This window comes from Camponotus vicinus, unplaced genomic scaffold (assembly GCF_025532165.1).
Source record: "Camponotus vicinus isolate PSW18456_S1 unplaced genomic scaffold, iyCamVici1.0 SCAF_10, whole genome shotgun sequence".
Classification (NCBI taxonomy): domain Eukaryota; kingdom Metazoa; phylum Arthropoda; class Insecta; order Hymenoptera; family Formicidae; genus Camponotus; species Camponotus vicinus.
In genome coordinates, this window is record NW_028141946.1 from 18,356,708 (window position 1) to 18,458,482 (window position 101,775).

At 27.2% G+C, this 101,775-nt stretch overlaps 16 protein-coding genes across 34 annotated transcripts in view; 9 read left to right on the top strand and 7 right to left on the bottom strand.

Moving 5' to 3' along the window:
- Positions 1 to 1,393: 1,393 nt before the first annotated feature.
- LOC145960519 (carbonyl reductase [NADPH] 1-like) lies at positions 1,394 to 3,464 on the top strand. The gene is made up of 4 exons (XM_083080056.1): positions 1,394 to 1,546; positions 1,676 to 1,936; positions 2,705 to 2,940; positions 3,055 to 3,464. The coding sequence occupies exons 1-4, from the start codon at positions 1,529 to 1,531 to the stop codon at positions 3,356 to 3,358; spliced, it is 819 nt and encodes a 272-aa protein (XP_082936182.1). The 5' UTR covers positions 1,394 to 1,528; the 3' UTR covers positions 3,359 to 3,464.
- Positions 3,465 to 3,602: 138 nt separating this feature from the next.
- Positions 3,603 to 4,557, bottom strand: LOC145960520 (U6 snRNA-associated Sm-like protein LSm2). Its single transcript, XM_083080057.1, has 4 exons — positions 4,393 to 4,557; positions 4,200 to 4,267; positions 4,033 to 4,123; positions 3,603 to 3,923 (listed from the first exon to the last, which is right to left on the bottom strand). The coding sequence occupies exons 1-4, from the start codon at positions 4,393 to 4,395 to the stop codon at positions 3,795 to 3,797; spliced, it is 291 nt and encodes a 96-aa protein (XP_082936183.1). The 5' UTR covers positions 4,396 to 4,557; the 3' UTR covers positions 3,603 to 3,794.
- Positions 4,558 to 12,506: 7,949 nt separating this feature from the next.
- Positions 12,507 to 14,598, top strand: LOC145960541 (carbonyl reductase [NADPH] 1-like). Its single transcript, XM_083080098.1, has 4 exons — positions 12,507 to 12,639; positions 12,770 to 13,030; positions 13,681 to 13,916; positions 14,030 to 14,598. The coding sequence occupies exons 1-4, from the start codon at positions 12,622 to 12,624 to the stop codon at positions 14,331 to 14,333; spliced, it is 819 nt and encodes a 272-aa protein (XP_082936224.1). The 5' UTR covers positions 12,507 to 12,621; the 3' UTR covers positions 14,334 to 14,598.
- On the bottom strand, positions 14,503 to 15,428 carry LOC145960542 (U6 snRNA-associated Sm-like protein LSm2). The gene is made up of 4 exons (XM_083080099.1): positions 15,307 to 15,428; positions 15,112 to 15,184; positions 14,950 to 15,040; positions 14,503 to 14,820 (listed from the first exon to the last, which is right to left on the bottom strand). Exons 2-4 carry the CDS (start codon positions 15,114 to 15,116, stop codon positions 14,692 to 14,694), a joined length of 225 nt encoding a protein of 74 aa, XP_082936225.1. The 5' UTR covers positions 15,117 to 15,184; positions 15,307 to 15,428; the 3' UTR covers positions 14,503 to 14,691.
- Positions 15,429 to 15,667: 239 nt separating this feature from the next.
- Positions 15,668 to 18,155, top strand: LOC145960674 (ribosome biogenesis regulatory protein homolog). The gene is made up of 5 exons (XM_083080294.1): positions 15,668 to 15,868; positions 16,468 to 16,726; positions 16,905 to 17,206; positions 17,284 to 17,463; positions 17,926 to 18,155. Exons 1-5 carry the CDS (start codon positions 15,753 to 15,755, stop codon positions 18,059 to 18,061), a joined length of 993 nt encoding a protein of 330 aa, XP_082936420.1. The 5' UTR covers positions 15,668 to 15,752; the 3' UTR covers positions 18,062 to 18,155.
- An 894-nt stretch (positions 18,156 to 19,049) lies between these two features.
- Positions 19,050 to 21,709, top strand: Wal (electron transfer flavoprotein subunit alpha wal). Its single transcript, XM_083080980.1, has 4 exons — positions 19,050 to 19,420; positions 19,790 to 20,119; positions 20,226 to 20,678; positions 21,212 to 21,709. Exons 1-4 carry the CDS (start codon positions 19,379 to 19,381, stop codon positions 21,386 to 21,388), a joined length of 1,002 nt encoding a protein of 333 aa, XP_082937106.1. The 5' UTR covers positions 19,050 to 19,378; the 3' UTR covers positions 21,389 to 21,709.
- Positions 21,244 to 23,677, top strand: Mrpl22 (mitochondrial ribosomal protein L22). 3 transcript variants are annotated; one of them, XM_083080993.1, is made up of 4 exons: positions 21,244 to 21,384; positions 22,731 to 22,967; positions 23,042 to 23,255; positions 23,388 to 23,677. In XM_083080993.1, the coding sequence occupies exons 2-4, from the start codon at positions 22,734 to 22,736 to the stop codon at positions 23,606 to 23,608; spliced, it is 669 nt and encodes a 222-aa protein (XP_082937119.1). In that variant the 5' UTR covers positions 21,244 to 21,384; positions 22,731 to 22,733; the 3' UTR covers positions 23,609 to 23,677. The 3 variants fall into 3 exon arrangements, with proteins under 3 accessions (XP_082937119.1, XP_082937120.1, XP_082937118.1); XM_083080994.1 differs by lacking the exon at positions 21,244 to 21,384 and adding an exon at positions 22,062 to 22,161; XM_083080992.1 differs by lacking the exon at positions 21,244 to 21,384 and adding an exon at positions 22,065 to 22,236.
- A 56-nt stretch (positions 23,678 to 23,733) lies between these two features.
- Positions 23,734 to 24,764, bottom strand: Rpl39 (ribosomal protein L39). The gene is made up of 3 exons (XM_083080995.1): positions 24,667 to 24,764; positions 24,442 to 24,545; positions 23,734 to 23,878 (listed from the first exon to the last, which is right to left on the bottom strand). Exons 1-3 carry the CDS (start codon positions 24,667 to 24,669, stop codon positions 23,830 to 23,832), a joined length of 156 nt encoding a protein of 51 aa, XP_082937121.1. The 5' UTR covers positions 24,670 to 24,764; the 3' UTR covers positions 23,734 to 23,829.
- Positions 24,765 to 25,452: 688 nt separating this feature from the next.
- LOC145961122 (ubiquitin domain-containing protein UBFD1) lies at positions 25,453 to 30,517 on the top strand. Of its 4 annotated transcripts, XR_014435564.1 has the most exons (6): positions 25,453 to 25,633; positions 26,133 to 26,498; positions 26,597 to 26,787; positions 27,335 to 27,523; positions 27,618 to 27,848; positions 28,006 to 30,517. XR_014435564.1 is itself a non-coding variant. In XM_083080985.1 (5 exons), exons 1-5 carry the CDS (start codon positions 25,621 to 25,623, stop codon positions 27,726 to 27,728), a joined length of 870 nt encoding a protein of 289 aa, XP_082937111.1. In that variant the 5' UTR covers positions 25,453 to 25,620; the 3' UTR covers positions 27,729 to 30,517. The 4 variants fall into 4 exon arrangements, 3 of the variants coding, with proteins under 3 accessions (XP_082937111.1, XP_082937113.1, XP_082937112.1); XM_083080985.1 differs by having other exon boundaries at positions 27,618 to 30,517; XM_083080987.1 differs by lacking the exon at positions 25,453 to 25,633 and adding an exon at positions 25,647 to 25,794 and having other exon boundaries at positions 27,618 to 30,517.
- A 139-nt stretch (positions 30,518 to 30,656) lies between these two features.
- Positions 30,657 to 35,854, top strand: LOC145961121 (uncharacterized). Of its 4 annotated transcripts, XM_083080984.1 has the most exons (5): positions 30,657 to 31,331; positions 31,747 to 31,961; positions 32,102 to 32,413; positions 32,483 to 33,001; positions 34,102 to 35,854. In XM_083080984.1, exons 3-5 carry the CDS (start codon positions 32,252 to 32,254, stop codon positions 34,315 to 34,317), a joined length of 897 nt encoding a protein of 298 aa, XP_082937110.1. In that variant the 5' UTR covers positions 30,657 to 31,331; positions 31,747 to 31,961; positions 32,102 to 32,251; the 3' UTR covers positions 34,318 to 35,854. The 4 variants fall into 4 exon arrangements, with proteins under 4 accessions (XP_082937110.1, XP_082937107.1, XP_082937108.1 ...); XM_083080981.1 differs by having other exon boundaries at positions 32,102 to 33,001; XM_083080982.1 differs by having other exon boundaries at positions 30,657 to 31,296; positions 32,102 to 33,001.
- Wbp2 (WW domain binding protein 2) lies at positions 34,827 to 39,809 on the bottom strand. 4 transcript variants are annotated; one of them, XR_014435565.1, is made up of 7 exons: positions 39,637 to 39,809; positions 39,019 to 39,353; positions 38,593 to 38,745; positions 37,736 to 37,906; positions 35,975 to 36,060; positions 35,134 to 35,238; positions 34,827 to 35,050 (listed from the first exon to the last, which is right to left on the bottom strand). XR_014435565.1 is itself a non-coding variant. In XM_083080990.1 (6 exons), exons 1-6 carry the CDS (start codon positions 39,690 to 39,692, stop codon positions 35,203 to 35,205), a joined length of 837 nt encoding a protein of 278 aa, XP_082937116.1. In that variant the 5' UTR covers positions 39,693 to 39,809; the 3' UTR covers positions 34,827 to 35,202. The 4 variants fall into 4 exon arrangements, 3 of the variants coding, with proteins under 3 accessions (XP_082937116.1, XP_082937115.1, XP_082937114.1); XM_083080990.1 differs by having other exon boundaries at positions 34,827 to 35,238; XM_083080989.1 differs by lacking the exons at positions 34,827 to 35,050; positions 35,134 to 35,238 and having other exon boundaries at positions 37,580 to 37,906.
- A 1,505-nt stretch (positions 39,810 to 41,314) lies between these two features.
- On the top strand, positions 41,315 to 50,715 carry Ent3 (equilibrative nucleoside transporter 3). Its single transcript, XM_083079732.1, has 10 exons — positions 41,315 to 41,759; positions 42,220 to 42,374; positions 42,786 to 42,914; positions 43,233 to 43,307; positions 43,524 to 43,747; positions 44,381 to 44,489; positions 44,684 to 44,854; positions 45,045 to 45,232; positions 45,653 to 45,893; positions 45,989 to 50,715. The coding sequence occupies exons 1-10, from the start codon at positions 41,590 to 41,592 to the stop codon at positions 46,378 to 46,380; spliced, it is 1,854 nt and encodes a 617-aa protein (XP_082935858.1). The 5' UTR covers positions 41,315 to 41,589; the 3' UTR covers positions 46,381 to 50,715.
- Positions 50,716 to 51,283: 568 nt separating this feature from the next.
- LOC145960355 (serine/threonine-protein kinase dyf-5) lies at positions 51,284 to 58,537 on the bottom strand. 3 transcript variants are annotated; one of them, XM_083079736.1, is made up of 10 exons: positions 58,426 to 58,537; positions 56,032 to 56,311; positions 55,545 to 55,666; positions 55,267 to 55,479; positions 54,405 to 54,752; positions 53,837 to 54,001; positions 53,543 to 53,671; positions 53,213 to 53,455; positions 52,216 to 52,433; positions 51,284 to 52,055 (listed from the first exon to the last, which is right to left on the bottom strand). In XM_083079736.1, the coding sequence occupies exons 2-10, from the start codon at positions 56,185 to 56,187 to the stop codon at positions 51,943 to 51,945; spliced, it is 1,707 nt and encodes a 568-aa protein (XP_082935862.1). In that variant the 5' UTR covers positions 56,188 to 56,311; positions 58,426 to 58,537; the 3' UTR covers positions 51,284 to 51,942. The 3 variants fall into 3 exon arrangements, with proteins under 3 accessions (XP_082935862.1, XP_082935860.1, XP_082935861.1); XM_083079734.1 differs by having other exon boundaries at positions 53,177 to 53,455; XM_083079735.1 differs by having other exon boundaries at positions 53,177 to 53,455; positions 56,032 to 56,329; positions 58,426 to 58,535.
- Positions 58,538 to 59,895: 1,358 nt separating this feature from the next.
- Positions 59,896 to 90,168, top strand: Aralar1 (calcium-binding mitochondrial carrier protein Aralar1). 6 transcript variants are annotated; one of them, XM_083080284.1, is made up of 18 exons: positions 59,897 to 60,200; positions 73,692 to 73,748; positions 74,828 to 74,970; positions 75,806 to 75,921; positions 76,008 to 76,147; positions 76,559 to 76,705; positions 76,905 to 77,046; positions 77,608 to 77,701; positions 78,099 to 78,134; positions 78,565 to 78,655; positions 78,778 to 78,853; positions 79,356 to 79,474; positions 79,550 to 79,720; positions 79,964 to 80,104; positions 80,194 to 80,388; positions 80,456 to 80,558; positions 82,738 to 82,828; positions 83,188 to 90,168. In XM_083080284.1, exons 1-18 carry the CDS (start codon positions 60,159 to 60,161, stop codon positions 83,357 to 83,359), a joined length of 2,076 nt encoding a protein of 691 aa, XP_082936410.1. In that variant the 5' UTR covers positions 59,897 to 60,158; the 3' UTR covers positions 83,360 to 90,168. The 6 variants fall into 6 exon arrangements, with proteins under 6 accessions (XP_082936409.1, XP_082936410.1, XP_082936408.1 ...); XM_083080281.1 differs by lacking the exons at positions 59,897 to 60,200; positions 78,099 to 78,134 and adding exons at positions 67,521 to 67,728; positions 70,384 to 70,840; XM_083080282.1 differs by lacking the exon at positions 78,099 to 78,134 and having other exon boundaries at positions 59,898 to 60,204.
- Positions 90,169 to 91,962: 1,794 nt separating this feature from the next.
- Positions 91,963 to 95,695, bottom strand: LOC145960378 (venom allergen 5.02-like). Its single transcript, XM_083079783.1, has 7 exons — positions 95,503 to 95,695; positions 95,089 to 95,210; positions 94,545 to 94,632; positions 93,291 to 93,454; positions 92,872 to 92,972; positions 92,391 to 92,482; positions 91,963 to 92,180 (listed from the first exon to the last, which is right to left on the bottom strand). Exons 1-7 carry the CDS (start codon positions 95,693 to 95,695, stop codon positions 91,963 to 91,965), a joined length of 978 nt encoding a protein of 325 aa, XP_082935909.1.
- A 2,780-nt stretch (positions 95,696 to 98,475) lies between these two features.
- Positions 98,476 to 101,775, bottom strand: part of LOC145960668 (venom allergen 5-like) — a 15,147-nt gene continuing 11,847 nt past the window's right edge. The window contains exons 4-7 of the mRNA XM_083080287.1: positions 101,612 to 101,772; positions 100,387 to 100,487; positions 99,577 to 99,671; positions 98,476 to 99,401 (exon numbers count right to left, since the gene is read on the bottom strand). Coding sequence (XP_082936413.1) covers positions 99,355 to 99,401; positions 99,577 to 99,671; positions 100,387 to 100,487; positions 101,612 to 101,772 — 404 coding nt within the window. The 3' untranslated portion in view covers positions 98,476 to 99,354. The remainder of the gene's footprint in view (positions 99,402 to 99,576; positions 99,672 to 100,386; positions 100,488 to 101,611; positions 101,773 to 101,775) is intronic.

Genomic DNA, 101,775 nt, shown 5'->3' on the forward strand with positions numbered 1-101,775 from the left:
TTCTGTGATGCTCCAGTCTCCTTTTGTGACTTATTTAGTCCATTCATATATTAAATGATATACAACATTTTTATTTTCAAAAATATTCTTATATCATTAAAGAAACATTCTGCTAAGAATAATTAAGAATAATTCTGTTAAGAATAACTAAGAATAATTAAAGTATTTATATAATGATCTCTTTTTAAATTCCTAATAATAGACATATTTTCAAATATTTTATAAATTTATAAAAATTTATTCCCTCCACAGCAATGATATATGTATGTACAAAGACTTATATGTACAGTTTGAAATGGGAAAAAGCTCCAAAACATAATATAAAAAAAGCTTGAAAAGAAAATTACAATTGTGTGTTAACATTTTTATGAATTTACAAAATAGTTAATATTACATTAAAAAGTGCAGATCTTATATAATATATAAAATACAAAAGTACACATGTTGAATATCTAATAAGTATCGTAAGAAAACAAATATTCAAGTATTAATACATGCAATCAGTTAGATAATACATATAACTATAATATTTATTGGATTCAATATATCATCTCTTCTATGTCACTTCTTAGAACTATAATATTTTCGAGATAAAATTTAAAGTTTGATTTCATTTCCGCTGCATTGCAACAAGACAGCATTAATGTCAAATGGACAGTTAACCATTAACTACGCAATAAAATTGTTAATAGATGACGAAATGTTTTATGACATGGCTGTCGTCAATAAATAACTTTAAGATATGCTATGATGTGCTTATTAACAATTCCATTAGTTCTTTACGTTGTGTTATCTCGAAGTCTACAGTTATTTATTTTATTAATCAATAAAATGCATAACAGAATGACAAGCATTTTATAAAATATTACTATCTATATAGAAAGATTAATTAATATTATACTTTATTTTCAATGATGAATCGTTGTGATAAGAATCATCACGTGATAATTGCGGTGGTGGTGAACGATGGTGATGAACGATATATAATTAATATGTACTGTCAGGTAATATATTAATCTTTAGACTGCCGGCATTTTTTCATTAAAATAGTGGTTTTTTCAAATATTTTTCTATATAAATAAACAATACATTACTCAGAATTTCGAGATTTATTTAGAGCCACAAAAGTGATTTTCCCGGCAGTCTAAAGGTTAATAATATATTAATAATAAAAAGAGAAAGAAAATAAAACCATACAAAACTTATTTATATTAGAAATTTATTTATACATAAGCGTTATCGATACTTTTGTGTTATCGACATTTCGTGCACGTAGCACGGAACACAACCCGAAATTGTGCCCATTATTTGTTACCCACTGAAAACATTCGTAAATTTGTATTCATAGTTCATTTCTTGTCGATAGAGGGTGCTAAAAGCGGATCATGACGTCTCATTCTCCCTGCTTTTGAAATGTCACCCTATCTCTAGAGCCATCTGATCTGATATCGTCAGATAGCGAATGTGATAGCGAAGTGTCAAGTCGTCAAAAAATATCAATCTTATCTTATATTACGTAGGAAACACAATGAGTCACGTGGCCGTAGTAAGTAATTAAACATGAATTGCGAAACAAAAATTCCTCGCTGTTTCATATCTGCTATTAATTATTTTTATTAATTAGAATTTTCATAAATTTAAAAATTTGCAAGTAATGCTGTCTTATTTTGAATAGGTAACAGGTGCAAACAAGGGTATCGGTTATGCTATTGTCAGATCCCTTTGTCAACAATACGATGGGAATGTTTACTTAACGGCTCGCGATGTTACTCGCGGCTTGAATGCTGTCAGTGAATTGGAGAAACAAGGATTGAAACCGAAATTCCATCAATTAGATGTCAGCGATGATGAGAGCGTCACGAAATTCCGGGATTACTTGAAGAACACATACGGCGGTTTGGATGTATTAATTAACAACGCTGCCATAGCATTTAACGTAATTAAAATATTAAAACTTGGTAGTTTTTAAAATCGATTTTAAAGAATAATTTGCCTATTTCCTTTTTTTTAAGTCAACAAAATATATATGAATCTTTTTATATTTTTTTATTTTATTACAAAATATTAGAAATGATATTTTATGAATATATATCCCTAACAACACACATGTCCAGAGGTCATCGAGAGGACATCCAGAGGACATAAAATATCCTTTGGCTGTTCTCTAGATATTCTATGGACGTCTTTTGGACATGTGTGTTGTTAGGGATATAATGAATAAATATTGCTTAGCTAAAATATGTCAACAAATTGATATTTTTATGATTGCACAAGTGGCATTTAAAATTTTTTACTAGAATAATTTCTTATATTTTAAAATTAGTTTTATTGCATCAAACTCATGCAACAAACATAACAGTTATCAAGAAATTTCATAATTTATTTTGACAGATTGAAATATGTAAAATATATCTTATAATGTATTTATTCTTCATATCAGTTTATATATTATTCTTTTTATGTATAAAAGTACAAAATTAATATTTTCTATTATATACTTTATGTCATAAAATGTCAAGACAAAATAAGACATGTCATAAAATATAGATTTTTTATTCCATTTTTATGTACAGATTGAGTAAAATAATTAATTTAAAATAAAATGTAAGAGAGAGAAAGAGAAACAGAAATTCTATTTAAAAAGGAATATGTAAACACAAAATTAAATAATAGATATATAACATTTGATTATATATTATTATAGGATGATGCTGTGCCTTTTGGGATTCAAGCTGAAGAAACAATAAGAGTAAATTATTTCAGCTTACGTAAAGTATGTACTGCACTTTATCCATTACTTAGACCACATGCTCGAGTGGTACATGTTTCTAGTAGTGCTGGACGTCTTTGCAACATTACTGGTGATGCATTGAAGAAGAGATTATCTGATCCGAATCTAACTGAAGCAGAATTAGATAAAATTATGCATGAATTTGTCAAGTAAATAATTATATAATTTCAATCATTTATGTGTATATAGGAATTTATATATTAGTTCAAAAAAACCTTTCAAAATTTATATATATATATTTTTTTTTTTTTTTTCATTTCTAGGGCTGCAAAATCTGGTACACATATACAAGCTGGCTGGTCAAAGAGAGCATATGAGGCAAGCAAAATTGGAGTATCTGCTTTAGCTAGTATTCATCAATCTATGTTTAATGTGGATTCCCGAAAAGATATCGCAGTGAATGCGGTACATCCTGGTTATGTAGATACAGATATGACTAATCATAAAGGACCTCTGACACCAGATGAAGGAGCTCTAGCACCTGTTTATTGTGCTTTATTACCAGAAAATACAGAGATAAAGGGAAAATATATCTGGTATGATATGACTTTATCAAACTGGAAATAATAAGATAAACATATTATTTATATGTAAGATAAACATATAAATAATATAACCTGATTGTATACTCATTATTTTTATGAAAATATAATAAACATATAACCTGATTGTATACTCATTATTTTTATGAAATATAATGCAAATGAACAAATAAATGTGATTAATTATACTATTTATCTTCATTATAATTAAACATTTATTTTTAAAAAACTTTAAAAGCTATTTGTTACAAAACTTTTAAACAGTTGAATAAAGATTTGTATGCACATATGTATTAAAGTTATATTGAAAAATGATACATTTTATTATTCACATTATTCGAAATTGTGTGAAAAAAACAAAATAATTATATCTCTTAATTTTATATGGAGTGTAAAACATATGCATTAATTAAAGAAGAAGAAAGATTCTTTGCATAAATAATATTTAAGATAACTATAAACTATCTTGCTTGAGCATTCATTGCTTCTCTGCGTGCCGCTTCAGTTAAGAGATGGATATCTACTTCGTCTACTGGAAGTTGGACATATCGTACCACAGATCCACGGATGAAGCAATTTTTTACCGATAACTGAAATTTAATACATAATTTAGTTACAATTTGGTCCTACATGTTATGCAGACAATTTTAACAATTGTATTCGAATAGCATATAAAAAAAATATCAATTTTATACATACCATATGAGGATATTTTTCAGAATCTGTTACGCTAATATCGGCTAATTTTATATTCAGGTACTGATCGACGGAATATAATGTTCCACAAATACTAAAATAAAATAATGTAAAGTTAGTGGTTTTTAGTTACTTGAGAAATTTTATTTCACTACTGCGTAATACTTCACCTAAGATCATTTTTTAACTCCACAACCACATCCTTTCCGATCAAGGACTTGAAGAAGGAGTAGAATAACTAAAATTAAAAATACATTCGATTGGATTTAAGATTATAAAAAGAATACACAAAGAAGAAGCAAGATGTAATATATACTTGCTATATGATATAACGCATTCTTATAATATATCCTATAAACTTACCATGATTAATTCTTGGAGATCGTTATATATTCGTATATTTATGTTTATTTACAATGAAATACACATTAGAATAAATCTCATATCACGGAATTACAAAGCATCAAAATTGATTAGAAATGGTTAGAAACGATCTAGAGATACTGGATGCTTTCTGAATTAAGCTGATATTACCAGAAAGAAGACTGAGAGATGACATGGCCCGCTTTTAGGTGATCCCTGGAAGCGATACTCCCTCTGTGGACATAAAAACGTGAACATGAACTACAAAGCCAATGTCCACGAATGTTCTCAGAGGGTAACATATATGTCTCTCTGATAATATAAATAATATAAATAAAAATATAAATAATTTAATTAATAATAATTTATTATATAAAAATATTAGTATGTTCTCCCTTTCCACGCTATTATTTATTTATTTATTTATGTGTATTCTTTTTCTTCTCAACATCATTTATTTATTTTTTATTTATTTATTTATTTATTTATTTAGCTCGCTCTAAGTCAGTCTTCTAAAATGCAAAACTAAATATTATAGAATATGACTTTGAAAATAAAATAATCGAATAAATTCAAATAATTAGCATAACGAAAGGTCCCGTGATAAGTTATTTAATAAATAATCAATTTTAATTAATTAATGAAAATACTTCTCTATAATTTAATATTCCGCGTTGGCGTATATTTTATAATATATAAAATATTTCGGCAACGAATTATCGATAACATGGTTTGGCAATACAAAAAATAAACAATAGCGCGCTATGTTAAAGCTTTAATATTAGAATTAACTATATTTCGACCAATGTTTTAATTTTCTCAATCCTTGTTATTAAACAATATACAATTTAATCGAAAATCGATTGAATGATAGAAATCCAAAATATTAAATAATTACTTCGATCGTTGCGATTTTTACGGACAATAATTATTATTATAATATTTAGAGTCACAAATATATTTCATCCGTGTTACTTTTTCGTTCTACTTGACAATCTAAAAGTAATTTGGATTGTGAGAGAACACGAAGTAAATCAATCGAATTATAGATGCAAATAATTAGCATAATGAAAGGATAAATTGTTTAATAAATAATCAATTTTAATCAATAAATTAAAATACTTTATTAATTTAATATTCCGCGTTAATGTACATTTTATAATATATAAAATATTTTGGCAACGAATTATTGATAACACGTTGTTCGACTTTGGCAATATAAAATATAAACAGTAGCGCGCTATGTTTCGGCTTTGTCTTCGACTCTCGAGTAATAAGGTAGTGGTGAGAAACGTTTCGTATTATATTGTAATTTTTTTACTAAACACGATTACGATTAGTATCGAAACATAATTTGCTTTAAATATTAATATAAATTAATTAATTAAAAATAAATTCACACGACATGAAACTGTATCGCAACTATAAATCTTTATCGAATCGCAATCATTCATTATCGTGATTAAAAATTGAAACAAAATATACATAAAAGGAGATAAGAGACTTAATTATGTTATGAACTTTCGATCATTGATGCTTATTATATTTCATTAACAATATTAGAATTAATTATATTTCGACCAATACCTTAAATTTTAACAATCCTTGTTAATTAAACAATGTACAATTTAATCGAGAATCGATTAAATGATAGGAATCCAAAATGTTAAATAATTGCTTCGATCGTTGCGATCTTTACGGACAATAATTATTATTTCAATACCTAGAGTCACAAATATATTTCATCCGTGTTACTTTATCGTTCTACTTGAAAATCTAAAAATAATTTAGATTATGAGAGAATACAAAGTAAAACAATCGAATTATAGATGCAAATAAATAGCATAACGAAAGGCTCCATGATAAATTGTTAAAAAATAATCAATTTAAATCAATAAATTAAAATACTTCTATAATTTAATATTCCGCGCGCGAATATTTTATATTACAGAAAATATTTCGGCAACGAGAGAATTATCAATAACATCGTGTTCGACCTTGATAAACAGTATCGCGCTATTGTTAATACGGCTATTGTTACACGGCTTTATTATCATTCGCACAGTAACTTTGAGCAATAAAGTAGTGACGTTTCATATATTATCAAATTCTTTCTTTACATAGTCGACTCTGACGATATAAACAGTACCGCGATAATGTTCTTGATTTACGATCATTCGCTCAGTGGCTCTTGAGCAATAAAGTAGTGACGTTTCATATATTATCAAATTCTTTCTATACATAGTCGACTCTGACGATATAAACAGTACCGCGATAATGTTCTTGATTTACGATCATTCGCTCAGTGGCTCTTGAGCAATAAAGTAGTGATGTTTCATATATTATCAAATTCTTTCTATACATAGTCGACTCTGACGATATAAACAGTACCGCGGTAATGTTCTTGACTTACGATCATTCGCTCAGTGGCTCTTGAGCAGTGAAGTAGTGATGTGAGACGTTTCATATATTATCAAATTCTTTCTCTAAACACAATTGCAAGTGCAACGAGGAACTTTTCGTGAATAAGTGTAAGTGCAACGAGGATTAAAGTGCCACGAGAAAAGAGCGAAGGAAGCAAAAGAAAAAAGGAGATTTTGGAAGTGGATGGATCAATAAGATATGATGTAAGTCATTAATATAAATTATTTATCACATTCATTATTTATTATATTGTTGCATCCCCGCGTCCCGTCCCGCTGAATGTATTCGTCACCCGTTGAATTCTTTCGAAGAAGATCGTTTTCGCGCGCGTTGTCAAGATATTGTTATAAACAACGACTGTCAGAGAGTCTAAGCCCAGCTGTCAAGTTGTGCGGACGCGCGTCTATTTGTGATCCGTTTTACGATTATTCTGAATTCTTGTATGTTACTCGCGATTTATTAAAATTCTTATGTACCTTAAATCGCGTTATTATTTACGAGTGCACGAGCGTCAGCGTATGCCGTTTGTGTCGCGCGCGTTCGATATATATCGCGTTCGATATATACCGCGTTCCGCGAACGCAACAATATATAAATTATTTATCAATAATATATATATTCAAAATATACATATTTCTCGTTTCGTTTTATTTCTTTGATTATGATTTAATAGTGATTTTAAATTGTAACATATATAATACATATACTTATAAAAAATATTCCATTTTATTTTAAAATAATTAAAACATTTATAAAATTTTTTATTAATTAATATTTTCAGATACTTTTATGTTTTATAAAACATTTCAAATTAATATATTTCTTTAAATATTTCATATATAAAAAAATAGAAATTTTTTTATTTATCATATTTTTAAAAGTTTATATCTAAGAAATATAAATTATTTTGTAATTACGCAGTTTATAATATTAAAATATATCTATTTAAAAATAAAAATGTAAAAATTAATTGCGCGCAATAATTAAATTTAAAATCAATTATTTTGAACATTGCTTTGTATAATAGATGTTCTCTTATCCTTTATATTTTTATTTATCGTTTATATTTGCGAATTTAAATTTATGTATTATATTACAAAATAAATTTCAAATTATGTATTATATTATATATAAAATTATATATAATATAACCCTCCCATGGGGTACACCTTGTCGTGGTGGGAGGGCTTAGTACTTGGATGGTGCCTTGAGGTTTATCTTAAATTTTTCTATTTATGATAAATCTTAAGGTGCCTGAATGGGAAGTTAAGTACCCTTTCGCGTCGTCGGTGCCGTCAACGTGCCGCGGACGGCAAGCGCTTCGTTACCGCGTTTTCGCGTTGTAGTATTCTCGCGGAACTTTTGGACTTTTCATATAAAATCCCAATTTCATTTATTGTCACGAGTCTCTACTTCCGATGCCAACTAACTGGGATGTTTCGAGTTTGCACACGTTGCTATGCAACGTACACTCTTGCTTCGTGCTTCGTCAAGTGATTCGGCCCGAATTAGTTAGAACTCGATCGATTGCTCGGAATGGTCGTCAATGGGTCCCTTCTCTTTGCTCGTCTACAGCCACACGCACTGCGTGTGTTAACCCTGTCGAGGAGTCGAGTGGATTCCCCTAGGCACGATTTTCGCTCGGTAAAAGGGGTTGCCTCCCCATTTTCTAAATTGCTGAATGTAAGCATTTAAAAAATGTGGGTATCCTCTTCTTTTGCCGTCTACTAGCCTGGTGTAGCATATAGCAACCGCGGGAGGCATAATATGTCCGGGCGGAGCACCTGAAATCGTGCTTAGCGGGTCCAGGTTCGATACGAGATAGGATAATTATGCGCGAAAAAGAGTTGGTGAACTTCATTTTCCTCTATTTCCGTCAATCGTTTCGTCTTCTTTCCGGTTTGGGCTTAGTCCTTGCTCGTTGTATCGTTGCAATCCCGACCGGTTGGCTCGAAGTTGATTTTCGTAAGTGAAATGGGATTTTCGCTCGTACCGAAACCGGGAGTGCCGTCTAATGTATAGGTATACATATTAAGTATATACATCGCGCGATCAAATATAAAATTTTTAATATAAATTCTTATACAAAATTATCGTTTTAACAAAAGATTTTATCGCTGTCCCTCTCGTCAGAATATTCCTAAATATTGCTAATTAAATATACAGAATTATCGAATAAAAGTGTAAAGATTCGATGTGATAAGTCAACGATTAAATATTAGCTTCACAAAATTTAACGATCACCTTCGATATTATATCATAGAATCGCGAGTTAATTATTATGAATTTAATAATTTGTTTTTCAGTTATATTTACGAATTTCGTATCGGAAAATATTCATAAATAAATTAATAAATTACGGTTGCGAAAAACACCGTGTTTTTCCCACGTTCTTTTCCGCGTTCTTCTTAGACGAGATTGTCGTTTTAATAAAAGAGTTATCGTTGTTCCTTCCGTTAAATAAACGTTATTAAAAGTTGCGTGGCTCGTACCGGCGAGGAGTCGAAACGATTTTCATCATGGAGAATTATTTCTCACTGGTTCTTGTGAGATCCATTCGCGACGTCTAGTTCGGTGCCCTGTTAAAAATTGGGAATTTTTATTGTAAGATTGGAACTAATCCCAGGTTTTCCTGGCAATTTCCGAAAACAATGATTTCGGTAGTAATTCAATGACGATACGCTTCTTTAATGTCGAATTAATTTAAATAATATATATTTAGATGAGAGAAATGTATCTTTTCTTTTCTTCGTTAAAAAATGTTCTTCATTATTAGGATTGGTATCATTATTGTCTATATAATGCCAGAAAGATTTAATAGTAGATTAAATATGGATATAGCGTTGTGTATAAATTTTAACTTTTTAAATAATTTCATAATTTAATTAATTTTTATTAATTTTTATGATAAAAATGATTACGAACGAATATATTTTATTAATTATTAATTAATTTGAAAAATTTATTTGAAATACATGCACAAATTAACGAATCCAAAATATTTTTATAATTTTTGCTAATATAATATATTATATATACGCGAAATTATACATGAATGTTACATAAAATGTGCGAATACTTAAAAATTTAGAGACGAATCGAATGGGTACCCTTATATCAGTAAGATATTGATAAAAAGAAAAAAAAATTATTAATTTAAACGTTACAAGAATAAGAATCTAGAGAATTAATCTAGAATTAATTATATATTTAAAATTATTTCATTTATTTTATTTTGAACACTATTCGAATTGAAATTTTTTAAATCTTGCTGTTATCGGGTTCGATTCGTCTCGCGCGCGCAGACGGTACCCCAAATTATGTGTTCGCACATTTAACACAAACTCCAATAATGCATGTATTTTATTATTTATAAATATAATCGTTCGTAATCACATTTCAATAACAAAGGTTATATCCATTTAATTTTCAATAAAGAAATATATTTCTTAGTAATGAAAGAACATGTTTTCTGACGTGAATATCAATTTCGTGAATAGAAAATAATGACGAGGGATAATTGTCTTTGATTTAATACTGAAATCATTGCTATCGGGAATAGTCCGGAAGATCCAGGATTCGTTCCCTCCTACAGTGGAATTCCCGACGTTCAATGGATCACTTAACTTTTCTTCGCAGATTGATCTTGCGAAATCTGATGTAGAAACAAGATGTTAATCGTTCTCCATTTTTAAGATCGCTCCTCTTTTTATCGGATTACCGGTATGTCACTCGCGTATCTGCAATTGAATATTTTGAATATTTTCGATTTATTTATCGTCGCGTTTTATTGCGAATTTTAAATCGCGATATATCTTATAAAAATTCGCAGTAATTCGGTCGCTGAATTGCATATTCACAAACATTACAGATCTCAAATGATTGTTGAAATATTTTCGATTTTCTATATTTACGTGATAATAATTATATCGCGCACGTGTCTATTGAGAGCTTCGATTATTATATTATAAAAATTATACGTATCGCGATCAAATATTCCGCATATTATCGACTTATTTATTTGTCGCCTTTTCTCGTGAATTTTAAATCGCGATTTATCTTATAATTTAATCGTTGACTTATACATTGAAGCTTTGTTTATCTTTCCACGTCTTTGAATATTGTTTTTAATAGTTCGTGCAAAATGCTGCTAGTGCAAATATTTTCTTCTGTAATTTAAAAGACGATCGATAACTATATTAATGAAAATTATTCGTTCCGTTATTTTCTATTAAACGTGGCCACAACGCGATTTTTAATTATATTTTAAAGCTTATAGAGCTCATTTCTTCTTATTCAGCTAATCATGCGCGAAATAGGATATGTATTTTATTCTCAATCGTGAAATTCATATAAAGTCGCGTATATATTAATCGCAAATAAATCGGACAGTGAATTTTATGTTCATAAACAATACAGATCACAAATGTTTGCTAAAATATCTTCGTCTGTCAACATTTGTGTGATAATAATTATATCGCACGTGTCTATTGATTCGATTATTATATTATAAAAGTTATACGTATCTCGCAATTGAATATTCGATTATTGTCGACTTATTTATTCGTCGCGTTTTCTCGCGAATTTTAAATCGCAATTTATTTTGTAATTTAATCTTTGATTTACATCAAAGCTTGTTCTATCTTTACACGTTTTAAATATTTCTTTTCATGATCTGCACGAAATGCGTCAATAATGCAAATACTTTGATCTACAATCGAAGAAATGATCAACAATTTTATTAATGACTCTTTTGATCATGATTATTTACGTTTATACGTTATTTATATAAAACTAATTAAATTCTATTATTCTATGTCGATTATTAATAATAAATATCGCGTAATTAATCATCACTAATCAGTCTTGTCTGGTCTATGTAAAAATTTTTAATAAATTTTATATTATACGTATACTTTGGACACTTTCGTGTAATAAATTTTATTTTGTATTAAGTTTAAAATTATAGTTTATATTAAATTTGTATTATATTTTGTAATACATATTTCTAATGCATTGTATTTTATATATTCTGCATTAAATTTTGTAATATATATATTTGTAATGTAATTATTTTTATATTACATAATTTAATAATTTGTAATGTGTTTTTTATGTAATTGCAAATTAATTATAATTTACGTTGTATATATTATAATTATGTAATATATATTTTTTATATGTATTATATATTCTCTGTTTAAAAACTCTATTAAAAAAAATTAAAAAAAATAAAAAAATTTTTCCTCCTCAATTTTTCCTCCCCTGTATCTCCGCTTTATCGAAGGCATTTGCCAGGTGAGGAGGTTTCAGTACTCTCATGAACCTGAAAGCTATGCCGACGGTAACATATGCCGATATTCATATAGTCTATTCTTATATTTAAAATCATTTGGACAACGTATGGGCACACATACATACACATATAGGTAAGTAATTTATAAAAATTATTTTTATAAAAATTATTATTTATCATATTTATATACTATTTTCAAAATAACGATTGTTATACTCTGGTGCTACCGGCATTTCGTGCACATAGCACGGAACAAAACCAGAAATTGTGCACATTATATATTACCCTCTGAGAACATTCATGGACATTGGCTTTGTAGTTCATGTCCACGTTTTCAATGTCCATAGAGGGAGTATCGCTTTCAGAGATCACCTAAAAACAGGCCATGACATCTCTCAGTCTTCTCTCTGATAGCCATATGATTTGATATCATCAGATAGCGAATGTGATAGCGAAGTGTCAAGTCGTCAAAAAATATCAGTCTTATCATATATTACATAGGAAACACAATGAGTCGCGTGGCCGTAGTAAGTAATTAAGCATGAATAAGCGAAACAAAAATTCCTCGCTGTTTCATATCTGCTATTAATTATTTTTATTAATTAGAATTTTCATAAATTTAAAAATTTGCAAGTAATGCTGTCTTATTTTGAATAGGTAACAGGTGCAAACAAGGGTATCGGTTATGCTATTGTCAGATCCCTTTGTCGACTATACGATGGGAATGTTTACTTAACGGCTCGCGATGTTACTCGTGGCTTGAATGCTGTCAGTGAATTGGAGAAACAAGGATTGAAACCGAAATTCCATCAATTAGATATCAGCGATGATGAGAGCATCACGAAATTCCAGGATTACTTGAAGAACACATACGGCGGTTTGGATGTATTAATTAACAACGCTGCCATAGCATTTAACGTAATTAAAATATTAAAACTTGGTAGTTTTTAAAATCGATTTTAAAGAATAATTTGCCAATTTCCTTTTTTTTTAAGTCAAAAAAATATATATGAATCTATATTTTTTTTCTTTTATTACAAAATATTAGAAATGATATTTTATGAATATATATATATAATGAATAAATATTGCTTAGCTAAAATATGTCAACAAATTGATATTTTTATGGTTGTACAAGTGGCATTTAAAATTTTTTACTAGAATAATTTCTTATATTTTAAAATTAGTTTTATTGCATCAAACTCGTGCAACAAACATAACAGTTATCAAGAAATTTCATAATTTATTTTGACAGTTTGACGTATGTAAAATATATCTTATAATGTATTTATTCTCTTCATATCATTATATATATTATTCTTTTTATGTATAAAAGTACAAAATTAATATTTTCTATTATATACTTTATGTCATAAAATGTCAAGATAAAATAAGACATGTTATAAAATATAGATTTTTTATTCCATTTTTATACAGATTGAGTAAGATAATTAATTTAAAATAAAATATAAGAGAGAGAAAGAGAAACAGAAATTCTATTTAAAAAGGAACATGTAAACACAAAATTAAATAATAGTTATGTAACATTTGATTATATATTATTATAGGATAGTGCTGTGTCTTTTGGGATTCAAGCTGAAAAAACAATAAAATTAAATTATTTCAGCTTACGTAAAGTATGTACTGCACTTTATCCATTACTTAGACCACATGCTCGAGTGGTGCATATTTCTAGTAGTGCTGGACGTCTTTGCAACATTACTGGTGATGCATTGAAGAAGAGATTATCTGATCCGAATCTAACCGAAGCAGAATTAGATAAAATTATGCATGAATTTGTCAAGTAAATAATTATATAATTTTAATCATCTATGTGTATATAGGAATTTATATATTAGTTCAAAAAAAACCTTTCAAAATTTATATATATATATATATTTTTTTTTTCATTTCTAGGGCTGCAAAATCTGGTAGACATATACAAGCTGGCTGGTCAAATAGTGCATATACGGCAAGCAAAATTGGAGTATCTGCTTTAGCTGGTATTCATCAATCTATGTTTAATGTGGATTCCCAAAAAGATATCGCAGTGAATGCAGTACATCCTGGTTATGTAGATACAGATATGACTAATCATAAAGGAGATCTGACACCAGATGAAGGAGCTGTAGCACCTGTTTATTGTGCTTTATTATCAGAAAATACAGAGATAAAAGGAAAATATATCTGGTGTGATATGACTTTATCAAACTGGAAATAATAAGATAAACATATAAATAATATAACCTGATTGTATACTCATTATTTTTATGAAATATAATGCAAATGAACAAATGTAATTAATTTTACTATTTATCTTCATTATAATTAAACGTTTATTTTTAAAAAACTTTAAAAGCTATTTGTTACAAAACTTTTAAACAGTTGAATAAAGATTTGTATGCACATATATATTAAAGTTATATTGAAAAATGATACATTTTATTATTCACATTTTTCAAAATTGTGTGAAAAAAACAAAATAATTATATCTCTTAATTTTATATAGTGTGTAAAACATATGCATTAATTAAAAAAGAAAGATTCTTTGCATAAATAATATTTAAGATAACTATAAACTATCTTGCTTGAGTATTCATTGCTTCTCTGTGTGCTGCTTCAATTAAGAGATGGATATCTACTTCGTCCACTGGAAGTTGCACATATTGTACCACAGATCCACGGATGAAGCAATTTTTTACCGATAACTGAAATTTAATACATGATTTAGTTACAATTTGGTCATACATATTATGCAGACAATTTAAGAACTTATTAAGACATTTTAACAATTGTATTCGAATAGCGTGTAAAAAAAATATCAATTTTGTACATACCATATGAGGATATTTTTCAGAATCTGTTACGCTAATATCGGCTAATTTTATATTCAGGTACTGATCGACGGAATATAATGTTCCACAAATACTAAAATAAAATAATGTAAAGTTAGTGGTTTTTAGTTACTTGAGAAATTTTATTTCACTACTGCGTAATACTTCATCTAAGATCATTTTTTAACTCCACAACCACATCCTTTCTGATCAAGGACTTGAAGAAGGTGTAGAATAACTAAAATTAAAAATACATTCGATTGGATTTAAGATTATAAAAAGAATACACAAAGAAGAAGCAAGATGTAATATATACTTGCTATATATGACGCATTCTTATAATATATCCTATAAACTTACCATGATTAATTCTTGGAGATCGTTATATATTCGTATATTTATGTTTATTTACAATGAAATACACATTAGAATAAATCTTTTAAATTGATTAGAAATGGTTAGAAAAGATCTAGAGACTCTAATCAGTGTTGCCAGCAATGAAATACTGGATGCTTTCTGAATTAAGCTGACATTACATTTGTCATACGTCAAATTTTTTAAACATATTGATTGGCTGCAGAATAGAAAGTTTCTAAAGAACCAAAAAGTTACTATCCCGCAGCCAATCAATATGCTTAAAAAATTTGTCGTACGACAAATGTGACATCAGCCTTAATTTTCGCCAACTATTTTTCTAGTTATAAAGTTGGTAACGCTTGAACTAACGGGCTGTGGGCTGTATTTCGATATGAACTGGTAACACGTGGTTATGATTATATATTTTGTGTGATTGTAATTTATAAATAATGGATACCAAGTCAATTACAACATCAATTCAATCACATAAAGATGTAGATCTTGATATTGATTTGGGAACTTTACTTGCATCCGATTATAATACCTTGGATACGAAGACTCTCAAGTAACCTTAATTTATCATATGATAATAATTTATTTATTTGATGTTATTTAGTATAAAACTGTGTGTATAATACATCCCACATTTGCTTAAATCATTATAAATATAATACTTAAATGATGAATAGATTCGGTAATTGATAATTGGAATTTACAAAGATTTACTAATACTATGATTAATAAATACATCAATTTTTAATTAATTAAAGTCCTAATTAGTTACTTCAATTAATTAAAGTCCTAATTATCAACTTTTCAAAAATATTGAAAGGAGCGTTTTACCCCAGATTTTGGCGAAAAATGCCTCAGATAACTATAATTAACAAAAATCATTTTTTTAAATTTCAAATTAATATTTTAACAAAATAAAATTTCATATTTTAACTAAATAAAAATATTGATTGAATATTTACAAGAATTGCATTTCTATTTCTTCAAAAAAAAAAATTGTGCTTTGACAAACTCATTATGTTTGAGCAATGAATGAGACATTTTTTCTGCTGGAGTGTATTATATCATTTTATCCTAATTGATAAATTATAATTTACAACAGTGTTGTTATAACTTATTAGTTATTATTAAATTTATGTTTGTATTTTGTAGATCGCAACCAGATTCATATTTAAAAAGTTTGACAAGAGATAATGTGCAATTATTAATTAATAAAATCTGGGATTTGCCGGTAGAACGGGTAGATGAAGTTATAACGGCTACATTGCCCAAGCCTGAATATGTATTACCACGTTCGCGCGTTATTCCAAAACCCAAACCTTTGACAAAGTGGCAATTGTTTGCCAAACAGAAAGGAATACAGACTAAAAAGAAGGGTAAATCAAAACTGAAATGGGACGAGGAATTAAAAGTAAGAGATTTATTCTTATAACTATACCATATTTAATAATCCAATTATATGTATGTATATATATATATATATATATATATATATATATATATATATATTTTATAATTTAAAATAATTAAATATGAAACTTACAATATAATATATAGTTTTCAATTTATCTAATCTTCTCTTTTTTGAGGAATGGGTACCAACATATGGTTATAAACGAGCAAAAGCTCAGGAACAGAAAGAATGGTTGATAGAAGCTAAAGATGATGCTGATTCAACCATTGATCCATTTACTAAAGCTAAACAAGCTAAAAAGGAAAAACAATCCAAAAACGAATTGCAAAGGCTTCGCAACATAGCCAAATCAAAAAACATAAAACTACCAAGAGTCGGTCTACCCACTAAAGACCATTTTCCAAATTCTCAACAGCTTTCTGAAGCTCTAACTATAGCACGTACATCAACCGCATCTGTTGGAAAATTCCAGCCTAAGTAGCTCTTCATAACTTTTATAACCTATTTCCTCTGATTTTTTTTTCTTGAAATCAAACAATATAATATTGCTACAGGCTATCAAAAGAGAAGGATGCAAAGGGAATTGCCAAGGAAGTACCTGGAATGAAAAGAAAGAGGAAAGCACCCCCATTAAATGTTGTTGAGGAAAGACATCAAAATAAAAACTTGGTGGATGGCATTTTAGAAAAGAAAACTAAAATTCTCCATGAAAATTATTCAACAGGGATTACCGAGTAAGTTTTTATTTGTACAAATTTAATTTTACACAATACACATAATGTTTAATTTATAGTTTAAATGCTAAATTTATAATATTCTAAATGAAACAAAATAATATATACATAAATGATTCTTTAAAAAAATTTATGGGATATCCTTAGTTATATCATTATAATTTTTATATAATTTAATATTTATTATTATTAATAAAATTGAGATTTAGTGGGTCTAAAGTAACACTCATATGTTTCTTTGATAAAGATATGTGAGTGCTATTTTAAAAGAAGTTTTTGTAGTTTATCTCGCCTGCATTACAACTTATAAAAATCTTTCTCTGATTCGCGCTTTAATATAAACTTTAATTATTGAGAATAAGAGGTCAAAAAATTACTCATAAAAAAAAAGAACTTTATTTTTTTATACTTTTAAACATACATTTGAAAGCGTAATAATTAATATTTGTTCAAATATTACAGGATAAAACAATCTGCACCAACTAATAATAAAAAGAAAAAAAATTCACTAAAACATAGCAAAGGCGCTAGAAAACCAAAAGCAGGAAAAGGCAAACGAGACTTACACAAAAAAGTTGGTGGTAGAAAGCGAAGATAAATTGAGATATTTAATATCTATTTGTATGTGATGATGTGGCAAATTAAATTTTATTAATAAAAAATAAAACTAATAAGATTATGTTAAAAAAGAATTGCATTTATCTCATAACAATATAATAATATAGAAGAATAAAAAGATAAGGAATATAAGGAGATTATAGAAGAAATTTTCTCATCAATTATATTTTTCTTTTTTTATAAATATATATACTTATAAAAAAAAAGAAAAATAATGATATATTAAATCTAAGTACATATGAAAGTAATACAAGTAGTTGAAATAGCTCTCGTGGAAAGATTTTCAAGTGGAAATAATTAAACATAATTATATATTTATCATCAGAGAAATATTTTACTAAAATATTTGAATAAAATTAAAACCACTCTTTTTTTGAATGTTAAGAAATTTGTTCATACTACTTAATTGCCAATACTGTAGAAAAGAGTATTAAAGAAAAGTAAAAAAAGACTATTAATTTTATTTATATATTATAAATATATATTATATATTATATTGATAATAATATAAAGATAAAAAATTTTTATTTTATATGAATAAAATTTGTAATTAATAAGTATACAGTTATATGTATATACATAGTTGATATGTATATTATTGTTTATTAAATTTTAAGAAATTTTCAAAAAAATTGATTTCGCTATTTTCGAAAAGAATCTCAATCAATAAAAAAACGTAATAACAAATAATGCGTTGAAACAAATGCTCAATCTGAATAAATCTTAAAGGCGCCTTTTCATGCTGATTCTCGACGCTCATTTTCAACGTCACGTGACTAAAAATAAAGGGTGCATTCGTTTATGCAGTCGCTGCCGCAAATGTCATTTATTTATCTATAGTTTACATCACGTACACTATAGATAAACGAATGACATCTGCGGCGGCGACTGCGTAAACGAACGCACCCAAGGACACCAATTCGTCATTTTTTGATCACGTGATATTTTTTGACAGTTAAAATGAGCATGCCATGAATTTGTGCCTTAAATGTTATATGGAAGGCGGATTGAATAATAAAAAAAGAAAACAAAGATCTAATATTTATATATTAATATGATAAATAAATGTCAAATATAATAGCTTTTTATAAACAATATATATTGCTTGAATTATATATCATACTTTATATAATACACATAATACATTCTATAATTTGCTCCAACCCCCACTTAATTGATATTCTTGCTACAGCTGTTAGGACTTTGGACCTTATCTTGGTACAGAGATCATAAAACATTATTTTTCTACTGATTAGTATAGGTTGAAGGCAATAAAAGAAATTAAATTTCTATAACAATGCTTTTCATCTGCACCAGAACATTGCGAGCTGCTAGCAAAGTGAGCATGTTTTTTTTTACTGTGCTCCTATTCATTTTTGTTTTATCCATTTCTAGTTATTCATTTTTTTCCTGATATTTTTTGTTATTCATTTTTTTCTGATTTCATTGTACTTCTTACATTTTAGCAAGAAGCACATTAAATATTTTACCATATTTGCTTATATTTGTTTAATATTGAACTTTATTGTTAACATATAGACAGATGTGAATTTTGCAATTGTCTGTCAATCTTTAAGATACTCATTAAGTATTAGTTTTTTATATAAAATTAAATGACAATCTCTTTTCAATTTTATTTACTTTGATATGTGAAATATGTGTGATAAAAATTTAAATATTTTAAATATATGTGTCATTTACTTTACAGTTTGGCTCAATAATACGTTACGAATCTACCTTGGTCATTGCAGAACATAATAATGAGAATTTATTACCAATCACTTGCAACACATTAACAGCTGCCAAAAAAATTGGTGGCGATGTAACTGTGCTAGTTGCTGGCACAAAATGCGACACAGTTGCACAAAAAGTATGTAAGGCCAAAGGTATATCCAAAATTCTCCTCGCAGATAGCGATGCATTTAAAGGATTTACTGCAGAGTCATTGACGCCACTTATACTTAAATTGCATAATGAACACAAATTTACACATATATTATCTGGTGCGAGCGCGTTTAGCAAAGCATTGCTTCCCAGGGTTAGTATGCAACACATATTTCCAAGAGTGTATTATGTATCAACTACATATATTTATGTTTTATTTGTGTTATATTTAATCTCTATTTATATTTTTTTAATTTAAGATTGCAGCTAAGTTAGATGTATCTCCAATAAGCGATATTATTGATATAAAAACACCAGATACCTTTGTACGCACTATATATGCTGGTAATGCTATTCAGACTCTTAAGTCTAAAGACAATGTGAAAGTGGTATCTGTGAGAAGCACCTCTTTTGAACCATTACCTTTGGAAGGTGGTGAAGCTAAACATGAAAGTCTTCCTACTGGTGATTATACCTCAAATCAAGTGCAATACATTAAACAGGAGCTCAGTAAATCTGATAGACCAGAGCTGACATCTGCTAAAGTTGTGATTTCTGGCGGACGTGGAATGAAATCTGGTGAAAATTTCAAATTATTATATACGCTGGCAGATAAACTCAATGCAGCGGTAGGAGCTTCTCGAGCTGCAGTTGATGCAGGATTCGTGCCAAATGATTTGCAAGTAGGACAGACAGGAAAAATTGTTGCTCCTGTAAGTAAAATTAATAATAAATATATACAAAAATAGTATATAAAAAATAGCTCATTAAAAAATTATTTAGTAAAATTTAGAAGAATAAAGGGCTATTACAAGCAATTATTAAAAATTTTTATCAAATGATATATATCAATTAATGTTTATGTGAAACATTTTTATGCTCAGTTGTATTTCAGTCACATTATATCATTAAATAAATATAAGAAGCAATTGTAAATGTATCTCATTTTATTTTTAATAAGTTATATCAATCAGTTCTTATGTTTATTTAATGATATAATATAATGTGGCTGAAAAGACACAAGTATCAAAATGTCTCATGTTTTTATAACATTATTAAACATTAATTAGACAATACATCATTTGGTAATAATTTTTAACAATCGTTTACACAGTGCTAATATAATAAGTGTTTTATTAATCCTATTAAATATTTTTTTAAATTAGTAATTATGCAGAATCTCATTTTAAAATAAATTTATCTCGTACATTTTTTTGTACATAAAAAGTCATGATTATGGTTTCAGAATTTATATATAGCGGTCGGAATTTCGGGTGCAATTCAGCATCTTGCTGGCATGAAGGATTCTAAAACAATTGTAGCAATCAATAAAGATCCAGAGGCTCCCATTTTTCAAGTAGCAGATTTCGGATTAGTCGCAGATTTATTCAAGGCTGTACCCGAACTTACGGAGAAATTGTAAATATTATAAATTGTTTATACATATATAAACATTTGTATTTTATATAATTTTATGATGATGTTTATCGTTATTATATAAGTACCCTAGATACCAAACAATGCAAGTCCGAAAAGTAAAGACTTTTGCATTTGTTTTTACAAGTAAATGATTTAATTATGCAGGTCTGATTAATCTTGAACACAAACCATTTCGATATAATTATAATGATTGATAAAGATTACATTGTCTACATCTCACATCTACTCGAAATTGAGTTTAATAGACTTGCATCACTTGACATCTCATATAAAAAATGTAATTAAAATTTTTAGTTGCATCGAACATTTTGTTTTATTTTCCTATTATTTTAGGTATCACAGTTTGTTTCATGTAATTAATGTAAATATTACATGAAACAAATACTTTAGAAAGAATGAGTTCTTTACATTATTATTATAAATTAGTTTCATATATAAACATTTGTATTTTATATAATTTTATGACATTATTTTAGTATTATATGAAAAGATATATAATTAAAATTTTTATATTTTATCAAAAATTTTATTTTATCTTCCTATCATTTTAAATATCATAATTTGTTTCATGCAACATATAAATGTTAAGGAAAAGCTCTTTTTTAACATTTATTCTATTGAAATAGAAATTTAACTGAATGCAATTGTGTTGGGAGGGGGGGGGAATGAGACGCACACACACATACACAGAATGCATCACGAATAGAAGTCAAATGTCCGGTGTTAAACTGTGTTTTCTTAATATTTGTTTTACATGTATGTGTTTAGACAAAAATTAATTTATCTTGAGTGAAATAGAGACAATTTGATATTAGACTAAAAATTTCCTTTGTAAGCATATTTTTATCTATATGTGTGTGTATAGCAAAAATAACATAAATGATTATAAGGTTATGTTTTATACGAACGTTTTTTTCAAGAACATTTTTTATATGTATGAAAAATTATCTTTTTCTCTCTCTCTCTCTCTCTCTCTCTTTCTCTAATTTTTTGTATCAATCTTTCATTTATTGAAGTTTGTTATAGTTTAATTACTAAATAAATTATATAATTTTCTTACTAATGGTTATACTTTAAATCTGCAGCAATAAATATATACATAAATTTATAAATAAATTAAATACGAGTTAATCGCAAAAATAAAAATAATGACATTTCGTAAAAAATTAAAGTATAATTTATAAGTTCAAATTTTACTTTTTTAAGAAGTATTAAGTATAGCTTTATTTTTTGTGCTTGGCTCGTATTCTATTAATTCTTTATTTAATTTATTTATAATAAAGCTTTATTTATTTCTATTGTTATGTATAAATTTATGTTTATAGAAAATGCAGAGTATTCGTCAGTGTGTGAAACATTTAGCATTTTATGGTAGAAGTGCCATAAATGGAGCAAATATACCATCAAACACAGTAAAAATATTAAATCTACCGACATGCAGTTTTCATCTTTCTTCAATATGCAGGGGTAAATTGCCTAATTATCAACGTCCGAAGGGATTTCTGCGTTATAACAATAAGGTTTTTCCACCTCAAAAACCAGATGAAGAAAGAAGACCTGCTGTAAATTTGCTCTTGTTATATTAATGTTAAATAATTGTTTATTTATGAGTCTCATTGTGCATTTATTTTTTCAGTATGTATGTCATATGAAAGAAAATATAAAATATAGCCCAAAAAAAATGTGGTACATTGCTGCTTTTGTGAGAGGAATGTCTGTGGATGAGGCTGTAAAACAGTTGAGTTTTCTGCACATGAAAGGTGCTGAAATTGCTAAACAAGTTATACTGGAAGCTCAACGTTTAGCTGTAGAAGAACACAATGTTGAGTTTAAAAGTAACTTATGGGTTGGTGAGTATATGTACAAATATTACTAATATTACTATTCAATGATTAATTAAATTCATTAATTAAATTTTGTTATATATCCATATGCATGTCACAAGTCTTTTAATAATTTAATAAACCAATATTTTTACACAGCGGAATCATTCAGCACCAAAGGTATAGTAATAAAAGGCTTACGACGTCATGCTAGACATCGTAAGGGGGTTATTCATTATAGATATTGTCATTATTTTGTACGCTTGGAAGAAGGACAACCACCTAAGCATTATTATTTGCCACATCCTAAGAGTGGTGAAGAATTATTGGAAGATTGGTTAAGAAATATGCATATGCGTAAAGTGCCGAATTCTTTGTAAAAAATTTGACAAAATTTAATGTACAAATATATATATATATATATTAAAGATATGTACACCTGTTTTATATTTTAACAGTTTAATTTTATTCGCACTGTCGCAGATACTGAAAATTATGACAAATATTTAATTTTTTTGAGGTTTTAATATATCCATGGTTCTTAAATCGTACATCATATTGTTATAATAATATAATGTAAGTTTCCATCGTCACATGGTTTTTACAACTTCAATTTAGTTCTTCTCCAGTGACGCCTTTTAGCATTGTACCTGAAAATAAATTATATATGATAAGAATAGTCTATAAATTTTTAATATTTGTTAAACTTAAGAATTGATAATTTAACAATGTCTATAATATGAGGGAGAGAGAGAAAATAATTTTAAATACATTGTTGCATTCATATTATAAGTGTAATATTAATAGTTTATATTAGAGATAAATGAGAAATCAATATGAGCTATACAAAGATAACATCAAACAAAGGAACCAAAATTTTTAACATCATTCTCTCCTTAATTTGTAAGTATATTTCCATGATTAGATATAATTATGATATAATTTCATCCATATTTTGACACTCAGCAGCATTTATATAATTAAAAAATCATATAGTATAAACCATAAATCAATATAAATCAGTGAATAAATTAAAATATAATTTATATTAATATTTATTTATATATATTTATATATATAAATAAATACATATTTATTTATATTATTTATATATATGCATATTTATTTATATGCATTAATTATATGTTTATATATGACGAATTTTTACAATAATTAAGATTATTATTTAAAATTATTAAGAGTCTAAACTTACCGGATAGTATTACCAGTCCGCATTCTCACCCATTGTGGAATAGGCCTGTTTTGCTTCAGTTTTTTAGCAAGCTTTCGCTTGATGATAAATGTCTTATGCGCCGACTTAAACATACACGAAACGAAATTAGATAATGAAGATTTAATTCTTAAATATTATCACGTACAGAATAACACGATGCCTAACGAAATAAATGGATACATTGTAATAAAACGCAGAACTCACCATCGTCCTTCTTTGGCAGACACAACACGTGAAGTGAAAGATCGGCTAGTAAAATATCTCTTTCAGTCTAGTGCTTTTTGTTTAGTGCAGTTTCGGTGCTTTTATTGCATTCAAATCACGTATTGCATGCGACGACACATGATAGCCAATCGCGTCAGACTATTGACGTTTTCAAATGATACGATAGTTTACTAGACGTCATTGACCAATCACAGCCATTCCTCTAAAGAATATAACCATTACAGTGAATTTTCTGTTTTAACCAATCAGAAAGTCGCAACAAGGAATAGATGTGACTTTATGAATTCTTGTAACGATTGACGCTGATTTGCTGGATCTGAAAGTAAAAACCAATCACGTTCGACTGCCACTTTCAGATCCAGCAAATCAGCGTCGAATGTTACAAGAATATGACATAAGTTTTCTCTGCTGAATGTTTTCTATTTGACAGCTACATGATCTAGGTATAAACATCAGTTTTATTTCCAATACGAGAGTTTTATTCTCAATAAATTATTAATATATATAAATCACGAAATTGATACATGCAATAGAGACAAAGATTGATAATTGCTTCAATTAAATTACATTGATATTGTGTAATTCTATCATCGTATTTTACAATTGACAGAACAATAAACATTTTTATATCACCACTGTTATTACGATTTATATAACATTTATATAACACTCGAGAAGTCATCTGTAAAACAACAAAGTATCTCAATTATTCTGACATTTCATATGAATTTTGCATATAAATCTTTTTTTTTTTTTCTTCATAGAAATATCTATCTCTCTCTTGGTGCGTGCATTTTATGTCACACGTTTCGTTGCATGGAAATATATGGATTCAAAAATTCGAAAGTCATTCTAAAAAGCATACGTCACAGATATCACGACGAGCAACGCTCTCTGTGATAATTTTGATTGGCCAACGGAACACGGTTCAACATGGAGTACGTTGGTACGTTGCTAAATCCTGTTTATTTTTCATGTGCTTTCTCGTAAAAATTTTTCGCCCTTCAGCTTCCTTTTCATCGCCTTTCCCTTTAGTCGCGTAAGAAACAAAGCTAGCCGATTAAATATTTCGCGATGTTCCGTCAAAATGCATTGTCATGTGTTTGTGTACGTCAGATAATTTTATGACCTTTTTACTCTCTCTATCTCTCTCTCTCTCTCTCTCTCTACGCTTGTTTTTATCGAAAGTTTCTTGGTGTGTAGCATTTGTAGATTATCATCGATTTCCCGATGCAGCAATGTACGTTTTTCTTTTTTTTTTTCGTTGAAATATACATATTTTTTTCAAGGGTAGATACAACTCGAAACGTTAACCTTTTATAGTTTTCGGAAAAAAATATGTTTTCTAACGAATATCGCATTATTTCGAATCTCACTCGTACAAATTAGTTGACGTGGACAATAATTATTTGCAATTTTTAAGGATTTCTCTGTTATTTTTCTAGATACAGTAAAGAACGACGACAATGACAGTTGTTGCAACTCGTCCACGTGTTCGGAAGTCGCGTCGAATCCAAAATCCATGGAAAATTTGGGAACAGACACAAAGGAACTTACAATGGAGCAGGAAAACAACATTGACAAATCACAGGATACAACGGCTTTGCAAGAACCACCTACGGAGAATATAAGTTTCACAGTGATTTACAACAAACGCAAGATTAGCGTGAATTTTGCTTTGGATGGTACAGTCGCTGAATTAAAGACACATTTGCAGAAAATTATCTCAGTACCACAGGCAATGCAGAAAGTTATGTTTAAAGGATTAGCCAAAGATGATCAGACTCTTAGGAATTTGGGAATAACAAAAGGTAATCTTAGAGTTATAGCTTAAAGTTGTCGACAAAATATTTATTCATTTTTAGTTGCATAAAATTCCATTCTCTAATTTTACCTTATAATACTTAAGGTGCCAAAGTCATGATAGTTGGATCAAAGTTAGATGATGTATTAGCTGTGTCAATCCCAACAAAACAAGATCTCATTGATGAAGCTGTTTCTTCAGTGAGCAAAGAACCTCTTTCACAACAGAAAGTGCATAGGAAAGTTTTAGATAAAGGTATTCCAGAGGACGTGATGCCAGGAATACTAGATAGTAAGGTATAATTTTTATAAAATATATTATACATGGTGACCCTTAAATATGTTACAAAAATTAAAGAATTTTTTAGATGATTATGAAGAAAAGTTTATGTATACTTTTGTCATGAACACCTTAATTCTGGAAATACGAGATGTCTAAAAATTATATTTTTTGAAGGTGATTTCAATTATATTCTCTTGAAATTTACTGTATGCTAATTGGAATTAGTGTTAATTGGATTTTAATGATTGGAAAATTCTAATATCATCCATGGCACACAAAGGCAGTTATTGAGGACAGATTATTAATAGAAACACCCATTAGCCACTACTAGCACATAATAAATATAAAAAAAATATCATTTTTTTGTTGAACATCCTGTATCTCTTGAACTAAGTCATTTAAGATAAATATGTATTTAAACTTTTTTCATAAAATTATCTAAAAACCTACTTCTTTAATTTTTGAAATATATTTAAAGACTACTATATATACATATATACCTATGATGAAACTACAACTGATGCCAATTAATGATATATATAAATATATACATGTATATAGGAACCTTTGCCTGAATTTCCATTAGCTGGAATGTTAAACAAGTCTGGAGGGAAAGTTAGATTAACATTTAAATTGGAGCAAGATCAACTTTGGATCGGTACAAAAGAAAGAACAGACAAAATACCTATGAATTCAATAAAAGGTGTTCATAGTGAACCTATTCACGATCATCCCGAGTATCATATTATGGTACATATATTGTATTTATATTAGATTTACTATTATGCTAATTTGATGGTTATTGTCTCATGGCTAATCTAATAATAATCCTTGAAATTTGTAGGCAATACAATTGGGCACTACGGAAGCATCAAGATATTGGATATATTGGGTCCCTGCACAGTACATATCTGCTATCAAAGACGCTATTCTTGGCAAGTGGTGCTACTTCTGATTGATTTGCTGGAAATTTCAGTTTCTGTGAAAGCAAAATTAAATCAAGTGTAAACATTGATGCAAATACTGCTGTTCCATTGACACAAAAACTGTCAGCTAGTCACACACATTTTTAACAGTAAGTAATAATTTATTTTGAGTTGCATTATATTCATCGAGAATACAATAAATATAGTCTATCTTGCTAAGAAAATAATTTAGATAACAATAAGTCTTGATTTAGAGAGAAAAAAATGTAATCACACTATATATGCCAATGTTTTATATTTTCATAGCCAAGATTTAAGTGTACTCTGAATTTTCTACACAGCTGAATGTAAGTTAGACAGTCTTTTACACAAGAACTGTGATTAGTGGAACTTCCATAATAATGTGTTGTGATAATATTATATGCGTCTTTGAATATATGATTAAATTCTTTGTTTTTATTTTATCAAAGTGTCGTATTTATAGATTTTTTGAAATTTGCAAATTTTATTCAAAATTTGTAAAAATATGTATGTATGTTGCGTGTGTGAGTGTGTGAGATTCTATTGATAAAACCTTCTCGAAATAAAAATGTTATTTTGATGTGTGGATATTCTGATACAAGAATTATAATTGGATTAAAATATTAATTGAAGTAAAATATTTTAATTATATTGATGTATTATTTATTCAATATTTTTATAAAATTCCATTTCATAAATCAGTTAACTCTTTTGCTACAAAGATGCGTATGTGCGTGCATGCATGCGAACGTGCGTGCGTGCGTGTGTGTGTGTGTGTGCGATAATTTTCTTGAAGAACATACACTTTCTGCAAAATTTATAATTAAAAGTATAATAAGAAAACAATATTTCTCTATCATCTTTTTCTCTCATTGTCTATCATCTATCTTTCATTCTTTTGCATAGCGTTTCCTGTCATAAAGATGTTGTAGCAAAAGAGATAAAATCATAATACTACATTTACAAGCAAATCTTTTGAAGCAATCATTATTTATGCAACCTATGATTCTCTTGTTATTGTTCATTTATTTTTACAATTTGCTCAGTTTGTGTATGTGTACGTGTGCATGTCAAATAATTTAATACGATGATACTTGTGTATGTGTGTATATACATACCTCTACACAATTTAAAGACTGTATGAGGTCTACTTTTGATACATGTTCAATTTTAATAATTTTTTTTTCCTAATTTCTGCAACGAAAAAATATCTTTTTTTACTGAGTTTTTTTTAAAGATTTTATATACAGGGTAATATACAAAATTATGATATAAGCGAAATTATTTTTCATGCAAATGTAAGTTGTAAATTTATAAATAGAATAAAATTTCTTTATAAAGCTTTGTTTTCGAAAAAATCTATTTTAAAAATCTATATATCGAATACGTGTATACTTATCAATGAGTCAACTCAATTGACAATTATACTATACAATTATCTCTATTCGTATTTGTAAACATATGCAACTTGATACGCATCAAAGTAGTTTAACAATAAATATATTTATTTCATTAAATTACTGAAAATGTCGCATACAAAATTAGCGAATTAAAATAGTGTAAGCTGACAATATTCAAAAATTTCTTTAAATTTCTGTATAATATAATAATTGAATATTATAATTATCTTGCAATATCTTTATATCTTTATCTTGTAATATCTAAGTATTGATACATAATTCAAATATAGTTTAATAAGAACGATAGCGGGTAAGTCAATGTGATACACAAGTTATATTATTTGCAAATATGAATAGAAATAATTGTAACGTGATACGTTAAAGCAATTCTCGTCAAGTCTTACTCAAGTGCATATCTATTCGACGTATCTTTTCAAAATTGAAAACGAAGACTCGCGCAGATTTTCTCGAAAACGAAGCCTTATTGAAAAAAAAATTTCATTCTACATTTATGATTTTGCATGACGAATTATTTGCGTTTCGCTTGTATTAGGATTTCCATACTCTCCTCATATATATAGAGTGTAATGGAAAAAACTTTGAGACTGAGTTTTGCATACCAAAACGATAAAAAATAAATATATGAACAATTAAAAAAATTTCTTTATAGAGAATAGTCATTTAAAAATCCGAAATTGTATATCTCTCTTATCATTAACATAAACACACAGTGACAATTTTGTTACTCTGCCTACAAATGCGAATGTTGAACAATCCAATCAGCTTTAAACATTTCTCATTTAATATATTTTCGGTATTAGGATATTTCACCTCTGATCTCTATGAATCTATCAGATGGTGTGGATTTAAGACCCTGTATATACTTCTTTTTTTCATAACACAAGCTATAGCGTATATTATTTCGTCATTAATCAAAGCAGTTCTCCTGAATAAAAAAAATGGATTAACAAAATTTATCATATTAACTTGACAACAGTAACAACGAATATTTCACGCTTATGATAAAATTTTAAAGAATCTATTCATGACTTATGTTATGATTGGCCTAGTAATAAAACGTAACAAGTATCAAAGACAAAGGTCAGACCAAGTCCATTATTATGACATGATCTATAAGAATTATATATGAAAAATCTATGTACGCTCTTTAATTTTGTAAGTTAGGTTTTATAACCATTTGTGTATAAGAGAATAATTGCGCGAATAAGATGAAAATCAAAATTTGCAGTGGGTAATTCATATATGCAATTAATAACTAAGGAAGATTTGCGTCAAAGAAAGAGATTTACTTCGGAAATCGAAGGTTTGAATGGGACTTGTACATTACGTAGTGTGTGATTTGATAAAATAAATACTTCTGAGACTTTGTTTTTTAATGCTTTTCTATGTTTTTAATTACAATTTTAAACCCAACTAGGTATAAGAAGAGTAATAATGGAAGAGGAGTAATTTTAAATCGCATATCTTATCGATGCTACATGAAAGATTCAGAAGAAGAATCAGGATCTTTTCAAGATAACACTGCAATATAACTCTGATGAAATAGTTTTAGAGTATATTGTATTAAAAGAACTTGCTTAAGTCGAAGGAAAAAGCGATGCGTGCAGAGAAAGAATACGTTTAATCACATTAATACAGGAACTTTTGATTTTTATATAAAAATATACATTAATCTAATAAAATCATATATCAGGTTGAATTATCAAGATTATTTTAATGCTTCAAAATAATATTACTATCAGAATTTATTTTAAAAAAACTTTAAAAAACTACTGTAAAAGTGGCACAAAGTGACTTGGTGCGTTCTTTCTCTGAATCCTTCACATGAAAAATATTTTTAAAAGTGCACCCTGCGTGTGTATTTGTGTGTGTTGTGTGTTTGTGTGTCTATCCACGTGCAAGCTATTTTTCTACTAGAGACGGAAAACATCTGTTGAACACGCTACGCAGGAAATGTCTTGTTAAAGTACTTAGCTGCAGCTTCCATTCGTAAGACAGATGTGAATGGCATTGGGAGGAGAAATCCCCACCAACAGAGTGATGAAAGTCTTCTGCTGTGTAATCAATAGAGCAGTTTTGCAGCTCTCGCAGTCGCGTGTATGTAGCTCAAGGTCGAGCAAAATGTGGACTTGACTATAAGTTGTATAATTATATCGTAAATATTATTTGATGGTGTTTTATGAATTATACGTATGATCTGTTTTCGCGTATACAGGGTGCTCCTAAAGTGACTATTCTATTTTGGTGAAATTAAAGGCATTTTAACAAAATTATTATACACATTGATGTCTATTATTATACATTAAATTCATGTATTTATAAAAGTTTAGTTGCTTGTGTTTTGCAAAACATCGCGTTGATTGAAGAGACTGTGTGTGTGTATGCGATGAGATCGCCAAATAAAAACTAATAATTAAATTAGGCTTATAAAAGTATGTATTTTGTTTACATTTTTTTTTCTTTTTTTCTATCATATCAAAGGTGTTTTTATCTCCTATTTCGCAAAATAGATGGATACTTTAGGAACACCCTATGTATATATATATATAGATAAATAATCACTTAACAAATATAATGATAATTATTATTATATATTATTTGATAGTGTTTTATGAATCATGATCTGTATAAAAATTGCTGTGTCATGACAAATAACGCGGCAAGACATCGTTCAGAGAGAATTTTGAGCTTATAATTTAATTCGGGATTCCACAATCTTTTGATGAATGTAAATAAACAGTTCATATCAAATTCTAAATAAAGTAATGATTCATGTACAATACAAATATACATATTTGTATCAAGGAAGAAATGATAAACGTAAGTACAAATACGCGCAATATTCACGAAGAACGGCCATATTAATATTACTATTGATATCGAAATCCAATCCAAATTATATAAAATCGTCTAATGTAAAGAATATGTGGAATATACTGAAAGTTTGATTTACTTCACAGTAAAGAAGAAGAAATTAGCTTGTTAAAGAAGCTATATAAATGAAGAAATTAGCTTGTTAAAAGAAGCTACATAAATGAAGCTATTCGTAGCTTCTTGCGGAAACAGAACGAAAGAGCGATCGAGTATAATTATATTTAAATCATGACAGGATGGCAGTGACAAACAACAACAACACGGAATTCGTACGAAAAACATTTCTGAAATTAACCGAAAATTATATCCAACATGGAGCCACATTGAAGGATTTAAAATCCATCACTATGACAATCGACAATATGAAAAATGGGACAAATCGTAGCTTCAAGAAGAAAGTACTGCTGACGTTACTTGTGTTCCTTTTATGCGGCATATTCAACAGATACTTTAATACTATAATTAAGATGTTTCAAGAGACCCGATGCCTGCTGCCGAATAATTATCTAGTGTGGGAGTTCACGAGATCGATATCGAATTGCGATTATTGCCGGGACGTTAAGGCGCCGTTGATTCTGCCGAACTTGACTAGGGAGGAATTTCGTCCTTACGCCTATTCGTCCCAGCCTATGATAGTAAAGGATGCGATCCGCGACTGGCCAGCGCGTGATGCGTATACCTTGGAATTCTTCCGAGATTTGTACGAGCAAGTCGAAGGCGCGTACGAATCGGTGGAGGAGGAGTGCCAGTTTCTGCGCTTCAAGAGCGATTTTGCGAATCTGCGCGAGGTGTTCGCGATGAGCGAAGCGCGAGCGCTTCATCGGGAGGGCGAGGATCCCTGGTACGTCGGCTGGAAGAATTGCCATCCGCGGATCCTGGACGGCATGAAGCGCTTTTACAGCGTGCCTCATTTCCTGCCGGATGACGCGGAAATTCCGTGCAGCAACTATATCTTCATGGGCTACGAGGAGGGTGCCGTTATGCATGTGAGTTTTTTATTTGAAGAGAGAGAAGAAACAAAATTTGTTTTTCATAAAATGCGATTTTTTTGGAAAAATAAGCATCTTTTTATTTTTAATTTAATTTTTTTTTTAGATATTTAATATCTTTATATTTTAATTATTGCGAATGACTGATTTTTCGCTATTTTTTATTTCAAATGATAGATTTGAATTATTGCTGTTTTAATTGTTTATTTTAATCGTATTCCAATTGGCTATATAGTTGTGTAATTACTACTAATGTAATTAATGTAATTAATACTACTTTTTAATTGAGTAAATTCTTTTAAAATAAACTAAACTTGAATTGTCTTTATTATAGATATAAAAACATAGTTTATAACTTTTAAAGATGGATTTTAGTCTATTTTAATATAATAAAAAAATTAAAATTCATATATTTTAATTTTTTAAGAAAGTAGTTTTAATAGATTAATGGGATTTTTAAAATATCAAATACGAATAAAGACAATCCGATATAATTTGCATAATTTTCAGTTAGTTGCATAATAAACATTTCTCAATAAAGAAATTTCTCTATATATGAGAACATAAATTTGCGGCAAATATAAGCCAGACACGGATGAGACATTAATTTCATCGAAAATTAATTTTTTTAATAAAACTGATTAATGTGCACAGGATGGCAAAATTTTTCTTGGTCTGTGTAATTAAAAAAATCTCAATTCGAGATTTTTAATAAAATTTTCTTTACTCCCCTTAGGGAACGAAAATATACAAATTTTTGTTATGCATCTAACTGAAAATCATCCGAATAGTATGTCTGATATAATTTATCGTAAAAATTTCATTAATTCATTAAAATTACATTCGAAAAAAAAATAAATAAATTGTAAATATAAGAATTTAAAGAGTTCCTTTTATTATATATATTAACAGAAAATATGAAGAAAAATAATATTAGTAAGAATAATGAAAATTAAATTAAATTAATTTTTTTCAGTGAAGAGAAGGCTCTTTTTAACATTTGTTTTCTATTAGAAAAAAATTTTTCATCTTTAGACATAAACTCTATTGAAATTGTATTTCACACTTATAAATATTTCCAATTCTTTTTTTTATAGCTGGATTATATATCGAGACTCATGTGGCAAGCTCAGATAATAGGTACTAAAACGTGGAACGTGGCTCCGACGCCAGAATGCGATAGCGAATGTACATCTTTTAAATTCACTGTTGATGCAGCGGATATTGTATTGTTAGATACAAGGATTTGGTATCACAGTACTCATATTGAAAATGGAAATCTGAGTTTGACAATCACTTCTGAATATGGGTAGGCTTAGAGGAAGCCGTTTTATACGCCCATTATTCTCAAATATTATATATCTATATATAACGTACAAGCTGCTTAGATAGGACTCTAAGCATACTTTTTTATCATTTCGCAGATATCATCAGAGACTGATTACGATCTAGTAATATTTGTATCAAATATTTCATTATTTAATTATGCTACAATTTTTCTACCATTTAAATAAGTAAAATAATATTATAAAAAGAAAGATATTTAAATACATTTTAAATGATTAGCTTTATTCCAAAATATTATAATATAGCTTTATAATAAGCTATTTTTTGTAAATAAATCAGTTTCTTTTTCTCTCTAATTATAGGAGAAATAATTTTGTATGAAATATATTTCGAAGATCGTTATTAATCTTTGTTTTTATATTCGACTATATTGTTTGTAGCATCATGTTGTTAATATTATGCATTTTTGTAATTTTTAATAAAGGTTTGGAAAAGATCAATACATGTGTTCACAGCGAATTCGCAATTGTACAAATAGTTTACATATTTACATGCGTGTAAACATTTATTCTGTAATTATATAGATTCGCGTGAAACAATAACAATACAATTTCAAGAAATAACATGTACATAAGAAGTAATTTTAAATACTCGCGTTAATACATGGTTGCAAATACCTTACAGTATATAATGCCTGTGCTTTAACGTTGCATAGCGCTGTAACAATAGTAGCATTCATCTTCAGCCTTCATCTTGAATCTACGCATTTTGAAAATTCAAGAATTGCTATATAATGAACGTAGTGTACATATGTCTGAAACATTAAATACGCGACAACATACAATTTTGCAGTATTCGTCTAAAGTGGAATGCATATCGATTGCACTATATAATTCACTTGCAACAAATATTCACTGATACTTCTTAGCATAAGCCGGCGGACTTTCCTGAAATGATGAAAAAATTTATTACATATATCGAAGATCGAGAGATTTCAAATATACAGGATGTTCATAAATAATGTAAAATCATATTAAAGTATAAAATGTTTTATAAACTATTCAATTTTTGATTATCTTATTCTTACAACTTTTGACGCCGAATATTGCAAAGAATCGATTTGTATAAAAAAATTATACTATTTACACTAAAAAAAAAATTAGATTTACCTTCACATGACCTTGAATAATGATCTTAGTTAAAATTCAAGATTATCAAATTTTTTTTCTCTCTCGAAATCCTATACATTTTTTGTATAATATTAAGTTTTGGAGAAATCTTGTAACACTTTAAGTGAAACAACCTGTTTATACTGTTTTGTAATACAGTATGTGTGTGTGTGTGTATGTGTGAAATTTCCCTAATCTAAAAACTAACAGTATTTTGATTGTATGAATGTAGATATAATTAGATAAGAACGACGATCAAAACTTCGATATTTTTTGATTTTATAAATTAGATAAAATAATCTCTTTCATAATGAAAAAAACCGGCAAAAATTATAATATAGTAGAATAAGATGAGAAATATTTTGCTTTGTGTATTAAAGGAACAAATGATTTATATGCGTTTTAAAAAATAATTTTTTTCGTGAATTGTGTTTAAAAAAATTAAAATGGTAAATTTTGGTTGCCATTACAAATTAATATTTTATATGTGTATCTAAAAAAATGTAATGCTTACGTAATATTCTGGTGGTGGAACGTAAGCGCATTGAGGTCTATTAGGATCATAATATGCGCTCTGCGCAGCTTCAGCGGCTTTTGCATCTGATAAATAAAAAAAAGATAATATCGAATATATATCGAATAATACTTTCATACAAATTGATACAAATTAATAATATATTACATTTTGCTGTCGCATTAAATTTCAATGACAATTTTTTGCAAAATTAAAAGATGATTTCTTTCCTTAATAGAAACGCCCATAATATCAGCTTTTTGCTAATATTAAATTTTATGATGCAAATAAATAATAAAGTATATTTATTTTAACGATTTTATAAATTGTGTATAGAAATTTAACATAAGAATTTAAAAATTGCAACTGATTACTATTTAAAAAATTCTCATTTCTCATTCAAGAAAAAAAATGAGGATTTCCGACAAATCATTAAAATTCGATGCGATAGCAAATTATTTTGTATGATTCATATATTTTTTTAGCATTATTAATATTAAAATATTAATGAAATACATACAAACATTATTTCTATTTGATGCACTGAATTTATCTTTTTCTGGCATAATTTTAAATATTGTCGAAAGTTAATTGCTATTTTTTTCTATGGGTGTTTATCAAAAATTAATATAGTTAATGTGTACAAAAACGTGTTTAATAATTATTAAAAATCATAATATATATAAAAATATAATTTCTATAACGGCAAATTCTAAATAAAGGACCTTAAATTCGTTGTATTCACCTCTATTTCTTATTTAATACATTTATTTTGTAGATTAGATGTAAACCATTTACTTCATCAATAACAAAAAAATCTTTGTTTATGCACCCATATATAAAAAAAAAAGTATCGAAAGTTCACAATATATTATAATAAGAAGCAACTTAAGACACAGAAACTCTACTATATCTATCTGTTCAAGTCGTTTCGTACTATCAACTGACAACTATGTGATATTAACTGTGAGCAAAGTGAAAGCCGATCCTATTTCAGATCAACAAGGACGAATTATGCAATCGCGTTGCTTAATATTTACAACTTTTAAATTTGCAGGATCGCCACATTAATTTTTTTTTAAGTTATTTGATACATTCGATTATTTTCATATTTTTATTTTGAAGAGAAATCTCTCACATTGATAGGTTTGAATAAAACAGCAAATTATCTTTAATCAATATTTAATACTATATATATACATATATATATATATATATATATATATATATATATATATATATATATTAATAATACGTCTAATATAACTATAATCTTATGAAATACATATAAATTGTTTGTTATATTCAAATAAATTGTGAAAGAGATAGCATAATTTAAAAAAAAACTGTATTTTGCAAATACAAATATTGTTCTCGAAGAATATTTAAAATATTCTTTTATAATTTTTCCAAATATTATACTGCATTTTTATATACAAAATATTCGAAAGTAACTTGTTTAAATTCGGTGTAACGTTTTTTAGAATCTCTAAGAAAAGCGTTCATAATATATGTATATATATATATTAATTTAATAGTTTCTTCATAAAACTCTCAATTTTAACGAGAAGCATATGATATATAGATATATAGATATACATGTACATTTTGTTACAATTCGTTAGTATTGAGGTGGATATGGATAAGATCCCGGCTGTTGATACGATCCAGGTTGTGCATAGCTGCTTTGCGCCGAGTACGGTGGTGGATTAGGTGAATAACCGCTATAAGGCGGTTGTCCGTAACCACCGGGATACGCACCTGCTTGAGACATCGGCTGGCCGTTGTAATTCGGATTAGCCCATCCGGGAGTTCCTGACTGTCCCATACCTACACCTCCGGCGCCTTGATGCGGCGGCCCGCTTGCATATCCATATCCCGGCTGTATACCGGGATACGGTGGCGGACTATCCGTCATAAAGACCGTATTTCCTAGAAAATAAAAGAAGCAATTTAACATATATATATATTGAAAATAAGATAATATAAAAATTTGCATATATATATATGTATATAGTAAGATAATTAATACAAATGTCATTTTGAAATAATGATAGAAATAGTTTCTCTCATTAATAATGCAAATTTTTATATTATCTTATTTTTAACATTATATAATAAGTTAAAAATAAAGTTTGAAGAATATGAGATAAAGTTTGAATAACAAACAAATTATTTTTACTGAGAGTAAGCATTTAGATATTGTACACTGAATATATTATATAGGAATATATTATATATGAAGGTAAATACTTGAATATTTTTTATGTGAGATAAATATAAGTTTCTTTAGAAACGTGTTCAAAGAAAATGTAAAGGAAAAAATTGAAATGCTTGAAAAAGTAAGACTGGTTCATCTATTTCTTTATATTAGTTATATGATTGAGACGACTCTGTATCTCTTTCTCTCTCCTTCTCTTTCTCTCTCTCTGTTAAATCTCATTATAAAAATCTATTACTATTTTACTATTCTATATTACTATTTTGAAATATCAAGCAGAATTTGGTTATTTAAAATAATGGTAGTATGATTACCAAAGAGATACATTCAGGTCATATAGAATATTTCTTTTTATAAAAGTGAATGAATATTGGGAACTGAAGAATTGATATTCAACCTGGTGGAACATCGGGAAATACGTTGGTTGGAGGTATCCATCCATAATATCCAGTTGGTGGAGACTGATAAGCTGAAGGTTGTGCAGGATACCAATCGGATAATGGAGGTGTATATGGTGGTGGCGCATCATTGGAAGGCCCATTGCGTTGAGCTAAAAGTCATATAAAAAACAATTAATACATTTAATATTTTACAAGAAAACTGAAATGATAAATTCTTCTTATCAATACAGTGATAATGCTATTGATCCTATTGTTATCTGATACATGAAGAAAATATATATATATATATATATATATATATATAAAATCAGAAATAGCTTAATTTCATTATATATTATTAATTGCAAACATATTTTATTTATTTATCTTAACAAACGAAATTAAAAGAATGTATCTTATTTAATTTATTTTATTTATCTTACCCATTGACGCTACTCTCAGCAGAGCTTGCGCAAAATCCACTGCTCCTCCGCTCTTGAATCGTAACTTAAATTTGCATTCTCCAATCCAGTTACCATTCGGCTGGGCACGGCACTTGCCACCTATATAATTTGCACCAAATACTGGTTGCTCCAATCCAACTTCACTCAATGTCACAAATGGAAAGCTGAAGGACAGCATCTTGTCCTTTTGGTCCTTAGAGTTAAAAATCATTCTATGCGTCGTCAAGTACAATCTGCCTTGCTTCTTCCCAATGAATTCCGCCTGCTCCTGTCCGTGAAATTCCATCGTGACATTGTCAGAGAAGAGTATAATACTGAAAAAAAAATTACGTCCATGTGAAAAATTAGTCAAATAAAAATTTGTATGGAATTTTATTCGTAAAGTTTATAAATATCTCGCTTAAATGATTTTGAATTGCATGAGTGTGTAATTATAATAGGCTGATTCAACAAGGACGTTGGCGATAAATTAATCATCGTTAAAGGCTATGACGATATTGCGTGTTATTGCACGTTAAACGTCACGTCAAGAATATTCGAAATACACGTAACTTTGCGGATAAAATAAATTCCATATAATTTGTCAAATGATCTCACCATTCACCAGCGTGGAGAAGAACTCCACCGTTAGTATGTGCCGTGTTCAACGACATATTTCTTTAAGTCAAAAATATATGACGGATAACAAACACTTCGATGACTGTCGTAAGATCTTTTTTTAAGAACTTCAAAGTCACGACACGTGAAAAAGTTTCAGTCCTAACTGTAAGCAAATCGATCAATCACAGTTAAATATTCCTACTACGTTTCAGAGTGCTTGACTGTGATTGGTCGACTTGCCTACAGTTACCACTAAAACTTTTCACGTGACGTGCTTTGAAGAGAAAAAAGAGGCCCAATTTACATGAATCGTTTGATATGCATATTAAAAATTAATAAATAATTAGTAAATGGCTAATAAACTCACTACTTGATACGAGTATCAAACGATCGGTGTAAATTAGATCAGAGAGAGAGAGAGAGAGAGAGAGAGAGAGAGAGAGAGAGAGAGAGGAGTTGGCGTTTTCTCTATTTTATCATTTCAAATCTAAGATTCTAGATTTGGATATATTTGTCTCATTTTAATATATACTACCGTTTAATTAAAAAAATATTTGCCTCAATTAATTTCAATCAGAAAGAAGAATAAGAAACGTCATGGATCACTTGGTGATTCCTAAAAGCGATACGCCCTCTGAAATGAAAACGTGGACATGAACTACGAAGCTAATCTACGAATGTTTTCAGTGGGTAACACAATTTTGGGTTGTGTTCCGTGCTACGTGTATAAAATGTCGATAACACAAGTATCGACAATGCAAAACGCTAAATTTCTAATACAAATATAAAGTTTTTTTGGTCTTTCTCTCTCTGTATTAATAATATAATTAATTATTAATATATTACTTGATATAATACATTAATCACACATCATCCATCATCACCATCTCTCGCCATCGCCATCATTACGTGATCTTTATCACGATTCATTATTGAAAATAAAGTATAACACACAAAATATTCTTTAATTCTAAATATTAAATATTATAAATATTAAAATTAAAATAAAACATTGGCTCAAATAATAATAAAATTAAAAATTAATTGACAAATAAGAGCCAATAAAGCCAGTAATTGGAGCGCAAGAAGAAACCTTCCTCTTTCTTTTAATTATTAATATATTTCAAATTACAATATATGCAATAAACACGAATGTTTCGGATCATCTTTTGATTCCTCTTAATATTACATTATATTATTAATATTATGACATAATATTATATACATTAATATTACGCGTTATAAAATATAAAAAAAGATGATATGAATCGTCTATGATTATTGCATATATTGACGAATAATATGAAATATGAATTTCTGAATAATAAAAATTCTATAAGTAAAAATAAGAAAAAGCCTATTTAAAATATAACTCGAAAAAAATCGTAATCGATCCTATTCAAAGTCGATATATTCAAAGTTATCTTTAAGTAATTAAAATCAGGCAATCAGCGTCATAATTGTATCAATTCTCTTTATTAGATTTTATCGATAAGCGAATGAAAACAATTTTTACATTAAAAATACATGAAAAATATGTTCCTACAAACTCGCAAAATTCATGTTTTCGCGCGCCGTGCGATTTCTCCTTGCCAAGAAGAAAAGCGCAGAGACCGGATATCGGATATCTGAATACCCGGGCATCGGTCAGCATGAAAATTCGGCGCGCGCAGAAATCAATGCCGTAATTGTCAAAGCATGCGCTCGAGGATAGAACGGGAGAACCCGGCATACGCAGTACGAGGGAATAAATAACACAGTGACCATAGTGCGCGATTAAAGGACCTCGGGCGAACAGGAAGCGAGCACTCGCCGCAAGCGAGGAAGCGCGCGAATCCGCGTTCGCGAACCATGGACTCGTAAAGAAGATTATCGAGTTCGTCGCCGCCAAATCGTCGATCTCCTCGAATCCTCCTCCTGCTCCTCTGATTTTTCTTTTCGAATTGCAATATGGACGAAAACTTGAGCCGGGGATATGTCCAACTGGGCAAGGCCAGGGGCATGAACGAGTTCAAATTTTCGAATGGATTCACGCATCTCTCGCCGCCTGTCGACAAATGCAATTTCATTTACATGGCTCTGATTCTTGGCGGCATAGGATTTCTTCTACCTTACAACAGGTCTCCTTTTGCACAGATGTGTATTATTAAGTCTCACACATGCATATCCTTCGTGTTGATTATTGAGAATTGAAAATCTCTCCGCAGACTAGTCTTTTTATTTTTCAATAACTGGATTGCTTCAAGAGAATTACTAATAATAATTGAATTAATCGTATCGTCGTGATATTTAATGCAATTGATGTTCCATTGTAAACGATTTTTAGTGGCTTTTATGAAAAAGTTTATTTAATAAATATTCTAAATAATTTATTTAGTAATTATTTAATTATTATTTAATAATTATTCTAAGTAATTTATTTAATAATTATTTAATAATTATTTAATAATTATTCTGTAAAGAATTTTTTTATTCACGGCATGTTTTTGTCACATCAAATTTTATGAATCGCGCTCTTAAATTTTTATTATATAGTCCTTGCAATTTTTATATCGACAATTATGTCATTGTTTTTTACAGTTTCATTATAGCGGTAGATTATTTTCAAGCGAGATATCCAGGAACTACCGTGATATTCGACATGTCTGTCGTTTACATTATTATGGCTTTCTTCGCAGTCTTTGCGAACAATATATTGGTCGAAACCTTATCGCTGAATACACGAATCACGTTTGGTAAGATATGCTAAGAATACATAAAGTTAATCAAACTATATTAGAGTGAACATTGCGACAATAATATAATTAATAATATAATTAATAATTGTGGAAATATTAAATGAGTTTTAGAATTTTTTATAAAATTATTTGTAATAATATTATATGTGTAAAATTTTTTATATGCTTTGAAAATATTATTTTACATATACTTTATGTATAATTTTTGATAATTAGATTTTTTATATGGTTTTATTATTTATTCGAGACGATTTAATAACGATTATTTTAATCTCTCTGAATTAATATTGTAATTTCGTTTCTTAATAAAAATGGATTGTATCGAACTATAATCATCGCTTCAATTTATTTACCTATGGCAAGAAAATGAGATAACAAAATATACATAATTTAATCTTTATTTTGTAGGGTACCTAGTTTCCTTTGTTACTCTGAACTTTGTGGTGATCTGCGAGATTTGGTGGGAACTCTTCGGTGTTGCAACTTCCTATACTATTAATTTAGTTGCCGTCGCAATAGTATCACTTGGTTGTACAGGTACAGAATTAAAGAAATTATTGATTAATATCTCAGATCGAAGGAATATCCGGAAATCTAATTTTCCGATTAATTAATAATAATATTATAATTTATTTGTGATGAATATAATTTAAGAAATATTGTATGTAAATATTGTATGTGTGTGTATATGTATATAATTATGTGATAACTTTTTACGCTCTTTGCCTTAATTTTTTAGTTACGTTATATATTAAATCTGATTAAATTAGAATTCGCAACACTTTTTTGAACAAATTCCATTAATCGTTAATACTGCAAAAATCTTGTATTTTCTTATTCTTTTTTTTATTATAGTTCAACAATCGAGTTTTTATGGATACACATCAATGCTTCCCAGTCGATATACTCAAGCTGTGATGACTGGAGAAAGTGAGTCTTTGCGTACATTTTATGAGTAATTATAGTTTAGCAAAACTTAGTATTAAATTTGAGAAATCGAAAAAGATTTTTCTCGACAATTTTATAAAGAAGAAATTTTTTTAAAATATATATTATAGATAATATTACGAATAATATGCTGCCCTTTCGGCAACTCTGGAACATATTATATAATATATAAAAAAATATTTTATTGCACTTTTTTAGGTGTTGCTGGCTTTTGGGTATCAATTAATCGAATAATAACAAAATCGTTACTCAATGATGAGCGTGGTAATACATCCATGTTTTTTGTTCTGTCGAATATGACGATCTTGTTGTGTTTTGTTTTACATCAAGTAGTACGGAAGACCGACTTTGTGCAATTTTACATAACATTATGCCAGGAAAGAAACCGGATCACTTTGGAACCAACAGAAGATGTCGGACTGGTATGTAATCATAATATCACGTAATCACTTCATTTATAGTAGAGCAGATTAAAAAATAAAATTCCCTATTTTATTACGACTTTTTTTACAATTTTTATTTTTAGCATTTATGCACAAATTAGACTTTGTGTTAAAATATAAGCTAATGATTATTTTTCAATATATTCTTCGAAAAGATTAATGCACTTGTTTTGCACGAGTTTGAAAGTTCCTCCTTGGTAAAAATTTGGATTTTGATATTTAAATTATTCTTGAAATAGAATGTTTCAATCAAATGATTACAAAAGTTCCTGAGTTTGATGCAGAGTGAGGTTTGACATTATCACGAGAAAATTTGATAAGAAAAAGGCCTAAGATTTTCTGCAGAAAAGGAGAGGCTTCTTTCTTTGAATTATCTCCTTGATGCAAAAAATGCTGTTCAAAAATAATTTAAATATTAAATATAATTTAAATATTAAATATAATTTAAATATTAAGTGCTGGATTTTTTATCAAGAGAGAATCTTCAAATTCATGTTAAAATAGGACAAGAGTATCAATCTTTTCAAAGATTATATTGAAAATTTAATCATTAGTGTACTTATTAAAAACTACTTATTAAAAATAATTATTAATGTGTACTATTATTTTCAGATGGATCCGTTAGACCAAATCGGTGATCCTTCGAAAGGTCAATACGGAGTGTTGAAGATTCAAACGAGTCCTTTGGGGACAGAATCCGCGAGTGGGACCGATTTGAATGGTAAGCAAGAAATTGACTTTGCATGATTTAAGTACAGAATGATACTAGATTTGTTTAGAAGAATATTTCTTTGAATTGCATTCGAGAAAAATGTGCTATTATGTGTATCGAGATTTATGACAATAATATGATTGAATAATAATATTATTGTAATTAAATTTCTTATAGTTATTTAAATAATATTATTGTTTCAGCGTCTCGACAATATTCTGCATTTTCATTCAGCAATCCAGTTTATGAACCTAGTGCACCTTCGGGGAATCCGCCTGGTAGCGCTGGACCGACTTACAAAGTCGAAGATGTCGTGGTTATGAGAGGTGCTTATGGAACACAAAGCACAAGTACACCATGGTCCGGTATAAAAAGTAAGAGAATACAATTTTTTCTACTTCATTAAAAATTAATAATAATCGATTCATTTTTTTTTTAAATACACGAACTTGTAATATTATATAATTTGATGTTATCTTTTACACTGGATTTTGTGAAAATCGCATACAAATCGAGATACCTCAATTTTATGATTCATAGTGAAAATTTAAAATAATTTTTTAGGGGGTTTACTCGCAAGACTCGAAGTTGCCAAATTGATCTTCCCATACATGGCTAGCATTGGAGTCGCTTATTTCGTAACGCTTTGCTTGTATCCAGGAATCGTGTCGGAAATAATATCTTGCAAATTTGAATCATGGATGCCGGTTATTTTAATGACCGCCTTCAACGCCTCCGATTTACTCGGCAAGGTATATAATATCGCCCATTATTCAAATTATTTATAACATTAATCCTTTTTCATTGTTTTGTATTTATTTTTCATTCTATTGATTAATATTGTAATTTTATATTGTTATGTTACATTTACACTTTAATATCTTTAGAGCATTTAATATAAAACTAGATTTCGCTCGAAGATTGCAAGTTAATAATATATTAGGTACATTAGTGTATTAGATATATTAATAGAACATTAATGAAAAGGATAGAAAATTGATAAAAAAACTGTAAAATTAAAAAACATTAGAATTATATTTTTAATAAAAATAGATAGTTTTTATATAGAATTATTATTTTTTTAAAGTAAAGATGAGCCAAATGTATGGAACGACACGATTAAAAAATGTTTCGTCAGGATTATAACATGGATTATCTGGTTTCTTTTATAGGTATTTGCTTTAATACCTTACGAATGGAAACGTACGCAACTACTCTATTTCTCTAGCGCGCGGGTCATACTTATTCCTCTATTTCTGCTTTGCGCAATTCCACGTGGTGCTCCTATTCTCTCCGGCGAGGGATACCCGCTTTTGTTCTCTTGGTTGCTCGGTCTTACGAATGGTATAGTCGGTTCCATACCTATGATCCAAGCACCAAGCAAAGTACCGGAGGAACATCGAGAACTCGCAGGTATAAATCTTGTTATAAATCCAAAATTTCCTTCAGAATTAATCTGTTATAGTTCATAAGTTGAAAAATTAATATACGACATATAATTTCGCTAGGTAACATTATGACGTTATCGTATATAACCGGATTGACCATCGGTTCTCTACTGGCATATATGATGGATGCTTGTCTTGGACCACCTGTGCAAACCAAGGACGTGTGTTCCAAGTTGACGAAGATTCAGACGGCGTCAACCGCGTTAAACAACGTGACGACGAGCATCTTGACGACCGCTGTATCCTCCACTTTGCCTGTCGTCACGACGGTGATGCCGAAACCGAAGACCACCGTTAATGTGCTAGCTACAATTTGGATGTCCACATTATTGTCGAACAGCACCGTAAGCCTATTGAATGATGAGGGATCGCTGAATGCGTCGACGACGGTTTTACCGAAGATCTTAGCTAATGTTACCACTTCGGCAAGTAACATGATTCTGCAACATTAGGACGCATATGTTTATGTGCTGTGTTAAATCTGGTGCTTACACATAAATACAGGGTGTTTCACATCAAATGTTTCTTTAGAACTCGACGTCGTACGAAAAATGTTTCGGATAAAATTGATAGATTTTTGAAAGAAAAAAAATTGATAAGAAAAGATTTGAATTTTAATTAAGATTGTTTTTAAGATCAACCTAGTTTTTTCAAATGGAATCATCCTAATTTTTTTGTACAAATCGATTCTCTACAATATTCGGCGTCAAAAATTAGAGATGATCAAAAATTGAATAGTTTATGAGATATTTTACATATATACTTGAGTTTTTGACATAATATTATGTAAATTATGAGAGAGAGAAAAAGAGAAATATCTTAAAATTGTTCAATTTTTGGCAATTCTATTCTTATAATTTTTAATGCCGAATATTGGGAAACATTGATTTGTATAAGAAAATTAAGATGATTCCATTAAAAAAACTAAGTTTATCTTCATATCATCTTGAAGTGTTAGTTGAAATTCAAATATTTATTAACTTTTTGTTTCTTAAAAATATAAATTTTGGCTGAAACATATTTTGTATGACATTTCGGAGACACTTTATAATATTTTATGTGAAACATTTTATATAAAATGGAGAGAGAGAGAGAGAGAGAGAGAGAGAAAGAGAGAGAGAGAGAGAAAGAGAAAAATAAAAAAAAATATGTGTGTATGTATGTGTGCGCGTGCGTACACAAAAAGGTGATATACGAATTAAGACGTTACTACAAGGCTGAAGTAAGTAGATTGGTTGAATTTTTCAGTTAATGTAATGATAATTTTTGAAAAGTTGTTGAAATATTGTTTTTGTTATATTGCCAATTATAAGACGCAATATTTGTTCATATTATGTATCATCGCGGAACATATCTTTTGCTGTTTAATTTATATAAAAAAAATTTGCTTTTAAAGAAATAAGAAAAATAAAAAAGAAACGGTATAAGTAATTCTACTGCAAATGACTACAGTAATATACAATATGGTTCAAACATATGTAATGTTATTAAAATATGAGACGTTCAGCATCTATTTCTAAATGTTGGTCATTCGAAAAGTTGTATAGATGAGATAGAATCTTGGAAATAAAGACCAGAAAATAGCAAAAAAGTTAAATCTTTCAAAGCATTATTATATACAGAGTATCTCCTTACAATACTTTAATAGTATATTCTAGAAATGAAATAGAGTAAAAAAATTCCAATACAAAAATATTGATGATACAATAATTTTTGAGTTATAAATGGTCAAAGTTTGTAATGATGTCGCATAGAATTCGCGCACTTGTAATTATACTTACATGCGTACCGATCGTCTGTTATTGATTTTTTACTGTGTAATTGATTGCATTGGATTAATATGATTGCATTAATATGTAATTGACTGCATTGGATTATAATGTATGGGATAAATGTAAACTAGTGAAGAAAGAGAAAGCAAGAAAAAAACAAATTATTTTGAGAATTGAGTTTCAAACAAGTGTCATGAGAATAGAAAAAAATCCAAAATTAAAAAAAAATTGTAAACAATTATTTTTATATTATATATAAATAAGTTCATATATTAAAAAATTATTTATTATTAAATTAAGTATTAAAATATTTTTAGAATTTACATTCTCCAAATATATATAATTTTCATTTATCTGTTGTTTTCAATAAATAATTATTTCTCTGATTGTTTTTAATAACTTAATAGCTCTTTGACTTTCGTTTTCTAAAGAAAGAACTTTCTATGTTAAATATTTTTCTGTTTTCATATTCTGTTGTTAGCACTTTGTCTTTCTTTCTAAAAAGTAACCGTAATTTCTTTATAATTTGTTTACTTAAATAAATAAATAAATAATTTCAAAAAAATCTTTAATTGTTTTAAAAATGAATTACATCTGTTCGTAAAAATTGATTAAATTCTCCTTTTTTAAAAAAGCCAATAGATTCAAAACTTCAAAATTGTATATTATATGATTGGATTATTTAAAATGAGGAGTGTTCAATTCTTAATAATATTACATAATAATAAAAAAATATATATACACTGTATATAAATTTGGTATTGTGAGAAACTATTAATTAAATTAATTAAACAAATTAAATATAGTTAAAATATCAAATGTATAAACAATGCCACTTATTTCATATTTTCAAGTGATATAGTTCATCTCAATCATTGTTTTATCAAACATCAAATTATTATATAACACGAATAAAAAAGGTATAAATATTTTAATTTATATCCAGCAGAAAATAAATGACTAAAATAAAATTAATTATTATAAACAGATACATTTGTGTTTAAAGTTGATGAGAAAAGATTACTCGTTAGATATTCAGTGTGTAAATTCCTGCTATTCTTGTATAAATTGCACGATGTATATTAGTAAACGCTAGCTTAAATAAAGAATAAATTTTGCATTTTATTTCATAGGGATTGTGTGGGTTGATGTGGATTTTACGTTCGTTAATATTTATTTATGCGCAAGCTGTATTGATGCACTTGATTTTGTATGTACTGTGATGAAGTTATCTTTTGAAATATCACCAGATTAAACACACGCACAAAGGAATGAATTGTGTATAACATTGTCGGTATGAAGCTGAAGAAGATGGTTTATGAGACATACATGGGGCTTCACAAATGTTCCGTTTCTGTTGAGGATATCGTGTGCCTTTTATTTCGTATCAGCAAATCGCTGTTTCGAATATTTTCAAAAATGCTAAACGAGCGAAATTGTTGAATTCTTTTTCTAGAAAATAATACGTTATGTATATATTTATCTTGTACTTTGAAACTTACGTCTTTGTTATCGTTTTAATGCGTAAAAGATTGTTAAACTATATTCAATGGTTGATGATTGAGAAATTTTTGTCGATAAGGTTACTGCATGAGTATATTCTGTCATCTACATGTATATATAGTTGATTGATATGTAAATGTAAAATATGTGTATTTATGTGGCATGTTAGGCGTCTCAATTACTTTACAATTCACTAGATCCACTTTTTAGATGAACTTTCGAAAATAATGCATTATGTGAATGAAACGCATTATGCCACATTATATATTATGATTCGTAGTAAAGAGACAACAATAAACGATAATTGACATAATTAATATCTGATATACATATGTGTTATGGTATACATATGTATTTGATATACATGTGTGTTATATCTCAAGCATAAAAAGACAAAAAGTACGAATTCATTTTATGAAGATTTTAATCATACATAAAATTCTAGTTGAAGCATAATTGTTTTTATGTTTATTGGTTTTAATTTAATTGTTGTTAAATAAAATATGATTTTTCTTATGCTAAAGAATAAGTATTTTTGAAAATTTTCCCAAATTTTGTAAAATTTATATAAAGAAAAATATATTATTAAATTTCGTTTATAATTTAATTGTTGCTCTAGAATGATAGGAAAATGGTTATCACTTTATCCATAAAATAAAAATGAAAATATAACTCTTTTTTATTTCTAACACGAATGCGTTGACACTTAATGCTTAATAAATATGAATTAAAATATGTATAATATGTTTAGTACATGATGCACTTCCTAAAAAAAAAAAAAAGACTCTCACAAACATTTCTGCCCCCTCCAGCTTCGTTAATTGCATTATCTGCTCAAAACATATCCGATGTTACGTAGGAGATTGTATAATCAAAGTTTATAAAATTAAGACATAGTTAGTTCTATGTATTATGAAGAAATGTAATACATATGTAATACATTCTATCATGCGACCGATTAAATATCTCTCTCTGTTTCTCTTTTTTTTTAATATATAACATGTGCCCAGTAGCGGATTTTCCATTAGGCACATTTTAGATACACATCCTGGGGCTTTAATATTGTAGGGAGCTTCCTCCAAATCAAGTTGTAAAGTCTTGACACTTTGATATTGCAAGATATATCCATATCAAGTTATACCTGGGAGTCTTAAAGTGCCAAAATCCGCCACTGCATATATACAAAGAAATATTCATCCAAAGTAAATAAATTTGAAAAAAAAAGATCACTTCCAAAGCTAATCAATTATTTCGATTACTAGATCACACTGTAGCAATGGTCTAATATATATGCGCATTATTCATAGTCAACATATTGACTACTTCTGAAAATTTATATGTATAGCTATACAGAATGTATTCGAAATAATCACATGCTTGATGTATCTTTCTCCTTCCCTGTTTGTACAACTCCAGAGAAAAACGCCCCCTAATCTACGATATCTTAAGAATAATGTGTATAAACATTTTATTCTTACGTCGTATAAAGTAAAGGAAACTTTTAGTAAAGCATCTTTTTTTTCTCTTATATATTGAACCTTCCTTTATGTGGATTTTAAACAAGAAAAATGCAAATATTTTAGATTAGATGAAGAGTTTGACAAAATTTTGAATAGAGATTTTTCGAAAGAGAAAATTTTATGTTAATGAAGTATAATTGAATATGTTTTGACATACAAAAGTTTTTCTTAAAACAAAATACAATAAATTTAATACTAATTTGGAAATTTTATTAATATCAAGAATAATATTTAATTTATAAGAATCTTTTTCATATTACTATTGAACTTGCAAAATTGGTCGGATTGTATACATCAGGTACCATAAAAAGATAAAAAATCATTAATTTAAATTACATTCACACTTACCTTTTTTAAAGTTTCTTATTATTTAAAACAAAAATTTCGTTTTGCCTTCTGTTAACGTGATTAACGTGTTTATTTTATTTAAACCTAAAATAAAATTAATACGCGCGCGTGCTGATGTCTTTGAAGATAAATCATAGTCTAGCTAACAGCGAAAACATAAAGATGTTGAAATGCATATATGTAATAAAAAATATACATGTATTATACTCGTTATGTTATATTTTCCATTTTAATAATGTAATATTAGGGTACATTGTATCAAATATGATGTGACACTTTGATGTTGATTCTCTAAGTCAAGTATTTCCGTTTCATGTAATTCCATAAGCACTATAATCAACTGTCACATATATCACATCACATTGAAATGTTAATATATACAAACTATACATATATATAATAAATAAGTAATGAAAGGGGTACATTCTATACACATGCGTGTTATATATAAACACACACACATGTACACAACATAATATATCTTATAGAATTATATATATAGAGTTCCGAATTATTGGTTTCTCAAAAACTAAATTAAACTTTTTCGTACATGATCAATTAACATAGACGACTTATATAATAGCAATCTATATAATTGGCTCCTAAACTTTAATCACATATATGAAAATGCTGAAATCCCCGATAAAATGATATCTGTTCTATTCAATTCTGTTGTTTCTTCTCCATTTAATCCGTATGATTTGATTTTAATAAAATCGCAATACAGGAAAAAGGACGCAGTTGCTTGCCTGTGTCCCTGCCACAATGGAACGACAACGGTCGTCCTATCACAGTTAAAGTTTGCCTAGAAGAAAGGCCACAATGACAAATTATCAATATGAAAAAGGAAAACCGAATATTTCTATAATGATCATTTGAGGTATTTCGCTGCCCAGTCTGTTCGGCCATAGGGTCCGCCACTGGCTTTCGCGTTGAAAACGTTTCCAAATAAATTAGGTTGAAACGTAGGCTTATTGGTAGTCTCTATCGAAAAGAGAATTGGTGTTAGCTAATTGTGTTCTTGTGTTTTTTAAAAATATCATTACTCGGATAAAAATTGCCTGAGAATCGAAGCAAGCCTTCGGTTGGGAAATTAATAAAAAAAAATGCGCAATCTTGAAGTAAAAATTCATTCAATACTTACTGATATTTTGAGTACCATATACGCTGGGATAAGGTAATCTCAAGCTTTGTTCAGCAATATAACGATTTCGCGCGAGATAATGCTGTCTTGTTTGATTCTCAATACTATTTCTAGATCCCCAATAGGACTCTGCAAAGTCCTCATATTTGTTGGATGTCGTTTGACCGATGAATCCATTTAATAACAATTTTGATCGGTTGATATCAGAATCCCCATTTCTTGAAAATGAATAGAGAAAAGTATTAAACTGTAGACAATAAGAAAGCTGCAATATGTGTGATGAAGACGATATGGATGATTTATTTTGAATTTACACAATGCAAATTACACAAATATATCCAATATAGCTGTGAAGTAAACATTTGTTATTTTTCATGTGTTTTAGTTATAAAAAATCGTTCCATTTAGTACATATTTACTGCAATCTAATGAATGCGACAAGCATATTGCTGAAAATTCGATAATCAGAATGACAATTGTGAAGATATATCGCAACGCATTGTTCATATATAACACAAGCAAACGTGTTTTGCCTAATAAGTTCGTTATTATCATGAAATGTTTTACGAGGTATTCGTCACAGTGAATCAATAAGATTTGACACAAGTATAGCAAATGTCTCGATATAACATTGAGAATAATCCAAGAGATTCGACAAATAATCGATCCAATAAGCATAGAGATGCTTAAGAAGATAATTAATGGGAATGAGATTCTTGTCAGCATATCGGTTAAATATTGTATAGTATTAGCCAAAATATCAATCGATTTACGAACGATTGTATCATAAGATTGTATTGTTAAGAAGTGGTATTTTTCAAATGGCGCAATTTTAAACAGATTCATCAGATATTCCGAAAATATGTTCCGTCTGATGTGCGAGCGCACTAGGAGGCCGATTATTATCAACACCGTGCACGCGATAAGGATTCTCTCGATTGGATTTCGGAACATTATATACCTGGATGGCAAATTTGTGCTCTGGCCTGCGACATACCGAGCCACGCTGAGGTAGTGTTGCTTCGCTGAAACTTTGCGCGAATTCTTCATTTGACTGGACTGGTTTGACTGATTCCACATCCTCGACGATGGTTCGTTCCACGCTGGTAGAGACCAATTGGCATTACCATGCTTCAAATTTTCAGGTTGTTGATAGTTCACATTCCAATTCATACGATTTTCCTTATATATGCGATCGGGGATGAGCATTGCGCTTGTGTTTTCCGGGCTGACTTTGCTCCTGATAAGATAATCAAAAGATCAAATCAAGTAATCGAAAGATAATACATCGAAAGGAAAATTCATCGAGAAAAATCGTTCAACCTACCCTAAAAGACCGGCAAACTCGTCCTCATCATCTTTGGAAGCGTTATTATCATGTTTATTGTGATTATTATGATTTAGCAATGGCAAGGCAACCGTCTGCTGATGCGATTCAACCATTTTTTCGGGTGCTCTATAAATATTAAATTTCAATTTTAATAGTTTTAATAATATATAGAAATGTTATCAAAATTTTTTTTTTCAGATCAGAAAATATAAAATATTTTTTTAAAAATTGTGATGTCCAATTTAGACTTACCATCGATAATTAAATATATATGAATTTTTGATATCTTACCTTGATTGTACTAGGTTATTAACAAGGTCTTCTTGAGAATAATTGTATTGTTTAGGCGCAGGTGATGGAAGATTTATTTTGTTCATGGTGAAGTCTCGTTGAGATACAACACCAATTTTCTTACTATTAATGATACGCGGGTCGCCAACTTGAAAATATGGATACCTAAAGATGTGACAATAATCATTATTAACAGTTTCAAATCATTCAGAATCCTTTTAAAAATCTTTACAAAAACTTTTCAAGAAAATATAATAAATGATGTAAAAATATGCTAATATCTATTGTTTTTTTGCACAAATTTTATATATTTATTATATAATTTTTATAATTTTAATATATAATAAATATTAATAAATTTAATATATAGTTTAATAAATAATTTAATATATAACTTTTATTCTTTAAAATTGGCATTATTGTTATCGCATTATTATTTTAGTTAAGTCGAAGTTAGCATTTGCAAGCGTTTTATAAAAATAAACATCTTGATTATTTAATGTCTCTTGTTTTCAAGAATTATTTCCTCTTTTTCAATTTGTTAAATACTTTATGTAGACTTAAATACCTAAGAGATTGCTGTGCTGTTGGCCTCTTTATAGGATTCCATTGTAACATATCTTCCATAAGCATGACTGCTTCTTGACTAGCATTCGGTATTAATACGGTTAATGAGGTACGCGTAAAATTGGGAAATTTGAAATTCATAGCCGCAGCCAATTGATATCCTTCCGGCCAATCTTCTTTATCAGGTGTTCCGATTACAGAACATATTTTAAATATTTCGTCAATTTCGCTTTTTCCGGGAAACAAGGGCCTAAACGTGTATAATTCGGCCATTATACAGCCAACCGCCCAAATGTCGATCGGGCTGTTGTAAGTCGTAGAGTGTAGCAATACTTCCGGTGCTCGATACCTGCGTATATATAAGTCTTTAATTTTAATTAATAGATGTCGTATTTTTTGTGTTTTTCATTTGTCTTCTAAAATTTGAAATGTTCTGATAATAAAATTAATTTGTGTGTGACTCCAGAGTTTAATTGAGAGAAATCATTAATCAATATGTGAAATTAATTGGAAGAATGAGTGCAGGAGAACATCAGAAAAGATTTATTAATAGGCATTTCCCTTCTCTTATTCAATCTGAGTCTGATAAAAAAAAGAAAAGAAAGAATGTGTATCGTTTATAATCAGTTAATGAGAAAAGAAGAAAAAGAGATCAGGGTCAAGGTATGAATGAGTAAAGTGTGATATTGATCTCTGTAGAACTTTAAGGAATATTATATTTTACTTCAGTTATAATCAAAACTATTTCTGTTTTCATTAAACAAATACTTTTTCTTTAAATTTACAGAGTTTAATTAAAAAAAAATAATCATCCTCAAAACATTAATTTATATTTACGAATAATACTATCACGAAATTATTACCATCTCGTCGATACGTAGTCAGTATACGGAGGTCTCGATCGAATCTCTCTCGCTAGCCCAAAATCAGCAATCTTTACTAACTCGGGTCCCATGCACAATAAATTTTCTGGCTTCATGTCGCGATGAAAGAAACCATGTTTATGCATGAAAGCGAGACCTTGCAATACTTGGTATATCATATTCCTTATTACTGGTTCGGGAAAGAGTTTGTCCCTACAAATATTCCGAATATATAAATACGAGATTAAAAATAACATTTGTATAATGCATATATATACCTGTCCTTCATTAATTGGTAGAGATTTTCCTTCATGTATTCAAATACGAAATACAACACATCGTTCTCTCGTATAACTTCTTTAAGTTTCACCACGTTTGCGTGACTGAGTTTTTTCAATGACTATAATATAGGAAGGGAAAGAAGAAGATGAAAATTATCTGTTGATAATTGTCGATTTGATTGAAAAATAAGAGACCGCGAACAGAAGAATGAAAAAAATTATTTCATAATTGTAATCATAATAATATGTAATTTAATTATATCATAATTGAATTTAATTATATTTCAGCACAATATTATCATTTATCGTTATATAATATCGAATATTATGTATTGTTCTGCAAATCTTTTTGTAATTTAATATTTAATATTTTAAAAATATTAATATATTAATTAATTAATATATTTAATATTTTAATAGTTTAAAATATTTTTTATCCGAAATAATAATAAGATTTTTTTTTAATTATCTAATTTAATCGTACCTTTACTTCCCGCAAATTCATAGCCTCTTCCCAGGAATAATATTTCCTTTTCATTCTCTTTATAGCTACTTTTTCGCCTGTATCGATGCGTTCTCCGAGGACAACGGAACCAAAGGTTCCGTCACCCAATTGATTCAAAGTTATATATCGATTCATCTTCACTTACGTTATGCTTGGAAATTTTTCACTCGTTCACTCGTTCTTACATAGTGAATCTTAGCATTACAATTGCAACATATTTATACATCTTCGTGTATGGCATCGCATATGTTCTTCATATCTATTGTAATCATAAAAGCTGAAGATATTTTATGAATTTACTGATTTAGAAATTTTTTTTTCTAAAACATAAATTTAGTATATAAAAATTTATAAATGTATGTATGTGTGCATAATGTAAAATCCTTAAAATATTTAAAACAATTAATTCTATTAGAATAATTTCAATAAAGGAAGAAATCAGTGCTAAATAAATGAAATCTTATATTATCAATTTTTATTAAAAAGTGAAATATAATAAATATTATTATTTAATAATTATATCGAGTTATGTAACTTTATTTGTAACGTAAATGTGAAAATAAAATTTATCATTGTTTCATTTGGACAGGAAATAGAGACTAGATATGTGAGTGCAAATTTTGCGAAAATAAAATAAATAACATAAAATATACTTGTAGATTATTTTTTTTTTATTCAATTTATTAATACGTTAATTTATTCACAAAATAATAAATATTTTGTATTACTTGTATATGGAATATCTGAGAATTATCTAAAATACGATGTGATGAACAGAGAGAATTTTTACTCTTGTAATAATTTAAATTCTTTGGAGTTTCTTATTACAATTTATCTTGAATTATATAATCAAGAAAAGCATTAAATAAATTTAAATTATACATTGTATGTATAAATTTGAATAAGTAAGAAAAATTTCAGTGTTTACGTAAACCTTTATCGAGCGGATACTTAGAGTTTAATTCGAAAGTGCGAGTATCCTACGCATATAAGTAAGGCTTATAATGCAAACTAAAAGTTAGCAAACTTAGTCTCGTCGGTGTATAAATAAATACTTGGTGCGAGTTATCCAGAGTATTGACTCTATAGCGGTAGAATGAATATTTGATAAGCGACATTTTGCCATAAAACTCGAAACCGTTGACAAGATGGTAGAGAAGCTCTTACGCTATTCACGTCAGAAAGTCTTAATTTGATGTCATGTCAAATATCCTAGCTACGATTTTTGCGCAATATATCGTAGAATTTGTATGTATTTTAGGACTAAATAAATAAAGAAATATCATCAGAGAGCAAATTATTTTCGACAAAGTTTTCTCGTACATGTTGAACTTGCCTGGAAAATCACGCGACAATACGTTCGACATTTTTTTTGCACATGTTATATACGATAATCCGATTCTACGATACAGAAGGGACCTATGACATATGGAGCAAAAGACTTGTAAATCTAGGACACCACTTTGTATATATGTCTCTCTGAGATTAGCATTTTCTTACGGCCGCATGCGAACAATCTTGTGAGCCAGACATGCAAGAATATAGATTTTCTCGAATGACGTTATTCGACCTGATAGCTAACAACCTGCGTTTTGTGATTTTCCATTCTAAGAGAAAGAAATAAGCTAATTCCGATGAATTTAAATTTCGATACTAAAAAAAGTATTTTACACAACTCGCAATTATAATTTTAATATAACAGACTCTCTGATAAATTCAAAACATTATTTTTGATCTACAAAATATCGTAGCAATAGTTATAAATATTTAAAAATGGTCTTCATGTTTAGATATGATGATAATAAAATCTCGATAAAAGTCTACTTGCTGATAATATAGCATATACTACATAATTATGATATTGTAATATTTAATTCCGAAAATTTTAGAAATAAAACAAGAAAATATAAACATTCAAATTTTGATTTATTAATCTAATTTTTGTGAATTTAATTAATTTTACAATATATTTTTATCAAATGCAATTTAATTATAATTTTATCAATCCTGAAATATTGTCTAATAATTTTTCCAAAAATTCCAAGCATTATTGTTTAAAAACAAAAAATATATCTAATATGAAAAATACATAAAAAATAATTATGGCAAAGCTTATATTTTTTAAAACATAATTTTTAATTCCATATCTTCACTTTTATTTTTAAAATTCGTTTTTTTTTCGAATGGCGCATCTAAAAATTTGCACTGCGCGACTTAAAAACATTAAAAATAGCTATCAATTCCCAAGGGACTGAGATATAGATCGCAATAAAATCAAACATCGTCTCAAGATAACGTTAGAAAATTAATAATTTTTTCTTTTTTAAAAATGTTCTGTTATTATTAATCGGAAAAAATCGGAATTGTACTCACAGAACAAAATGCGAAGATTCTTGAATTTTCATGTACTTGATTATCTTCTTGCGTAGCTGTCATTCGCAACAAACTATTAATCGAGCGGCCATACTTCGCGGTCGCTATGACTACGAATATTAAGTCAAACTGTCAAACTCATAGACTTGTATACATTATACTAGACTGCCAACTTCAATATTAAAAGTGAAGCTAAGGCAGCCATTTTCAATTGGGCAGAATACAACTTGGGTTAATATGCACTGTGTCGTATATTTTAATTTGCTATATTTATCGTCTTATTTTTCTTGTTTATATGAATAGAGATATTATATAAGACAAAAGAGAATTATAGAGAAATATATAAAAACAATATAGAATTATATAAGACAAAAAAATATACATATACATATGAACATATTGGCGAGATTTCGATAACTTTGGCGCCATAATATAAAAATAAATTCCGAAAGTTTTTTTATCAAAAAGTATAGGAAAAATTGATCAAACCCAACTACTCGAAAATGCCATAGATTTCTTAACACGAAAGATCAAAGAAATCTTGCCATATCTTCCGTCCAATCAATGTTCACAGACTCTCCTGTTAACCCTTAGACTGGGTTTACAATAGATAATTTAAGCCCTAAGCCTTAATAAATTGACCAATCACAGTCAAGTATAAAGAGAATACTCGACTGTGATTGGTCAATTTCTTAAGACTTAGGACTTAAATTTTTTCATGTAAAATGTACCATCATGTATTTATAATAATTAATCGCGTATAAGTATTATAAGAAAATAGCGAAAGATGTACAAGAGAGAAAAAAGGAAGTCTGGAAAAGCATTGGACAGCGTATGGGCACACATATACATATAGGTAAGTAATTTATAAAAATTATTTATTATATTTATATATTATTTTCAAAATGATGAACTAATTGTTTTATACATAATCAATTAATTATTTTATTATATTATTTTATTATATTAATTATTTTATTATATTATTTTATTAATTAATTGTTTTATACATAATCAATTAAATAATCTATAAATTAAAATTTCTCTAATTTAATATTTCGCGTGTATATTATATATGTATATATGTAATGCATAGAAAATTTCGGATGATTTCAACGAATTACCAATAAAAATAAAAGAGAGAAAGAGAGAGAGAGACCCACAAAATTTTATTAAAAAAATTAAAATTAAAAATTTATTTATATTTATATACATGAGCTCTTGCTATTCAGCTGGTGCTACCGGAATTTCGTGCACATAGCACGGAACAAAACCAGAAATTGTGCACATGTTACCCTCTGAGAACATTGGTGGCTTCGTAGTTGACGTTTTTTAATGTTCATAGAGGGCGTATCGCTCTCAGGAATGATCTAAAAGCGAGCCATGATACCTCTCTGTCGGTACTCATCCTAGATGGCGCTGATAAATTGGCCGCGGAGTCTCACGTCAGTTTCCGCTCTGTCTAATTATTTTCAAAGACTGAACAAGTATATCGTCGTCGCGACACGTACATCAGCGTGGCTCCAACGTTCTGCGATTTTATTGCATCGGTCGCCCCTGGAGAAGTGCCTGTTAAACTCGTGAATGTATGTGAGAATAGTGTATCTGGAACGACGTAACCAGGTGGTCCGATATCTTGGTTCTGATCTCTGTGCCGCTCGCTGCTGTGTCTCTCTCGAGGATCGACCGCTGCTCGTGACAAGGAAAGGTTCGAGGTAAACTTCCTCCTGGGAATGTTGAAGGACTCGCTTATCGTTCGAGCATCCTGCCAAGAGGTGGGTAAGTTTAGTTAATTTATCTTCTCTGTTACACGTATGAGTAGATAATGCGTGCGTGTGTGTGTGTGTGTGGGATGTGTATATGTGTGGATGTAAGTATGCCCATCAATGAATTTAGGGATGGTTTCGTTGCGTCGCACCCTTTACTCTTGTCTCAAAATCCGAGATGTTGAATATCGAGATCCAAGATTATTATATTTTATTTATAGACTTTAGATTGAATGACAATTAATAATTATTTCGCGTGAAAATTGAATTTTTTTTGTCTTTTTTTTTTTGAAAAAAGGGAGGAAAGAAAGTAGTGTCCTTAGTGCGTTTTAAGTGCAAAAAGTGCAAGAAAGTACAGATTAGTGGATCTTAAATTATGTTGATTTTATAATAGATCGTTCGAGAAAACTACTTTTGGCTATGAAAACTTTCGAATTAGTTTCTTCATTGATCTATGTCTTTGTCCAGTTTTGCTTTTATAAATATTTAGATTTTATAAATATATAAATATGTAAATTTTATAGATATATAGATATACACTTATATTTTCAATAAAGAGAAGAAAAAGAATAAAGAATTATCTTTGATCTTTCAATTCCAAAAAAATTCTCAAATAAGTTATTTTTATTTTATGCATTTTAAAGTGAATAAGAAAATTTAAAGAAAAAATTAAATGCTTATTAATTAAATGCTATTAAGCTATAGATATATTTTCAATAAAGAGAAGAAAAAGAATAAGGAATTATCTTTGATCTTTCAATTCCAAAAAAAATTCTCAAATAAATTATTTTTATTTTATGCATTTTAAAGTGAATAAGAAAATTTAAAGAAAAAATTAAATATTAATTAAATTCTATTAATTATCTCATCTCGATTAAACCACGAGATTGCCACAAGGTGTGTAAAAAAATAAGTATTGAGGACGAGATTAATTTCTTTCTGTCAATGTTGTTTTCGGGATGTTTGCTCAAATTGCACAATTTGCACACACATATAAAGCTACATTTTTTTCTTTTGTACATGCTTTCTTTCTTTCTCTTTATCTCTCTTTTGTACTAATGTATCATGCAAGAAAGGACGTCAATCGATCGAGGCTTTTATTTTTCATTCGACTTGCACGTTGCGTTTTACAACAGCTCGCTTTGCGTGACACATGATGCCTCTCGGCGAGTGAAAGAATGAATGACAAAGAACTGAGAACGACGGTCGAGTGACATCTCTATTGTGTCGGGCTGGCGATGCGAATATCGATCCTAGAATCTGCCCGAGTGCGAGGCCAGTTTAATTTCGAGGTTACTGGGACTAATCCTCACTCTCGATTTCGTTAATTCTTCTCACGGATGGATCGTAGTTTTTAGCGATCCATTCATTGTTAGCGATAGAATTTTGTTATCCATACATTTAGATTCTAATTCTCTCTTTGTTTTTTTATTTTATTTTTATATCTTATTAGCTGATGTAATACAAGCATATGCTTCGATTTTGCGGCGGTGTAATTAAATTAAAAAATAAGGGAAGATTCACAGATATCAAGGAAAAAAAAGGGAGTATATTATATGTAAATTTAATTTTTGTGAAGTGTGTTAGTCCAGAGAGAGCCTTAATGAAGTCTAATATATTTCAAAATTAAGTGTTTGTTTATTAATTTCTGTTTCATCTTAAAGGATACTTTTCCTTTGAAAAAGCAAATCTTTTTTTAAAATTCATATTAAACCATAGACCTCTTAAAATTTGACAAAAATAATAAAGACAGGTAGGACAAAACGAAAATAAAATAAAACTTATGATTATAGTATAATATTATAATTATACGCAATAATGGAATAATGAGGGGCCTAATATAATAATAAAATAAATTAAAAGAGAGAAAATGAGCTATAATAACAGTTAAGTTCAGCAATAGAAGCATGATCAGTTTTAAAATATTTTATTCTTTAATTCCATAGATACGTTTTAGTTAATTTTTTGACCATTCAGCATATTACATAGATAGGAAACAATATAAGAACATTACACAAATTCCTTTATTCGATAAATGAATAAAGAAAAAAAGAGCAAAAAACAATATGTTCTTTTGTCAATACGAATATATTAAGAATGGATAATTTTAATATAATAATGATATAATTATAATATAATAATTAATATTCTCTTTTTAGTTTGACAGAATTATTTATTTGAAATATCAAGAATTATTTAAAAATATATATAGAATTATTGAATAATATATAAAGCTATTAAAAGTATATAAATCCAGATTAATCTTAAGTGTCTATAAATTTTATCGAGATATGTCTATATATTTTATCGAGCTAGTTACACACAAATTTTATAAACTTACAGAGGATTCAAGCCATAATTGATATATTCACAGAATATACATATATTACAATTTTTTATTAAAATTTGCCGAGTTTTATATAAAAGACTATACTTTTGTAATGTATAGTTTTATATCTTACATTCTTGCTAATTAATGACATTTATTTTCCACTATTTGCGTTATATTGAGTTTACGTAAACAAAATCCCACGTAGAGCTCTTATCAACTGGCTTCTTGATTTTGACGCAAACCATTTATTTTTATTCCGATCTACGCAAGTCCAAGATACAAAAATAATCGTTTGTGAAAAACAATGTATATCGATATAAATGATTGAAATTATATCGATACCATAGTTATATAATCTATTGCGAAGTTTGAAGTTTCAGTGGACTACATAAACCCGAAATACTCGTGCTCGTAATATTTAAGACGTTCTAATTTTGAGCTGTGTCTATTAATTCCTGAATTATGTTGCGTAAATTGTGTGCAGACAAGAAAGTCCATTCATTAATTAATTACATAAAATTTGAAAATATAGATAATCGTGTGCGATGTCAATATACGTTTCAATACTTTTAATTATGTTTTCTCTTATAAACTAATTATATAGACGACATATGTATACTTATTTTTTATTTTTTTTAACTATATAATAAATTGAAGAACGACGATAATTTAATAATACAGTGATTAAATTAATTTTCTTTATATTTATTTATTTATTTTTTTAAATTTATTTTTATTAATTCTTTTTTTATTTTTATTAATTAATTTATTTTTATTAATTTTATAAAATGTCTTGAGAGAAAAACATTGTTTCATTTTTGTTATTCAACGGGTTTTTTTTTTACTAAGAGATTTGTTTGTTTATTAAGAACAATACAAGAACAATTAAAAGACGTTACATGAAAAAATTATATCTGAGCGCAAGTCCTTGTACGATACTGCACATTATCGCGTTGAATGTAGGTTGAATGATATTTATCTTTTCGTTTCTCCGTTCTGCACTGATTTTGACATGTCTTTTCTTAGCTGATGGAAATAGTACGCTAGAAACAGGCTAAGGTCGGTTTGGATCGCTCAATTCCATAAATAAACAATCGATAGAATCCATAGAAATTAGTTCTACATTCATAATTATTCAAAACTGATTAGAATTTTAATTAGTTATCATTTTAAGTAATTTTTAAATAATCGAGTTTCTAAAGCTATATCATTTAGTTGCTCCATTAGCAATCAATTTACTAATTTCGTTATGTTCAGATAACTGTGACAACATATTATACTTTATGATGCAATGTTAAAGTTTTAAACTTATTTATTTTTCCATACGTGAGATAAAGTATCCATGATATTCCTTAAAAATATTTTATAAAGATTTTAAAAAATTAATTTCCCCCTTATTTGAATGTTATTTGAGAATCTAAAGAAATATTATCCAGTAATAAAAATCCATAAAATTTTTATTTTTTTCGTCGATTAAATTAATTATAATTATATATTAATTTATATATTAATATATTAATATGTTAATTATATATTAATTTATCGAATAAATTAAATAAAATATTACGTGCAGCTAATATTGAAGAAATCGATTTTGATATGTATGTGGATGTGTTTTTATACATATATATAATCGAACTGAGATGCTGTAATCATTTATGTGCATATCACTAATTTTATTAGTCCTCTGCTAAAATATACGTCACTGATTTAACGAATGTATATCTATAAATGGGTTGACGTGGTTTGCATAATCAAATACTATTTCTATAGCATTCGCTAAAAAACATTTTTATTCTTAACATTTTTATTCTTAACACAGTTTTAGTATAATAAGTTCACCTTCGATCGTTTGATTTTTATTCTTGCTTAATCGAAGATTGATACAACAGAGATAGTTTATCAAGAATGGATGAGATATATTATCTTGACAAAAAATGTAATTTGATATTAACTTTTATTCATAAATTTTTCAAGGACCGATTATATTTAGAAGTATTATTATTATTAGTTATTATTTAGTTAATCGTAATTATTTAATTGTTGTAAGCGTTAATCTCTTTTTTTCGAGACTCTTGAAGTATTTTATGTATATATAATCCTTTCATAGATTTTTTTTATTATTTTGTTGGTTTTTTTATTATTTTGTTGGTTTTTCTAATTTTATAATATGATGAGACATGAGATACATTGTTTTAATATTTTTTAAATATATCACATGCATCTCTTCAATTTTGAATCGGTATCAATTTGTCTTTCTATTTAATTTAATTAGCAATTATGAATTGATAGCAATTATGAATTAATTATGAATATGAATAATAGAGAATATTGTTTTCATTTACGATTGCAAATAAATATTTATTTTATTCAGATAATTAAAATGCATTATATGGAAAAGAAAAAACCTTTATCTAAAAAAAAAAAATGTTTTTTTATAAAAATAAAATTGTTAGTAAGAATCTTCTAACATCTATTTAAAATCTTTTTTTTTACATTAAATATTTAATTAAAAAAATTTAATTCTCAAATTAAACATGTACATTCAAATAATTGTACTGTATTATTATTGCTATTATTGTTCCAGAGAAGAAAAGAGAAAAATTAATTTTTTTAATATCTTTTAAGCAATATTTGAAATATCATTTTTGAAAATACCTTTAGGAAAATAATTTTTATGTTGCTTCATAGCAATATAATTAATAAGCAAATAAGAAATCAAGATTGTATATTTCTCTTTTCATCTTATTGTATTAATAATAATTGTTTAATAGAAATCAATGAAATGTATATGTTTTGCACAGTATTAAAAAATATTGTAATTCTATGAAACAGTTATGAGTCATAATTCATATTTATTATGATTTTATGAATGCAGTCATAAAAATCAATGATGCTTCATTGGCGGATTCTATTAATAACTATATTAATTATTTAATATAGTTAATAACTCGATTTGTATTTCTACAGTCACTGATCAGGGTACCATATTACTAGGCTGGGCTGTTATATCTGGTCTTCCTATAACAGTTTGCGGTAATTTAAGCAGGTCGGGGGCTCTAGACCACCTCTTCTCATTTTCGTCCCCATTTCTACAGCAGTTGTATTACGAACTTCTAGTAGTGAACCGTTTTCGAATTAACACGTTAGTGAGAAGTGAACAGCAGTCGAAATAACTTGATTGATCGAGTATATCACTTTCTCGATAGTATCGTGATAATGCTACCGGTGATAGGTTGATAAGTGCAGCGATCTGAGAATTTAGTGCGATGCTTTTTAAGTTTTGAAAGTTGGGTTTGTTCAATAATTATTTTTGTCATAATTGTGCCACGACTCTTTATAGATAGCAAAGTATTGAAATATTAACAATATTTATTAGTGCATTTCGATACCATACAAATACCATTTATTTGATTATATATATTTTTCATGGATAGGTTTTCGAGAATTTAAAAATCTTCTAAATTTTAATTTTTAAATAACACATTAATTGTGCTTTGAAGGAAAAATTGTAAACGTTAGCCTATAAATTTCTTGAGATTATCATTTATATATCAGTTACATTTATATATTATTTAATTTTTGATTGGCTTCTTTCTTCTTATCATGATTAAAATTTTTATTATTTACACAAAAGAAAAATATATTAAGATATATATTAATTAAAAGTTTCTGATTTTTTAAATAAAAACGTCAAAAAGGATTGATTACAAATATTTTTACATTATTGTTACGTTATTACATTTTTTTTCCTTTGTAGAAATATTTAATATCATATCATTTCCACCATAGTACGATAGTGTGATAAATATTAACAATAAGATATTATAAATTATTTTTTCTTATGAATTGCATAATCTATTGTCGTTTTTAATAATATTATTTTTACGTTATATTTTTAGATTTTACATTTGTTTTATTATTGTTTTTATCTTTATTACTTGTCCACAGTTCAGTTAGAAAAATTAGATTGTTCCATATATTGTCATATCCTGTAACTTATGCATCAGACTTTACTTTTAAGTATTCAATTCAAAGAATACTAAAAAAAATTAACTGATTTTATCTGAATTTATTTTTTACAAATAAGTGTATCTCACATATAAAAATTTCTCATGTAAAAAATTTCAATTTTAAAAGATAAAAGAGCACATTTTCTCAAAAGCTTTTATTTTTATAAATAAATAAAAAATATGAATTGGTAACGAACAGCTACGTATTTTTTCTTTAGAACAATTATGTGTTTTCTTTACACTGATTCCTCTTACAATTGATTCTTCTCATTATTTTATGCATAAAAGTATTGAAGTAAGATAATCGAAAAATAAATATTTTATGAAATATATTTTATAGTTTATGTAAATTATGTCAACTTAAAGTATAAAATATCTCGTAAATTATTCAATTTTTGAGATTTAGATTAGAATTTTTAGATTATTCTATCTTTATAACTTTTTACGTGGAATATTGTGAGGAATCGATTTAGATGGACAAATTAGGGTACTTCCAATTAAAAAAATTAGGTTGATCTTCACATGACCTTAGCATCTTCACCTAAGGTCAAATTAATATCTCTACCTTTTTTTTTCTTCAAATCCTGTAATTTTTATTTGACATTTTTTTCCAAAACGCCATGTTTTCGAAGTTATATGAAAATTAAAGTGAGATACACTTTTTGTAGATATAAATTCTTTCAAGTTTTCACACACAGCTAAAGATAAGAACACAAAAAATAATATCTTAAATTTTCATGTCTTTTCTCTACTATATTTCTTTTTTCATATTTATAGCCATGGTGTAATAATCCAAGGTGTATGACTGCACAGTGTATAATAATAATTGACCAAATTTTGCCAACATACGTATGTTACAATGCTGTTTTTAATATTTGTAGACGATTTTTGATTGTGACTGGTTACTATGCATCTATATAACAAAAATATTTTATTTTTTTACACCATGTTTATAATTGCAGTAACTATGGTATATGTATGACAAACTTAAATGGCAAAAAAATGAGAATATACTAATTTTTGATGACGAGTATAAATATGTATGTGCGTGAAAATACGTTCTTATTACAATGAAATAAATATTATCTAGTATAATCCAAAAATGTTTTTGGAAAGACGGCTATTTAATTGTATCCACATATGAAGGAAAAAAAAGATGACGCATGAGAAGAGAAACATGGTATTCGATGAGGTTAGCAATTTTATTAATCCTAAAGTGTAAGGAAAATAATTAGAGTGTTAAATTAGTGTTAAATTAATAGGGTTAACATAATTGAGATATTCGATTGTAAAATCTATCAAGTAATAAAAGTAATAAAATGGAGTAATAAAAGAGCCTTTTTCCAAACTAAGTTTAAAGAATAAACTTCTAAGTTTTTTTATTATTATGTAATTATTATGTAATGTGTTTATGTAATGTGTAAACGATGACATAATATTAAATCTTCTTTGATAAAAGTTTAAAATTTTTAAAATTATTATCTATTATTGATTAGATTTCATTAGATTTTATATCGCTGTAATGATACAATTAATTAGTAAATACTGTTAATCGTAAATTTATACGAAACTATTTAATGAGTTACAAATTTATCGTTTATATAATATTTTCATCTATATAATACACACACATACACATACACGTAACAGTTTTTGAATATAAATATTAATAAAGTCAATATTCAACACTGTCTATTTGATATCGTGATAAAATTTTTGTTGTGTTCACTTAGTGTTATTAATTATTAAATTAGAAAATTTTAACTAATAGATTTTCTAGAAAAGAAAATCATGTATATCTATCACTTTATTCCTGTCTTAACCACAAAAATTTAATTAAAGTAATTACATTCTAAAAACAAATATAGTACTCTCTCAGAGTTTAAAACAATAAAATTTTAATTTTAATAAAATATATTAAAAATTGATCAAAACACCAAGAAAACTGTTTTCTCCTTTCAGCTTAATTAATCTCTATGATTTCTTTTTATTTTGCATTACATGAAATAAAATCACATTGTTAATTTTCGCGAAATAATCAAAATATAAATGAATTGAAAAAAAAAAAGAATTTTGGCATCTTTTTCTTTTAGAAGCTTGGCATTAGTAGTAATTAAAATTTTCACATTAATCTATAATCTCTAATAATTAGTACACTAATTTTTTACTAGTAATACAAAAATTGTATTATAATTAGCGATGATCGCATAAACGATGTTGAATAATTTCCCTGAGATTTAACTTTATATCAAATATTTAAATTTTGTTAATGCCATTTGAAAAAAATAGTTTGTACTTGCTTGTGCATATTTCTTTTTATCTAATTTTTATCTAATTTTTATTTACATCTTAATAGATTTTTAAATTATTTCCTTAACGCTCTTCATAAGGTTGATTTAAAATTATATATCTTTCCTTGATAAACCTTTAAAAATATTGTGTGCAAAACCCATTATAATTTTATATCTTTTAAGAGAGGTATAAGCGAAATAGATAACAATGATTCTTTAAAGTACAAATAAAAAAGTGATATAAACGAATACAAGCGATTTTCTATAGAATAATATTAAGGAAATTAAAATCTTAAAACATCTTTAAAAAATTAAATAATAATATATAAAAATTTATTCCTTATAAATAATATATTTAAAATAAAAGGTCAAAACAAATTTAATAAATACAATTTTATAAATAAATAAAATATTTTTAGCTAGTCTAAAATTTCAGGCAATATAATTGCACGTAATATACATGCTCTGTAGTATTCAACTTAAATCTTCGTATCCTCAACCAATGATCAATGACCTCGATGAGATTTGTTGTCAGAGTCATGACCTCGACCTTTAAAAGATTGTAAACAATTTTATCCGAATTCCCATATAGGAGCTAATTTTGGATATTTTTAAAGAGAATACTGTTATAAACATATTCATTGATTTAATTTGATGATAATTTTTATCGGCACTTTAAAAAAGTATAAACATTTTTGCACTGAACATGTTTATTTTATAGATAGATAATAGGATATTGCTTGCGTAATATGTTCCGAATGCAAAAATTGATAACATTTTTTGCATTAATCTGAAAGAAAAAATATAATTTTTATTAGAAAAATTAATTTTTTAATGTTAATCTTCATAAGACAAGAAAATGATTTTCTTATTTTGTATAAATATGATTATATTTTGAATTGTAGAAAAAGAAAAATATTAAAAATTAAAAAAAGGCATTTTAAAAAGGAACCATCAATTTTGTTCAGTTTTTTCTCGTCTTTTTGTAATATTTAAAAATAGTTAATACAAAGATATACAGGGTAGGCCATTTTAATCTACGCACTGAAATAGTAGATTAAAATGGCCTACCCTGTATATTATAGTTCGAGCAAATAATATATTTTTTACAGAAAATGTTAAATTTGAAGTCGATTTATATTTATTCCTGAGGTTGTTACGTCAACCAGTTCTAAAAATATAATTTTAAGGAAAACGACATTTTAAAGTTAGCATACATAATTCAACTCGTAAAAGAAATTTAGTTTAAATAAAATACAATGTTGTATTTTAATTTTTATTTGTATAAAACGTATATCATCCATTCAGAAAATCTTTTTCTTCAAAAAACGATCAAATTTGAAGTTACTTGGAATTATTAATTTTTCATTTATTAATACAGATATTTTAGTTTGTTTTTTTTCTGACTTTTAAATTACGTAAACTAATAGATTAATCATAGTGTACTTGAAAACGATAAAAAGCATAGGAGAGCCTTATTTATGCTTCATTTGACATTACGTATGCATTTTTTTACACGAAATAGATAAAGTAATATTACATATTTTCTGTTATAGAGAATTGATACAAGAAATAAAACATTACGAAAATGAGAGAGAGAGCATAAGGAAAGACACAATAGTCAGTCGGTCAGGGAATAACGAGGTAGCAACAAACGAGAGAGACGAAATTAACAAGTATGAGGAGGGGATAGAGATATAGTAGTCTCCTCTCTCACGTATCAGCAGCTAACATTCAGTCCCCTCGTGACGTTCGCGTGCTGATCGCGTTTGTCCGGTGCCCGTCGCATTCTCTTCGTTACTCATCGCTTTTTACACGGCACACACGTGTACCTAAGCACGCCTTTGCGTCAGAGATACGTACCTAGGAAGTTACAGCTGTGTGGTGCGCGCGCGCGTGACTTTTCTACCACACGTGATCTCGCCCGATGTAATCACCTTCGTTCGTTGTCATCGCCGATAACCGAAGAATCGAAAATCTCAGCTTAGCTTAACAACAATGTCAACCACGAGAGTAGGTGTACTTGCCCCGCGAAGGACGTGTTTCTTGTCGTCGATAGGCATGACCTTGAATTAAGGCAGTGCCGAATACACGAGGCGAGAAAAGCTCCCCACTTGCCTACGGATTCCCAATTTGTCAGCCTTTCAGTGGTGTATTACGTACAATTTCCATCGTTTATCGCCTGAAATATTACTGTTGCTGTTGATAATATGCGAAAAAATTATTTGCATGTAATAATTAAGATGTTTACTCTTCTTAAGAAACATGAGAAAATATGGAAAAATAAAATTCCTGGAATTCTCAGGAATTTTATTGGGATTAATTTCTTAAAAAATTCGCTTTTCGATAATTTTGCTCTCATATTGTAAACGGCTAGAAAATCAAGAAATATATGTGTTTAAAATACATAAATATATATTTATATCTATCTTTATTTATACATGCAATGATTTAACAAATTTGAATATACAATGTATATTCTTTACTGGAATTTTTAGTGATAAAAAATGAAAATTACACAAGTGAAAAATGTTTATCTCATAAGAGTTTCTTAATTTTTTTCATTATATTTATAAATCTTGCATTTAAGAAGTTCTGATTTTCTTTCGTATAAATAAAAAACGTTAGAAAATGTATCAAAAAAATCTTTAAAATATTCTCTTTTTAGCTCGAATTTTGAACAAAAAAATAGAAGATCAGAAATTTTTTATAAGATTTTAAGTATACAGATACTTTGTATAATTTCTTTCTTATCTATATTTTTCTATATATTGATAATATCAACAGATATTTAAGCGAAATTGTGTCATTAAATTAAATGAAGTAATATCGATTAAAGACTATAATTTTCATGCATTGCATTTCTTATATAATTCCATCATATTTCAAATCTTAAAATTAGAAATTGATAAGAATATGTGAACAAATACATTTAATCTGCTCAGGGTGAATTCATAACATGTTTAACTGTCTCGCAGTAATAAACAAATACGAGCTTTTATCATTTTAGTTGACTTATAAACATGTAGTTGGCGATAAACGTCATGATTGTATTTTGTCCTCTATACGGCATGCGAATATATTGAAATCAAAAATAATAATTTTAATCGACTTGCGGAATGCAGATGTTAGGTGCAATTTATATATGTCTATGAATGAGGAGTCTTCCTAATATATAATAGGTAGTATAATAGATAGATTGCAAGCGATCGATGTCTGACATGCTTTATATTAAAAGATAGAATCACGACTTGAGCTCGCAAAGTGATATTGAATTTATTGTGTTTATTGTGTTTATTTTTTCATATTAAATAAGTTCCCAAGACACTATAAGTTTCCATATTAATTTTTATTTTCTTCTTTTATAACTCGTTTCTAAGAATTTCATTGAGTATTCTCTTTGCAATATTTCGTTTGCGATATTCCTTTTGTTCATGTTATATCTTTCGAGATAATCAAAACATCTGACATTCTTGTGATTATGTCATCAAATCGATCTTATCACAATCATAGTATGATTGACATATTTAAATTATAATATTATTATATGTTCTATATAGTAATTACTATTTATAAACAAAAATACAATGATTTTCAGAAAATTAATACAAATAGAAATTATAAGCTATAAACTAATTTCTAAAAGGATATTATTAATTTTGATATAATAAACAAATTTAGAGATATGACAGAAAATATAACTGATTTTTTCTAGTTTTGAATGTAGAAAATGATAAAAAAAAATACATATATATATTATATAAAATATTTACTACAAAAATGTCTATTGACTCATTAACATTATTTCGACAATATTAGAAATCTTAAAACAGTGCTACAACACTAGCTGTTATTTAAAAAAAAATTGAATTTAACGATCTGTTCCATGTATCACACAAATTCTAGTTTTTTCTCTCTAATTTTTAATATAAATCTCGTTTTTGCCTGGGCAATGCGTGATATGGATTACTTATAATCGTATTTTATATTCTTCAATTTTTGATATTTTTTAATCCTCGAATAAAAAAACTATGTGTTTGCTGTATGTACATAGTGATAAATTTGAACCAATATTGAATTATTCATTGTTATTTTATATCTCGTTCATATCTCTAGATAGATTTGTATTTGTTAATTTGTCGTTTACATAGATTTGCATAGTCACATTTATTCTTGTTTACATAGATTAGTATTTGTTAATGATTTTTTAATAAACAGTGGACAGAGAATCTTTTGAAGATTATTCAGGATGATCTTGATAATATGTCTTTTGGATTTGACTGTATTGTAAAATTAAATATTTATCTTACAATTTGTTATTTTCCGCATTTGTCTTTTTGCTGTATTTGTCTAAAACGTTTTTCCCTATCTTTCATATTTTTCGAGATATTTGTTTGGGGCGGTTAAAATGAATATATACACGCATATATATACGTATAAATTGTATATTTCTTTACTTGTCAAAAAATATATATATTTTTTTGTATATAAATATCTGTCTTTTTATAGATGAATGTATATATACATACATATATATACACACTCCATATAGAATTTGTGAATAATTCTTATTATAATGATATATAATGATATACATAATATATGACTGAGGAATATAACAAATTAATAAATAATTTGATATTTCTTATAACAATTACAAAATTTATTTTGAAAGTTTTTGATCATATAAACCTCACTATCAATTCATTTTTTTAAATACTTTAAAAGAACCGTGTTTAAAATTTATAAAATGTTTTTATATATTTTGTTATTTATATAAAATTTTTTTTAAGTAATTATACATATATATAATGAGTTCTGAATATATAAGAGTTATTCTTATTTCTCATGTATTATATTTCAGGGTTCCGGATATTTGAAGCGTGCAAATTCTGACCGCCTCCATGAAATTTTTAATCAGGTAAGTAAATAGAAAGTGCTCGAATAAATTTGAGTAAGTTCTAGCAATTTTTTTACAGAAATATTTTTGTAAGAAAATTTTATATATTTTACATCTTTTTTATTATTAAAATACTTTCTTTTGATTATTTTACGTTATTTCTCCGGAAAACACGTGTAATCGAAGACGCATTACGTGTGATTGTAAAAAAATAATATACGCTAAATGAATGAAATTTTTGACAGCGTCTTACCGAAAGAATTATATTCTCATCTACAAAATTTCGTTTATTTCGTTTATTTTTACAATATCTTTTATTATCATTATTTTATTATTTTTTATTATCATTATTACTCTATTTTACTTATTGAGAGACCTAATTAGAAAGTGTGAGTATTGAGAGACTTAATTAGTAATTGTATTTTTATTTCAAATATTTCAAATATACTTATCAATATCTCATTAAATCGCTCAGATCTTCTTCTTCCAGCCACTTATTGTTAATCAGTTTCTTATCTATTCTTCAAACCAGAAATACCATATATACCAAACAGGTATTGAATACATATCGGTATGCATTGTATGATCGTCGCACATATGTGTGAAATGTTTAATTTATAATAAATTATATTACATATTTTTTTATTGTTTGCAATTATTTTTTTAACCATAATTACAAATTTACAATATTAATATCTTTAGAATTTCATCGTCAAGTTGCGTTAAATTAAAAATATATTCTTAATTTAAGAGAATTATTAATTTATTCTTAATTTAAAGAATTATTATTCTTAATTTATTCTTAATTTAAGAGAATATTTCAAAAAGTATCACGTGGAGAAGGAAATATCCTTCATTTTAAGAATATTTATTAAAAAGGTTTATAAGTCGTATATGTTTCGAGAATATAATTTTTTCGGTATATATTTGTAATGTTTTTAACTATTATATTACACTTACTACCTATAATAAATATTATAATAAATTTTAATACATATTTTTTATTGATTGCAATTATTTTTTTAATCATAATTACAAATTTACAATATCTTTAATATCTTTAGATGTACACACGGTAATTTAATATTCTTGAATTACAGTATGCATCGCAGGAAAAGAATGGCGAGAGATTTATGACCGCATCTGACTTTGTACGCAGTTATCTTGGTCTTTATACGAACGCTGATTATGATCCTGATTCTGTCAATTTACTTGCTGGTATCGTCGACACTAGCAAAGATGGGTAAGTTAATTGTCTACAACATTATGAAATAGAGTACTGATGTATCTACAATATTATGAGATTGAATTTCTGATACTATTAGTCAATATAAAATCATCGTAAAAGAGATATTTAATTCAATGATATTAAATATGTATGTGTGAATAAAAATAAATGTTTAAAAATTTAAGAAACATATTTTCAATACTGAAATAATATTTTTTATAGATCTTATATCTTTTATAAGAAAATCTAAACCTTATTCAATTACTTATAAATGTGATTTGATTTTTTATTACTTAATTTTATTGATATTATATTTTTTTATTGATTTTATATTTTTTATGCAAAATATTGAAAAATGAACTAAATTTGTTTCTTTTACCAAAATAAAGAATTATGTTTTTTCCATCAACATTTATTTTCTATTTAAAAAAAACGATTTTTTTACATCTCTAATCATATATTGAATTATTAATATATGATTAATATAAAATATTATATATACGTGATTTAATAACGCCAAAATCCTTACTAATATTTCCATTCTATGCATTGTTTAAAGTGTTAAAACTTTTTTACAATATAATTTTTATATTTTTTCGAAAATATATATACTTTTTGAAGTATTTAAAAGTTCTTAAACTGTCTACATTTTATATAATAATACATATACGTACGTACACACATGCACGTACGTAAATATGTTATCTCAGTTATGTCGGTTATCTTATAAGTAACTTATGAAATAGAAAGAAGAACAAATATATTTCATAATATGAAGAATTATTTATTCATAATATATTTCGTAATGGAAGAATTTATTCTAAATAATTGATTTTTTTTTAAATTTTAGTCTCATATCGTTTGCTGAATTTCAAGCATTCGAAGGTCTTCTCTGTGTACCAGACGCTTTATACAAAACAGCTTTTCAACTCTTTGATACTAATGGAAATGGAATGGTTGCATTTGGTAAGAATGATTATATAAAAGAACTCTTTTTTTAAATATATATGTATTTCATATGGGTATATATATTCTATTTTCCCAAATTGCAGATGAGTTCGTTGAGGTGATGCGGAAAACTATATTACATCAAAAAATGCCTTTTAATATGGATAGTATATTTATTAAACTTTACTTCGGAAAAGATAAGAAGAGATTAATTAGTTATGCAGAATTCAGTCAATTTTTGCATGTAAGTATTTTACACTTGATTGCAGATTTAGTTTGCTAAGAAACGAGCCAAGTGTGATGTAACAAATGATGATGAAACATAGCATACGTTTGCTTTACTATTTGCAATAACTATACGTGTATAATTCTACTGATATCTTGGAAAATCGTAAAATAACATTTCTTATCTCGAAATTTTTTAAGTATTTTGTGAAATTTAGCTTACCCCGACTTATATACAAAATACAAAGATACAGAAACATAAAATCAAATTGTTTAAAATATTTTTTTTATAGAGATGATTATTTTTATTCCTGATTTCTTAATTTTTGTGATGTTATGTAATTTGTTAGAAATATTTATAAATATGAGACTAAATCATATAGAGAGATAATAGAATAAGATTTAACGCTAAAATATTATTTGTTTTTAGGACTTTCATGAAGAATATGCAATAGAAGCTTTTAAGAAATTCGATAAAGATGGCGCGGGTTTTATTTCAGCATTAGACTTTCAAGATATTATGCTCAGTATTAAAAGTCATTTACTCACAAAAGAAGTGAAAGATAATCTAGTAGCTGTAAGTATTATATAAATGGAAGATTTTGCAGTGAATTAAATTTTTATGTTTTATAATTTAGGAAGAAAAATATTAATTAAATTATGTACTTAATAATATAATTAAAATGTTAAAATATAGTTAATGTAATAATATAGTTAAAATGTTGGAGTACTTAACATGTAGCATAGAAAGAATTTTATTTTTACTTTGATTGTAGGCAGTTAGTACCGGCCAAAGCGGACGAAAAGTCAGTTTTCCATATTTTATGGCGTTTAACTCTCTTCTAAACAACATGGAACTTATTAAACGTATCTATCTAAATGCAACCAATGGTCACAGATATCAAGAAGTCACCAAAGGTACAATTTATTTTAAAGATATATATAATGAATACTATTTTTTTAATACTATTAATATAATACTATTAAAATTTCATCAAAAAGTTTCTTTTTTTTTATTTTTTTGATATAAAGGCTCATCTATAATGTGCCCTTTGTATCTTATTTTTTACTTTTTGCCTATTGCCTTTTTATCTTTCTGTACTCTGTATTTTTGTACTCTTTTTTTTTTGTTTTCTATCGTTCGAGATGAAAATTGACGAACTGCAGAAAAGACAAGAAACACATGACATGTGAAAAAACGATTTTCACATGATTGTCAATGCGCAGAGAAAAAAAACAAGCAAAAAACAAGAAATAAGAAGTAAAGAGCGCATTGTAGATCAACCTTTAGAGCCATATAAAAAAGAAACAAATACTTTTTTATATTAATCTAACAATTAATATAATAATATATATATATTTTTATAATCATTCCATCACTGTCTTATCGTTTGCCAATTTTAATTGATTTCAGTAGATCAATAGATTTGATATTAATACTCTATTGTAAATATGTAAACATTATTTTCTTTTTGCCAGAGGAATTCCTTTATTCTGCACAAATGATGTCCCAAATAACTCCATTAGAGGTTGATATTCTGTTTCATCTTTGCGACCTACTTCATCAAACTGGGTGAGTATCTTCGATTTGAAATATTCTTTTTTTTGTTGATTGATCGAGAGAAAATCATGTGGAATGGAGCAATCGCTTTAGCAATTAATTTCAAAATTGTGATTATTAATTGAAGAGCGACTTGTTTCCACGTCGATTTTGATCAGTGCGATAAATAAGAAAACAAAAGTCACGTAATGCTATCTGCACCAGCAAGCACATCGTCATCCTCCAAATGTCAAGTATGTCTCGTTCTTGGCAAGGAAGATGGAAACTATCTTCTTGAGTGAATCATTTCTAATCGCCTTCTATGCCTACAGTGTGTGCTTAATTATTATTTCTTCGATAATTGAACAATGTTAAGGCAAGCTTCCTGTATTGAAAACGTTTGTTTACGTGTTTACGCTGCCTGGATCAGACCTACGGAAGATGACGAAGCAGATTCGCGGCTTGGGTGCGTCTTTGTATTACAGACTATCACGTGCTACTAACATGTTTTACATATATATATATATATATATATATATATATATATATATATATATACATACATACATACATACACGTATTTCAACAACATTTTTGTTCTCACCTATTTTCCTCAACGTCTATCTTAGGACGATGATGTACGCAAATATAAATATTTGCACGCCATGGACATACTAACGATTCCATTATTTTATCTTCTATTACGATAGATACGATCTAAGGGTACATGATGGATCATATTGGCAGGATTCTATTTATTGCTTCAAAACAATACCATCAACGCCAATATATCTGTTTTTTTAACAGTTTATTCGTATATCGTTTTTTATATTTATGCTCTTTTATCGCAGCTTTGATGCATATACTAAACTCGTATTTCATTTTTCATATTTCAGGAAGATTGTATATAATGATCTTGTGGCTATTACACCTGAGCAGTATTTCAAGCAGATTACAAAACGCGTTGCCGCAATTAAAGCGGTGTCAGTAAGTGTAGCGATGGAAGAATCTTGTGAAAATCCAAAAAATTTGTCACATATTCTTTATGCCAAATGTTTTATGAGAATATTAGATATTTAATTTAGCAAGCACTTTTTATTATCTTACAGCATCCAGACGAACGCGGTATTATTGTGCAAATGCTTGAGAGTGGTTATCGATTTGTACTTGGTTCTATTGGTGGAGGTACATATAAAAATTTTCTCTTTACAACTTTCTTCTCTCGATTTTAATACAATATTATTAATTACTAATTAATTTTAACTAAGGTTATTTTTCAAAATTATGTAAAGGTCTCTCAACCTAATTTTTTTTTAAATAGAGACTTTAATTTCTTTATACAAATTAATTTCTCGCAATATTTGGCATCAAAAGTTATAAGCGTAGAATCAAAAGTTGAATATATATATATTACGAGATATTTTATATTTTAATTTGACATAATTTTATAAATATAAATTATGAAAAATCTTGTAAAATTTTCATTTTTCGATTATTTTGCCTCAATACTTTTATGGAAAAATAATCAATGAACAGAAAATTCAATTAGTATAAAAAGAACATATTATTTAAAAAAAAAATATGTAGCTGCTCTTTGTAAATTTATATTTTTTCTAGCAATAAAAATTTATTAAAAATTACTTTTCAATTGAAATAATATATTAAATAGAGTAATTGTGTTTTATAGCTGTTGGTGCTACAGCTGTATATCCTATCGATTTAGTGAAGACCAGAATGCAAAATCAAAGGACTGGATCTTTCATAGGCGAACTGATGTACAGAAACAGCTTTGACTGCTTGAAAAAGGTTGGAATCAAAAAGTCTCATCGTGTAACACTCTCTGCATTGTTAATCATAAAGCTGGTGTTTTACGTTTGACAGGTTATCCGGCATGAGGGCATTTTTGGCCTTTATCGAGGTTTAATGCCTCAGTTAATGGGCGTAGCTCCGGAAAAAGCTATTAAACTTACAGTTAACGATTTCATCAGGGATAAGTTTATGGATAAAAATGGAAATTTACCACTTTACGGAGAAATTATGTCTGGCGCCTGTGTGAGTAGTTCATATCATATCTCATATTCTTAGTGCTTTAAAGCTCCCAACTAGATGAAACATGAACTTTAGAATGAAACACAAGATGAGCGGATGAGCTGAACCCAATGTCAAATACAAGTGATATAAATAATGCGATATCACAGTGAATTTAGATGTCGCACTCGTACTCTTATCGCACACTTCGGTAATCGGAGAACAAATAAGGTATTTATGCAACAAGATGTCATTTTTTTTCTTCAGGCCGGAGGGTCGCAGGTCATATTCACCAATCCTTTGGAGATCGTTAAGATTCGGCTACAAGTAGCTGGAGAAATCGCAGGAGGATCGAAGGTTAGAGCGTGGACCGTTGTCAAGGAATTAGGTCTATTTGGATTGTACAAAGTGAGTAGCAATAATAACTTTTTATTAATACATCTGTGATTTTCTTTCTTTTTACAACTTGCGACTCTAAAGCTGCAATTTTTTTATAGGGTGCCAGAGCCTGCTTTTTACGAGACGTACCATTTAGCGCCATTTATTTTCCTATGTATGCTCACACGAAAGTGCGATTGGCCGACGAGGGGGGTTACAATACGCCACTATCGCTTCTCTTTTCCGGTGCGATTGCTGGCGTTCCTGCAGCAGCGTTAGTCACTCCCGCAGATGTGATTAAAACAAGATTGCAGGTACGTTTATCGTCGATATTAAAAATATCGCAATTTTTTTATGATTCTGTTTTTATGTATGATTTAGGTCGTAGCTAGAGAAGGCCAAACCACATATAACGGACTGCTGGATTGTGCTAGGAAAATTTACAAAGAGGAGGGTGTCAGGGCATTTTGGAAGGGCGCGACAGGTATATTTTTTTATATATTTTCTATGAATGAAGTTCTTGGAACAATTAATATCTTTATTATCCTTGCATAAGTGGAAAGCTTTTTTTAAAAATTTATGAACACACTGATATCATACGCTTCATATATCAGTAGGATGGCTGTCGCAAAAAAAAAAAAAAAATAAAATAAAATAAAAAAATAAGCTATGTAAACAGAATAATTTTTTCTATTTAAAAATAGAATTTGCTGCTCTAGAAATGTACACATGATGATCTCTGTCACAGAGAGGAATAAGTGATCGAGTTGATTATATAATCCTTTTTTCTGTAAGAAGCAGAAATAAAATGAGATTTTTCTCATTCCCTCGTTACAATCTTGAAAATATAGTTAGTAATATATTCTGCTTTTGTGTCGATTGCATGCGCGGGGGATCAACCCTGCTGCATCTTTCGACCTTATTTCCTCCTCCATATGACTTGGCGATTTACTTATCAGTAAGTACCTCTTCTCTTCGTTTATGACTACCTGTGTTCTCGTTTTTTTTTCCAATTCGCAGTCAACATACTTACTCTTTGTATTCAGAATGATCATCGAATATAACGTATTTCACAACATCTTATATTCACGCATATTTTCAGCTGTAACTCTGAAAATGCGGGTCAATAAACTATAAATCTTTTCTGACGTGCAATACATTGTAGAGTGTATTATAAAGGCGTTTTCATATTTTTATCTAGAGGAGAATGAGATATTACATCTGTTTTATCTCTGAAGGGAAGGATAATATGAAGAATTTTATCTCTTGCATTATATTGACAATAAAAGATAGTATTTGTGAAAACAAAATTGACACTCGTTTTTTGTCCAAACAGAAAATAATTCAATTGAATAAATTATATTATGAATTATGATTAATGTAATACATTGATGTACATTTTATTTATTCAGTTAAAAACAAAAAATAATCATAATTAATTTGTCACAATTATTATTTATATACGTATTTGTTTAATTGATACAATACATATTTATTTAAAAAAGGAGGAATTCTTAATCTTACTTATCTAATTTTTTTTTAATGTATAATGATGCAAATATGAGTGTGTAATTTATTTTAAGTTACATATTGTGCATCAAGTCCATTCAATTCTTTATTCACTTCTTTATTGAATTTTTTATTGACTAGCATTTTCTCAACTTTAGCTAATATTTATTTACAGATATCTTGTGAAATTAACCGCATAATAATTGAAAATAATTACATTGTAAAAAATGTTTAAGAATTAAAAATATGTGATTGTATACGTATAAAGTGTTTTCCGTAATTGGGCGGAATAGCTTTGGAACAATTAGAGATAGGAAAATGTCATAAGGCAAAATCAAATAATTTTAGATGCTTCATATTTCTGTTTCTTTTATGCATTTTCGTATATAAATGCAGTGAAATGTAATTGTACTTTTTTGAAAAATGAGATTTTACACTTTTGATGCATTAGTGTATTAATCGATGCAGCTTTTTGCTTAAAAAGCATAACTTTTTCATAATTGTATTTTTTTGTAATTTATAAGTTATTTTTTTAACTTAGGTTTACAAAATAATATTTGACTCTATCAATAGATTGATTTGTCTTTTTTTATACTACTCAGAAGAGTCAAATGCTAAAACAGCTTTTAAATTAACAATTTTTAAGTGTAATTCTTTAATAGTTTCTTGTAAAGAGTAAAAAACTATCATAACTAATACATACAAACATATGAAATCTTATTTAAAAAAGTGCAATTATTTCGCAACTGCATCTATGTAAAAAATGTAGCATTACTAAAAATGTAACATGTTAATAAAAGTAATATAGCGGTTACAAAAGACATAAAAAATGTAAAGTGTTTAAAATCATTTAATTTTACCTTTTGACATTTTTTTCTTCTATCTACATTCGTTTTAAAGATACAGTCCCGCTCAGTTGCATGAAACTGTATATGCACGCGCGTATATAAATATAATTTATATATAAATATAAAACTTTTTATATAAATATCACTTTTGTGATGCCCATTTTTGTCTTGTTCTTCTCAAAAGAAAATAGGCAGCCATCATGCTTATCATTGAAACATTTTAAATCTTTATTTGGACAAAGAATATAAAATTACATACGATTTCATTCAAAATTATATATTCAAGATTATTAATTTTTTTTCCAGCTCGAGTATTCAGATCATCACCGCAGTTTGGTGTTACTCTCTTCACGTATGAGTTGCTGCAAAGGTTGTTCGTTGTCGATTTTGGAGGATCGTAAGTATATAATTTAAGAGACCTAATTATTAGAAAACATAATATTAAATATAATATTAATATAATTTAAATTATAATATATTTTTTTAAATTTACATTTGCTAATACAAGATGTTTTTCTGAAATTTAACGTCGTACAAGAAAATGTTTTAGACAAAATTTATCAGTTAAAATTCAAGATTAATTTTTTTCTTTCTCAAAATCCTGTAAGTTTTATTTGAGACATTTATATACAATGTTAAATTTTGGAGAAAGCATCTTATAATACTTTATATGAAACACCCTGTGTATGTATGTATGTGTACGTATATATTTGTACGTAAAACACAAATGTATACAATATTTAATGTTATTTACAGTCGACCTACAGGATCAGAACAAAAGGTGCCTGCTATGGGAGTTGTAGATGAAATTCGATCAACGAATCCAGATCATATAGGTGGCTACCAAGTAGCTCTGCCCATTTTTGCGGGTATAGAAAGCAAGTTCGGTCTTTGCCTACCAAGGTTCCAGGCTGTTACCGGAAAGTAACGATATTATTAGCAGTTGCTAGAAAATTAACTTGTAGCAATCCCTGCCATAAATAATGTACGAGTTACTGGTTGCTTTATCGACTGCGTGAAGTGAATGAGATGCGTTGTGAGTTTCACTACAAATTATGAATCCCCAAAACATTTCAAGAACTCAAGAATCGTCTTGGCCATTTCGAGTTGGGTATCATGAAGATGACATGAAATTGCGATAAGAAAGAACAGCCTTTGATTGAATACACATTACGTGTGCATAGAAAGTGTAATTATAGATTGATCAAGGAGAAGTACAAAATCTGTAGCTTGCAGAATGCCCAGAAATGATTCGTGATAGCTAAGTCGATGCGATCAATTGATACAGAAACAGAATCAATGGTATTGAAATTATTTATTTTGATACTATATAAATATGTTATATCAAATTATGAAATGCCGTCTGTGCGCAATTATTTTATAAAGCGAAAGAAAGAGAGAAAGAGAGAAAATGGACATTTATCGACGATTTGTTATTGCTAACTTAAATGTTTCTACCGATACGTGTATAGTAACCAATTGAGTGTATGTGTTCGTTAAATCATAAACGATTAATGCCAACGGATGATACGAGTATGAGATTCTAGCAAAGGTTATAATAATTTCCACGATGGCCCCGACGTATATGCACCAGATATAATTATGTAAATTTTGAAATAATGAGATATAATTATGTAAATTTTAAAATAACAACAGTTAGGCCTTTGTAATTACATTTATTATTTATCCAAATGCTTAGCTTGTATAGCTTGTATAGTTGGTGAGTAGGAGGCCAGTAAATTTGTTTTAAGTACGCTCGTCGTACAACTGCAAAGCAATTATTGACAAATAATACTCATATGTACATGTATTCATCATTGAGTGAAAAGAGAGATAAAGAAAGGATTTATCAACTTTCTTATTATCTCTATATTATATAATTTTATATAATATCTATATTATATAATTGAATATAATAGATAAAATAAAAATAAATTGATTTCTTTAATATATCTTTTTAAGTATAATAAATTGAAATATAAATAGGTTTTTGTTGCATATTTTTAAACGACATGATTATTTTGCATTAATTTCTATAAAGATGTTCAATATTGTAACAATTGTAACTTTAATTAAAACGGACTTATTGGCATTTTATAACACCAGTTATACAATTACGCAAGTGAATAGAAGAGATAATAATGCACATATAATTCTGGGAAGATTCTTGATAATGACAGTTATCAAAAATATACATTAAACATATTTCTCGATGTTCATCTTCTTTCTTTTATTGCAGAAAAATTACATAAAATAAAAAAGTTTTTCGAAAAAATCTTGATCCATAAAACAGACAATCCTAAAATTTATTAAATGGATTCCCTCTTCTTATTATAATTATTAATTGCAGTTAATGATATTAATTGAGAATACAAAATAACAAGGAGAATTACTTTGTTTACACTAGCAAATTTATAAAATAAATTTTTTTTTAAATGTTTGACATTTTGTGACAGGTTTTTTTTTGGAATAAGTTCCTTTAACCTTATTAATCTTGAAATTTTATTTATCTGGTGGGGTTTGACAGATTTTAATATAATTTTAGTCAAAGAATGCAATATAATAAAATATGATTAAATAATTCTTTTATACAATTTGAAAGTCCTTATAAAATGATGAATCGAACTTCTTGTTAAATTATTAGGAAAAAATTTATTCCGATCTGCAGCGTTGTTTAATGAAGTATTATTTAGAAAAAAAATAATTATCTTAATTGATAAGAGAATTATTATTAAATTAGATTATACAGATTATGGTCTTTATCAAATGGAAAAAAAAGTACGTCGAAGGAGAGACTGCAGTGCTACATAGCAAAAAGAAGTTATATATATTTGGATTTTACAGAGATCCCACCAGATATTATACAATTAATATTATATATATATTGGAATTGATGTAAAATATAAGAAAGGAATATTGTTAAATGTTTCTTATGATTTTATGCAGTATTTAAATCAATTAATCGCGTTTGCCATAATATTTATCATAATCATATATTGGTAAAAATGAAAACATTTCTTGTATTTATCACATATCATACATATATATTTTTTATATATTACAACGATTTTTTATAGATAAATAAATTTTGATATATAAAGGCTTACTTTTCGGTATTTTATATAAAAATTTAATACATTTGATTGATTTGCGAACAAATTGCGAGAATTGGAGCATTTTTACATTAATATAAGCATAGAAAGATGCTTAAAAATTTTAATAGAAATTAGTTTAAAGTTATTAATGTAACACACCCACAGAGATTTGACCTTGATACATATTATTAAAATTATTAACAAAATACTGTCCAAAAGATTTAATTATCATTCATTATTAATTAAACAATGGTATTATACTAATGTAAATATTTATCAAAATTTCTTTTACGAAGAAACAATCGTCGTTTGAATACAGATCTATCACTTATCGGGAAATTGTACATTTTCAATGACTCGCTTTATGAATTTTGCTATTTATAATTTCAGATTTTTGATTAATATATTTTTTGTACTTTGTATTTTAAATTTTTTTTTCTATATCATGAAATTTCACTGCATAAAAGATATAACATTGTAAAAATTCGATAATTACAACGGCCAGTTTAAATTTTTTTATAAATATCGGATATTGTGTATATTGTATATAAATAAACTGATATATGCAATATATTTATGAACAACATACATTACACACGCGCGCGCGTTTATGGATTTTATGCAAATATATTATTATTTGTTCATGAATTAAAATAATATGCATTATGGAACATTATGACTTTTGATTTCTATAGCTAAATGATGCATTACTTTTTTCTTAGGTTGCTTCTTGCAGTTTTCATTATTTTTTAGTCGAGTGGCAAAAAATCATACTTGATGTACTCTAGGAAAAAGGAAGATATCAATTTTTTATTTAATTCTTTTTTTACAATTTATGTAGCAATTAAGTTGTTCACCAGTTTATTTAATTTATACACGTAAACAAGATAGTATATTTTTCAAAAAACCTGCATAAAGTTTGCTTCAGTTTTGTTTTAGTGTATTTTACAATTGAGAAAGTCAAGCATATTAAGTGCAAACGCATTCTGATATTATCATTATCAATATTTCGTTGAGTGTCGATGTGTTAATAGAGCTTTCAGAGCTATGTATATAAAAATAGTATAAACGTACAGATTAAATAAAAAAGAGTAATGAATCTATGGAATTGCACAGAGAAATGTATTTATAGTCCATGTCCGATATATCAATAATAAAGATGTAAATAGAAAAAAAAAATTTTTTTTTAATGAATTTTTGTGAAGAAATCAAGTTTATTTTCTAAAATTTTGTTTTCTTTTTCAGGTATGATTTCTGTTGGTTTTTTCATAATTTGTCAGAATGTATTTTTCAAGCTAGTATAAATTTTCAATCAACTTATTAAATTTATAGAACAATATCGTCAAGTTTAGATTGCTGCATAAAATGTGAATTAACTTTTGATAGCTTTATGTTCATTAGAAAATAATCAGACAACAATTATAAATATAATAAAATCGTAATCGCAGATTTTTTGGTAGCTAAATATTTAAGAGCTAATAGATAGTTTTCAATAAATATTAGTTTTTACGGAATATTAGTTTTTACGGAATTTTACGGAACAACTAATATTTCTGCGAAATATTTGATATTTAAATAATTAAATTTTAAAAATTTTAATTTTGCGAATTATAAAGTAAAATCTCTTGATAATTGAATAGCCAAAAGAAAACTTATGTCGCTGAAAATAAAATAAATTATTAAGAAAGATAATCTTTTTTATAAAACTTGCTGTTCTTGTGGTGTTGAAGTGTTTGCAAATTTTCAAGTTTTTTTTTAAATTATGTGAAAAGAACAATTATAAATTATATGCGAAAAAGAACAATTATAAATTATATAATTGAATTCACGATTACTAGCTTTAATATTCGTCAGGTTGTGAAAAGCTGCTTGAGATAACATCGACGATTGTTGAATAATTGCGAGCGAACTCTCTCTATGAATATAAAATTTTCTCATTGCTTGCAAATACAAAGTTAAAATTGACTTATAAAAAAAATAAAGTTGCAAATATAGAGTTGACTTAAAAGCATTGCATATATACAACAAATTCATAGCATGGAATATAGCAAAAAAAAATAAATTTTAAAATACTATTCCCATATCTGATTTAATGTCCATATGCAGAGCCATTTCTTTACGATTACATCTTACGGCCGTCCTATAAGTAATTCTTATATCTTTTCTTGCTTACGTTTTCGCAGGAAAAAATACACAATTTTATCGAGAGTCATCTTTTCTCGAATGATGAATTATTTAATACAATAATCACTATGCGCACTCACGATTTTTAATATCGCGAACATGTTTTCAGAAGAGATATTTAACAGATACTATTATATAACATTTGCATTCTGCAACCCGAGATATCGACCTGACAATTCTTTTTATATATATAAATGTATATACATATGTTGCATATGTGTGATATATAGTATGTAATTAAAATCCGTCGCAAATATTCGCAGCTCAATAACTCTTGATTTTTGTACATCACGATATCTGTCTTGATTTATTCTGCACTTGCTGTTATCACTATTGGTTACTATCACTGTCATTATTGTGATTTTATATAACTTTTAATATTACCACGAGTATCTAAGTAATTACCTTCATCACCTATAATGGCATCTACGAGAGAAAAAGTAAACTCGATGTATATACATATATATATTCTGCAGATTTGTTTTTATTAACAATATATTATTACATGTATATTTGTTGTGTAATACTTTAATATAATATTATTAAGACGATTCTTATTTTTCAGGATTTAAATCTCTATAGATATTAAAAATAAATTTTTGTTGAACGTTTAATCGGAAATTAACTAATGAAAATATTTTAAATATATATATATTTATATATATTTTATTTTTAAGGTACATTATTATAGACAAGTTACTTTGAAAATTGAAGAGATTTGTTTCAATTGCTTTTACATCGAGTTTATGTTTTTTCAAGTTAATGATCTCATTTTATTATTATTAATAGAAGAAGACCTAAGAGAAATAATGGCTAACCGATTGCACAAAACTATAAACAAATGAGAATTAAAATCTATTTTATAAAATTCTATGAACTTCACTTATTAATATATTACAGCGAATAATTAAGTACAATAAATTAAATCCCTTCCATGCTCGACTGTCTTATAACTTATCCTTGGCGTTGTAGCATAGTGATCATCGCTGATAGATCTTCTTTTATCCGTTGAAATGTCGCAGTATCGCTGTCAACAACATTGTCAGGGTTTAGTGCAATTTTACTAATTTTATTTTTATAAATAATATTAAAATTAGATGGTTAAAATCAGGATTGGGTATTTACCTATAAACTATTTATCGATATTTCGCAATATCGGTGTAAATTTGATATAAAAAGTAATAAAAGGATGACCAAAAGAATATATGAGATATTTTATACTTAAATTTGATATAATTTTACATAAACTTCGTAATAATTTGTAAAATATTCATTTCTTAATTACCTTGCCCTTGATGCATAAAACAATAAGAGGACTCAATTTATGTAATTTATGATTTTGCTAATCTAATTTATTTCGATATTATTTATAGCGTAATTAAAACTGGTTTAATTGTATCTACTGAGACAATGTGTGCTGTTACCATTAATGTAACGGGCGGTCGTAGACGAGAATATGTTTTCACGCAATGAAAGATGCGGCATGATTAAACAATGAATACTTAATGAGCTGTATTAAAATGCTAAATGCATTTACAATTAAGGAACAAAATTCTGAAACATATATTTGATATATTAATATACATACACTATGTATTAATTTATATGGTGTGATGCATTTATTAAATATAGTTATTAGTAAATTTTGAAAGAATTTTTTTAAAATTGTTGGTATTGAAAAGTAAGTTATATTAAGATCTTACGTTTTTAAAATTTATTAGTACAAATAACCTGTGGACATATAAATATTATATGCTCTGACGAAGCAAACTAAAATTGCATTTTTTTTCGCGTGTATCTCATCATAATAATATTTAAATTCAATAATGATATATCTTGAATATAGAGTAACTATGAAATAAAATTAGATTAATCATTCGTATAAATGTCGAATAAAAATTTCAGATTTTTATTATTAAATATCACAATAAAGTGTTAAATTTCAATTTTATGTTGTATAATTTGAAGAGAAAAATTTAATCGCATATTTTTAATCGCTTTTTTTATGTTTATTTAAATATTCTATGTTTAAAAATAAAACTTGAAAATTTATAAATATTCTCTGAAGGATATGTAAAACTTATATGTTAAGGAAACATTATCCTTTGAAGGATTAATAAATTGTCAGGTTTGCATGATACAGTTGCTGACTTTTCTATAAATGATTATCGTGCGCTTAATTATACGTGGAAACATTATTCTTCGTCTGATTCAATAAATAAAAGGATGTTCTACGATCTGTGATCATATCAAATTCTTGACAGTATATCGGAAAATCATAGTTAGATAATTTCGAATTAAAATTCTTATGAAATATGCGGTCGTAATCTTTGATAAATTTATCTTATTGCGGATTGTAAAGATATACATACTTGTAAATCAAAACCTAATTGTGAATAGTATCTAAGCTGTTGTGGATATGTATATTTTAAAATAAAAATAAATATTATTTAAGAGACATGTTGTTTGCTCATTATTATTTCTCTTTCTTTCTCTTTTTTTATTCTTTTTATTAAAAGTATGTATATTTTAGAACAGAGATTTTTTTAAGTTGAAATTAAATTTCAGTACCATTACTATTTAATGAAACATATATCCGTAAAATAAATATAAAAATATAAATTAAATAATAAAATAAAAAAAGCATTAATAAATAATTGCTTTCCCATTTTTATCTTTTATCTCTCTTCAAAATATATATGATAGTAATGATATATATATTTTAAACTTGAATTTTACTGTTTAGAAACTAGAATATTTGTATATTTTATTATTTTGTGACTTTATACATATATGATTAATATGATCAAAAATTGAAACGGAAAAATTATAAAATTTTTTCTTAAAATTTCATTAAATAAAAAAAATTAATGTAAAAACTAGTTTTGTTAACAAGAGAGAAAGAGAGAAATATATTTCGATATCAAGTATATAAAAGTATTAAATAACAGATGGTTGTGATTAAATTTATATCAATATCCATCATCGAGTATCAATTTCCTTTATTTGGAATATTTCTGTTTTAGTTGTATATTTTCGATTAAATTAAAATTAGTGCCATAATCAAGAATTTAATGGCACTTTTATAATTAGTACGAAAATATTAAACTCAATCCGAAGATCTTGAAATATGAATATTTTTAAATATAATATTTCAATATTATATTCAATTTTAAATGCAAAATGATTTTATTACGCAAGGCGCACTCATAATTACAAGTATATAATTTTTTATATATATTAATAGATAATAAATGAAATTCTTTATTTTAAATGATTATTAACAATAAGAGAAATATATTTTGACTACTAACAATAAACTTGATTAGTCTATGTTTATTTTAAGGGCTCTATATGTCCAATGAATTTGACATTGATATATGTTTAATTTTAATCATTTTTTTTTAATATTTGCCTTCTTCACTTTTAGAGTAAAGAAATTTACAAAATATATATTTTTATATAAATCGTTTATTATTTTTTTGACTGGAACATTTTAAATAAGATATAAAAAATAGAAAAATAATAAAAATAGAAAGTAGTTTAAAGTAATATATCTGAGTAACTAAAAGAGCTTTCCGCATCTGATTCCTGATATCTGATATAAATCGCTCAGGATTCTGCATTTCAAAGTGCAAATCATTCAGAATTTCACGCCGCAAAATATATCTGAAAATGGAGATGATCGATGAAACGTGTCCGCTTTTATGGATATTTGTCGATATCTTAATTTATTTTTAAATTGAAAGAAAAGTTCAATTTTTGCTTAATATCTGCTTTTCTTTTTCTAAATTTAAACAAGCAGTTTTTTTAAAGCATTGAGAATCTTTTATTAAAAATATTTTATCAAAAACTATGAATGCATATCGAGATTTTTATTATATATTTAAGATTAATTTGTTTAGTAAGATTCAAATTTTTTAAAGAAACTGAAAATTTGGTTCTAAAAAAATTTATTTAAAAAATTAATTTAAAAAAATGTTTTAATGTTATACTTATATTTAGTTACATTAAAGTTTCTTCATCATGATATTAGCAAAATATAATGAAATTATTGGAAAAAAGTTTGAGCAGGAATGAAGAGGAGCTCGAAAATATCGCTAAAACTGCTCGATGTTAATAGGTTTATAATATTTATTTTTAATGGCATATTTGCAATATATTATTAAACAGAAGAATATATTATACATAAATTAGTATGCTGTTATAATGAATTATGTTATAATAAATTATCTAAACATTAAAATACTCATTACAATATTATGCAACAGAATATTCTTGATAGGAAATAGATTTGCATTTTGCGCGAACAAAATGATTTTTTTCTCTGATACATAGAACTGTTATATTTGTGCGTATTTTGATGCGTGTTTAAAAATTTACGACCATTTTGGACGAATGCGGATCTCGTGTAGCTATTAAGTTCTTCAATATTATTTTTGAGGCAACTTACTGGTTCATCTTTAACACCTGTTAAATTATGTTGAGTTATGTTCATTTTCTTATCAATAATTTTAACCTACACATATAGATATATTGCTAAATTAATAAATGACACATTAATAAATTAAATTATAAAAATAATAGCATTTTAAATATAAATTATACATTCTTACATGCAGTATAAGGATATTTTTTGTTATCAATAAATTATAAAACATTATTAATTATTAAACATACCACAAAGATTAGGGTATTTGTCGGAATTTTTCAAAGGATGATCGCAGCTACGGTTGCCAACGATGTAAGGTAGCTTATCCAATACGTTGCCACTTTGATTGTTAAACAGAAAATTAATAATGTATTAGTTTGATATAAAATACACGTGAACTTAATAATTTATCATATTATTTTAAATAGTATAATATGTATAATATTTATAATATGTAACAATGTATTTATGGAACTGTGTAAATATTTCATGAAGTTAATTTTTCAAATTTTTCTTTGTTAAATATTCCAAGCACACATATTCCATACACAATACATTGTTTGGAAGAGATATGTTAATGAAGAATAGAGATGATGTCAATGTATACTTGTATAATATGATGAAGAAGCAAAGCGACATGTTTCTTTTTATTTGCATAATTATATGTGTTTTTAATTCTCCTGCTTTGTTATGTGATTTTCAAAATATTATCTCTATGTGAAAACTTACGCGGGTCCATAATTGCAGACATAGAATTGATAGGCAGTATTATTCGGCGTTTTATACATTGAATATCCGCATCCGACTAGATAAGTATTTGCCCAAACAACCTGTTAAAGCAGAAATATAAGAGAAATATTTTGATTTGTCATTACGATTATTTCGAAATTTCTTCAATTTATCAGTAATATTTGATACTCGTTCGAAATATTCGATCAAAAATATTGATTTTATTCTAGCAAGATATAAAAATTCATGTTGCTATTCTTTCTATAAAATAAAATAATATAAGATATAACATAACATAAACAATATCTTTCTTCTTAATATAAGTAGTATTAGTTTATCACAAAATTTTACAATTACGAGTTTTTTGAATTTATTAATTTATTTTATTTTATTAATTTTTTAATAGCAGGTATATATACTTGTGTGTAGTGACCAGCTATACTCTTTGCGTCAATAGGGCTAAATTGATAGAGTTCATGCTCGTCGAACCATCTATTTATTTGTTTAGAAAATTCTATTTTTGTGATATACTGGCTTCCTTGCGTTATCTCCAGGCCTAAATTTTGACCGACCGAAAATCGTTCTAAAAACATTTTATATGGATAAGATTATATAAATATTTTATATAGATAAGATTATGTAGATAATTTATTAACATTACAATATTTAAAAAAATGATTAATTTCTAAATGCATTTAATGTGTTTATTTAATATGTTCCTTGAAGAATCAATTTATATATACAATGACAGAAATCTATCTTAAAAAATATAATGTGTTAATAAATATGTATATATTAACAACATACAGTCAAGGTCAAAGTAATCGAGGCGGGCTCCCTTTATCGAAATATTTATCATAAAGTCTATTAATTTCTATTATTTAAAATATCTATGTTGCTTTCAAAAGTAAAATAAAATATTTCAATAAATATGATGATAGGATTAATCAATTTAAAAGAGCATGTATTATAGTTGAGAGAATTGTATTGTATTATATGTATATGAATATCCTTTCTAGATTTTATTTTTTACAAGATTTCAAAATCTATCATAAATGTGTCGTCTTGCATCGCATAATTTATTTTTTGGCTTTGTTGACTATTGTTGTAATTAATTTATTTTGCATTTCTATGGCTTAATATGATATACATCAAATAAATATTAATATCATATCATGAATATGAAATGAGTTAACATGTGTTAATATAATATATATTAAATAGATATGTTTATTATCTAAGAAAAATGATTCTATCAATAAATAGTACAACCGCTTAATCGATTCCTATTGACAAAATTCTTGAAATTCGTTTGATTAGGTGATTAGTAAATCCATTCTTAAAAACAATGAAGATATTTTGGTAACTCATATTTAGCTAACTCTCATAAAGAGCTATTTATAATTATTCGAATTATAGATGTCTCTAATATTTTTTTTGTCTTTTTATAAAGAATTAATTTAAAATTAATCGAAAATTTGAAAGAGATTGTAAAGACATAACTTTTATACTTATTTGTATATAAGAAAATTAACTTATTGTTAGACAAAAATCGAAACTAACTGATAAATGAGAGTAATTAGTTTATTTGTACATAAAGAGAATTTTACTTTCTCAATTTTTATTCTTTCACTTTAATTTTATTTTGTTCACTTATTGATACCTATACGTACCAACTTTCCTGTCTTTCCCACTATTGTGAGCAAATGTGCATTGATTTGCCCAATTTTGAGCACCAGACGCAAGCTCGGAATCCCAATACTGCAAATATAAATATACATAAGCTAATCAATATTTATGTGATTTCTCTTTACATTATAAAAAGAAACTATTCGATACATCGAATGTTCCATTTTAAAATTTCCACGCAATTATATATATATATATATATATATATATATATATATATATATATATATGTGTGTATTTTAATAAATTATATATATACTATTTATAAATTATAAATCATATATTTACATAATTTATATTTATATATTTATTATAAATATATTTATAAATTATATATTTAAAATAAAATAAAATAAAATAAATTTAGTTCAATTAAAATAATTTTTATATATAGATATTAATATAAATGAAATTTAATCTATAAAATATATTTTTAAATATATATATATATATATATATATATATATATATTCATCATATCTAGCAACTTTTTGTGGACAAAATAAATTACAATTTAATGGAGCGCACCATTTCGCGCATATTGGCAGCAGGTGGTTGAGCATTAATTGATCCCTCGGCGATAGATTGCCGTAATCTGTTGTGAGTGTCGAGAATATCACGTATAATGTCGCACGTCATATCCTCGTTTTCTGGAATATAATTCAAAGACGTCAGAATCAATGATAATGCTTGTCTATTATCGAATATGCGTTTCAATCTTATTTTAGTAGACGTCCCGTGCATAATGTGCTTCCGTGATTTTATATAGAGATATATATTATATTCTATTGATAATTATAATTGATTCTAATGTGTATTCTTTTACGGATATATTTACGGATCAATTATTTTTATTTATTTTTTTTTGTTAATCTTGGCATTTTATAATTTTTCAAACAATTAAAAAATTAACAAAATATAAATCTCTCTTATTATATTTACCTAACAGTTCCATACCGTGGCATCTTGGATTTGCGTGTGCAACCCTTGAAATAATAAAACTTACGAAATAAAATTGTATCAGGTGTCTAAATCTGTTCACTTTACATAACTGCTTTAAACTTTTTGTTTGGCATTTCTCATGAAAAATACACTTGTTTCTATCACACGATTGATTAATATATGAAAAAATCATTTTCTTTGACCAATCAAGTTTAAAATCTGTTGAAAATAAGTAATAATTATTAAGAAGAAATACATATTTATATATACATGTAGATATGCGCGCGCGCGCGCGTGTGTGTGTGTGTGTGAAGTACAATATATTCTTCAGTTTGACCTATTTTTAAAACTCTGTGTATATGTATAAAAAATATAAATTTCTTTTTACATATTCAATAAAATTAATTGCTTCAGCAAGGAATTATTTTGCTCCAAAACTCAATTAAAATTTCTATATGCATATGTGTTTATGAATAGATTAATTATCTTCACAATTAAAACGCAATTTTTGGTTTCTTCGGAACACTTAGCACAGTAAACGCACTGTAAGCAATTTTCTACTTCTAGTACTGTTGTTAAATTTTGAGATAAAATCTGTGCGGTAAATCAATAATGTTTCTTTCAGTACAAGATTATTATGGCTCTCGACTTTTAACTGAAGTGTTTTATATCTCGAGGTTGCCAATTCGCCAATGCTCTTAAAGCAAATAATATTCTGGCGATTTATTGAGCGAAAAATCGATTTCACATTTTCCTTTATCTTTTATGGGTATTCAATGTCTCGCCATATTTTGCATGTAATTTATGATGGCATCGATAAGACCATAATGATGGCTCTAAATATTTTACTATAAAATTCTTAAAAAATGCATTTTTCGTGGAAAATAAGTTTTATATAATTTTGATTGTAATATGAAAATGTATAATAATAATAACATGTAACAATAATAATAGAATAATAGAAATAGTAATAATGATAATAATAATAATATTAATAATAATAATAATAATAATAATAATAATAATAATAATAATAATAATAATAATAATAATAATAACAATAATAATAATAGTAATAATAATGTAAAATAATATATATAATAATCATATAATAATAATAAATAACTATACACGCATGTCCACAGGACATCTCCAATTTTAATGAAAATCGCTGTATGTCTCCTAAATTTGATTTGTATATAAAAATATTTTAGAAAAAAAAGTTTTAGGATTTAAGGATAAGGAAAGAATTCTAATCTTCATTTTCTGATTAGCGTTAATTAAAATAACATTAATAGTCTATTTGTAAAATTAAATTTATGTCTGTTTATAAAATATAAAAATAAAAGAATACCCCAGCACTCGTTAATTCTTATGGAACAATAGATGATCTTATGGTATCGATTTTCAAAATTTATCGAGCGTAATATCTGTATTGTATTCTTATCGTCTGCAGTTAACAACATTTAAGATTGATGTTTATTACATTTTATGGTATACTTGCAATAGAGCCGACGCATTTATATACAATAGAATATATATATTATGGGTATGTGTGTATGTGTAATTCATGTGGATCTACATTATAAATTTAATCTTATTTTGTGTACTATCTCATCTTATGTTAAAATATTCCTATTTATACGAAACCGTTAAAACTCGCAATTTAGTTAAACATGTTATATAGCGGTATATAAAGTAGTCCTCGTTTTAGATTCTGGTATTACATATATACATAAGTCTGTTCGTGGCAGGCATTATAAAGCGAGACATCAGTGAACCTTCATTAAAACTGTATTGAAAGTGATAAATATTTTATTGCAGTACACGCATCTAATTAGAACTAATTATATTAACAAATTTCCGTTTGTATTTCCGTCTGTACATTGCTAATACATGATCATTTTTTTTTAATCATGCAACAATATTTTACACTAATTATAGACATAAAAATATATAACATTTGTAGTGAGAATAATTAAAATAAATAAATAAAAAATTTTTAAATTGAAAGAACTATTAGGTTTCTTCTTTATTTATATCAAGTAGAAATTTATAACATATTAATTTTACACAAATAATAATCGACAAGCTTTGAATTTAAAGGCGAAAAAGCTTGTATATGTCTTAATCATACAAATAAAGACAATAAAAATCGTCATAAAAAATATATGTATAAGTTAAAATGCTAAAATAAATCTTAATCTTGTAAATGATAGATTGAAATGATTTAGTAATTCAGTTTTATTTGTTAATTCAAGTTCTTGGATTAAATTTTAATGTGTAACATATGCATGTTTTAAAAATTAAAAAGATTAAAAATTAAAAAGATTAAATGACTAACATGTATTTATATTTACTATTTTCTAATTCGAGAAAGAATATTTTAACATTTTCTTTTTTAATTTTATTTCATAAAATCATGATTAAATAAAATAGGTCTGATGAAGCCAATGAATATGTGATTTTTGTCTTCATACGTGATATTTGATCAAAGAATTATAATGTTTATAATTAAATTTGTAAGCAATATATATGATTGTAAAATACATACAGTGTAAGATAATTTTAATTAATTATTAAAATTATTATAAAATTAATTTTCTGTGTATATCTGTAAAACGTTTGAATTGGTTGAAAGCAAGTGTTTTTCTTTTTAATTAATTTAAAAACGGGTTTACATGGTGGAAAACGAGTGAAATTCATTTTATTAAAATTAATATAATTGGATACGCTTCTATCTTCTATAATTGGCTACTGTTATCTCTTCGTCATTTTATCATAATTTTATATTAAAATAAATGTTTTAATATATTTTAAAATATTAACTAGAGGATAGACATCAGTAAAGATAATATCAAATTCTTTATTTACATAATTTATAAATTTTCTACATGCACAGAAATTGTCTATATTATTCTAATACAATAATTATGCATAATATATATTCTAATAATAAGATTTAAACTCTACTTACACGAGAGAGAGAGAGAGAGAGAAAGAAAGAAACGGTTACTGATATAAAATTTCATTATCTATTATCTATTATCCGTCATCTATTATCTTACCTTATTTTAATTACTAATTTCTATGGACTATAAATAAAGACTAGATGAATTGAGAGACTAAAATTAACAGATCAAGAAAGAAAGAGAGAGAGAGAGAGGGAGGGAGGGAGGGAGAAAAATTTCCAGAGAGATTTTTCTAAATTTTATCTTGGGCGAGACACACCTTCCTAATACATACTATTTTTTAATGAAAGTGAATTAAGTTATAAATACTTGTTTGATTTAATAATTTAAGCGTGCTTCATATTCTAAGTGCATGCTTGTGTGTGAGTTTGATATTTAATTATATTTCAGACAAAGGTTTATTATTTTTTGACCAGTGAATAATTTTTTCGACTTTGAGTAATTTACTCTGGACATTGAGACAATGAAAGAATTTGATTTCCTTTTTAAGAATAAACTTTCTTTTTCTCATATTTGCGTGCTTGTTAGCGTCTTCTTTTTCATCATGAATACAAATTCTGCATACAGGGATTTCGAAGTCAGCTCCCAGTGGGTTGCGAGAAAGAGAGACCAGAGAAATTTCTTCACCGAAATCCGCTCTCGACGGCCTTGACTACATTTGACTAATTCAATATTACAATCTCGTAGACACATATTTACATGGTAATAAGCATAATTTGCCTCATTGTCGTTTATATAAATTGACATCGCGCATAAGCGAATCAGCTGTTTCTTCATCGTCAAAACTAATTACAATTTATACATTGCAACTGACTGCCCTATTAGCGAGAACTATTTGCCATTGTTAATTAATGTTCTCCATATAAATATCCATGTAATATTATCCATATATACATAGAGCTCCGAGATGATAATAACTGCCACGAGCTGTAATCACATAATGTTCATTAACATATATATATGCATACTTGTTGCTAAAAAAGAGCGCGAAATAAGAGAAAAGATTTTAATAATATAAGAAAGAAATTTTTTAGTATAATATATTTTGTCAAAAAAATAGTTTCTTTATATCTCTAATTATAATGCTAATTATGATACTAACAACACAATCCAGCATATCTGTTGCTATATGACATTCCATAATTGTCGCATGCAGGTTGACCTGATTGATAAGGTGATACACCAATTACGTTTCCACTGAAACGAAATAAAACTCATAATGATTTTCCTTATCATTTTCTTATTATTCTTATTATATTTATTATTCTTTATTGAGAGAATAATTTCTTCGTGCCATTTTTCAAAAAGTATCGATTTGATATTTACAATATAATTTTAATTTTTGATATTTATAATTTAATTTTACACATAATGATGGGATAAATATAAGGAGCTAATGAAAATTAAGAATTATATATCGTGCAATTAAAAGTATGGTTTATATAATTTCCTTAAAAATTCACGTAATTAAAGTTATTAATTATATTCAAAATTAATACAAAGAGACAGAAATAGAAAATAAAAAATATGAATTTTATTATTCGCTCCTCTTTTCATGAACTCAAAAAAACATGTTATTCCAAATGATTTAAAAAGATTGCTGTTTCTTTTCTCTTCCTTCTTCCTTTCTCTTCCTTTTCCACATCTTTCTCTCTTGAAACTTTTTTCAATATATAAAATTAGTCGTTTGAAAATCGTAGATTTAATTTTTGATCATTTTGAAAGGAGTAGAGTTATTTTTTTACATCATTTTGAAAGGAAAATTACGTTCTGAAATTATAAAGACGAAGGAGTATTTCGTTTAATAAAAATCTAGTTCTGTAATATGCCTTGACGCAATTTCCATATTCTAATATGAATGAAACTAAATAAAGAAAATGAAGCTAGTGGTATTTCGAAGTAGAATTCTTACCTCGGCCCGTAGTTGCATACGTAATTCTTGGTGTACCCGCGAGCGGGATCGTAATAAAATGAATATCCGCATCCCAGCAGGAAGGTGTCGCCCCACACCAACTGGAATTAATTCGGAATGTTTTCTGCTTCTTAAAGATCTGTAAATTGCTCGCGCACGTGAACATGAAAAGAGTCCGCGAACGGAACAGTTTACGCTTCGATTACTTTGAATACGCTGTCTCGGGATAGACGATTTGATAAATATACAGAGGTGTTTTCTCGTAAAACCAAGAGCTTTCGTCACATTTTCTTCAGCTAATTTCAAGAGTTTAATTTACTTTAATAAAAAAAGTCGAGATATATCAACAGCTCTTAAGATATAACCGATTAAAAGTAAAGTGCTCTTTAGAAATCCAGATTTTAATATGCAAATATATATAATGAAATGTTATATATTTTTTTAACGAAGTAAATTAAATTAAATTCGAGTATCTTCTACGCACATGCGTTTTCAATAATATGATAAATAATACAGTTAATAAAACAAGCTTCCTTCCCGGAAGACAAACTCGTCGTTAAAAAGTTCTTTCGTAAATGACAATCTCATGAAAATTCATAAAATAACAGCACAAGTTCATAAAATAAGAATTAATTAACTGCGATTGAGAGATCGATCGGGTCTATAAATCGCGTTTTTTAATCTTATTTCTCAAACTTATTTTGAAACTGACCTATGAATAAAGGTTCAATCTTTACACAGCTCGACTACGTTAAAAGAATTCATATTTTATATATCCTCGTCACTGCAAATCAATTATTATCTGAATAGTAAAAAAAAACTCTTTAAGAGAGTGACATTATTTGGAAATCTTGTTGAATTTTGCAAATATTATTTCGTCAGAATAACTAATTAGCGAAAAATATTTATTAAGAATATATATTGTTCCGCTTGTGAACGATAAATTTAAATCTTTTTTCTAAAACACAAATTTTTTCGGCAAGATTTTTTTATTTTAACGTATAACCAATATAACGTACAGATCTTGCTGTAATATCGAATAATAAATTACAATGATTTTGTCGTTTTTATATCGAATATGAAGTAATAAAGGGAAGTTTTATTTTTCTGCTAATAAAATTCTTCTCCTTCCTCTAGAGATCTTTCTCTTACATATCATGTGAATCAATTATATAATTTTCTAACGCTTTGATATTTTCGGATTTTGCAGACTCCTATTACAGACCTGTGTGTAATGTCCAGTCGTTGTGCTATAACCAGAGTGATAGTATTGTACCTCGCTGAACCAACCAGAAATTTGCCGTCTCCAGTCCGGCTCATCGTCATAACGTCTCGGGGGCCTAAACGTCCACGAGCGAGCGATGTTTTGTCCTACCGCGAATCTACCTG

Bases quoted from the DNA above. Each gene is read 5' to 3' on its own strand.
- LOC145960519 (XM_083080056.1), top strand. The intron at 1,937-2,704 runs GTAATTAAAATA...ATATTATTATAG, and splicing joins ACGCTGCCATAGCATTTAAC to GATGATGCTGTGCCTTTTGG. The intron at 2,941-3,054 runs GTAAATAATTAT...TTTCATTTCTAG, and splicing joins ATTATGCATGAATTTGTCAA to GGCTGCAAAATCTGGTACAC.
- LOC145960520 (XM_083080057.1), bottom strand. The intron at 4,124-4,199 runs GTGAAGTATTAC...ATTTTATTTTAG, and splicing joins GAGTTAAAAAATGATCTTAG to TATTTGTGGAACATTATATT. The intron at 3,924-4,032 runs GTATGTATAAAA...ATTAAATTTCAG, and splicing joins CTGAAAAATATCCTCATATG to TTATCGGTAAAAAATTGCTT.
- LOC145960541 (XM_083080098.1), top strand. The intron at 13,031-13,680 runs GTAATTAAAATA...ATATTATTATAG, and splicing joins ACGCTGCCATAGCATTTAAC to GATAGTGCTGTGTCTTTTGG. The intron at 13,917-14,029 runs GTAAATAATTAT...TTTCATTTCTAG, and splicing joins ATTATGCATGAATTTGTCAA to GGCTGCAAAATCTGGTAGAC.
- LOC145960542 (XM_083080099.1), bottom strand. The intron at 14,821-14,949 runs GTATGTACAAAA...ATTAAATTTCAG, and splicing joins CTGAAAAATATCCTCATATG to TTATCGGTAAAAAATTGCTT.
- LOC145960674 (XM_083080294.1), top strand. From the start codon at position 15,753: ATGGATACCAAGTCAATTACAACATCAATTCAATCACATAAAGATGTA. The intron at 16,727-16,904 runs GTAAGAGATTTA...CTCTTTTTTGAG, and splicing joins AATGGGACGAGGAATTAAAA to GAATGGGTACCAACATATGG. The intron at 17,464-17,925 runs GTAAGTTTTTAT...CAAATATTACAG, and splicing joins TATTCAACAGGGATTACCGA to GATAAAACAATCTGCACCAA.
- Wal (XM_083080980.1), top strand. From the start codon at position 19,379: ATGCTTTTCATCTGCACCAGAACATTGCGAGCTGCTAGCAAA. The intron at 20,120-20,225 runs GTTAGTATGCAA...TTTTAATTTAAG, and splicing joins GCAAAGCATTGCTTCCCAGG to ATTGCAGCTAAGTTAGATGT. The intron at 20,679-21,211 runs GTAAGTAAAATT...TTATGGTTTCAG, and splicing joins CAGGAAAAATTGTTGCTCCT to AATTTATATATAGCGGTCGG.
- Mrpl22 (XM_083080993.1), top strand. From the start codon at position 22,734: ATGCAGAGTATTCGTCAGTGTGTGAAACATTTAGCATTTTATGGTAGA. The intron at 22,968-23,041 runs GTAAATTTGCTC...TTATTTTTTCAG, and splicing joins ATGAAGAAAGAAGACCTGCT to TATGTATGTCATATGAAAGA. The intron at 23,256-23,387 runs GTGAGTATATGT...ATTTTTACACAG, and splicing joins TAAAAGTAACTTATGGGTTG to CGGAATCATTCAGCACCAAA.
- Rpl39 (XM_083080995.1), bottom strand. The intron at 23,879-24,441 runs GTAAGTTTAGAC...ATTTATTTTCAG, and splicing joins CGGACTGGTAATACTATCCG to GTACAATGCTAAAAGGCGTC.
- LOC145961122 (XM_083080985.1), top strand. The intron at 26,499-26,596 runs GTAATCTTAGAG...ATAATACTTAAG, and splicing joins GAATTTGGGAATAACAAAAG to GTGCCAAAGTCATGATAGTT. The intron at 27,524-27,617 runs GTACATATATTG...TGAAATTTGTAG, and splicing joins ATCCCGAGTATCATATTATG to GCAATACAATTGGGCACTAC.
- LOC145961121 (XM_083080981.1), top strand. From the start codon at position 32,252: ATGGCAGTGACAAACAACAACAACACGGAATTCGTACGAAAAACATTT. The intron at 33,002-34,101 runs GTGAGTTTTTTA...TTTTTTTTATAG, and splicing joins AGGAGGGTGCCGTTATGCAT to CTGGATTATATATCGAGACT.
- Wbp2 (XM_083080989.1), bottom strand. From the start codon at position 39,692: ATGTCGTTGAACACGGCACATACTAACGGTGGAGTTCTTCTCCACGCT. The intron at 39,354-39,636 runs GTGAGATCATTT...TTTTTTTTTCAG, and splicing joins CTTCTCCACGCTGGTGAATG to TATTATACTCTTCTCTGACA. The intron at 37,907-38,592 runs GTTGAATATCAA...TTTATTTTCTAG, and splicing joins ATTTCCCGATGTTCCACCAG to GAAATACGGTCTTTATGACG.
- Ent3 (XM_083079732.1), top strand. From the start codon at position 41,590: ATGGACGAAAACTTGAGCCGGGGATATGTCCAACTGGGCAAGGCCAGG. The intron at 42,915-43,232 runs GTACAGAATTAA...TTTTTATTATAG, and splicing joins AGTATCACTTGGTTGTACAG to TTCAACAATCGAGTTTTTAT. The intron at 44,490-44,683 runs GTAAGCAAGAAA...TTATTGTTTCAG, and splicing joins GAGTGGGACCGATTTGAATG to CGTCTCGACAATATTCTGCA.
- LOC145960355 (XM_083079734.1), bottom strand. From the start codon at position 56,187: ATGAATCGATATATAACTTTGAATCAATTGGGTGACGGAACCTTTGGT. The intron at 54,753-55,266 runs GTAATAATTTCG...ATATATACGCAG, and splicing joins GACTACGTATCGACGAGATG to GTATCGAGCACCGGAAGTAT. The intron at 52,056-52,215 runs GTAAGTATTGAA...TCTTTTCGATAG, and splicing joins ATATGGTACTCAAAATATCA to AGACTACCAATAAGCCTACG.
- Aralar1 (XM_083080284.1), top strand. From the start codon at position 60,159: ATGTTGAAGGACTCGCTTATCGTTCGAGCATCCTGCCAAGAG. The intron at 60,201-73,691 runs GTGGGTAAGTTT...ATTATATTTCAG, and splicing joins TTCGAGCATCCTGCCAAGAG to GGTTCCGGATATTTGAAGCG. The intron at 76,148-76,558 runs GTAAGTATTTTA...ATTTGTTTTTAG, and splicing joins AATTCAGTCAATTTTTGCAT to GACTTTCATGAAGAATATGC.
- LOC145960378 (XM_083079783.1), bottom strand. From the start codon at position 95,695: ATGATTTTTTCATATATTAATCAATCGTGTGATAGAAACAAGTGTATT. The intron at 95,211-95,502 runs GTAAATATAATA...ATTATATTCCAG, and splicing joins CCACGGTATGGAACTGTTAG to AAAACGAGGATATGACGTGC. The intron at 93,455-94,544 runs GTACGTATAGGT...AAATGTTTTTAG, and splicing joins TGGGAAAGACAGGAAAGTTG to AACGATTTTCGGTCGGTCAA.